Here is a 144,179-nt window from a genome sequence, read left to right as displayed (position 1 = left end):
ACTGAAGCGCCTAGAACCGCTCGGCCACTCCGGCCGTTGCGAGCAGTAAATCGTATTAAAATCACGCCATTCCTCTTTGAGTGCGTGCTGGTATGCAAATAGAATAGACGAAAACATATTTTGTAGCGTTCTCTCCGCCATAACTAGAAGCCAGTGTCGAGTGCTGAATGGCCGCCAGTCACACTACGATCAACTCAAACAAGCGACGCAGCTGTTCTACAGCGCATGCTCTGTTGTGACATATCCCCTTCGGTACTAGGAGCGCTAAATTGCTACAGCACATGGACAGTATTATTCTTTCAAACTATGTGTAGCGTATTGTGCTACCGTAGAATATGAGGACTTTTTTCAACTACCTCTGTAGCGGTGGCACTGTGAGCGAGTGGCGTAAAACACAGCGGGCTAATACGAGAACCCCAGTTCAATTATTGCTGATAATAACTTTTTTATTTTATTTTATTCCTCGCAGTGTTATCTACTAATCACAAAATTTAAAAGTAACCGTTCAATTTATGTTTAAAATTCGATTTAGTTTCGATTACTACCCTTGTAAGTCAAAAGTGTACAGGCTAAACGGTGGTAAAACAAGCGAGTATACCAGGAAATTTAGTATGAAAGTGTTTTCTCCAGATGATCTGTAGATGTTCTGCTAAAGAGGTCTCCTTTCGATGAGAAAGTGATATTTAAAGAGTTAGATAGATGGAGCTCGCATGTATATCTTACAACAAAGAGACATGGGATGAGGCTCAGTGGTTTGGCTTACGTAACACTGGAAACCTCGCAATAGTTGCAAAATATTTTTATCGGCTTCTTAATTGTCCAGAGCCAATATCTAAGCTCAGATACTCTAACACTCATCAAAATCTAGAAGAAAATTACACCCAATTGTCAAAGAAACTGTAGAAGTTATTAAATTCTCATAAAACTAGTATAGAAGACTCTATTACAGCATAACTTTTGAAATGGTCACTGTCAAATATAAAAAAAGAGCTAAAATTAATCTTTGTGAAAACTTGGTAAACAGAAGAACTCCCATGAGGGTGGAAGGCGGCCTTGATACATCCACTACATAATAAAGACGATAAACAAGATGTGAACAACAACAGAGGAATTTCTTTGCAACAAGTTCTGTATAACATATTTCCCAAGATTATAACAAACAGCGTACAAAAAAAGAAAAAGAAAAAACACTGGAGAGCAATTTATGTAAATGTGAAGGTGATTTTAGGAAGGGCAGATCATGTTCTGAACAAATGTTTAAACTGAAGTCAATCATTTGCCATAGATTACTGTATTCAAAAGGTCAGTATCTTTCTTTGAAATTACGTCTAGTATACTCGTATTGTGCAAGTATGGAGTATGAGGGATTTTCGAAGTGTGGTTGACATTCCACCGAGGAGGGAACTGATATAATGTCTGCTCAGCGTGTTTGGACGGAGAGTTGGCTGCCCTATGTAATAAAACAAGTGAGTGATGTATTCGATGATGTACTTCAAGGGGCGTTACAGGTATGTGACGTGCGCCCATGCCAAATGCCGAGAATAATGACGAACAAAATGAAAAAAAAAGAAATGTTGGTTAGTAATTTGTGGACCTGGGTTCGATTCCCGCAAATACCATTTTCTGTCCTTCATTTTATTTTATTCCTCTCAATGTTAAACTATTAATATAAAATCTAAATGTATTTCAGCACTTCAATTTTTATACGTAATATATTCAGTCTAGTTACGATTAGTACTGTTGTAAGTCAAAAGGCTATAGGCCACCACATTCTAACATGGGTATAATTGGATGAAGTCCTTTGGTACCTTGATTAAAAGATCTCGGAATACTAAGGCTCACACGGACTCGAGCTGGGGAACATTCCATAGCCAAGCACACAGCATGCCACTGTGTGTGAATCACGGAATCGAGACAAATCAGAGAAGGAAGGCCGCACAAGTTGCTGTCGGCAGACTGCGCGGTGCAGTTAGCTGGTTCTCCGTCCTCGAGTCATTAGCAGCGCCTTTGTGCAACCGGCAACCGCCAAACGGGGGAAATGGGAAGGCCGCGTTACGCAGATAGCAGCCCATTATCTGGAGGCTGGGGCCGGCGAGCGAACTCTCACGGCACACCACGACACGGCAGCCGCCGCCGCTGCAGCAGCTACCTACTAGACTGTACACAGCTATCTAGCAGGCTGGCTACCTGTTGCCCAACCGCCACCCACCAGGGGACGCCTCGGCCCGGCGCGGCGTTGCGTTAGGAAACCCGACGCCCCGCGCAGATAATGGTGCCGCACGCCGCGCGTACGTGATCCCAGCCTCTAGTCGCCTTCTTAGCCGTAAATGCCGAGGCCACAAATATTACAGATTTCCTCTATCTTTGATGTCGGAGGAATTTCGCTTTCTAGCCCACCCGGGAAGATTACGCAAATCTGGGTCGTATATCTGCGTCGAATAAAACTGCTAAGCACACTACAGTCGCAAAATGAAGACACTAGTTCTAGGTTCGAGAGCGTCCCTTTCCTGCTATTTATTACGTAGACAACGTGTGGGAGTCTGATCGTAATTTGGAGCTCACCCAATTTCGTTTTGTATTACGCCAGAAGGAGCTTTTATACGTTTGAGTTAGTGCGTGTATATATATATGTGTGTGTGTGTATGTGTGTGTGTGTGTGTGAGAGAGAGAGAGAGAGAGAGAGAGAGAGAGAGAGAGAGAGATAGGAACAGTCAGTGAGAGTGACAGAGGAACAAATAGAAACAGTGGATGGATCTATTAAATCTAAATCAAACACATGTGCAAAGCTACCTGTACAATGCATGACGAAGTGTTCTTCGTACCAGTATTAGCGATTTTGTGCCCTATTCCACTCGCGTATTCAGTTCAGGACACATGAATGTTTATAGGCCTGAGTACACATCTTAATATATATCACGATTCCTACGTGAAATATACGATTGTGGTAACGAAACTGTCCTATAGCCATCGTCGAATATCGATTATCTAAATTTATCCAACAGTGTTTCGTGAGAATAATGTAGCCTTTCTCCCAGAGATTCCCATTTGAATTACCAGAGTATCTCTGTTAGACTTTCGTGTATGGGCCGTATCTGCCACGATCCTAGAAGTGTATCTTTGAATCCTTTCGATGTCTTCTGCCATGCCTACTTGATAATCACTACAAACGCAGTAGCAGTTCTCTAGAAATGGACGCACTAGCACCTAGCATGCACTCCACTTTCTCATAACCCTTCTAGCAAATCTAGATTTTCCATCCATTTTTCTTAATTCAGATTTTACGTGTTCATTCCATTTCATGTCGATTGTTAGTATTATCCCGAAAGATATCAACGTTGTGGAGACCTCAAGAGCCTCACGACTAACTTCTTATTCAGACACAACCTCGTCTTTGCTATACGTTATGAGCTTTATCTTCCATTTCCACAGTCCAGTCACATTAATGCGCCACCTGTCAAAAGCCTGAGTAATCGCCTATTGCAGCGCGATACGTGCAGGTAGAGAGTCAGTGAGGTTCTGAAAGGTACCGACAGGGATGTGGAGCCATGCTGACTGCAGTGCCATCGCCACCTGCACTATGTTTCTCGGTAGAGGATCCGTGGCGTGAACAGCCCGATCGAGGTGGTCCCATAGATTTTCGATTGGGTTTTAATCCGGGGAGTTTGGTGGCCAGGGGAATATGGTAAACTCTCCTGGTGCACTTCGGAAAATGCATGTACGCTGAGAGACAAGTGCCACTTAGCATTGTCCTGCTGATAGATACCATCGTCCCAAGGAAAAACAAACTGCATGTAGTCGTCGTGTACATCATCGCCAAGGATAGATGAATACTTGTGTGAGCCGTCCGCTGTGACCGAGCGGTTCTAGGCGCTTCAGTCCGGAACCGCGCTGCTGCTACGGTCGCACGTTCGAATCCTGCCTCGGGCATCGATGTGTGTGATGTCCTTAGGTTAGTTAGGTTTAAGTAGTTCTAAGTCTAGGGGACTCATGACCTCAGATGTTAAGTCCCGTAGTGCTTAGAGCCATTTGAACTTGTGTTGATCCATTGAGCCTTCCAGATTGACGAGATAACCCAGGGATGTCTACGATCTGGACTCTTCTGACGATTGTTGTAGGGTGTTTGTTTTCAGACGTTTCACACCATACAAGCCAACAGCCATCTGTCCAATGGCCCATAAAACATGATCCATCTGAAAACCCCATCTGTCACCACTCGAAGGATGTCCAGTTGCAATATTGGAGTGCAAATTCCAACCTTCATCGTGAATTAACAGCAGTCAGCATGGATGCATGAACCAGCCACCTGCTACAGAGGCCCATACGCAGCAACGTTCGCTGAACGGTCGTTGAGGAGACGCTGCTGGTAGCCCCTTGGTTCATCTGGGTGGTCAGTTGCTCAACAGTCGCGCGTCTATTTACCTCTATACAGCTCTGCAGCCGTCGTTCGCCACTGTCATCTATGGCCCGTAGTGCACAACAGTTGCCATGGTGCCGGTTTTGCGTAGCGCAGTTTTCCCATGCACAGTATATTTTAAAGTGCAAACTTGGCTATTTCGGAAGTGCTTCCACCCTTGACCCGAAAGCCAATGATCAGACATTACCGTTCCGTTTCTGCATTACGACAACGACGGTACTGTTTTCCACGTCCCTCAGACATGCTTTATATACGCTTCGCTGCTAGTGCTGCCACCTGCCACTGTGAGTATTTATTGCAGTTTGACGTTTAGTATCCATTAACAGCCCACCAGCAGGTAATGTGAACAGAGTTCGTCATATGAATGTAGTGCATGCAATGACTGAACTACAGTGGTACTGAATTTCATTTAACTATTTCAGTGTACCATAGACTGAGGCCTCCAATAAAAAGAGTGGCTATGTGGAATTGGTTGAACAAGTCGCAACACACAGTCGGCACTTACGTCCCCATGATTTTAATGGATTGAACTACATCCCTAAACTTAAATTGCGGGCATACAACGCTTAGAATGTGGTGGGGGAAAACGTGATGTGGAGGGCGCCACTACTATAAACTGCTAATGAGAAGCAACAAAATCATGGCTTACAGACTGGACATGAAGTCACGATAGCTAAACCCCATCGTCAAGACACAGGTAGATGAAAGAGGGATGGATGGCCATGTTTTTTTGAAATGCCCGTACCAAACCCTAATACACAGAAAACACTGTGAAATGTATATTGCGTGATATATTCATAAAAAACAAAATAAGAATTCGTTCAGGGAGTTATACCAAATCTCAAACTACGAATTTCTTTCAATTATGTAACACTTGGCCATCTCACCCATGTAGTTAGGGTTAGATGGCCAGACACAAGGACTAGATGGTAAGCTGGCAAATCATGTGGAACATAAAAGGGAAATCATATTAAAAGAGGGCGCAGTAATCTTAATGTATTTTTACACAACTACTTGTTACAGATAAGTCTTTAGAAAAAATTATAGGAAATCACACAGGTCGGTCCTCAATGGCTAAACCCAAACAGGACCCAGAACCCATTGCAGTTTCTGAATCATAAACGGTTTGTTGTTTTACGCTCTTGTGTTTTCCTTAGAATATTAAACTCTATAGAACCTTTTCCGACTAAATAATTATCTTTTTTTAGTTTATTAATAGCAGTTTTTTTCTATCCATCTGCCTTTAGTAGAGCCAATCTTTGGGACGTATTTAGTTGGTATCTGTAAAAAAAATTAATTCCCGTCAAAACTAAAAAAAATAACTAAATTTATTATGAGTTGGCTAGCTATTCCAAAGATGTTACGGCCATCTTTCCCAGTTGGTAGGGAGTGATAGCCATAGCGCGTCATCAAACATGGCGGACGAGAACGCAAAGAAAATCATGAGGATATGCAGCTAGACCTATACAGCCCTGAAATGTAATTTTCCGTTACTACTCACAGACTAACTTAAGGAAAAATGGAAAAGTACTGAAATGGCTATGTAATATGAAGGAGTATTAAATACTAAAATCATGAAAATTACTTATTTTTGTTGAAACAAAGAGTCAAAGGAAGCATCGACGTGTCACTCGCGACAAAGACTCACTATCAACTCACAGGCAGCGCTGTAAAGAGGATAGTTAGAGAACTACAGCTGTTGGCCATCTCCCCCATATCGCTGTCTATTCCTGATTTATGCTACATCGTGGAAATTTCCCCCAACGCATCAACATTGTAAGTGTCAGAGCCTCACCAACTTGTTCGTGTGGTTTAAGTCAAACTATCATACGGCAAAATATTTGCACATCCTAAAGAGAACCTACTCATCCCTTTGGAGCGCTGTGGATGGTGTAGAACTGGCACCAGGCAATCTCGTGACTCTCCACTGCTGACGTACATTATGGCAATGGAATGGTGTTCGTATGCAAGTCGATTGCATACAATCAGTGGAGTAAGATGGGTCGACACGGAAGTACGACAAAACGTCAGCTCTAATTGTCGTGTTTGAATGTGCCAATGACGAAATCGTGAATTAATTTGCCCAATTTGTTGATGTGTCAACACGGACTTTCCAACGTCTCTACAAGGAATATTGTACCACTCATAGCCACGTAAGGATGGTCGTAAAATAATCCTAAACTATAGAGACCAAAGACGTGTCTCACGCCTTGTCAATGACAATAGTTTTCAAACCCGACAGTAATAGCAGCAGTCAGTGAATGCAGATCCATCTCAATCAGTTTTCGAGTGGATATAGAATGTAATGGGCATTTGGACCGGGCATCTCGCAATAGACCATTGCTGCCAGCGGTACATAAAGCTACACGTCTTCAGCGGGCGAAACTAAACAGAAACTGGACAATAGGTGGCTGGATGTGTGTAGTGTGATCCGACGAGAGGCAAGTTTGCCTCTTTTCAACTGTTTCAAAGTGTCGTGTGTAACAACAGTCCAGTGAAGTGTTTAATCGACAGTGTGTGGACGGTGTATGTAGTGGTTCAGATGATTCTTTGTTGTTAAAGTTAATCGCTCCGCGAAATGAACCAGGATATTTATCCCAACGTTCTAGGTGACAGGTGTTGTGCTGTCTTCTACATCTTCATGGTGAGTATGTTGTCTACACTCCCATTTTCCAGCATGACAAGACCTGTGTTCACCGAGCTGCGCACATACATTCCTGGTCTGATGAACACTCAGATACCCAGTCACACTCCGTATGGACTGCTAAAGTATACGAACCTAATATCACAGAAAAGGCTCGATACTACTGCATAAATAATGCAACACATTTTTTTCTGAAAGCAGGTTGGTTTCATTCAGGATTCCAGTATACACACAATTCCAATACACAATATTATTCCCCACTGCTTTGGCTACAAAACCATGTTTTTCAACATAATCTTTGTTCACTGTGACTGCCTTACACCAGCTTCCTGGTAGGGCCTCTTGCTGCATGAGTAACCTCCCCATCATCCATGTACTGCTCCGTGTGGAGTGCATCCTTCACTGGCCCAAACAGATGGTGTGAGATCAGGGCTGTAGGGTGGATGAGGAAGAACAGCCCACTGAAGTTTTGTGAACTCCTCTCGGGTGCGTAAATTTGTGTGAAGCCTTCTTCGTTTGCATTTTTGTGCCGCGCGGGATTAGCCGAGCGGTCTTGGGCGCTGCAGTCATGGACTGTGCGGCTGGTCCCGACGGAGGTTCGAGTCCTCCCTCGGGCATGGGTGTGTGTGTCTGTCCTTAGGATAATTTAGATTACGTAGTGTGTAAGTATAGGGACTGATGACCTTAGCAGTTAAGTCCTATAAGATTTCACACACATTTGAACATTTTTTTTTTTTTTTACATTTTTGTGGTGACAAACAAACTGGCGTCGTTTCCTCAGTTTCCTGACGATATGACAATACACTTCAGAGTTGATCGTTGCACCATCAGAGAGGACGTCAAACGGAGTAACCCTTTCAGAGTCCCAGAAGACTGTAGCCATGACTTTACTGGCTGAGGGTGCGGCTCTGAACTTTTTCTTCAGAGGAGACATGGTGTGGTGCTGCTCCATGGATTGCCATTTTGTTTCCGGTTCAAAGACCTGAACCCTTGTTTCATCACCTGTAATGATGTTCAACAAAAAATTCTCACCATCAGCCTAGTTAAGCGCAAGCAATTCCACACAGGTCATGCTTCATTGCTCTTTATGGCCTTCTGTTAGGTGGTGATAAACGCAGTGGGTACACACCATTGAGTACCCAAACTGGTGAATGAGTGTGTCGGCACCAGCAACAGAGATGTCCAGTTGTGCAGTGAGGTATTTGATTATGATCCGTCGATCACTTCGAATGAGAGTGTTTGCATGTTCCAATACTGTAGGCATTATAGTAGTGTGTGGCTGGCTGGCAATGTGAAGGTCGGCCAGGTTTATATGCAACCTTGTTGCTATGATGACAGACACCTCGCCCAACTACTCACCATGTTTTTATTTACTACCAGATCTCAGACATTCTGCAAGCACCTCCGAATATCTGCAGTGTTCTGGTTTTCGCCAAAACAGACTCAATGAAAGATCTCTGCTTGGAAAGCACTTCCATTACAGACGCCATTTTGAAGGCTATGTATAGCACCGCCTCCTATCAGAAATTCATGAAACTATGGGGGCTGACTTGGGAATATTTCACGATGCCACACAATAAATTCTGAGTCTTACTGGCCCAATGAACCTGCACCATCACTGCTCACCCCACCGCTCGCTATGATTCCCCCTCCCCCAGGCGATGAGGTCACAGTGGTGTTTGCCACAACTGCAGATCGACAGTATGGATTTCATCTACCGAAAGAATTGTGCTCTAACCCTCTTCCATCATGACGTTCATGAATTCTTAAACAGGAAACTGAGAAACCAACGCATCAGTCGTGTTGGAATTGATGATCAGCAGTTCGTGTCGTGGTCTCCATGCTCTCTCGACTTCACCCCCTGCGACTTTTTTTGTGAGGTTATGTGATAGATTCGATGTTTATACCTCCTCTACCAACAACCTACCAGAACTGCGAGTTTGCATCAATAGTGCTTTTGAGCAGATTGAGAGGGGCATGTTGTACCGAACGTGAGAAGAACTCGATTATCAATTTGATATCTGAAGAATCAGTAGGAGACACATATGGTGCACTTGCAATGTCACAAAAAATCTTTTTCAGTTTTTATATATGTGTGCAAAGCCCTGTGACAATATATCAAATAATATAGCCACAGCAAATCTGTGAAATTTCTTCAATATCTTATGATAACTTTAAATGATATTCTACCTGAAATCTAATCCCACTCTCGAATACCACGTGGGAGAAAATGAAAATGTCTAACTGGATGAAGAATTAGATGTAAGCTAAAAATTAAGCTGAATGTCATTAAAGCTACACTGAGCAAACAAAGAAAGAGCCATTTTCTGTGTAGAAATGGGTTTGCAGATATTAAGAAAGTATTAGTACCAGAATATTTGTTTTCTGATTCGCTACTCTGCCAAAAGAAATCCTATTTAAGATGATCTGCGTCTTTTGGATGTTGACATTGCAAAATAGCTGCAGGTAGATAGATAGAATGACAGCATGTAGAGTCAAGCCTCCATGAATTCGAAATGAAATTTGCATTTTGTCGCCAGTACTATTATTTCTTTAATTGAATACGTGAGCTAACCCACAGTATTTAGAAATGAAGAAAAGTGGGGTTGTGTAAATGAGGCTGGAAAAAATATATCAAGTTATTTTATTCTTATTTGTTTAACGGAAATTCATACAGTATGGACCAGTTATTTTTTATGATCTGTCTTATCCTTTATATTTGAACATAACATGAAAAATAATAATTAATAAAGAAAAATTATAATATGTGAAGCTTTGTTTTGTACATTATCAAACATTCACAACAACAAATTACCCTTAACTGTAGTAAAAATACTGTAAAAGAGGAAATTGGTGATAACACATCACGTATGGCACAAGTAGATCGAGTCAATGGCCACTTTCATAGTCTGATGTCGCAAAACAATGATGAAAGCAATGACTATAACAAAATTATAAGTTTTTGAATATTCTGAGTCCATTTTCAGAATTTCATAGGTATTTCTAGCCTGTTTAACATGGAAGTTCAGTTTTGCTTCTATTTATTTCTTTTTCTGAGCCTTTTTCTCACACAAAATTTGCATCTTACAGTGACAACAAACTTGACAGGTTTTGCAAAGCCAATATTGAAAAAATTATAAGTTATTTTACAATATGTGCCAAGGCTAAGAGGTTCCTTGTTGCTGTCTTTGCACTTATCTTGATAAAGACTGTTATCTTGCTAATGTTTTGATGTGCAGACAGATACACCATGTTGGGATTCTTTTTCCTGGAGCAGTGACTTGGCTGCGCAGGACCAGGAATTTGCATGGGCTTATGTACGCTGCATTCATTTGGGCAATTGTTATGTGTCCCCCACTTACCCTGCTTAAATAAAATATTTAGCTTTTAATGTCACATTACACATAATCTGTAAATTTGAATGTACAACTAATGTTTTGTTGCCTAATGAAACACAGAAACTAACTTCAGGAGTTCCAGATGTTTTCTTCTGTTGATTCACGTGGGCTTAGGCATCAATTTCTTATACCAAAGAATGCTAGATAAGCTTTCTTACAAATCTGAATGTCTCCTACACCTACAGTAACCATATAGATGTTGTTTGTCTGCCACCTACTCCTCTCATCAGTATACCTCCACTTGACAGGATTCATATTCACATACAATTGTGTGTGGTCACTTCACCTACAAGTCGAAATACGTCTAAAGACAATCCTACACTCAAAAATACATGCTGTAAGTCAGCTAAAGACACTTTCACATACTGCAAATGAACTCTAGACTACTTCTACCCAGTAAAAAGATTTTTATAAAGATATAAAATGTTGCCTACAAAATGCTGCACAAAGAGAGCTGTAGTTTGCTCTTCAGGTGACATGCTTTCAAATTTTCAAGATGTGACACAGAAAATACATTGAGTCAATACATGCTGGAATTCAAAGCACTGTCCTACAGGTGAGAATCCATGTGTATAATTACCACCATGACACACTGTTATACTTTGAAGAAAAACACCCATTGTATTAATAATTCACCGCTGCCATGCATGCTTGCTTTTGTGGATGAAACAGGATCTGCAGGGTGGTCCACTCACTGCCACTGATCGCTACTGAATGAGACCCAGCTGGAAGGTGGGGTGCCTGGCTGTTGTGACATCATGGATCACCCCACTGCGTCCAGCACAGAGACCTACTGGATACATTTCCCAGCCCTGTCAAAGAAGTGTGACGTCGCAAATCATGTCACCTTACAGTGGGACAAGGGATTTCAGGAATGTTCCATTAACTGCCCTTCCCGACTGGGTGCTCATGCAAAGTGAAGTCCTCTGATTGTCTGCCCGTGAAATGCAGTGATCTGTAAAAGCCGCCCATGTACCCCCATAATACTCACTTTCCTCCTACCTGCTGTGGAGTTTATAGGTCTGTGTCTGTCAGTGCATGTCTGGTTTTAAAAATGAAATGAAACAGCACCAGCTCTAACTTTTGCAGCAACGACTGTAGAGTTGTAGAAGATGAACTATCATGTAAGTAAGTAATTTTTTTCCCTAGATCTGTGGTTGTGGTGTTGAAATTGGGAGAATTTCACACGTCAAATCCTACAATGAATTTCTTGTAAGTAATTTCTTTTTTTTCTCTTGTTACAGCACAGCTCCAGGATTTCATTCTGGGCTGGACCATGGTGAACTCTCCCACAGCCAGAATTGCCTTGTGAGTATACAAAAAATTTAAAAATAAGTGTGCTAGTGTAATTTGTTCTTGTGTAATAGCGATGGTTTGACGTCCAAAATTTCTTATTTCATGTGTGGTCTTGTTATAGCTTACATGGCAGAAATGTAGGCTGATCTGGTGGCGAAGGTGATACTGGAGGTGTGTGTGTGTAAATGAAATGCTCATGTCGTGCACGCAGAGCAAAAAAGGCAACTTTTTATAATGTAATTTTTTCATTTTTCATTTTTCTACAGTGGTGTTGTCCCTGCATGAAGCATGGCCCAACAACGCATGCCTCACAGTGCAGGTACCCTTTAGTACGGGTGCGGATAGCTGCCACAGCCACTCCCTAGCAAGCTCTTGCTGTCTCCTCAGCATTGTCCTGGCATCCATAGATCAGGCATCAGGAGGAGCAATGTGCTTCCACCCCTCAAGCTAGCAGGTCAGACCTACAACAACAGCAACATCAAGAGCTGTCATCACAACCAAGCTGCTCCCACTGGCCTGATCCAGTAGCACCGGCTCCTCCTCCTTCTCCTCCTGTCATCTCATCCTCACGAGAACTGACAACCTCACAAGTATGTGTGTTTCAGTGCAAACTGCTTTGCTCCTGCCCAGCGCCAACATCAATGCAGTGGACGCAGTCATCTCCTATCAGCAGTATTAGTAATAGTGATCATCCTGTGGCTACTGGCAGTTCCTTCTCCTGCCCTGTTAGTGAAGCACATCAGACCAGTGGCATCATGTCAGCATTAAAATACTTGTTGGTTGCTAAAGACTTTAAGAGACAAAACTACTTCAGCAGAACTGAAAATCCAGCAGGAGACCCAGCCAGGTTTCTGGAGGAGTGACTTCCTTTGTCAGAAACAGAACTCCTCAAAGTCCTTAGTAATTCATGGTATCCTGCCATTAAATGCACTGCTGTTCTCTGCTGTGAGTTAATGCATCCCTCCTCCCCCCAAACAGCAAGGCAGTGTTGAGGAAAAGAGCCTTCAGTATCTTTGGGGGGATAATGGTGTGATGTTGCAGAGCATATCAATCACCGAGTAGTTTCATGCTATAATGGACTGATTTTCTAAGATGAAAGTTAGGGGTCAGGTAAAGCAGCCAGCCAAATACTACACCTGGACATCCATATATGTGTATATGATCCAGTAAATGGAGAGTCTAGCTATATAGAGCAACCTAAAGATATAGCAGCCAAGCAGGCACGTATGAATGTCAAAAATGAAAAGGATCAGGCTTGTCTTGCATGGTCAATTCTGGCTTGTGAGAGAAATTACACAAAAGATGTGCAGTGTTCTGGTAAATACCATGTGGGTAAAAATACTATCCCCAGAGGGTACAATTTTGACAGTACCAAGTTCCCCATTGATATCCAGAGGCTCAGAATACCGGTATATCAGCTCATATTTATGGCCTGGAGAAATGCAATTCAGATGAGCAGAATGAGCAGGATAAACATACAGCTGTTGGTACCCTCCAATCCTCAAAATTTGCCAGTGAGCGTAAGCTGTATGTCAGCATGTTGCTGTTCTCCAATGAGAAAAATAAAGAGAAAGACAATTATCACTATTTTTGGATCAAAGGCATATCCTGACTCCTATTTTCTAAATTGAGTAACTATACGTGTAAAAACATATTTGCTTAAGGTGTCTGAATTATTTTTGCTCAGACAAGTTATCAGTAGCATATCTAGTAGATTACACTTCCAATAACCCAATATGTGTTATTATACCTTCTGAGGAAAACAAATTCATAAATTTTAAAAATGCTCACCATCAGGAACTACACCTGTTTGTGGTGTACACTGACTCTGAATGCCTCCTCACTCCTGTGGGCCACTGTGAGGGTGACCCCACAAACTCACATACTACCTTCACAGAAAAACATGTACCATATGCGGTTGGGTAGCAAGTTGTTTCATCCCATGATTTGAGTCTTAATCTCTACAAATCTTATGTTGGGGATAATCCTGTTGTTTAGCTCGAAAAAATTTCATGGGGAGTTGATAAGCTTTACAGCACCTACATTCCCATGACCAAACTGCAGGAGAATGGAGATATGTACATAAAGATGGTTGTCTGTCATATTTGTAGGTTGCCATTAGACTTGAAAAAGGAAACTCCTCGTAGGGATCACTGTCATCTTACAGGGAAGTTCCACAGGGCAGCTCACAACACACACAATTTGAAGTACCAATTACCAAGGCACATACCTGTTTTCTTCCATAATTTGAGTGGGTATGGTGCTTACTTTCTTGTTGACTGATTTCAGCTGGGAGAAAAATCAGGTCAGTGTCCTATCTGAGAGCTTCAAGAAATATATTTCATTCTCCAAGTGAATGACACCAAGAATTACACATTGCTTCCCTGGCATGCTACATTTTATGCAGGCACCACTCCAGAAACTCATTGAAACTCTACCTTGGAAGGATACGCACATCCCTCGAGCTGCACTTCCCAGTGAGGAAAAGTTTCAACTTGTGACCAGGAAGGAGATTTTCCCATACAAGTATCTGAATAGTATGGTAAAACTCATTGAAACCAGGCTACCCAACATAACTGCATTCTCCAGCAACCTTACAGGTGATGCCATAAGAGATGCAGAGTATGAGCATGTTGTGAATGTCTGGTGGGAACTCGTCATCTCCACTTTAGGAGAGAATGCACGGTTTTATATGAACACAGATGTGTGCTTGCTTGTGGATCTTTTCAAGAAACTCCAGAGTCTATGCATAACCACATAATTCTCTGGATCGTGCCTTTTACTACATGGCACTTGGGTTGTCTTGGGATGCAGTGCTGAAAAAAATGAGGTGCAGCATCAAATTGTTGACTGATCCTGACGTGGTTCTTTTCTTTGAGTGAGGAATCTGTGTGGGACTTTGCAAAGTGTTCTTAGGCACACCAAGGTGAATAACCCATGGATGGGTGACATGTTTAACGAATCCCTTGATTTGAGTTACATCATGTACTTGGTAGTGAGTGCAATGCAAGAATCAATGATGACTGGCAAGTTTCAATGGATGCCCAAAGATGAATGCAAGGGATTAGGTGGAAAAATCAAGGGGGGTATGGCAGCTGATTCTGATGTGAATTATACCATTGAGGCAGAACTCATGTACCCTATTATTTAGTGTGATGTACATGCCTATTTGCCACTGTGTCTGGAGCAACTAATTCCACAAGGAGGCTCCACCCCAAAACTAATGACAATGCTGGAGAATAAGTGGAGCTATATTATTCATTATCATAACCTACAGCAGTGCCTCAGCTTGGAGATGGAGCTGGTTAGAATCACTGAGGCTATCTCCTCCAAGCAGTCATTTGCTTGTAGGCATATACTGATTTAAATATGAGACAGAGAGCTTCTGTGATGTGTGACTTCAAAAATTTTTTTATAAATTAATGAATAATTCTATTTTTTGAACGCCAATAGAGAATTTGAGGGAATGGCATGAAATTTTTATTAGAACTAAATGGGATGGACATTATGGCACAATAAAATACATCACCCAACCAAATTTTAAGCAGGTCATCATATTCAGTGAGGATTTTGTTGCTGTGGAGATGGCAAAGACTACAGTACAATTTACAAAACCTATTTATATGGGGATGTACATACTAGATCTGACCAAACTTCATATGTACTGATTCCACTATGAGTTTGTGAAACTCATTTTGCAGATCCAAAGTTACTCTATATGGGTACAGATGGCTTCATCTGTTGGATGAAGAACTGTGATCCGTATAAAGTAATGAGATGCTACAGTGAAGAGTTTGACATACTTCAATAAGCAGCCGATAATCCGTATGGTACTGTTCCACAGAACGAGAAGGTTATCGGCCTTATGAAAGACAAGGCAAAGGGGTTAACAATTATGGAGTTTGTAGGTCTGCGATCAAAAACGTATGTTCATCGCATATTGGAAGATGCCAACCAGATGTGGGCTAAAGGGGTGCATCATATGGCATTGAGAGCCATCTCAGTCAAAGACTATTTGCCATGTTTGTACAGTGGTGTTTGTGTTGCTGCACTGCAGCCACTCTATATGGTACAGCAAACTAGTATTCGATCAAGAGGACATGAGGTGTACACTGTGCTGCAGTCTAAATTTGGCCTGACACCTCATATTGATAAAAGGACAATTCTGATGACAGGACTGAAACTCACCCATACTCACACTATTCACTTGTTGTGAGAAAAGGGATGGAGGACTCTGATTAAGTGACAGGGAAAGAATGACACTAGATGTGAATGTGACCAAATGGTATGGCCATTTTATCGTAGTTTAAGTAACTGTGTGTGTGTGTGTGTGTGTGTGTGTGTGTGTGTGTGTGTGTGTGTCATGTAGCACACTATCTGCCCAAATGGGAAATAAAAAACAGAACTAAGTGATGAAGTTTACAAAACTACAAAACTGTCACCAGAAGTATCTTGAAATAGGTTTTTTTGCCTCTACTCCCCCCCCCCTTTCCCCCCAGGTCCCCATCCAACAACACCTGAAACTTGGCGGGGGCCAATAGGAAAGCAGGAACACCACATCCTGTCATGTGATCACCATGCTGCATGTGTAGGGCAGACGCAGTATGTTGCCAGTCTCCATCAGTGTCTGAAAGAAGGAGAACCATGAAGCATTGTCTGCAGCAGTCCCATTCGTGTGGAACACAGCAGCAGCAGAATAGGAAGAACCATAAAAATAAGTATATCCATAGATATTTAGCTTCATTGCAGTTCCACTTTTTCCTTTGTTTTCCTCCATTTTTTTTGTCTGTGTGGACGATAACTGCTTCTCCTTCTTTGTTCAGCAGTGACCTTCAATGTTTCCAGCCTGCGGCTGCAATGACCACCAGCCTGCTGGGGCCTGCAGTACCTCTGACACGTCATGACAAGCGTTAGCATTTTCACTATGGGATCCTGTTGCACACCTGGTCAGCATACTGGAGCAGGACAATGATGTGCTGTTGTCTACACCCCCCCCCCCCCCCCAGTACATCACTTAGTGACGAGTACACCCTGTCCCTGATGTGCAGAAGTGTGCAGATGGTCCTACCCCACACAGTACAGGTCGGTGCTGGTTGCCAATATATGAGCCATCTCAGAAAAAAAAAATCATACATTGGATGCAATACATTTGAAAAATCAACATGTTTTTTCTTCACCTTCATATATATAGGAAAAGGGGGTCACTATGCTTCCAGCTACCTAGTTTTGGCTACTTTTCAGGGTCATCCAACTACTCACTTTCCCCATCCAAAATAAATGTAAATAGGAAATGTCTTAGGATTTTTGGTAAGTTAACAATAAGACAAGCAAATATTCTTGTACAAAATTGTTATTAATTTCTGCATATACATTTACACGCGGGAACCAATACTTTCTTTATGTTTTTTGGGTGTAGTTTTAATAATTTCTAGCTTATTATTTTATTTTTAACTTAAACCCACATCTGAATCAGATATTCCTTTCTCCAGCCAGTAATTTGGCAGGTACAAGGTAGTTATAAGAATTGAATTCTAACACATATCTACTTTGTTCCTGTAAAGTATTTCTATGATGGCTTTAACAATTTGCTCCATTCCACCTTGCAGTTCTTCTAGACAAGAGCATTTGGGGATTTTAACTTTACTTCTTATTTCCTCCGTGACACTATTGTTAAAGCACTCCACATCTCCCTGTGTGTATGCTAGCAGGTCTTCTCCCACACATTCCTGCAGAATTTCTGTATCAAACTTAACGTTTACAGCTTCAGCAAATCATTGCCCATTAAATGTAGATATTCCATTGGTTTTGAACTCTGCAAATGACTGTTCTGTTGGTAGATGCACAACATCCAGTTCATCACATTGAGATACAATATAACAACTTTTTTAAGTCAGTCCATATTGGAATAGATGTTTATAAAAAGGTTTTTCATGTTTCCTTTAATACAGTAAACATCCTAGATTCCACTGATTTCGGCTAGCACTATGACATGTGACCAATTTTCAGTGCTGTTTACTGTAAATGCAGATATTTTATCTCCTCCAGTATTAGCCAGGTTTCTCAAGACACTGGGTTTAAAGCCATACATAAATGGTGGTTGCACATCTGTAATATATATATTTCTTTTTCCAACTGCAGTTTATTCTTTTCCTACATGGTGATTGTCTTCGTCATATACTCCAGTTCCCAATATTCTTTTTTGTGCACATAACACATTAACTGTTCTAGGAGAGTCATTTCCTTAACAGGGTGTGGTTCACATCTGTTCAACACATTGGTTCTTTTCCTTAACACTTGTGGAATAACATTTTCTGTTGGAACCAACCCAACCTGGTGATATCTATATTTGATGATATTACAGCAGTGTCCTAGACTGTGAAAAATATGTTTCTCCTGCTTTAATATAGCACTTCTGTACGACACTTTTTCATCTTTGTTGGAGTCAGTGTCAAGAATCTCCACATAATTTACAAGCAGACAGTTAAAACTGTATGCAGACAGAATATAACTTATAAGATTTTCTGGCCTTGAGTGTCTGGCAGACTTAACTCATACACCAGTCAATTTATGAATATTTTTATTCTCTCAGTAGACAAACTGTAGAATTTTGTTAAGCACCACACAGCAGCTGTTCTGTAAGATACAGTTAGCTCACACCACAGGGATGTGACTGACACAGAGTACAGTGGAGCACATTGAAAATACTTTTGTTGGAGTTAACACACTTAAACAGTCTTGGACTGGGTCTAACACATGACCCATTCCGTAGTTGTATACTGTAGCTTCTAGCCTGGTAATTCCATGTTCCTTAGCCAAAGAAACTCTAAATTTCCTATTTACAATTATTTCCGTAATGTATTTTGGATGTGGGAAATGTGTAGTTGGATGACCTTGAAAAGTAGCCAAAAAAAGGTAGCTGATAGTGTACGGACCCCCTCTTCTTACCTATATGAGATCCTACCAGTTCAATGGTCCAACATAGACTGAGCAATTATTCTCAACATTTTTTTCCTTGGTGGAGGAGGGGAGGGACAAAGATTTCCCAGAGGGGTGGTGGGGGTAGGGGGCAAGTGCCAGCCAGGGAAAACCTATGATGTTATCAGGGTTAATTGATTGGTCAATTAATTAAATTGCATAATTAATTTGATATCAAATTGATATCAAAAGTGGGTTTTTAGTCCTGTTGTTCTACTACTCATGCATATAAAAGTTATGGTGGAGTTAATATAATAGAGGGAAACATTCCACGTGGGAAAAATATATCTAAAAACAAAGATGATGTGACTTACTGAACGAAAGCGCTGGCACACACAAAATTCAAGCTTTCACAACAAACTGTTGTCTCATCAGGAAAGAGGGGAAGGAGAGGGAAAGACGAAAGGATGTGGGTTTTAAGGGAGAGGGTAAGGAGTCATTCCAATCCCGGGAGCGGAAAGACTTACCTTAGGGGGAAAAAAGGACAGGTATACACTCGCACACACACACATATCCATCCACACATATACAGTGTGAGAGTGTATACCTGTCCTTTTTTCCCCCTAAGGTAAGTCTTTCCGCTCCCGGGATTGGAATGACTCCTTACCCTCTCCCTTAAAACCCACATCCTTTCGTCTTTCCCTCTCCTTCCCCTCTTTCCTGATGAGGCAACAGTTTGTTGCAAAAGCTTGAATTTTGTGTGTGTGTTTGTGTTTGTTTGTGTGTCTATCGACCTGCCGACGCTTTCGTTCGGTAAGTCACATCATCTTTGTTTTTAGATATATTATGGTGGAGTTAGCCAGATTACAAGCCAGTGGAGTAATATAATCAGTATCTTAAAGCTATTAGGCGATTCCAACGGTATTTACAAGAATGCCTTGCTGATCGAACAGAATATGTGGTGATTTTAAGTCCACTCAGAGCTGGTTCAAGAACACATGATGATTCCCTCATGCACTTTTACCCATGTTTGTTTTTGCTACTAGTTGTGATGAACACTGTATACAAATTCTGTTCTGGCCCCTCAGCTTAATGTCCCAAGCAGCCACTACTAATATTTGTTTATTTATTTATTTATTTTGTGATATCTCTTGTATAGAAATCTTACTGTTGTGGCATCTCTGATGCCCATCTCAGCTTGGTGCTCCTAGCAGCAGTTTGTATCAGTATAAAGTCCCTTGGCCAGAGGAACTGTTACCTAAATTTTCTAAGGGGCCTTATTTCTCTAAAACAGATTTTGCTGATGCCTATTTGCAGCTGCCTGCCTCTAATAAAATTAATTACTACATCATTTGACGTGGACCAGCATAACAGATTATATTTTGTAGTCGCAAGCACTCCTGCAACTGATTCATGGTATTCCAAATTTCTCTAATTATTTTAGATACCGGGATCACAATTGTAGCAGGGGCTACAAAATTGTTAGACATTATTTGAGTGGCTTCTAGTCTATTATCTGCTTTGCCGATCGACACAATAAGAGTAGTTTTCTTGAGCTGTGCATAAATACCTGAGATACATATTGAATAAAGAAAAGCTGAAACACACACAGAATAATTGTGGGTGTTCATTTAACACTGAAAGTCAGTGGTGCAATACCAGATTTTTCGTTGGAGACATGCACAGATAATTTTTAATTACCCTGGATATACATTGGCATATTGGTGCACCTCCACTGCATTGTATAGTAATAACATACATTGCATCCAAATTGTACAGTGTGGTCCAATGCAACTACTCATGAATTGAAGAGGCATTGTAAATCATATACACCATCAAGAAATTTCATTCTTATCTGTGTTATCACTGATCATACACCCCCGTTCTCATTTTTGGTCCCTAGTCAGTTCCCTAGTAAAATAGTGCCAAGGCACTGTTTCTTACTGCCTTGGAACTTCAATTTTACATTCTCTGATTTTAGGTCCCACACCATAAATTAAACCCATAAGATCAATGCTAAAAATTCCCCTACTTTACATTTCTTCCTAAATTCTTACTCGATGTCTCACTTGACTTCATCCCATTTTCTTTCTATTGACATTTGATGTGGCTGAATGAGAGACTCCAACTTGCGTAGAAGAATGTCGTGATCAATGGTATCGAAGGCCTTCGATAAGTCTAGGAAAATTCCAGTTACATAACTGTCCTTGTCTAGTGATTCAAGAACAATTTGTGTGAGAATGAAAATGTTAGTGATCCACCAGAATTGTGCAAAATATTTAATAATCACTTCCTGTCAATAGTCAGCAATTTAAATCAAAATTACATTGGTAAAAATAAATATGTAGAACTCTTAATAGCTCGAATTTCAAGACACCTACATCACGTGCAGCTACAGGAAACAAGCAAAGGTGAAGTAGAATTAATTATCATACCACTAAAGAGTAAAGAATCCTATGGGCATGATGAAATTTCAATTATGATTATGAAGATCAGTGTACTGCATGCTAGTTCCCTACTCAGTTACTCGTTTAATGTGTCTTCCAGGTGTATTCAGCTTCTGACAGATTGAAAATTTCATTTGTGAAAGCACTTTATATACAATGGTGAAAGAGATTATAATTAATAGTCAATATCTATGCTATCAGTGTTTTCAAATGGTTTTGAGAAGGCAATGTATAGGAAAGCAGTGGCACATCTCAGTTTATATAATTAACTGTCCGACTCACACAGAGAGTATTCACAGAAATTCTATTAATTCTTTTGTTTATTTATTTATTTACTTATTTATCCATCCTTAGACAATATACATTGTATGGATGTCATTAGTGAAAGTACAAATTATGGTATGAAGTCTAAATATTTTCTTAACAAATGTGTTTTACATTGTTTAATAAGCATAGATATTTTGATGTAGAACTAACGTACATAAATACAAAGCCCTGCATACGTATTACATAAATGAAAAAAGATAATTTATATTGTTTAAATAAATATACTAGGTGTGTTGATATGGAACTAGCAGACATAAATACATAGACATAAATACAAAATACAAAAACGAAAACAAAAATATGTCAGGTATAATTTATGCTAGGTGTTCCAAAAAATTCTTTGGTTTTCATTTAAGATAATTATCCAAAGTGTAGAAACAATGCTCTTGCAAAAACAGTTTTACAGTTTTTTTAAAAGAATGCATACTGCTAATTTTTTTATATTCTGTGGCAGCTTATTACAGATTATCACACCTCAATAATCAAGACTGATCTGAGCTTTTAGATTATTTTTTCTATCTAAATGGAGGCAATGACTCAACCTTATGTTATTATCATGAATAATGTAAACAAGCTATAATTATCAAGATTTTTTCTGATATACATTATGGTCTGAAAAATAAACACACAAGGAACAGTCATAATGCCCAGGTTTTTGAATAATTATTTGCAGAGAGCCCATTTATTGCATTTTGTCATTATTCTTACAGCTCTCTTTTGTAATCTGAAAACTGTTTGTAGATTCTGGATACTACTTCCCCTAATGATTATTCCGTAGCTAAGGATGGCATGCACATACCCAAAGTAAGCTGACCTTACACAGATGTCACTGCATACTGATGCAAGAACTCTTAAGTGCGTAGCATGCTGTGGAGTCCCTCTCTGAGATAATCATAACATGTTCATTCCATTTTAGTTGTCTATCGATGTGCAGTCCTTGTGGAGCTCTTACATTAACATACTGTGGGTCAGATAAGTGATTTAAAACATATTTGGATGTTATGTGAAATATATGCACTCTGTTATTTAGGCATAATTGGAACCATTTATTTACCACTCCCCTGATTCCCAGAGACTCCAACTTGCGTAGAAGAATGTCATGATCAATGGTATCGAAGGCCTTCGATAAGTCTAGGAAAATTCCAGTTACATAACTGTCCTTGTCTAGTGATTCAAGAACAATTTTTGTAAACTGGGCTATTGTGGTTTCAGTGCTTCTGCCCGGTCTGAAGCCATGCTGTTCCTTGCAGAGCAGAATATATATATTTAAGTAACTCATAAGTCTATTTTCCATTAATGTCTCCACTATTCTGGAAAATAAAGCAATTGGCCTGTAATTTTCTATGTTTTCAACATCACCTTTTACATGAAGAGGTATGATTTTAGCTAATTTCAGGTAGTCTGGAAAGCAGCCAGTCTTAAAGGACTGGTTAATGATGTCAGTTAAAGGGGCTTTAATGCTGTCTATGCACTCTTTTAGCACACAAACTGGGACTTCATCCAGTCCTGTTGAGGATTTGTTTTTTTATTGTTTTATGGTACTGCTTACTTCTCTCTCAGTAGTGGGTAGCAGAACCATTGAATTTTTTATATAATTTTGCACTGGAATATTGGATCTTTTTGGAAATTCACTCTGCATGTCTTTTGCAATATTGGTGAAATATGAGTTTATGAAGTTAGCTAGCTCTTTTTGATCACTGATTGTATTGCCTGATTTCTTGATTTTAGTGTTTGAGTGCCTCTTTTTTGATTTCCAGTATTATGTTTAACTAAAGTCCAAGCAGCTTTACTTTTGTTATTTGCATTTTTTATCAGTTTCTTGATAGCTGACTTTTTAGCTGCCTGAAGTACCTTTCTGTAGATTTTTTTTGCTGTTTTTGTAATAGCTTACAAAACCAGGGTCACTGCATGTATTCTTTATAGAGCAGTGTTTTTTGGTTGGGTTGTGGTTTGGGCAGATTTTACCCACTAGTAATCCATTTCGTTTTGCTCTGTGCTCCAACAGGAAGCAGGACTTTGGGAAACAATTCTTCAAATTTGAGCTTAAACAATGACATGAAATCACAGAACTTTTTGTTGGCATCTGTTTGTGCATATACATCATCACAGGTTTTGCAGCTTAACTGTACAGTAAAATTTTGAATGGCTGATTTGGAGTAGATTCTTTGGTATGCATGTAGCTTGGTTGCTTTTCTCATAGGAACATTTTTTGTGCAATTTGACAAAGATGATCTGAAAGTCCCAGATTTTTGAGTACTAAGTCACAGTTTCCTGATCCAGTATCAGTGGCTATATGATCAATAGTAGGGGCTGAGTGTGTCATTATCCTTGTTGCACAGCTGACTAGTTATATCATTCCAAAGCTACATAAAATGCCCAGAAAAGCATTAGTAACTTTATCCCTTTTTGTGCTGTGTTTATGTTACAATCTCCACATAGCAGAATGTCTGTTCTAGACTCTGTATTAGTTTTGCACAGAATATGTCAAAATCACCACTAGGAGAATGATATACACATAATATGACAACTTTTTGGGAAACATTTTGAGATAATAGCTCTATTGTTGACACTTCAAAGTGTTTCACTTCACCAAGAGAGACAGTGTCACTTCTTATCTTGTACTGGAGTTCATTCTTAATATAAATACATGACACTTCCCCTTTAATTGAAACTCTGCAATAAGAAGATGCTAGTATATATGAGGGTAAAGTTACATAGGAAATTTCACTTTCCTCGCACCAGTGCTCAGTGATGCATGTAACAGAGGTATTTAGGGTTTGCAACTTGACTTCAAGCTGCTGCTCTTTGTTTTTGATACACTTAATTGTGTTTGTATTGTTGATTTTTTTTTTACAAAAGCACACCTACAGATGTGAAGTGCTTCACTGCAGTTACCACTAGACACTAATGCATTGCTTAAGCTTAAGCTGCTAGAAGTATCTAGTGTGTGAGGCATTAGCAGATCGAAACAATAGGCTGAGAAATGTGCATATTGTCTTTCATTCAACATAATTATTTGATTGTGCGGACCATACAATACTTTTGCATAAGTTCAAAAGTTATGTGATTAGTGAGAAAATTCAGTAATGGTTCACTTCATATCTGGAAAGTAGGAAGCAGAAGGTTATCCTTCAATGTCAACAAATAGCAAAGAGGTTGAGTGTGACTGGTGTCACAAGATTCTGTTTTGGCCCCATTCCCTTCTTGATATGTATCAATCAGCTGCCTCATAACATGACAGATGAGACAAAAATGGTTTGCTTTGCAGATGACACAATTGTTATTTTGAAAGACATTGAATGAAAAATAAATGATGCATCTAATAGTGTAGTCTGTAAAATCAGCAAATGGCTTTCAGTGAGCAGATTAACACTTAACTGTATCAAAATGCAGTGCATACAGTTTTGTAAAGAGAAAATTTTACTGTAAAAAGTTGGTCGAACAGTTTATGAAATGGACCATTTTATATTCTTAGAACAGAGAGTAGATGGAAGGCTTTCTTGGAAATATCACATTCAAGGCCTTGTACAGAAAATGAGTGGATTTCCAGCATGCTCGATTTTTATGTTTGTTCCGCCAATGTCACTGAAAAGCCTGACGGAGACAAAATTATGTACATTATTAACATCATTTGCATGCTATCACAAAATACACTGTTTTTTGTGTGGATGATTTGAAAATGGGTTCCAATATCTGAAACTAGTCATCAGTTAAATAAAAAGAAATTAATTTCACAACTTTGGCTATTTTCTAGATCAAACCAAAAAATGAATGCTGCCATCTTCACTGTACGAATCATCACTGTCTCTGACACTGAAGCATGAAGTCTTGTTCACTTTGCTTGCTTTCAGTCTATTATTTTGTATGGTGGTGTATTCCGTGGGAACTCTGTGCATTCAGCCAGAATATTCTTAGCTCAGAAGCAGGTGATCTGACTGATCTAATGTGTCTATTCATGAACTTTATGTAGGCCTTTGTTCGTGTGTCTTGGAATTTTAGTTCTGCTGTATCTGTATATACCATATTCCAACATGGGATCTGTTGTTGGCAATATCTGCTCATTGAGAAGAAACTATGATATTCATTCAGTGAACACTAGAGGGGTAAACAATACTTTATACACTTGGATAACACTTTCTTCAGCACTGTATAAAAGGTGTGTACTATTTAGCCAGTTTAATTTTCAATAGGCTTCTAGTAGAACAGAAAAAACTGAGTGATACACCCCAAGTATTGATATCAAAGTTGAAAGGTCTGCTTGCGCTACACACTTTCTATTCTTTACAGGGGTTCCTCAAAGTAGATGAGAATTTTTATCTGTAATATGTTATTTATTTGTATACTCTCTGTTATTTTTGTGTTTTATCAGTTCTTTAATTCTTTGCTACTAAAGTTTCTAATCAGCATTGTGTAAACTATGTACTGCATCATCCCATGATAAAGTAGCTTTGGCTTGTAAAGTCCCATGGAATCTAATAAATAAATAAACCACTGCACAAACAAGAAAAGACAGAGAGATCAAACATACATGCAGCGAGATGCCTGTTGAGGAGGAACTGCTGCTGTACTCCAAACCACTGCTAGCACCAACTCTCCTACAGGCAGGCCTAAGCTGCAGTCCATAGGTGTGACATCTGCAAGTGTACTTCCCACACCACCAGGACTAAAACCTGAATCAGCCAACGCACACATGTCACACATTTCTTTGATGAGAACTCCAGCATCTCTCATTCTTTTTTCTTGGTAGACCAGTACAAATGTGGTCAATTTCAGCCCTATGTCTCAATTAAAGGGGGAAGTGGTTCAGTATCTGGTAGCAATTCAGATTTCCTGCACAGCCCAAGTATCATTATTAATGCCCAGTCAGAGATATTAATACTGTCCAGTTGGTAAATTGTCCCTTGGTGCTGAGGAGGGCAAAACAAAGGAGTTTAGAATCTGTGGAGATGTCCTATCACTGTAATCGAAAATCTAGCAATTTCTGCACTCCAACATGTTAGAGAGACCAAAAAATTGAGAGTTGAGTGTGTTTTGTAGTATTAGCCATCATACAAAAAAGATAAATATGATGAAAAATGGTCGCTTGTTTTGCCCAAGGATGCACAAACATAAGTGGAAAGTCAGCTGCTACTTTCTACAAGTAAATTCTCCAGCTGAACTAATACTTTTCATAATGTGGACTGTCCATTTCAATTTTTTCGTCTGCTGGTTCAAATTTCTATGTTTACAACATGTAAGTTCATGAAGGGCAATTTTTATAATTTTATTCATTTATTTCATTTCTAGTGTTGCCAAAGATGTTCCTTTCATTATAGGTACACCAATTCATGACCTTGTTTCTCATAACAAGAGATTGTTGAACACCATGTATGAGACAAACATGCAAAGCAGCAAGAAAATCAAGCTTCTTCAACAGTCAAACTGTCACCTCAAGCAGCAAAATAGTACTTTTAGTGATATGATAAATGTTTTGCAGAATATCTACAAGGAGGTGAAGAGAGTTTCATTGATTAAAGATGTGTCAGGTACAAATGAAGAGTTGGTGACAGTTTGCAAAGACCACAGGTTCTGTTTGGTTCAACTTTGAGGTCCCTTGCATCAACTCTTAACTTTTATTTTACAAGAGCATGTGATTATGTGAGGGCTATGCTTGATACTTGTTTGCCATTCCCAAGAACAATAAGTAAGTGATCTCAAAGTGTGAAAGGAGCACTTGGTCTCACTGGTAAAATAATATGTCTATCCACACAACAAGACTGATTCAATCAATAATGTAGTTATCAGTGTGTGCATAAGTGAGACTTCATTTCTGAACTTGAGTGTCCACATGAAACATCAACTTCCACTTGATAATCACCTGGTGCTATTGATAAAAGCTGTTATGAAACACTACAAGGTGTTTCAAAACGAATTCCCTGATTTCAAAACTCCATATTTATTGGCAAAAACATACTACTAACATGGGACGGATTACAAAATACTCGCAAAATCTTAAAGTTTTAGCTATGTTGTTACAAATTCTCTGTGTGTCCACCAGCAGCAGCATTTATAATATCTAGATGATAGCTAAAGTCAAAATACACTTCACACAATTTATCTGTTACGCTTATTGTTAAAAAGTACAATCTTTTGGGGCATCAAGTGGATTTTGTAACTAGATTGAGGACATTTTTTATGGAGGACAAAGCATATTACCTTGATGGAGAGTCACCATGTAGAAGTAACTTCAGGTGCACCCCAGGGAAGTGTGTTGGAACCCTTGCTGTTCATTTTGCATATTAATGACCTTGCAGACAATATTAATAATAATCTCAGACTTTTTCAGATGAAGAGGTTGTCAATAATGAAGTACTGTCTGAAACAAGTTCCAGTCAGATCTTGATAAGATTTCAAAATGGTGCAAAGATTGCTTCAAATTTTCAAAAATGTAAAATTGTGCACTTCACAAAATGAAAAAAAGAACATAGTATCCTATGACTATAACATCAATGAGTCACTGCTGGAATTGGCCAACTCATACAAATACCTGGGTGCAACACTTTATAGGAATATGAAATGGAATGATCACATAGGTTCAGTCATGGGTAAAGTAGGTGTCAGACTTCAGTTTATTGGTAGAAAACTGGAGAAGTGCAATCAGTCTACAAAGAAGACTGTTCACAAATTACTCAAGTGTATGGGATCTGTACCAAATAGGACCAACAGGGGATATTGAATGTATACAAAGAAGTGCAGCAAGAATGTTCACAGTTTTGTTTGATCCATGGGAGAGTGTCACAAAGATACTGAAGAAACTGAACTAGCAAACTCTTGAATATAGACGTAAACTATCCCGAGAAAGTCTACTAACAAAGTTTCAAGCACTGCCTTTAAATGATGACTATGGATATACTCCGACCCCAAATGTATCACTCACATAGGGATCATGAAGATAAGATTAGAATAATTACAGAATGTACAGAGGCATTCGAACAACCATTCTTCTTATGCTGCATACATAAGTGGAACAGGAGAAAACCATATTAACTGGTGCTATGGGATGTACCCTCTGTCATGCACTTCATGGTGGTTTGCAGAGTGTAGATGTAGATGCTTTTACATATATTATGGTGGCTGTTATTCTGTTCTTCGCTCCTTCTATGTCATGAGGTAAGCGGACAGGAACACACTTTCCTTCACATGCCCCCACAAGAAAAAATCGCATTGCATCATGTCTCGTGATCTTGGAGGCCAAGAATGCAAGACAGTGTCTCAAGGACAAGAATGGAAGACAGTGTCTCAGGGTCCCATGCACTCTGTACAGCATTGAAGTATCTTCAAATGCTAAGGAATTGGCTTTTCCCACAACTTCAGGAGGACTCTGATGACATCCTTTTCCAACAGGATGGAGCTCCACCACATTGGCACAACAACATACATCAATTTTTCAATGACACACTGTCTCAATCGCAGAGGGGCACACAGGACCCTGAGACACTGCCCTGTATTTTTAGCCTGCAAGATTGCCAGACATGACCTCTTGCGATTTTTTTCTTGGGGTAATATGTGAAATAAAGAGTGTTCATCTCTTCTTTACTTCATGGCACAAAAGAGTGAAGAACAGAATAACAGCCACCATAACTTCTGTGAAAGAAAATGCATTGTGTGAAGTTTTTGATGAATTCAGCTGTCACCTAGATGTTCATGCTACTGCTGTGGACACAGAGCATTTGTAATAACACAGCTAAAACTTCAAGGTTTGTGTGTTTTGAAATGCATTCCATGTTTGGAATGTTTTTATCAATAAATGGTGGAGTTCTGAAATAAGGGCATTCTTTTTGAAACACCTTGTATTTATAATCTACTACAGCTCATGCAGTGAGAATGATTAATTTCTTTACCCACAGACCAAACTAGAACCAAATACACTAAGCTAAATTATTTTTAAGGACAATAAACAAGGTTTTTTATCAGTTATAAACTTCAAGTTTGTTTTGTTTGTGAAAATGAAATAAAAGTCTGATGAAGCATGGGAGTACTGTTTATGCTGAAAATAAAATTATTATTAAAATGTACAGTCCCTCTGTTGTTAAAATTCCTTTAATGATTTCACAGCTCAGTGATGTGCACTAGTAATTATACTAGTAAAGTTAAAACCATGACTGAAATTATCTTTCATCATGCAAAATTATAAAATGAAATTGGTATTGTGTAGAATCATCTATGCATTTTTAGGAGAGAAAAAATATGAGAGACATAAAGAAAGGCTTTACCTGTCATTAATTGTCTATTTTTCATTTTAGGAGGAATGCGTAAATGCACTGAAGCTCAACTAATGATTTTTATACCTTGTTGTCATGTTCTGTGACTAGGGAGCATCACTTCGGTGTGGAGATTCTGAAAATTGTGTAATTTTGCAGTGAAATGATCAGAAGGATCTTGTGCAATTCTAATGTGAACTACTACAGCTAACAGCTTAACTTCAATGGAAATAGGAATACAATTATTGTTTTTTTCCCCCACAATGTAGTCCATACTTTCCTCTTAAAGGTTTTCCACTGTCTGATTAGTGTTCCTCCATGAAAGTACATCATATCTAAATACATACTCAGATGTGACTGACACTTCAGTGACTTTAAGCTGAGAGGACAAATTTCTCAAAGTGCTCTAATGGAGAAACCCACATCTTGGTCTCCCCATGATAACACACAACTATGTCCTCTGGCTTTAAACGATTGCTACTCTCTGCACAAGTAGTCATGTCTTCCTATATTCTAACCTCTTTGGGCACAACCGAAGTGTAACGTGGGCAAATCATGATACCACCATTTAAACACTGCAGCAGCAAAACTGTATTTACTCTTGTAGTCTACAAAGTCGTGTAGTTATCAGAGCCAATGATAGATTTTGATCTCCCCTATTTACTGTTCCTGATCTGGATCACTCATTGGACATATTATTTCACTTTATAACATCATTTAATGTGTCTAGGCTTCACTTCTGGTTGGATGTTCAGTACATAAACATTGTAATTAGAGACCACATGGAACTGCCTGTTTCTTCCACTGATCTCCGCATCACTGTATGTGCAACAGATCCAGAATTTTGTTTCTATGTGTCCATGAGTAGAATAGACAATTTGTGTGTGTGTGTGAATGGTATGGCTAGCAACAGTTAACTGTTCCCAAGAGACTAAGCAAAGTAGAACACCTCACCAACATCACCATTATCCTTGCATCATAAAATGCAACAGATTACAGAATTAATATGAGCTTTTGAAGAGATTGGAATTTACACTCATAACAGAATTTCTATTCTCATGGAGAGCTTCTGTTCAGTACCACGAACTGTCCATCAGACAATACTGCCATATCTATAAGTTTCTTAATCTTTACCTTATGAAAGCCATTGTGTTAAAAGAAGATATCACTTTTGCAACAAATCAGCATGTTTGTACTATTCTTTAACTCTCAACCTCTCTTATTAATCTAAAAGCTTTGTATTTGTTTGCCAGTTGTTGTTAATATCTGCTATCACATACCATGTGCATGTACGTATTTATACAAATTTGTTTTAGTTAGCACGTGTACCACCTCTCTAATATGGTGTTAGTTGCAGGGAATGTGTGCTAAACACATACAAACAACAAGTTTTAGAAACAGTACTGCCTTGTAGACACCAGTATCATCAGAGAAAATAATGTAATAGTGCTACTTATTCTATCTGATAAGTCATTTATGTTTAATGTGATCATTATTGATCCTACCGTACTTTTCCTTGGACTAAACCTGAGGTTACTTTCATTACTACAGTACTAAAGACTGACCACGCAGTGTAACACATTGGATTTTATTAGCCAAAAATTCATAAAACCAGTTGCATACGTTTGTAGTTACTCTGACAACTGTATCTGCATCTACATGTATACTCCACAAGCCACCATGTGGCAGTATGTTAGACTCTTCTAGGAATGTACACTCCCAAAACATTAACAATGAAGCACACCATGATGCAGAATGCCTCTTGTGGTGTCACCGCCAGACACCACATTTGCTAGGTGGTAGCCTTTAAATCGGCTGCGGTCTGTTAGTATACATCAGACCCGCGTGTCGCCACTATCAGTGATTGCAGACCGAACGCCACCACACGGCAGGTCTAGTCTAGAGAGACTCCCTAGCACTCACCCCAGTTGTACAGCCGATTTTGCTAGTGATGGTTCACTGTCTACATATGCTCTCATTTGCAGAGACGACAGTTTAGCATAGCCTTCAGCTACATCATTTGCTACGACCTAGCAAGGCACCATATTCAGTTACTATAACTACCATCTTCAAGAATGTATTCTGAACAGATAATATTGTGAATCATGTACCATCAAGAGCGACGTACATCATTAATGGATTAAAGTTAAGTATCAAACTAATTACGTCCGGTTTCTGAATTCTCATTCCTTGTCATGTTCCAGACCTCACGTCAGTATAGTTCTTCCCTCCTCACGCCAGCCTGCGTGAGCTAAAACGTGCATTTCGGCCTCCACTTGTAACACGGTGTTGGCTCTTCTGCTAACACAAAACCTCTCATGCAGCATATGACACTGGAGTTGATCGATCTTCTCTATTATGCTTTCATGCTAAGTAATTGAACCTGTAACAAAACACGCTGCTCTTCTTTGGATCTTCTCAAGTTCCTATATCAGTCCTATCTGGAACAGATCCCATATTGATGAGCAGTATTCAAGTATTGGTTGAATAAATGTTTTATACACTACTTCCTTTGTTGATGTACTACATTTCTTGAGGATACCCCAATGAATCTCAGTCTGGCATATGCCTTAGTCAAGACAAATTTTATGTGATCGTTCCACCTCATATCGCTCTTAACATATACTCCTAGATTTTCATGGAAGTAACTGCTCTAGTGATTCGTGAAATCTTCTCGGGTGATCAGCCGAGTAAAGGCGTCGTCTTCTCGCAACGTTTCGAAGGGTTTCGTACGTTGCGAGAAGACGACGCCTTTACTCGGCTGATCACCCGAGAAGATTTCACGAATGGAATACACCGAGAAAGTCTCAAATCACATTATGCTCTAGTGATTGTTCACAACTGTGCAATCATACAATAAAGGGGTTTTCTGCCTACATATTTGCAATATGTTACATTTGTTTATACTGAGGGTCAACTGCCACTTCCTCTAACAAGGATTAGTCCTCTGCAGGTCTTCCTGCATTTTGTGACAATTTTTTTTTCTAGCATCAGCCGAGTAAAGGCGTCGTCTTCTCGCAACGTTTCGAAGGGTTTCGTACGTTGCGAGAAGACGACGCCTTTACTCGGCTGATCACCCGAGAAGATTTCACGAATGGAATACGCCGAGAAAGTCTCAAATCACATTATGCTCTAGTGATTGTTCACAACTGTGCAATCATACAATAAAGGGTTTTTCTGCCTACATATTTGCAATATGTTACATTTGTTTATACTGAGGGTCAACTGCCACTTCCTCTAACAAGGATTAGTCCTCTGCAGGTCTTCCTGCATTTTGTGACAATTTTTTTTTCTAGCATCACGACTTCTCTGTGTGAATCAATATCATCCATATTAACCTCATGGAATTTCTGACATTATCTACTACGTCACTTATATATGTTGTGAAAAGTGATGGTCTTATAACACTCACCTGGGGCACATCCAAAGTTAGTTTCACATCTGAAGACTTATCTCTGTTCAGAATGACATGCTGTGTTCTGTTTGCTAGAAACTGTTCAGTCCAATTACAGAGTTGGTTGGTTTGATACTCCATACACTCATATTTTGTTCATTAGGCTGCAGTGCAGAACTGTATCAAATACCTTCTGGAAGTCTTGCAACATAGCATGCATCTGGACATCAGGTCATCCCTATCTACTGCTTTCTGGGTCTCGCAAACGAACACAGTGAGCTGGGTTTCACATAATCATTGTTTTTGGAACCCATGTTAACTCCTTCAGAGTTTTTCAGCTCCCATAATGTCATAATATGCGAGCATAAAACAAGTTTCAAAATTCTACAACAGGCCAACATCAGCAGAGATTTGGGCCTATAGTTTTGTGCATCTTTTCAATGACCCTTCTTGAAAATGGGAATGACCTGTGCTTTTTTCCAATCATCAGGAACACTTTGCTCTTCCAAAGATGTATGGTACAATGGTGCTAGAAGAGGGAGAAGTTCTTTCACATACCCTATGTAGAATCATATTGGTATTCCGTTAGGTCAAGTGGCTTTCCCTCTGATGGGTGATTTCTGTTGCTTTTCTATTCCATGCTCGCTTATTTCAGCATCAGCCATTTTGTCATTCATTTGATTATTTGAAGGAGGTATTACTTTGTGATCTTCCTCAGTGCAATTGTTTTGGAGAGAGATGTTTAGTATTTTAGCTTTTCTTTGCGACTTCCTCAGTTTCGGTGCTATTATGGTCACAGACTGCCTGGACAGATGGCTTCAATCCATTTACTGATATAACATAAGAACAAAACTTCTTAGGATGCTCTGCCAAGTCTGTAGACAGAATTTTACTTTCAAATTTTTTCAGTGCTTCTCCTTCTGCTAATTTTGGCTTCTTGGTTATTTGAGGATAATATTGTAGTGTCAGACACCTTTGGGAAATTTAGAATGGAATCTTCATTTTCACTTGTTTCTTCTATTAGCAAAACATCATTTGTGGATAAATGAAATTGTGCTTCACACAAGTCACACTGAATCTCTAAGACAAGCTTATTTTCCTTGAGAAATGGCATAATGTTCAATCTTAGAAGACGCTGCAGGATCCAGGGACAGATGAACATTAACAATATTAATTTGTAATCTGTGCACATATTATTATATAAGAGGATAAGGAACAATTAATTTTTGACAAACATCATGATATGCAAAGTACTCATGTTGTGAGTCATTTTACTCATACAGTGCAGCATTGTGTACAATAAATACCAAAGGCTGGGGCACTTTTGTTTCCTACCACAAGGCAGTACTATACCACCACACCAAGAACATACTGCTGATTAGACCTCACTTGTTCCTCATTCTCTTAGGAATCGTCATCCTGCCAGAACACTTCATAGGTGGAGTACCTGTACTTTCTGAGGGACATGAAGACTTCCTCAGCAGAATGGCCTTTTGCTGTATGAAGAGTTATATGGCTGCTAAATGTTCACTCATTTGACAGGGAATGTCAGACACAGTGGAATGTACTGACTGGGGTACTGTACAATATGAAAAAAATTACCCCTGGTACAAAAACTATGTATTTCTGGAGACATGCCCTTGGATGTTATACTCTCACAAATCATCTCTTGCAACTTGTATCTACTGTTCAAAATTACCTTACATATAAATATATTTATTTTTACTGATCAGTAACAGTGATTTTTTTTTAACACAGTCACTACTGTGTTCAGAAAGCTATCAAGATTCCAACTTGATAATGTTGGGATTTATATTTTCACATATTGGCGGAGTTGGATCTAGGGCAGAAAAGACACTGAATCGAGGTTCATCTTGTGTGTGTGTGTATGTGTGCGCGCGCGCGCGCGCTCAAGTTCCCCCCTTTTTCTCTCTTGGAACAATTTTGGCTGTTACTAAGGTTTTTTTGCTTTTGTCCTGTTCCTAACCTTTCTGAGACCATTACTCCTGTGAGCAATCAGATGCTAGCTAGTACACTCCCGTCTCCCAACTACCAACAACATTAGCGCCTAAACAAACTTTGGATTAAAAATAATTTCCTTTGAACATATTTATTTTTGAAATGGCAAAAGATAAATTATATTTAGTTTTGTCTTCATTTTCTTGTGCCTTTGTCTTGCATCTGCACAGTGTCAGTAAGGTTAGTAACGGATCTGGCATGGATAATTAATGAGATTGCCATGCCCTTCCTGTCACCACCCCCATTACCTACTAGGACAGAATGTGTGTATCCCAACTGCCTGAGTGTAGTGTTATTTATGTGAAAATGTGCAAAAGGTTTCTAAATGTTTGTGAATCGTGAGGTGGGTCTCAAGTACCAGCCTGGTCTTTACATAGTCAGATGTGGGAAATCGCCTAAAATTCACATCCAATCTGGCCAGTACACTGACCCTTGTCATTTATACAACAGATGGATTTGATTCAGGGTCAGCATACCACTCTGTGCTTGAAGCAGCACTTTCACATCCGTGTCTATCCGAACAGATCTTTTTCTACTTATTTCTAACAACTGTTATTTAAAAAATGATGAAGCAATTCTCAGTGCATCCTAATTGCTACCTACATCTCCTTCTCAGAAAAGAAAGCTAATTATCCACAGTGAGGGTAGGCACTTGTTACAAAATATTCTTCCTCTTCACCATGACTCTCCCTAATGACACATGCTTCACCCACACCATGCATCCACATTTAAAATCAACCAAGTTAAGAAGCATGTACTATACTTACTGTTTTTAAATCACTTGACTGCTGGACTACTGACTTCTGAATTGGCACAAATTTAAAGACTCAGGCTGCCAGTGCTTTGTGTCTAACCATTGCCTTCAGTGATGATGATGATGATGATGATGATGATAATAACTATAATAATGAAAATATTGTTAGGCCCTACAGTGATGTAGTAGCCATTACTTAGTTACTGTTGCATTGTGCTGTCAATTAGTTCATTTATCAGTTGTGAAATGAATAATGAAGCATCTTCGCCATTGTCGGAAATACTAGAACTTGGAGAAGTCATTTTCACAAGATATTTAAGCATATGTAACATATGTGTGTCTGTATGATTGTCTACAGGCATGGTGCAAATTACAAAGTATGTGTATAGTGGGTGGACTATATGAGGTAGGTGTTGTTCATACATTCATTTCACAAGGTGCAACCGCATCTGTATCGCACCATGCGTTAATGATAACTTACATACTAACTTATGTAATCAGTATTACAAAATATTTACGTATATAGTAACATTATTTTAAGAGCAATTTAGTTTTGTGACCCAAATGCAATAGAACCATTTCATTTTTACATCTCAGTAAATTTAATTTTGCCTCTGATGTAATAATTATAAGCAGGTTGGGAGCAATATTGCACTAATTGGTATCTTGTTGCCAAAAGCTCTTTCAACCCCTGGTAGATGAGTTTGCTTTCCTAGGTTCCTTTCGATAAGATTCAAAGTCAGTTTATTTATGGAGTGACTCAGAGCTGAAAGTTTACTTTTGGAGGCTGCAGGGAGTGGGTCTTATATGTTATCACATGTTGGATGCATCACTTTACTTAGGAACACACAGTGAATAAATGTAGTAGGATGCAAAGACTATGCCACTGATAATCCCTAAAAACGGAGGTTGAGCGGATGGCTTCGGAGTAGTTGGTCGACATCTCGGGATATCACTGGAAAGTGTAGGTCCCGCTGGTGGCTTCTGACTAGCCTGTGACTGATGGACTGCTAAGAGCTGACACACAAATTGGCCTAGAACTCCGGTTGAGCAAACTGCTGACTTGTTGCCTTGCACCACCCTATACAACCGGGGTGCAGAGGAATTTGTGCCAATCCAGTTCCACACACGTGACATGGTGAAGGAAATAGGTCCCTGACATGGAGGATCTCTGGTGGCACTTGTCCTGCCACCTGTCGTCCTTGTTGTGATCGATGCAGTCCTTGGATGCAAAGCCTTGTACATATGCAAATCCATGATGCTTCAATGTCTGAGGGGTTGCCAATCCCTTTTGGTAAACAGTGGATACATGGCAAGTAGTGTATACCAATTGGTGAAGCAGTGCATATAATGTATATTTTTTGTGCAGAGCATCCATAATTATTGAATGCTGGCCATTGTAGAAAGCAGTTGCATTCCTGAGGGCTTAGGGGTACATGTGCTGACCTTCAAACACATATAGCATGTTGTAATGTGGCCTGTACATTAAGTAAGCTAAAAGTAAATGTGGTGGGTTTTGCCTTTACAGTTTTGCCATTCATTCATTTCCTTGTGTTCCTGTTATTAGTTTCTCCACCAACCTCCCATTCCTACTATAGGTCTGCAGTGTCAATGTCCACAATGCTTTTGCAGTTCATGAACTATTTACTTAAGTTGTATGCAGCTCTTAAGTGTTTGGTACACTTCTTTGGATGCTTTGCCATTAAATGCTTCATTACTTGGAGAGCATTGGCTGCTTCAATTAATAGTGTGTCCATCCTCAATTCTTTTATTGATTTACGTGGGACTACTATTTCTTCCAGAATATGTGTATGCAGAATGGGCACAGCTTATGACAGTGCCTTCACTTCTAGAAATAGGAACAAATAAAACCTTTAACTCTATGGTTGATCTACTACTATTACAACTGAGGAAGGTCTATCTACTCAACTTCCCTGAGTGGTGTGCTGTTGCAGCCTGCAGTTAATCCTGCCCATGTGGCACTGTTTTAGTTATGTTGATGGGTTCCAATGACAGCCTCTGAGCAGCTTCAAAATTAGCAGTTAATCCAGATACAGTTTGCATGTGTGGATAAGCTGAAGTGTAACAAGTGCCTCAACATCATTCATTAACGACACAGTGCACCTTCAGGCTGAGGTTTCTTATAAAGGTTTGTCATATCTTTGTAAAACAGCAATTAAATTAAATGGCTCGGGTTGAGAGGGGGAGGGGGTGGGGGTGGCATGTTTGGAGCTCCGCAGCCCACCGATTACGATGAGCTTTCAGACTACTTGAAAAGTAGCTCACTCCTGTGGAAGGTTTAGGTGACTATACTTCGTTTCAAAAATAGGGACATAAAAGGTCTTAGCACAGAATCAGTTTAGTAAGAGGTGGGATTTTATAATATTAAAAAACAAAAGTTATTTCTAAACACCAGGCTCACAAACTAATAGTGCCACATAAACTAAAGATTTAGTGATTTTGATACCTTGAAGAAAAACCTCATGCTAACTGGAGCAGCTGCCAAGTGGTTTGAGGCCAGGCTTGAGATCCCAGTCAACTTCTGCATGTGTTGTTTTGAATCCCTTGTAAGATTCCAATTCTCTGTGACACACAATGTTCCCTTTTCACAGCTCATGATGGCTATTGAGACATGCCCAAATGTTATGAGAATTGAGGATCGCTAGTGCTGGTTGGCCACCAGTTTATGAACCCCAAATTTGCTATGTCTGTACTAAGCCACTACTGGCTCACACCTTAAGTACAGTCAGAAGTTAGCTTTGCAGCACAGAAAGCAAAATAGCAATGCAAAGGCTGGGTGCCTCATGTGAGTCCCCTGGGAGAGGGCATTCATGCTTTAGGTCTGTTTTACATACCTGAATTAACCACGCAGATATGTTGTTGCCCTACGCAAGTCAAATGGACTTACAGTTGCCTTGTTGTTTCACTCAATAGACAGCACACAAGAAAAACAAAATTTATACAGAAGCTTTTTCTATAGCATTACGTAAAACAATGCAGGGTTTTACACTATGTTCCCCAGATTAGTCAAGCTAACGTATTATCAGACCACCACTGCCTTATTTTCCCTGCAAGCAGAAGGGACTCAGAATATTATGTAACTGGAAAACACTATATTTTCCTACTCATATAGTGACCCTCTTGAGAATCTTTTACTTGTCTCAAAATTTGAAATTTTCATCAGGAAGATCCAGAAAATAAAAGGTGGTAGTTTCTAATATCCTCGAAGAGTGTTGTCTTGTCTGCATTTATTTATCAGTCTCTACTGAATGTATGGCCAATGTACTGGTAAGAACTTTGAAGAGAAGAGTTTTATTTGGAAAGGAGCAGCTTGGGGATCAAAGCTCTTGATGTACAAAACATTTTACTTGTAAGCAGATGGCATGTATCAGATAACCAGAGCTTATAAGGCTCCAACATGTTTTAGAATATTGAGGCATCCTTAAGTGTTCATAACAGCAATTCATTTACCAACATTACTTACTTCCAGTCAATGTTGGAATTTTGAATTTTACTTCAATTTAGTTATGAGATCTCATATAGTAATTATTGTTATTTGAACACACAATGAGAAAAATAGCTGGACTCAACGTTTAGTAGAAATAACTTTTATTACACAACAGGAACATTTTATCACAGTAAGAAAAAGACAGAACCTTGTTCTTTATAACTAGTATTACACTCAATATATGTATATAAGTGAATGTGTATGTTGCCAGTATAAATATCTTTTCCAATTGCTAAGAGACATCTGTCAGTCATCAATAGGATGACATATGTAACTCAAGTAAAATGATTACTGAATAAGCATAAACTACAATCATGTTTGCAATTATGTAGCAACTTCTATTCAACAATGGTATACAACTTTATTTTACTTATTAATGTCTCACAGTGAGGATTTACCAACACCCAAGTACAATGCTGAAAGTCCCTTGCTGTTGTAAGACAAGAAGAGGAAACAAACAATTTTATGGAGAAGTTCACAATTCAGTGAATTAATGTTACGCTATCTTTTTGTAAAATATACCGATGGCTCCCATGAACCATGGACCTTGCCGTTGGTGGGGAGGCTTGTGTGCCTCAGCGATACAGATAGCCAGTACCGTAGGTGCAACCACAACGGAGGGGTATTTGTTGAGAGGCCAGACAAACGTGTGGTTCCTGAAGAGGGGCAGCAGCCTTTTCAGTAGTTGCAGGGGCAACAGTCTGGATGATTGACTGATCTGGCCTTGTAACACTAACCAAAACGGCCTTGCTGTGTTGGTACTGTGAATGGCTGAAAGCAAGGGGAAATTACAGCCGTAATGTTTCCCGAGGGCATGCAGCTTTACTGTATGGTTAAATGATGACGTCGTCCTCTTGGGTAAAATATTCCGGAAGTAAAATAGCCCCCATTCGGATCTCTTTGCGGGGACTACTCAAGAGGATGGCGTTATCAGGAGAAACAAAATTGGCCTTCTACGGATTAGAGCCTGGAATGTCAGATCCCCGTAATCGGGCAGGTAGGTTGGAAAATTTAAAAAGGGAAATGTATAACCTTAAAGTTAGATATAGTGGCAATTAGTTAAGTTTGGTGGCATGAGGAACAAGACATCTGGTCAGGTGAATACAGGGTTAAAAATACAAAATCAAATAGGGGTAATGCAAGAGTAGGCTTAATAATGAATAAAAAAATAGGAATGCGGGTAAGCTACTACAAACAGCATAGTGAACGCATTATTGCGACCAAGATAGACAAGAAGCCCACGCCTACTACAGTAGTACAAGTTTATATGCTAACTAGCTCCACAGATGACAAAGAGATTGATGAAATGTATGATGAGATAAAAGAAATTATTCAGATAGTGAAGAGAGGCCAAAATTTAATAGTCATGGGTGACTGGAATTCGGTTGTAGGAAAAGGAAGAGGAGGAAACGTAGTAGGTGAATATGGAATGGGGTTAAGGAATGAACGAGGAAGCCACTTGGTAGAATTTTGCACAGAGCATAACTTAATCATAGCTAACAGTGGGTTCAGAAATCATGAAACAAGACTGCATACATGGAAGAAGCCTGGAGATATTTAAAGGTTTCAGATAGATTATGTAATGGTAAGGCAGCGATTTAGGAACCAGGTTTTAAATTGTAAGACATTTCCAGGGGCAGACGTGGACTCTGACCACAATCTATCGGTCATTAACTGCAGATTAAAACTGAAGAAACTGCAAAAAGGTGGGAATTTAAGGAGATGGGACCTGAATAAACTGACAGAACCAGAGGTTGTAGAGAGTTTCAGAGAGAGCATTAGGGAATGACTGACAAGAATGGGGGCAAGAAATACATTAGAAGAAGAACGGGTAGCTTTGAGAGATGAAATAGTGAAGGCAGCAGAGGATGAAGTAGGTAAAAAGATGAGGGCTACTAGAAATCCTACGGTAACAGAAGATATATTGAATTTAATTGATGAAAGGAGAAAATATAAAAATGCAGTAAATGAAGCAGACATAAAGGAATACAAACATCTGAAAAATGAGATCGACAGGAAGTGCAAAATGGCTAAGCAGGGATGGCTAGAAGACAAATGTAAGTATGTAGAGGCATGTAGGGGTAAGACAGATACTGCCTACAGGAAAATTAAACAGACCTTAGATGTGAAAATTACCGAACTATCAGTTTAATAAGTCACGGCTGCTAAATACTAACACAAATTCTTTACAGACGAATGGACAAACTGGTAGAAGCCGACCTCGGGGAATATCAGTTTGGATTCCGTAGAAATGTTGGAATACTTGAGACAATACTGACCCTACAACTTCTCTCAGAAAATTGATTAAGGAAAGGCAAACCTACGTTTCTAGCATTTGTAGACTTAGAGAAAGCTTTTGACAATGTTGACTGAAATACTCTCTTTGAAATTCTGAAGGTGGCAGGGATAAAATACAGGGAGCAAAAGGCTATTTACAGTTTGTACAGAAACCAGACGGCAGTTATAAGAGTCAAGGGGCATGAAAGGGAAGCAGTGGTTGGAAAGGGAGTGAGACAGAGTTGTAGCCTATCCCTGATGTTATTTAATCTGTATATTTAGCAAGCAGTAAAGGAAACAAAAGAAAAATTTGGAGTAGGAATTAAAATCCATGGAGAAGAAATAAAAACGTTGAGTTTGGCCAATGACACTGTAATTCTGTCAGAGACAGCAAAGAACCTGGAAGAGCAGTTGAATGGAATTGACAGTGTCTTGAAAGGAGGATATAAGATGAACATCAACAAAAGCAAAATAAGGATAATGGAATGCAGTCGGGTTAACTTGGATGATGCTCAGGGAATTAGATTAGGAAATGAGACACTTACAGTAGTAGATGAGTTTTGCTATTTAGGCAGCAAAATAACTAACAATGGTCGAAGTAGAGATGATATAAAATGTAGACTGCCAATGGCAAGGAAAGTGTTTCTGAAGAAGAGGAATTTGTTAACATCGAGTATAGATTTAAGTGTCAGGAAGTCGTTTCTGAAAGTATTTGTATGGAGTGTAGCCATGTATGGGACTGAAACATGGATGATAAATAGTTTGGACAAGAAGAGAATGGAAACTTTTGAAATGTGGTGCTACAGAAGAATGCTGAAGATTAGATGGGTAGATTACATAACTAATGAGGAGGTATTGAATAAAATTGGGGAGGAGAGAAATTTGTAGCACAACTTGACTTGAAGAAGGGAATGGTTGGTAGAACATGTTCTGAGGCATCAAGGGATCACCAATTTAGTATTGGAGGGCAGCATGGAGGGTAAAAATTGTAGAGGGAGACCAAGAGATGAATACACTAAGTAGATTCAGAAGGATGTAAGTTGCAGTAGGTACTGGGAGATGAAGAAGCTTGCACAGGGTAGAGTAGCAAGGAGAGCTGCATCAAACCAGCCTCTAGACTGAAGACCATAACAACAACTGATGGCTATAACGAAGTGATATAAAATTAAAGTATATTTCAAAGAAATAAGATCTGGACTGTGATGGGTGTACACATTTTTCAACCGCACCTAAAGTCCACAATGATAATTCTTTCACTGACTGCTGATGCTCATAAAGTTTGGCAGTAACAGAAGATCCACTCAGTTTATCATTAAGACTTTCCTTTATTTTCCCATAGTTAGATAGTAATTATAAAAGAAATGAGACAGAGAACGATAGAACAAAACTGAAGATTCTTATTCAGGAGAAGTCAGTTCAGACAAGTTGTAAACTGTTTCACTTCAGCATTTCAGAAGATCGTTAACTACTTCACCTGGCAAAGCCAGACCAGTCCCTTCCCCCACCCTTTTCCAAACTGACAATGTGTTCTAACTTTAATAACAGTCTTCAGAAACAAATATTCATTTTAGGAGTAGTAAATAAAACCTTGCTGCTCTTAGACTCTTTCTTTCCTTTCCTTTTTTTTTAATGATCAAGTACAAAAGAAGTTGTACAAAGATGTTGGAAAGAAGTGATCCTAGCCTTATCAACAGAACTGTTCCTGAATTTTCTACTTGTTGGTATCATGATAATGTTAATAAAGAAGCTGTTCTAGTTCAACAGTGATATTAGGGTTAATGATAAATAAACAATCTGATACATTAACTACATGTTTCAATCAAAATAAATATGGAGCTGCCTTACCATTAATATGAATGAGAACATGAGCAAATTCTCAAGGTCAGACATCTCTCACATTATGACCTCGATCGTGATCTAGATCGAGATCTTGAACGTTTGTGTCTCTTTCGTTTGTGGTCTCTGCTCCTGTGATCTTTTCTGCTGCTGCTGCTGCTGCTGCTGGCTGAGCTGCTGTGTCTATGAGATGCTTTGCTCCTCTTCTTTTTATTATTATGGTGCGATGATGCTTTAGCTTGTTTCTCTTTGGTAGCATTTCTCTTTTCTGATCTGTCAATGGGCTCTGGGGATTCAGACCAACGCCAGTTATTCCTTTCTTCTCGGTTTCTGCAAGACAGTTGATGAAACATATTAGGGACTCAGTCATACAGTACATACACATACACAAATATGTTAAGGAATTCTGTACATTGTAACTGTAATTAGAGGGCTCAGATAGGTAACACTCATATAATACACGAAGCAGGCAATGTTAAACAGGTAAGGCAGATTAAACAGCACTTTAATATTAAGTAATGTCACAGCTGAAATAACCTTGCTCTACAGTGCACACAGACTCCCTGATACAGTTCTGTCACAAGTTCGATTACACTGGCTGGTCTGCACAACATGGACCAAGAATAGTAAATGTAGGGGTGTGGCTGTAACCAACTGTGTACAGAACAAGGAAGCAAGACAGCAATGGGAGCAACAGTCTGACACAGCACATGGTCATGGGGTCTGTATTTTCCTGGCTGGCACATGGCAGTGGGGGTCTGGATTTTCCTGCCCACCATGTAAAAGAGAAAAGTAAGCATTCCAGTTTCTGGCAAATGCGCCGTATATTTCCACAGACTCAGATGCATGACATAAATGACTAAATGTGAACATAAGATTTTCTGAATTACACAATTGCAGTATCCCAAAAAAAAAAAAAAAAAGTTGAAAATTATCTTCGTTGACAGTACAGAAACCAAGTCCCACATCTTCCAATAAATATACAGAAATTCAAGGTACAGGAAAATGATAGTATGATAGGTTCACTGCCACATTGGAGATAACTGTATTACAAAAATTACAAAAGTAAGAACCATTTGCATAAGTCAATGTTTACACAAAATATTTGTAAAAATTAACAGTGTACAGGTACATACAGCCACATTCACAAACAGCATGTGAAGATGTCAGTTGTTACCACAGACAACCTCAAATGATCTCAAATACAATTAATATTACAGCAATTTCAGATGTATTTAATTATCAAAATGTCTCAGAACTTACACTCCTCCACTAAAATTGCCTGAAAGCAATCTTAACCAATTCATTTATCAGATGTTTGACTGAAGAGATGGTTGGTAGTTACTAAAGCAAATATTCGTTTTGGCACACATTTTGAATATGTTGCAACCATTGTAAATTTTGAAATCACCACTACTGAAAAGAGTTCAAGTAAGCAGGTTAAGTAAAGATTTAATGATGTTTCTATTGTCTAAAGTGACAATGTATTTTCATAAATACATTAAGCCTACAAATTTGTAAAACTTCCTGGCAGATTAAAACTGTGTGCCCGACCGAGACTCGAACTCGGGACCTTTGCCTTTTGCGGGCAAGTGCTCTACCAACTGAGCTACCGAAGCACGACTCACGCCCGGTACTCACAGTACCGAGTTCGAGTCTCGGTCGGGCACACAGTTTTAATCTGCCAGGAAGTTTCATATCAGTGCGCACTCCGCTGCAGAGTGAAAATCTCATTCTGGATACAAATTTATAATTTGCAATTATTTCGCTAATCGTTTTAGATGGTTCTAATGTTTCTGATATGCTAAGTTTAGGAATGCAAAGGATTTCCCCTCTATTACATAAGGTTTCTTCACAAAGTAAAATTGATGATCCAGAAAATTGATACAAAATCCATATATAAAAGAAAACTTTATTAAAAACATAGTAAATATTGCCCTCCTATCATTAAAATGAAGGATTATGTACTTCAGGACTGAAACAAAGGCCTTCTTTTCCTTGTCAAATCTCCACTGCGTTTTCTACTGAGTGCTGCCTGAGGACACTCCTTGTGCAGCATACAGTGATAGTCAACTGTCATGTTGACATCCGATTGGTCCTTGTACCCCTGTTCCATTTGTTTAATGTCTTGAAGGAATCTTTCTCCCTGTTCCTCACTCACAACACCTGATGCAAGAGTGCAAAAAGTGCAGCTTCAAGCTCACTGAAACAACCTGTACTTTCAAGTAAGGCAGCATGTTTCTTACTACTGTATATTCTCATAATGAAGGTCTTTGCAGTTAATTATCCTCCCAACCTTCTACAAAAACAAATCTCCTGTGCCATATCTTTCCAGTCTCTCACCATCTCACAAAGTCTCACCGTCCGGCCACAGAGAGGCATTCCCCTCGTACTCCAGTACCACCCAGGATTCGAGCAACTGAATTACATTCTCCGTCAGGGTTTCGACTACCTCTCGTCGTGCTCCCACCCCTCCCATAGTGGTATTCTGCCATCCACCAAACCTACACAATATACTTGCCTATCCCTACACAACGCCTGCTCCCAACCCCTTACCTCATGGCTCATACCCCTGTAACAGACCTAAATGCAAGACCTGTCCCATACATCCTCCCACCACCACCTACTCCAGTCCGGTCACAAACATCACCTATCCCATCAAAGGCAGGGCAACCTGTGAAACCAGTCGTGATTTACAAGCTAAGCTGCAACCACTGTGTTGCATTCTATGTGAGCATGACAACCAACAAGCTGTCTGTCTGCATGAAAAGCCACTGACAAACTGTGGCCAAGAAACAGGTGGACCACCCTGTTGCTGAGCACGCTGGCAAACATGACATCCTTCATTTCAATGACTGCTTCACAGCCTGTGCCATATAGATCCTCCCCACCAACACCAGCTTTTCTGACCTGTGCAGGTGGGACCTTTCCCTGCAATATATCCAATGTTCCCGTAAGCCTCCTGGCTTCAACCTTTGTTAGTCATTGTCCTCTCCCATCCAGACCCTTCTCTGTTCCCATTCTAACACTACACAGCCCTCGTTCCTCCATCATCGCACCCAGTCTTTTTACTTCTCACCTTTTCTGCTATCTCCCCCCCCCCTCCACCCACCTCCCCGCTCCCTCTACCTAACCTCCCAACTGCACATAGCTGCCCTACTCTCTTTCCACCTTGTCCCTCCACGCTCCCCAACAGCACATCACTGTTCACCACCTACCCTACTATCCCTCCCCATCCCTGCGCCAGCCTCCTCCTTACTCCCACCCAGTCACCACTCCCATCTTGCACTGGTGCTGTTGTTTGCAGTGTGGCCTCAACTGCCTGAGACTGCAGTCATGTGTGTGTGAGTTGCATTTGTGAGAGTGTGTGTTTGCCATCTAATTCTGAGGAAGGCCTTACTGGCCGAAAACTATTATTTGTGATAGTTTTTTTGTTGTGCCTATCTGTGACTAAACATTATAAGTGTTTTACCTGAAATCAGCATCCAAAAATACACAAGCAAAACCCTTTACCTTTATGAAAAAAATTCCATTGTCACCAGTCTTATTAGTGGTCTAGGAGACAGGATGAAGGCTTGGAAATGAACAGCAAGGAGAGGTGCCTCTCTAACATAATAATTAACTTTGAACCTAATTTCTATACCTACACCCTCACTCTGCAAGTCAACTCATAGTGTGTGGTGGTGGGTACTTCATGTACCACTGTCACCCCTTTTCCTGTTCCAGTCACAAATAGTTCAAGAGAAGAACGATTGTTGGTAAACCTCCATGCAAGCACAAATCTCTCTAATTTTTCTTTCATGGTCTTTTTATGAGATACATGTATGCGGAAGCAATATATTAGTTGACTCTTCCACGAATATATATTATGAGAATTTTAACAGTAAACCACACTGTGATTCAGAATATCTTTCTTGCAGCGTCTGTGACTGGTGTCGGCTGAGCACCTCCATGATGCTTTTGCACTTGGCAAATGAACCTTTAATAAAATCTGCTGCTCTTCTTTGGACCTTCTCTATTTCCTCCTTAAATCATATACGGTACAGATCCCAGAGTGATGAGCAATATTCAAGTATAGGTTGAACAAGAGTTTTGTAAGTTACCGCACTTACGAATGGACTATACTCCTGAGAATTCTGACAAATGAATTTCAGTCAGGAATCTGCCTTACCTGTGATTAGTTTTAAGTGGTCATTTCACTTTAAATAATTCAGTAGGCATGCTCCTGGGTGCTTTATGGATGTGACTGCTTCCAGTAATTGTTCTGAATCATGTAATCATTTAATAATGGGCCTTTCTGCCTATTTATGCTCAATAGTTTATATTGTTTATGCTGAGGGTCAACTGCCAATCCCAGCACCAAGCAATGATCCTCTGCAGGTCATCTTGCATTTAGCCACAATTTTCTAGTGTTTCAATTTCACTGAATGTTTCCATGAAAAGTTTCATAAAAATTACAATATTATCCCCTAGGTCATCATCATGTACTGTGAAATGTAATGGTCCTGTAACTTTCTCTTGGGGAATGCTGGATGTTTCTTTTACATCATTTACACTAAATTCAAAAGGCAAATCATTTCATTAACATTTAGCAATTATTTTGGAGCCCAAACTGATGTATAACTACATAAGGGGGAGCAACGAGCCAGTTTAGATCTTTTATAGTTTGTCACTACTTGAGTACAGGTCTGTGAGCTTAGTGTAACTGCTTGTGAAGTGTTTGGCTTAAGGGGAACTGAGATATTATGCCATTTTGCATTTACATGCCATGAAAATAAATAATAATATTTGGGGAACCTGTTTGCACTCGTTCACATTTATGAAAGTTAATAGCAGTACTTGTAACTTTTCATATGTTAAATAGCATATGTGTCTGCTACTTGAAGTATTACAATGCCACAGTTTTTTTAATCACCATTCTTCTGACTGATAGAATTTCTCTCTGTGGCAACCTATTCATATCAGAGTAGCACTTGTACCATACTTTGCTGATTATTTGTTGTTACCCTCTACAGATCCTTCTAGTACCATGGAAATTACACCCTGACATCTTAACACATATTCTATCTACCTGTCCCTTCTTCATGCCTGTGGTTTTCAAATGTTCAATAACTTTGTGGAGAACTACATCAAATCATCATCTTATACATACATCAAACTTTCAACATCCTTCTACAGCACCATATCTCCAGCACTTCAATTCTAATCTTTTCTGATTTTTCTACACTTCTATGATTCACTACCATATAATTCTGTGCTCCTTGCATACATTCTCAGAAATTGCTTCCTCAAATTAAGGCCAATATTTGATACTAGCAGTCTTCTCTTAGCCAGAAATGCCTTCTTTGCTTGAACTACATTACTCTTTTAGTCCTCCTTATTTCATCCATCTTGTGTTATTCTGTTTATTCTGTTTCCAAGCTATCAGAATTCCTTTAGTTCATCTACATTGTGGTCATCAACATTAATGTTAAGTTTATCATTAATTGCCTATACTACATTTTATGGCAAAAAAAGTTTTTAATGGTTTTTAAGAGTACATAACTGCATCCATACTCATAAAAAATGATGCACAAAAGTGAAAATAATAATTTGCTTAAGCACTTTTTGTGACTGTATCTCAGAACTCAAAACATCAATGCATCAATTGTAACATTTCACCCAACATTGGAAAGAGTTTTAAAAATTTATCCACAGCGATTATATTTACTGCCACCAGTAAATTTGCTCCAACAATTTTCATATTATGAAAATGCCTCTTTCTAAAATACTTCTTTCTTGATCTCTTAATTATAAAAGACAGAAACAATGTATGTGGCTTAGGTGTAACCTTGTGTTCGCAAGAAACCACTTCGATACTTTCACACTGTGCCAAAAATTATATGAAATCAATGCTGCGTGCACACAAAGAACACTGTACAGGTGGTGGAGCCACTGCCATAATTTGACACAATGTAGGTATTTTCTCTTCACTGACTTGCACTTACACAACCATTAATACAGACAGTAGTAATGTTGATTAACTATAGTACTACTGAACACAAAGCCATGAATATGAGCCACATATTTGTTAGCTTTTTACAGAAACAATAACATCAACTTGATTTACCACACACTGGATCCACTCCATCTTCCATCTTTGTGCCTTTAGTTTCGACCAGATGACAGCTTAATTTCTCAGCAATTGCCACAAGGCCAAAATCTATCACCTATGATGACTCAGTCAAAAATTCTGTATTCATTTCTGTCTATTCCTTCAACTCATGGCAAACATTCAATGGTTGCACCTCTATGCATTGCAAAGCACATTTGTAAGGAATCCACAGTAATGTCTTGAAGCTTCAAAATGTCCATAATAATTTATGAAGACTGAAACTTCAAAAAAAATTTGTAAAAGTTTCTTATAAGTTCTACTAATTCATCTACTGTTGTGTCAATGTCAAACATGATCAAAATTTTCCATAATAAAAGCTACTCGGTATGAATTCTGGGGGCAGTATTTGGCTACTTTTAAATTGGGAAAGCAATTTTGTAAATTTTGTCTGTGCCCTAACTTCCTTCCTAGAAACTTTTGAGACATTATAATAGTTCTGCTGCCTGACAAGAAACACAATTTCAGATCATTATGTTCTCTCTCATGACTGTCAACTGTCAAACTCTTGAAACATGTAAATGAAATTCACAAAATCAGATTGAAGGTAGGATATTTTTTACTACTGAACTGTAATTGGCAAAGAGATTCATGGTAGGTTTCATAAAAGTATTCAGCAAGAAAACACAGGATTAGCATGCCTTCACCAACAGGCAAATAATTATTATTTATTTTCTCTCTTTTCAAAAGTGGCACTTTCTTCATCTCATGTCTCTGCTTTTTGGAAACTTTCAGAAATTCTTAGTTTATTAAAGATGTTATAGCTCTAAATAAAACAGTCATTACAGAGTTTAAGTTCTTATATCCTTTTGGAATGCCCCAGAATGCATGCTTAGCCTCTTGCATGAAACTTGTAACAAAAGTATAGCCTAACTTCTATAACTCAATTTAAAAAATCCATGTTTGTGATGCACGGACAAATCTTCATTCATCAGATAGTTTACAGTTTTGAAAATTTATGTCTGCATCTGTTGACCATTTAAAAATAAAAAAAAAAAAACAGCAAGGACACAAATATTGGCTGTGAATACTTGCACGGCATGAACAACGTAACAAGTTTGATGGGAAATATCAATTCTCAGGCGATTTCATGCAGTTGATCCAAAATCACAGAAAATCAAGGACTTCAAGTTTTAGAGGCTACATCAAACAAATGAATATTTGGCAGTAAGAACAAAAAGGCCAAATCACAGGTGTATAAAAGTTATCTTGATCACACACCTACAAAAATATGGGAAAAAAAGGAAACTAATTTAATTACCTTTGACCATTGTGCTTTGGACTGAAAGAGCTTGATGGAGATCTTGATCTGGAGCGATGTCTTTTCCTCTGCCTATAATGTTGAAAGTCTCTATCAGCCCATGCAAACTGATTTGAAGGATTACGAAATACATGAAGGAAGTTGCAACTTCTACCCTTTGGGCACTTTCCTTTGAAGAATAAACCTGCAATGAGAATAAATAGTTACATTCCTTCAGTGCCAAATCACAGATGTATTAGTTACATGAAATTGGAAATATGAGGGTCGTCCACAAAGTAAGTTCCGTTTCTATTTCTATCTGCGATAGCGCTACGATTGCTGTTCCGAGCATGCACAGCAGTTAGTCTGACTCAAGGAGAAGACATTTACACCATTTTCAGATCGCTGCTGCTGACGTATGCTTTGTAGTGCTTCTTTATAATATCAGCTGTAATTAAAAATGTCGCATGTGTGAAATCAGATCTGTAAATCATTTTCTAAATGCAAAGAAAGTTAAACCAAAGGAAATTCATTGGCAAATCTGAGAGGTTTATGGACAAAATGTTATGAGTGATTCAATGGTTAGAAGATGGGTCAGACTGTTCAATGAAGGACGTGATCAAGTGTATGATGAAGAACGAAGTGGACGCCGGTCTGTGCTTACTGATGAACTGGTTCACACAACTGAAGAGAAGATTAAGCACAACCATAAGTTTACATTTAGTGCCCCTGCTATGGAAGTTCTGCAAATGTCATGAGCACTAATTCATGAAACTGTTACTGAAAACCTGAAATTTCGAAAACGAAGGTTAAGCCTAAGCAAATCTTGACACATCGAAAAGTCATGTGCACCGTTTTTAGGGACAGAAAAGACATTTTGCTGATTGATTTCTTACCACGAGGCCAAACAACCAATGCACATGGTTACTGCAAAACAATTAAGAAATTGTGCTGTGCAATACAGAACAAGCGCCAAGGATTACTGTCAAAAGGTGTTGTTTTTCCACGTTAATGCTCGACCTCACACGGTGAATGTGACCAAATAACTCTTACAGGAATTTCACAGGGATGCGTTTGATCATCCTCCGTACAGCCCGGAGCTCGCTCCTGGTGACTTTCATCTCTTCTTACACCTAAAATCTGTCCTCGGTGGTCAACACTTTAACAATGATGACGAGCTGATAGAACATGTAACCACATGGTTGAATACACAGGTGGCAACCTTCTATGAAGAAGGCAAACAAAATTTGGGAAGCTATCTAGAAATGTAGTTTAACAGTTGTAGATTTTTGAACAATACGGTAAATATTTTTTCTGTATATGCACACATTTGTTTTATACAACCAAACAGAACTTACTTTGTGGACATACCTTGTATTTACTAATAACTATATTTCATACACCAGAAGAAATTAAATGACTGTCAGTACAAAATAATACTTTAGAGTGTGGTAACGTACACAGAAAAATTGAAGATACAAATATGTCAGAATTTTCATGAGGGTAGTTTTACGCATGCACAATACTGCTGAATTCTCAATAGCACATAATATAAATAGCAGAGACTTTCAAACCAGGCAACCACTAGTAATAAGGCTGTTTTGTTTGGGATAAGCAGACGATATTAGGGATTTAGGTGGCTTACTGGCACCTTAAAATGTGCTCACAGTTGCAGATCAGAGACGCTGATTCATGACTACATAAGATGGCTAAGAGAAGTGGACACAACATACACAATAAAGCCGTCAACTGGAAGTCAGAGATTTACGTCTCTTATTTTCCTCAAATAATGAGAATGTATTTTAGAAGCATGGCATGTAATGAATAAAGCAGAGGAAATGACATTAACAATTAACATATACAGAACAGAATCTTTAAGCCTGCTAAAAATGTCCTGTCTTTAAAAAAGGAGAGGAGATTAGAATTTAAAGCCTGTTGATGGTAAGGTCATCAGAGACAAAGCACATGCTTGAAGTGAGAAGGAAATCAGCTGAGCCCTTTCGAAAGAGTCATCCCAGCATTTGCCATAGGGAATTAACAAAATCATGAAAACCTAAATCTGGATGGAAATCCCGAAAATGAATCCAATGCCTCATTATTGCACCACATTGCTTGGTCTGTATTTAAAAAGAGCAATGAAAACTAACAATGACACAAGAACTGTTGAATCACAAGGTACGATTCCAGACAAGCACATAAAATGAAAACTATGGGACAATACTGACAGAAGTCTTTAATACATTTGAGAAGAAAATTATATCTAGATAGTATCAAACAGCACTGAGAAGATACAATCGTATCTGAAATCGACCAAGTGATTAACATTGCAAGGAAGGTTAGCGTCAAATGCCTTGTAAACATATGAAGGTCATCAAAATGCACTAACTCAGCTGAAGCAAGACCTGAGAAGAATACAACCTATTCAAGGAACTGTCATAACATTCTTCTACAATGATATATAAAAACAATAAAAATGTAAATAGTGATTCTAGACAGGGATTTAATCCCATATTTATTTATTTTTCATCCTATGATCATATGTCACATTATAAAGAGACATTTAATACAGGACATGGAACAAAAATAACTTGGTACACAAACAAAACATAACATAACATACAAATATATGTACAGTTCTAAAATGTGAATAAATCCAATTAAAAAGCAATATTCTAATAATGTAAACACATCAATACATTTGATAACATACAAAGACACCAACAAACTCTGCTTATAGTAGATGAGAGTGTTAAATCAAGCTTCATTCCTACAATGCAAAAGGCTACAGATTACTTAAGTAATGTTGGACTATGGCTCTTGGCCTTGGGTTACAAAACATGTTGACACAATTTTTCTATACTGTTTAATTTATATAGCACATCGTCATACAATATCAAATCAAAATGGTGATTTTTTGGAGTATAGATGTGACTGACGATCCTACAGTGCTTGCACGCATGCATGTGCACGCACGATCATGATGCATTTTTAAGCTTATTTAGCATCACTGTTACGACATTTAGTGATGTTTGAATAGCTATATTGTTTGAGTGTATTTCCAGAGACTGGAAGCAAACATTAAAAGGTAATTTCATTCAGTAAAAATGCTCTAGTATTCAGAAACTATTAAGTATTGGTTGTATGCAACCGCTTGCCCAACAATGTATCTGACAATGGACTTTCTATCACAGAAAATAGTTTACAGATCCGTGAACTAAAAACTCATTTGAGTTGATGCTGGAGCCATCCATATACTGAAGCAGGAATTCATGGTGAAGAAAGGTACTGCAACTGCTAATACATTTTTCCATTGCTGTTAAAGAATAATACAGAAGAATTTTTGAAGCTAAAGTAGTTTCCTTTACCACAGTTTCATGATTCAATTTATAGACAAATGTGGCAGAAACAAAAATGATTAAATTCTTAATTCGTAGAAGTCTGAACTGATGTGTATGATGGAACTGACTGAGATATAGAATTGCCAAGATTTGGACTTGCATCTGAGGCAGTAGTTCATATCTCCATTTGGCTATCCAGATTCAGGTTTTCTGTGCTTTCCCTGGATTACTTAAGGCAAACGCTGGGATGATACCAGGAGGACACATGGCTGATTTCCTTCCCATCTTAGCTTGTGCAATATTTCCAATGACTTCAGTGTCGAAGGGATGTTGAACCCTAATCTTCCGTCCCCATTTTTAGTTGTTTAAGATTGAGAAACCAATGTCAGATCATCACTACGCTTGTCAAAACTGGCAGAGTAATGGATACACATTGTGCAGGGGCCAACACATTATCACCAGGAATTATGTCAAGATAACCCCTCTCATTGTTTTCCATATCCTCCCTCCAATGGTGGCAATTGGAAACATCAACAGGTCTTACTCCCTGGAGGACAGATCTGAAGGTGTGGGACTGGGCATTCCCCTGTCTAAGATATTATGAATTCATTATGAAGGTCTCAGAAACAGATAACAGCAAATATATGAACTGATCTGAATAATTTGTATTTAATAAAGATCTGTCAATACGAAAAATAATAAGTTACCTCACAAGCAAAAATTCAGAATAAATCGGATTCTTTCCTGCAAATGCCTACATAAACTGGTTACAATATTCCAGCATGATAATGGTGTGTCTTCTCTATTATGATTCATGAAGCATTAGATTCAAATCAAACTTAAAGCTAATGACAATTTTACTTAGATTCAATACAGTTTTTTGTCGTATTTTGTCACAATTAAATCTTCTGTGATATTATTACTTAATAAATAATTTTAAATTCTGATCATAATAAAAAGATGAATGAAAAAATTAAGATGATATTTAAGTTAAGTACGTATCTCTTTTCTTCACAAAAATAAGTTGTGGAACTTTAGGGAATATGGTCAATAGAAATGTGAATTTCATCAAATCAAACATAAATGTATCAAAGTTTCAAATGTGAAAGTATTTTACTATTGTTGTTGTTGTGCTCTTCAGTCCAGAGACTGGTTTAATGCAGCTCTCCATGCCACTATATCCTGTGTAAGCTTCTTCATCTCCAAATAACTACTGCAATGTACATCCTTCTGAATCTGCTTAGTGAATTCGTCCCTTGGTCTCCCTCTACGATTTTTACCCTCCATGCTGCCCTCCAGTACTAAATTGGTGATCCTGCAGAATATGTTCTACCAACCGACCCCTTCTTCTAGTCAAGTTATGCCACAAATCTCTCTTCTCCCATATTCTGTTCAGTACCTCCTCATTAGTTACATGATCCAAACTATTTATTGTCCATGTTTCACTTCCATACATGGCTACACTCCATACAAATACTTTCAGAAATGACTTCCTGACACTTAAATCTATACTCGATGTTAACAAATTTCTCTTCTTCAGAAACGCTTTCCTTGCCATTGCCAGTCTACATTTTATATCCTCTCTACTTCGACCATCATCAGTTATTTTGCTCCCCAAATAGCAAAACTCATTTGCTACTTTAGGTCTCTCATTTCCTAATCTAATTACCTCAGTATCATCTGATTTGGTGACAATGGGACATTCCATTATCCTCGATTTGCTTTTGTTGATGTTCATCTTATATCCTCCTTTCAAGACAGTGTGCATTCTGTTCAATAGCTCTTCCAGATTCTTTGCTGTCTCCGACAGAATGATAACGTCTTCGGCAAACCTCAAAGTTTTTATTTCTTATCCATTGATTATAATTCCTAATCCAAATTTTTCTTTTGTTTCCTTTACTGCTTGCTAAATATACAGATTGAATAACATGAGGGATAGGCTACAACCCTGACTCACTCCTTTCCCAACCACTGCTTCCCTTTCATGCCCCTCGACTCTAACTGCCCTCTGGTTTCTGTACAAACTGTAAATAGCCTTTTGCTCCCTGTATTTTACCCCTACCACCTTCAGAATTTGAAGAGAGTATTCCAGTCAACATTGTCAAAAGCTTTCTCTATGTCTACAAATGCTAGAAACGTAGGTTTGCCTTTCCTTAATCTATCTTCTAAGATAATTTGTAGGATCACTATTGCCTTATGTGTTCCAACATTTCTAAGGAATCCACACTAACCTTCTCCGAGGTTGGCTTCTATCAGTTTTTCCATCTGTCTGTAGAGAATTCGTGTTAGTATTTTGCAGCCGTGACTTATTAAACTGATAGTTCGGTAATTTTCATACCTGTTAACACCTGCTTTCTTTGGTATTGGATTATTATATTTTTGTTGAAGTCCAAAGGTATTTCACCTGTCTCATACATCACGCTCACTAGATGGAAGAGTTTTGTCAGGGCTGGCTCTCCCAAGGCTATCAGTAGTTCTAATGGAATGTTGTCTACTCCCTGGGCCCTGTTTCAACTAAGGTCTTTCAGAGCTCTGTCAAATTCTTCAGCAGTATCATATCTACCATCTCATCTTCATCTATGTCCTCTTCCATTTCCACAATAATGCCCTCAAGTTCACTGCCATTGTATAGACCCTCTATCTACTCCTTCCACCTTTCTGTCTTCCCTTCTTTGCCTAGAAGTGGTTTTCCATCTGAGATCTTGATATTCACACAAGTGGTTCTGTTTTCTCCACATGTCTCTAATTTTCCTGTAGGCAGTATCTTACCCCTAGTGGTTTTGGAATATTTTATAAGTAATTACACTAATGAAAAACATACAAAGTCTGAAAGGATGAGCTGCAAAAAACTATGGTCCAACCACCCAATTTATGTGGTTGAAGTGAAAATAGTGCATTTTCAAAGTAAGTATTGCTATGCAGTCAATACGGTTATTTTTGTTGAACAATTAGAAATGTGTGCAGCAACAGAATGAGGTATGAACAAGAAAGAATGAAATAGTTAAATTCAGTATTACTGCACCTTTAAGAGGAGACATAAGAGGCAGAAGAGGATACAGAAGCTGAAACAGCTCTCTCTCTCTCTCTCTCTCTCTCTCTCTCTCTCTCTCTCTCTGTGTGTGTGTGTATGTGTGTGTGTGTTTTCAAAAAATTACAAATCAAAATAATGTTCTGGATATGAAATCACTTATTACTGATAGATAAGAACTTGAATAATTTACATGCAGAAACTGTTTACATTGTTACCACAATTTCTCTAAGAAGAAATATTAAATAGTACACAATATATTTTAACTGATTCGAGTATCATTTATCCAGCTTACCACAAAGAGCTGATTTCCAAGAGGATACACAAGTAAATTCCACATTAAGCTGTCTTCCACCATACCATCGACCATGAAATTTCTGAAATGCTCCAACAGCATGTCTGATATTTGCATATTCTATGTAAACATTTCCTCTGAGGTGTGACTCAAAGTTGCAACATACTTTAAATTGCACCACTGGACCAAAAGTTTCAAATTCAGGCAGAACATCTTCGTAAAAATCTCTGAAATATCAGAATTAATATAATAATGAATGTTAAATAAAGTGTTAGTAAATATGTGCTTAAAATGAAAAAAACCCACATAGGTTTCAGCAAACCTGATAAACACTTACTTGAAGTGCTGGTAAGTTTCACTGTCCTCGTATTCCAAAAGAACATCTGTATCATATTCATCTGCCATTGACTGATCCATTCCAAAATGTGAGTAAAAGTTTGGAATCAACAGAACTTTGCTTATTCCTGGCCTTGGATGATTTCTAAGGAAAAGCAGTTAATAATAGCACACATAAGATAAGATTAACTGTCGTCGTATTAAAAGTGAGTTGTACAAGTCTTCCACCTGCCTTGAGATCCACGTTCAAGAAGAGCTAACATGCAAATTTGGTTGAATCTGGGAAACATCAAGGAAAAAACTTTGATACATCTATTTTCCTGTATCGCTCAAAACTTTACATTATAAGAATCCAAAAATTTCTCATGCTTCTTTCACACAGTTATACCTAATCGAAATAACTGATTCTGATAATAGAAATGTTTTTATTTTATTTGGTAAAGGATATATCTTCCATTCTGAAACATTAATCCACAAAATGGATACACTTTCATATATCAAGCACTCTCCTTCTTTGGAGACATAAGGTCAGCACTGGAGTCAAACTAATGTTGCTCACTCTTTTAATGCCAAAATACACCCAGAAGAGAAATGCTGTAAGGCCTGTCAGTCTGAAATATGATAGAAATTGTTATGCTTCAACTATTACAGAACTTTCTAGGTCTTAAAAAACATTTTCAAAGTAAATAATATTTGAAATTAGTAAGCAGCACTTATCGTATTTACTCGAATCTAAGCCGCACTTTTTTTCCGGTTTTTGTAATCCAAAAAACCGCCTGCGGCTTAGAATCGAGTGCAAAGAAAGCGGAAGTTCTGAAAAATGTTGGTAGGTGCCGCCACAACTAACTTCTGCCGTCGAATATATGTAGCACTACACAGGCATGCTTTGTAGGCACAAAGATAAATACTGGCGCCAAAACCTCTGCGTCAGTAAATAAATTAAAAAAAAAAAAAGGTGGAAGACGAGCTTTTTTCTCCACCCCGAGTTTCGACCACTGCATTTTCATACATTATTCAACAAAGTAAATACAAATTCCGTATTGTTCATCTTCGAATGTAGCAGAATTTCAATGTAATACAAAAATCCGACTGGCAAGACTGTTTGGGATGTTTGTCAATATGGCCAACTCTACGTTCTGAATTTTTTCCTACCTGTGAGAAGAGATGGTTGCTAATAGGAACGTGATGAAATGTGAATCACATGCAGTATTCTCTTCACCATAAGAATAATACGAATATTAACATTTTGCCATGTATTCTTTCGTGTTTGCTGCTATCTCATTTAAATCCTGTCTGCCTAATAAACTACGAAACTAGAGTGAGACAACAGCAAATGCGGAAGAATATACGTATCATTTCATGTTTATATTCGTATTATTCTTATGCCTAATAGTGATACAGTCAGAAACTGACTAGATTTTTAAATCTAAGATGACTCTAATTTCTGTGCAGAATTTGATGTACTAAAGAAGCGGCCGCAAAGATTTTCAAACGGAGAAAAATTTTCGCCTAACTCTCGTTCAGAACTATGTTCTATCATACGCAGTCTATTATTTGGTTCTTGTTGATCATTATCAAAGAAAGCAGCAGTGTAAGTAACAACAAATAGCAGTCTCTTGCCATTGTTTCGCTAATGAGACAATTCCTCTTTTTTAATTGTAAGCGGCAGTAGCGCGCAGCGCACAAAAGCAAGCAATGCCGCGAGCGGCGACAGGCCGTAAACACGGACTATCAGAATGCGACAAACAATGCATGACACAGTACAGTAATGCATTTTCAGCTTAGAGTGACGTAAACACCTATAACAAAGAAAACGGTACTTATCAGATCAAAGCAAAATAAGCAATTGATTCAAACCAGACAAAGCACGTGAAAAAGAAAGGGTACCCGTATAAATACGGACAGAGCATCTGACGCATAGCAATGGCTACCTGGTAAAGCTTAACTGCTAAGCTTACGACTCGAACCAAACTACTGTAGCTGCATCGTCATTCATTTGACCTAAATTGTGTCTCATATTACAATGGACCAACTTTGTTTTGATTTGGAGGTGCGGCCTAAAACGTTTTTCTCCCCTTGAATTTCGAGTCTCAGATTTCAGGTGCGGCTTAGATTCAGGAAATTTTTTTCTTCCTTTATTTCGAGTCTCATTTTTCAGGTGCGGCTTAGATTCGAGTGCCGCTTAGATTCGAGTAAATACGGTATTCAACTTAAAATAGTACAGCTACCAGTTTATAAATAAGAACATAATTTAGGGTGAGCAAGTCATGATAATATTTTTTCCATTGAGATTTCCAGGAATTTAAATTCTCATGTAAATTTGTGTGTGCAACTATTGAGAAAGCTATACAATAAAATTTCTGATTCACAGTAAGATTTCTGGTGTGTCTTTCCAAACAACTTCTGTAATTGGGTCTAATGCCGGATTTTTGTGTCGCTCTGACACAATATTTCGGCCACATTACTTGTTGCCTTCTTCAGGTGCTACCTGAGACTGTCATATTGGAGGATCTTGTCCAGTATTTATGCCCAGAGGGCACTGGGTGCTCTGCCATCCGCACCCGCCTGGCGCTGCTTGTAAGGTGTTGTGTCTTCCCCAGTGCTCCCTCGGACGTCCGCGCCCGACTTGGTCGCCATCTGTGGCAGCTCTCTGAGGCCCGTCTTGTGTCGGGCACTCCGTTCGCAGTCCGCGCACACCTGGTGCTATTCCTGAGGTTTTGACCCTTCCCTGTTGCTCCCACGGACATCCGCACCCAGCTCGTCCAACATCTGTGGTCGTGGCAGCTGTCTGGGGCCGGACCCGCGTTTGGCATTCCGATCATGATCCGCGCCCACTTGGCGCTGTTCCTGAGGTGTTGGCACTTCCCTGGTGCTCCGACGGACGTCCGCGCCCACCCCATCCACCATCTGCAGTTGTGGCAGCTGTCTGAGGCCCGTCTCGCGTCGGGTGCTCTGTTCACGGTCCGTGCCCGCTTGGTGCTGCTCGTAAGGTGGTGTGTCTTATCTGGTGCTCCGTCGGATGTCCGCACCCGATTCGGTCATCATCTGTGGTCGTGGCAGCTCTCTGAGGTCCGTCCCGCATTGGGCACTCCGTTCACGGTCTGCACCCACCTGGTGCTGCTCCTGAGGTGTTGGTACTTCCCTGGTGCTTCGACAGTCGTCCGCACTCAGCGCCCTCTGGGTATAGACACTGGACAATATCCTCCAATAAAGCAGTCTCAGGTAGCACCTGAAGAAGGCAATGAGTTACGTGGCCGAAATATTGTGCCAGAGCGACACAAACATCCGGCAGTAGACCCGATTATTCCACATGCAAGATCTCACTGGAAAAGCCTGAAGAGTTACAACTTCTGTAATCTTTAGTTTTCCACCTTTGCTTCAGTTATAAGATATGGACTTCTCATGTTGTAAATATGATATTTGTACTTGGGACCAAATTATGACCTTTTACAAGGGTTATGTGAATTTGTTATAGGTTAATACAGTTAATGGCCCACTCTTGTTGATACAACAGAAAGTTTAATTTGCAATTTGTGCAAAACTAGCACAAGGTGGAGGTCACTGAGGAAACTTATTTAAGGATTATCCAGATAAATGTGTACCAAAAGGTCCTCCATGGGCTATTAACGAGGAACCACATGTGACCCAGTGTTGTGGGATTTGACATCGTATCCACTCCTCATAAAAATGCAAAATAAAGATATGGTGGTATATGCAGATGACAAGATTCTTGCAAAGTGAGAGAGAACACGTAAACAAATTATAACAGTTCTTAAGAGGTACATGAAGGGTGTCAAAGAGTGAAGCTGTCAGTATGCAGTCTCAAATAACCGCATACATTGTGTGTAGAGGCATATGTTCGGAGGCACACTTACTTCCTTTCCACTGCCCTTTATACAGCCATTGCTGGTTTGGGACTGATATGCTAATTCACCAGTTTCACAGAGAATCAACCATAATTTTGTATACAGTATTATTACAATGGGGTTATCACTCCCAAAAGCATTCTAAAGCTACTGCCAGCTCCCCCACTGTGGAGAAATCTGTGTACGTCTTCTGTTTGCATCTAATGAACTGCACAATCAAATGTGACACTGTGTTTCAAAGTGTTCATGAATAGTGTATCTGAGGCAGAATATGAGAACCAATCCATTATTAAAGTCAGTCGAAGTGGAAACCACCTACAAAACCACGTACAGGCTGGCCAGCACACTGCCCTCATTGTCTGTCCACAGAGAGGATTCAATCCAGTGCCAGTGCACCTCCCTGTGTTCCTGAAGTGGGTGCTTTAATGTGCTCAGTTATCCAGGTGGATACTCGAGTCACACTGAGACTTTAAAATTGTTATCAAAAGATGTCCACTGGACAAATAAATCCATAAGCATCAAATGTGTACAATGGAGATGGAAAATGATTATGAACTCCAGAATCTTGTAGCAAAAGAGGCCAAAGACAAATATAAAAAATCAGTTCTTAATTATATTTGTAAACAATGGTATAATGTTGAAAAAGGAAGGTGAAACTACAATTTCTTCCCATTCACCAGGCAAAGCTTGCATTACAACAATAAACCCACCAAGAAGATTGATGCACTAACTATTGGGCCACAGTCCTTTGTAATATCTTACAGAATCAGAAGAAAAGAAACAAATAGATATGCTGGCAGAAACAGACACAAATGGAGCCACAATCTCAGTGTGTCCTCTGTTGGCGTGGATAGTACTGGGCAGCAACAATGGATATGAAGGAGATTTTTAACCATGATACAATGTGGCAAAAAATTAAAAGTACTGTCTGCATAATATAACGAGAGGATGGGTGGTGCAGCATTCTTGGAACACATCGCCACTTTCTGTTCAGTTGGAAGATGCTACCGAAGATGAAAATGAGTATGAGTGAAGAACTGTGAGGCCAAAAGTTGGAAGAAACATACACTAAACCGTGCAAGTACCATCCAGCCAACTACAACAGAAACTGAATTCCAATACTTCAAAAGTATTGTATTACACTCACAGAAAATCAAAGGAACTACGATGATATGGATTGTCATGTTGAGAAATTCCGTCTTAGCGATGACAATCTGGTCTCAAATGGGGCATATGTACCCTGCAACCAGGAAGACAATAACACAACAATTAAAATGCTATTATTTATGCAACAGAATTTTGCCATACAAATATGTTGGCATCAGAAGCATTTCTCACTGTGGAATACTTTCTGTTGCCAATATAGCTGCAATGGAGCATATGTGGAAGAAAGTGAAATTGTTTATGAGTAATTGGATTTGTAACAAACTACACTGAAGTGCCAAAAAAGCAGGTATAGGCATTTGTATTCAAATACAGAGATATGTAAACAAGCAGAAAAAGGCACAGCGGTCGGCAATGCCTAAATAAGACAATAAATGTCTGGTGCAGTTGTTAGATTGGTTACTGCAGCTACAATAAAAAGTTATCAAGATTTAAGTGAGTTTGAATGTAGTGTTATAGTTGGCGCACGAGCGATGGGACACAGCATCTCCAAGGTAGCGATGAAATGGGAATTTTCACGTACGACCATTTCACAAGTGTACAGCGAATATCAGGAATCTGGTAAAACATCAAATTTCTGGCATTTCTGTGACTGGAAAAAGATCCTACAAGAATTGGACCAATGACAACTAAAGAGAATTGGTCAATGTGATAGAAGTGCAACCTTTTCACAAATTGCTGCAGATTTCAATGCTGGGCCATCAACAAGTGTCAGTGTTTGAAGCATTCAACGAAACATCGTCGGTATGGGCTTTCGGAGCCTAAGGCTCACTTGTGTATCCTTGATGGCTGCATGACACAAAGCTTTATGCCTTGCCTGGGCCCATCAACACCGATATTGGACTGTCGATGACTGGAAACATGTTGCCTGATCAGATGAGTCTTGTTTCAAATTCTATCAAGCAGATGGATGTGTACGGGTATGGAGACAACCTCGTGAATCCATGGATTCTGCATGTCAGCACGGAACTATTCAAGCTGGTGGAGGCTCTGTAATGGTATGGAGCATGTGCAGTTGGAGTGATATGGGGCCCCTGATATGTCTAGACATGACTGTGACAGGTTACATGTATGTAAGCATACTGTCTGATCATCTGCATCCATTTATGTACACTGTGCATTCCAATGTACTTGGGAAATTTCAGCCAGGCAATGTGACACCTCACACGTCAAACTGTCCAGACATGAACACTGCTAAGCATGTCTGGAATGCCTTACAACATGCTGTTCAGAAGAGACCTCCAAAACCGTCATACTCTTACTGATTTATGGACAGCCCTGCAGGATTCGTGGTTTCAGTTCCCTTCAGCACTACTTCAGACATTAGTCAAGTCCATGCCATGTCACGTTGTGGCACTTGTGTGTGCTCATGGGGACCCTACACAATAGGTGTACCAGTTTCTTTGGCTCTTCTGTGTATTTAGAAAGTGAAAAACTATTGGATCAAATTTTAAAAAGAGTAATGGTGCAGACTGATTGAAATAAATTTAATAATGGTAGTAAGAGCTGCACTTACAGTAATAGTTGTTTCATTACCATGGAAATGGTACTATAAAAATAAATTAAAAGTAGATATAATATGCAATATTGACACAACAAGAAATTGCTGCTACAAGATGATTATTAGAAATGCTGATGTTCAGAAGAAATTCTGAATTGTGAAAGACAATCCGCAACACATGAAGTATACAAAGATGTGGCAGAATCTCGTCAACAAGACCTGGGAATGAAACTTCCTGGCAGATTAAAACTGTGTGCCCGACCGAGACTCGTACTCGGGACCTTTGCCTTTCGTGGGCAAGTGCTCTACCATCTGAGCTACCGAAGCACGACTCACGCCCGGTCCTCACAGCTTTAATTCTGCCAGTATCTCGTCTCCTACCTTCCAAACTTTACAGAAGCTCTCCTGCGAACCTTGCAGAACTAGCACTCATGAAAGAATGGATACTGCGGAGACACGGCTTAGCCACAGCCTGGGGGATGTATCCAGAAATCTGCCAGGAAGTTTCATATCAGCGCACACTCTGCAGCAGAGTGAAAATCTCATTCTGGAAACATCCCCCAGACTGTGGCTAAGCTGTGTTTCCGCAGTATCCATTCTTTCAGGAGTGCTAGTTCTGCAAGGTTCGCAGGAGAGCTTCTGTAAAGTTTGGAAGGTAGGAGACGAGATACTGGCAGAATTAAAGCTGTGAGGACCAAGCGTGAGTCATGCTTTGGTAGCTCAGATGGTAGAGCACTTGCCCGCGAAAGGCAAAGGTCCCAAGTTTGAGTCTCGGTTGGGCACACAGTTCTATCTGCCAGGAAGTTTCATATCAGCGCACACTCCGCTGCAGAGTGAAAATCTCATTCTGAAGACCTGGGAAATCTTATGATGCAATTGATGCAGCACTGAAAATAACTAAAATGGATCATGTTTAGCAACATAAACAGATGATAATGTGGATCAAGGGCCAGCAAAAATTTCAAACATTGTTAAAGTATGTAGATACATTATTTTGCAGCTACCACGGAAAAATATACGTTACAAAGAAATTCCATGTGATCTATGCTGTAACACACAATGTGAGTGAGGTGCAGTCACCAGTTTCTCCGGTTAATATCTGACCAGATCTGTTTACTTCATTAGTTACCTTAAAACACCTTGTGGTGCCTTTGGATTCACACATGATGTCAAGTGTCTAGCAAGATCTGGCAATGGCCCACTACACTTGCCTGTTTCTGAACTGCAGGATCTGATGTATACCAAAAAATTGTCCTAGTCATTTGAATTTTATGACAAAAGAAATGGCAGACTCATTATTTATGAAATAATGACCTGCAACATGCTATGTTTAAAGTGATTTGCAACAGACTGCACACTGGATAATATAAGCACATGAAAATGGTATCATTTCCAGTTATGCAGAGGATGCACGACTGCACATGTAGATATTCTATGCAGTACAGCATTTTCTGTTACTGATATATGCAAGTGGGTGATGTTACATGACAAATGCAGTAGATTACGTAAGGTAGATGTAAACTGCAGGACAATGAAGAAAGTGACAAATTCGCTTTTCAGTTTATTTTTCATTAAAGTTATTTATATATTTTTGGAGGTAAAGATAATTAACACTGACAACTGATTTCTATTGACAATCATTTTAAAGCTAACTCTGGGCTCTTATTCACGAACAGAGAATTTAGAATACAAATACTCACTTTATGTCTTAAGGAAGCAGAAATTGGTCACACACTAAATATAATGCTGATAATAATAATACAATAAAATTACAACATTTCTTCAACATTAAAACAATATATCATTCATAATACACTGCATATAGGTGATATCTCAAACATCTCTTTTTTTCTTATAAACGGTGAGGTAAAATTTTGAGTAAGTCATAAAGGATACCCTGTCTAACCTGCAAAAACTGACAACCCAAGTACTTATCAATAATATATATATATATATATATATATATATATATATATATATATACAGCACCTAAAAAATGTGCCAGAAATAAGTTGAACTCAGAGGAAAAGCCTAGCCTGTCGGCTCCAGCTACTGTATCAAATAGTACAGAATAGCAACAAACAGTTGCAAACAAAATTCAACATATAAAATGTACAACAGAGATGAAATAAGACAAATACGTCAAAACAGTGGAGTGAACAACACATCAATATGGATTATGAATCCAGAGAAACATGTAAAGATTTGCTATGATAAATCCAGGTCTTGAGAAACATTTGATGTGAGACCGTCCATGAATATGCTTGCACATACATCTGCTAGCATATGCGCATGCACGTATGTACACACACACACACACACACACACACACACACACACAGAGAGAGAGAGAGAAAAAGAGAGAGAGAGAGAGAGAGAGAGAGAGAGAGAGAGAGAGAGAATCACATACCGGGAACATCTGTCACCAAATCTGCAGGCACCAGTTTTAGAAAAGAATGGACATAGAGGTTTGTCTGGATTGGTTTCTGTAGACACATTTATAGCTTGTGGCATTTCTCCTCCCTGAAAAGAAAATGGATTTCAGATAATTAATTACAAATTCTAATTCACATCATTACTTCAAGCTCTCAAAACCAGAATCCTTTCACTAATAAAAAGGAGGAGGAAAGTCTGGTAATCCCAGCAGAGATATCAATGGATCAGTCAATATTATTATATACAAATCCAGTGAGGTTGCAATACACAGTGCGGAAGGCCACATCTGCTGGTGCCAGGTCAAATGGCAACACACTTCCAGCTGATTCAAGGGCTGCCACATACCATCATGGTCTTACTTGTCGCATTCAGCCAATTTTTACAGCAAGCTCTCAAGTGTACATATTGATAATGTGCCTGCGTTACATGGTTTTCTCCTGGACTGCAATTTGGACTTTGTTGTTACCTACTGTCAACATTTGGCTGGCATACTACCTGAGTGCCTACTTAATTCAGTACTGTTTTTGCTCACAATTCAACTGACAGTCGTGTTATCTGTGAACAAACCAAAGGCATGTGGGTGCACAAGCACATGGTTCACAATTGAATGCCTGCCCAGTTGAATCTATCAACAGTATTCTCCCGCACTAATGCATGAGTTTTTCAACACATTCCCAGAGTACTGTGTTGTCCACGAGGTATCCAGCTACAGAAGCTGTCATTTTGTGTATTTCCAGAAGAGTCAGGAACTATTACTTTCTGAGATTTACCAATAAATAATTTGTGCTTAATATAATCTGTGTTGTTGGAGAAACAGAGACAGTTAAAAAATTAAAAATTTAAAAGATCATTCAGAGACGCTTTTGGATCATACATCAACTAACACCTATCAGGACAGAACAAGCTAGGTATCAACACGCTTCACAGTTGCTGAATGTGTACCTTTCTCTAGTCCTTTGCTGCAGGTGAAGAAATTCAAGGTTCTGAAAGCTTGTAAATCTTTGGTTTTTGCATATGTGTATTAGTTCAATACCTTCTATTTTTTTATGTATTAAATTGTGCTCAGAGGTGACATCTACTTTTTCAGTGGTCTAACATAAAGAAGGAGGCAATATTACACTATTTAAGTTACTGGTATAACAACAAAAACAAGGAGCACATCTCACCTTATTTATGAAGTCATCAATCTGCTTTAGCAATTCATCCTGAAACATAAGAATGAGAAATAAAAATTAATTTACCTTCCAAAACTAATTAAGAATGAAACTTGAGGTTACTTTTACAACAATGTAACACTGAGCACAAAAAATTTCTTTCTTTTTCTGGAAGAATATATGCAAATGAAATAAAACACATGCAGTGTGTCAGCAATCACCTCTGTTTTTTTTTTTTTATATTATTATTACATATCGAGTGACCATGTCTTAATTAAATGTGTTGTGACTCGCCGATGATTCAAACGCCGCCGCGCAATTACGCGCGTCCTCTACGTGCGGCGCTGTCTGTCAGCCATGCAGCAGCTGCGCCAATTAAGCGGCCAGCCGAGCAGCGGCCGCTAGACTGGGACTCAGTGCTCATTCGAATGTTAACGTGTGCACATGTCTTGCTTGTCAACTTACTCTGTGACTTATATGTGTTGCGTCGTTCTGAATATATGTGTTCAACTTGACATTATAACAATTGGCGACGAGGTAGTGGATTTTTCCTTTTCACCGTTGACCCACAGGTTTCCATGGCTACTGTCGAGCAACTATTGCAAAGTCTCCTTGAACAGCAAACGCTTCTGACGGCGGCGATTCGCGATTTCATCGTGGTGTCAAATGCGGGGCATTTCTCGTCGTTGGCTATACCTCCTTTTCCTCCTTACGATGAGACGGCGGAAGACTGGTCTGATTATGAAAAACGTCTTCGACATCACTTCTTGGGATTTCATGTCACGGACGAACAACCATGTAAGTCTCTGTTCCTTTCCTGGATTTCACCTCAAATGTATCGGTTGATGTCGCAATTGGCTCCTTTGAAGGATCCTGCGTCTTTGTCCTTTGCTGAAATGTGCTCACTTCTGTCTGTCTATTTTCAAAAGCAAACGCATGTGGTAGCCTCTCGTGTTGCCTTTTATCGTTGTCAAAAAACAACCGCATCAATCCTATCGCGCTTGGGCTGTTGAACTTCACGGCCTCAGTCGAAAGTGTCAATTTGTTACTGACGTTCACAAAGAATCCTATGCCAATTCCATGGTATGGGATGCTATTATCTGGTCGGCGCCCGACAAAGAAGTTCGGCAACGTGCCCTTCAGTTGGCAAATCCGACTCTAGATGAAGTTCTCTCCATTGCGCAGTCTTTTGAAATTTCTCGCGCCACTGGGGTGCAAACAGAGGCATGGGGTGATGTCAGGGAAATACGACCTCTGTGCGCTGTTGACGACGCGTGCGGTGCGTCCCCGCCGGCCGACGTGGCCACAGTGCGCTCCCACGCGCAGCCGCGGCATAACCGTAAACAACCCGCTAAGAAACTGCAGCAAAACCCCCGGCAACTTCCTTCATGTCCGCGGTGTTTTACGAAATATTCACCGAGGATTGTCCCCAACGTTGGGCTGTGTGTCACAATTGCAAAAAGAAAGGTCATGTGTCTTCCATTTGCAAATCCGACCGCATACATGATGTTCATGAACATGACGCTGATTCTGATTCTGTGATGTCTGTCAATTGCACTTCTTCCCTTTCAGGGAAGTTATTCCTCAATGTCCAAATCCTTGGTCGAGATGTTCGCATGCAGGTGGATACCGGTTCTGCTGCCACTATAATTAATTCTCAGACGTATCTTCAATTGGGTTCTCCACTCCTGTCACCTGTCACTTGGCAATTACGGACATACAATAAGCAGAAGATTTCTCTCTTGGGACAATTTAATGCTGAGGTATGTTACAAATCCGTCGTTCGCACTGTTCCCATATTTGTGGTCGACCAGAGTAACGCAGAGAATCTTTTTGGTTTCGATGCCTTTCGTGTTTTTGGGTTCTCCATAGATGACTCTGTCAATATCGTCTCTCATGCTATTCCTTATGCTCAATTGGATTCCTTGTCGACGACATTTTTGTCCCTTTTTTCTCCTGGGTTAGGCCGTGCAAACGACTTTGAAGCTCTTATCACGCTCAAACACACTGCTCGGCCTAAGTTTTTTCGGGCTCGGCCCATTCCTGTGGCCCTTCATGATCGGGTAAAACGGGAGCTGGATCGTCTCACTACTTCAGGGGTCTTGCTTCCTGTCACTTCCAGTGAGTGGTCCTCTCCTGTCATTGTCATTGCTAAGCCAAATGGTGATATTCGTCTCTGTGGCGATTTCAAAGCCACTGTAAATGATCAATGCCTCATCGACACTTACCCTATGCCCCGACCTGAAGAACTGTTCACTAAACTTGCTGGAGGCCAGTATTTTTCTAAAATTGACCTGTCGGAAGCTTATCATCAACTTCCTCTCGACGCTGCTTCCCGGCAGTTTCTGGTCCTTAACACGCCTTTCGGCCTCTATCAATACCAACGCTTGCCTTTCGGGGTTGCTAGTGCCCCTGCTCTCTTTCAGCGATTCTTGGAACAATTATTGCTCCCTGTCCCTGGGTGTATCAATTACATGGACGACATTGTTGTCACTGACTCCACCACTGAAGAACATCTTCAAAATCTCCACACACTTTTTCATGTCTTACAGACTGCCAGTCTTAAGTGTAATCTTCAGAAATCACAATTTTTTCAGGCATCTATCACGTACTTGGGGATTCAACTCTCTCAGGATGGTATTCGTCCGCTTCAGCAAACTGTCGCTGCAATCGATGCCCTTCCTCGCCCAACATCTGTTAAGGAACTGCAGGCCTTCTTGGGGAAGATAGCATACTATCACAAGTTTTTACCATCTGCGGCTTCGGTGGCTCAGCCGTTGCATCCCCTGTTGCATAAAAACGTGCCTTTTCACTGGTCCGCGTCATGCGATGCGGCTTTCCAGAAATTGAAGACTATGTTGATACAGGCCCCGTGCCTGGCTGCTTATCGACCTGGCCAACATCTTGTTCTTGCCACAGACGCCTCTCAATATGGGGTCGGTGCAGTCCTTGCACACCGTTTTTCTGACGGTTCGGAACTACCCATTGCTTATGCCTCCAAAACGCTCACGGATGCCCAACAAAAGTATTCTCAAATTGAAAAAGAAGCTTTGGCCATTATTTATGCTCTTCATAAGTTTGGTGTTTTTCTCTATGGCTCAAAATTTAATCTTGTTACGGATCACAAACCACTTGTTTCCTTGTTTCATCCATCAACGTCACTTCCCGACAAGGCTGCACACCGCCACCAGCGTTGGGCTCTTTACTTGTCTCGTTTCAATTATGAGATTCATTTCCGGCCAACGGCTCAACATGCAAATGCTGATGCTCTGTCTCGCCTTCCCATGGGTCCTGATCTGGCATTCAATAGGGACGAACTTTTGTGTTTCCACCTGGATGTTGCCGAGCAGCGGGTTGTGGACGGGTTCCCCATCACTGGGGACAGGCTTGCGGCTGCTACGGGTTCTGACCCTACCCTCTCCCGGGTTTTACGCTGTATTCAGAAGGGTTGGCCAGATCGCCCGTCCGCTAAGACTTCTGATCCATTGCGGAACTACTACGCTTTGCGCTACCGCCTCATGGCTAGGGATGGTGTTATCCTCCTTTCCACTGACAATGCTTCGCCGCGTGTTGTGGTACCTGCGTCTTTGCGTGCTTCAGTCTTGCACCTCCTTCACCAAGGGCACTGGGGTGTGTCTCGCACAAAATCTCTGGCACGCCGTCATGTGTACTGGCCTGGCATCGACTGTGAAATAGCACGCATGGTCGCCGCCTGCAGCCCATGTGCGTCAATGGCCGCTGCCCCGAAGTCATCTTTGTCACCGTGGCCTTCGCCTGAGAAGCCCTGGGAGCGCATTCATGCTGACTTTGCGGGACCCATTTTAGGTACTTATTGGCTCCTTGTAAGTTACGCCTACTCTAACTCCCCTTTCATTGTCCGTTGCACGTCGCCTACGACCGCGGCAACCACAAGTGCTCTCGCCCGCATTTTTTCTTTGGAAGGCCTCCCCTCTACTCTTGTTACTGATAATGGTCCACAATTTGCCTCTTCCGAATTTGTGGATTTTTGTGCTCGTCACGGCGTTATGCATGTCACGGCCCCGCCGTTCCATCCACAATCAAACGGTGAGGCTGAATGACTGGTCCGCACATTTAAGGCTCAGATGCGGAAACTTCTGACTTCTTCTGCTGCTGATGAGGCGCTTCTCCAGTTCCTGGCGTCTTACCGTTTCATCCCCCATGGGCAATCACAGCCCGGCTGAGCTCTTACATGGCCGACAGCCCCGCACGCTACTTCACCTTCTGCGGCCTCCCACCTCACGGCCGCGGGTGCCTTCACTTGGCCAGTTCACCGCCGACGACCACGTCTGGGTACGGGGATATGGCAGGCGGCCAAAATGGAGCCCGGGCCGCATCTTACGACACCGCGGCCGACACCTGTATGAAATCCAGACGGACACGGGTGTTGCAGTGCGTCATTCGGACCAGCTTCGGCCTCGTGTGCCGGCAACGCCTGTTCTGAATGCCGTTACACCACCTTCGGCTCTACCTGATGCTCGGGATCTTGGCATCTCTCAATACTCACAATGCAACCCTCTCACCGTCATCGCTATGCCAGCACAAGAACGGATGCCAACGGACCCAGCAGATTCGACCCCTACGTCTCCTGTCATCTCGACCCGTTATCATCGGGGACACTTCCGTCCGTACGGGAAGCCTCCTCCTCGAGACTTTACGGCGAGTCAAACAACGCCTATGGACGTTAGCCATCTCCAGGACACCTCCATCAGGACCAGTGCAACAATTTCAAAGGGGGGAAAAGTGTTGTGACTCGCCGATGATTCAAAGCGCCGCCGCGCAATTACGTGCGTCCTCTACGTGCGGCGCTGTCTGCCAGCCATGCAGCAGCTGCGCCACCTAAGCGGCCAGCCGAGCAGCGGCCGCTAGACTGGGACTCAGTGCTCATTCAAATGTTAACGTGTGCACATGTCTTGCTTGTCAACTTACTCTGTGACTTATATGCGTTGTGTCGTTCTGAATATGTGTGTTCAACTTGACGTTATAACAAAATGAACTCTTAAGTGATTACTTTTTGTGTTCACTATCAACTGTTATACGTAAATGAAACAAGTGCTGTACATTAATTATAGTGAAAAAGTAATTGAACAAAATTGCAACACTGAATCTACTATGTAACTTTCTCTTCTTTCCACACAAGACTTTTATCACAGAAAAAGAAAGGCATGTCATATTGGAAGTTATTCAGTTGAACTACCACTGCCCTGAAAAGCGTCCAACAACAATTATAAAGTAATACACAAAGTCAACAAGTTTATAATAATGTAAGTGGCTGTGACTGAATACTCACATAATAAAACAAGTTGATTTATATAAACCTAGAAACACATATTTTGCTTGATAGATGACTTTCTGATATTTCTCTTATGCCTAATTTTTGTTGTGCAATGTCTGCTGCATGAACTACGTGCAGCGCTATTGATATTTGAAACAATATGGGACGGTGAAGTGAACTGGAAATATTAGGACACAATGCAGAATTTCTAAGCACAATATACCCAAAGAGGGTATCACTCAAAATTAATAACTTCTATATCTTTATCAGCATTTCTGTGAAATTATTTTCATTTCAAACCAGTAAATGGAACGACAGCTTGCAGAAGGCATATTCACAATCCAGTAACAGGTTTAGGGAACTGATCTACCACCTTGGTGTATGTCCAGAGCCTGGTTATGTATTTTACGTGAAAACTGCTGCTATCCCTGTCATCTGTGACACGTGCAAAAATTGTTGCAAATGTTAAATGAATGGCAAAAAATGTCAGGAATGGATGTCCAATTTGAAGATGTGCAATGTATGAAGTACGAATACTGCAGCTAGATGCAAGGTATGGTGTGAGTGTAGACATGTTATCTTACACAATCTCTTATAGACAGACATGTAATGAACATGCTAGTACGTCATGAGTTAACTGACTTTGAATGTGGGTGATAATTGGTGCAAAATGCATGGTCACATAACAGCAGAAATTATACATGTATTCATGTTATTCAGATCAACAGTGTCAATTGTGAATCTCCTATACCACTGAGAAACTGTACCTACATGAGTAACCCATCACAGAACACAACGACAAGTATCTGACGAACAAACAACACATTGCACTCACAGTCATATGTGATGATTGATGGTCTACTGTGACCCAGATCACCATCAATTTGAGTGTGGGGTGACCAGAACTCTTTTCTATCAGGACTATACGGAGAAAAAACGTGCCACATATGCTTCAGCATTTGATGAGCGACATCATATCCAGTGACTTACCACGATTTTCGACCTCTCAAGTATATTTTTCTCCTTCAGAAAGACATCTTGTCAATATTTTCTGCAACAAGCCACAACCATTCTTGACTTTTTGTCAAGCAGTCCTATTTACTAATGAAGAGACCTTTGGTAGAAATGGTATAACCAATTCATGCAATTGCCATCTGGTACTGGAGGACACCTTACTAATGTCTGAACTGTCACATTAACTGTCATTGATGAGAATGTTTCAGATGGTATTGTCAGTGACCATTCACTTGGTCCTTCTTGGGCAAACTTAAGTCAAAGTCCTGCTAAATTCCATACCTTTAGTGTTTCAGAAAATATCATTTGCAATCATTTACAAACTGACAGATCTTTTGGCTTACATACAATGGAGGCTGAGGTAATTTCTATACTACTGTTCAAATTCTGTAGTACATGCAGGTTGTGACCCTGCATATTTGGCCACCATACTCATGGATGTCTTTTGCAGACCAGGTATGAACCCTGGTTAAACCTAGATTGTTTCTCAATGGAAGATTGACAGTGCTGTTTACCATGTCCTGTGCACCACACATCAGCGTGGCTTGCTCCCCAAGATGCTGTGGTGGCTGCAGCAGGCTTATATTGACAAACAACTTCCAGATGTAAAGCAAGTGCTATACCTGGTCCCTAAAGCACAGTCATGTGTATGATGGCTGAGTGTACATATGCTACTTTCAATAACATGCCCCTCGAAAAATGGCTAGGATGATGAACCCTCCTGTATGACCCTGTCCATCGTAAATAAATCCCTTTGTCTTTTATTTGTAGGGGGAGCTGAAGAGAGCCATATTTGTTGAGTAAATTTATGATAAGCAGACACATGAACTACTTTATGTAACCAGTCGCAATTTTCACTGACTGGCTGGAATAATTGAAAGGCTGTGAAACCAAAATGCACAATGTGCACACCTGCATTATCTGTTTTGCCCCTGGTAGAAATAATGATGGGGGGGGGGGGGGGGGGGAATAAAAAAAAAAAATTAAAAAAAAATAAAGGTGCGAGTACAACTCACACACTGAGGGTGCCGTAGAGAATTAATTGTGTATATAGACAGTTCATCCATTCTGGGAATTGAGGATCTCAACAATTTTTGCCTGTTATCAACATTGATACTTGCAGAATATTGATCCCAGGGATTTCAAGGCTTTCGAGAATGTTTTAATTTCAAGTTTGAAGTCGGATAATAGATGACTACAAAGGAATATTTTTCTCCTGTGGTATTAGTGCAAATTAACAATTTTCAGATTTTTTGTTCTTAACTTGTATTCTTGAAACCTTGCTCCTTGCCAAATTCCATTTTTCTAAGTCAACGGGAAGTACCATGTAGGCTTTAATGAGTGAGTTTCTGGGTACCAAAATACATGACTTAAATGACCATGCCTTTTGAGTTCATTGACTTAGAAGCTTAACTTTTTTTACACCACCAAAGAACCATAGACCTCCATATATGACACAAATATCAAGTTGATACATCCATTAATTTCTGAGAAAAAGGGGTCTTGCTGATGGAGGGACAGACTGGCAGTCGGTTAACATATGACAATTTATTTTCGTGTAATATAATTATAAATTAACACTTTTGGATGTTTCCCTTTACTTGTACCGTGGAATCTTTCTTCTTGTCAAATTTTGTGATTTTAGACCAAGAGAAAGTACATGATAGGTTTTGATGAGTGACTTTGTATCAAAAAATGTCATATAAATGGTCACATCCCTTGAGCACTAACTTCGAAGCTAAGATTTATTATACCGACAAGGGACAATACACCTTAGTAAGTGACATAAATTTCAGCTTGATACACCTATCTGTTCCTGAGAAAAAGGTTTTTTTAAAAGTGAGATATACAGACAGAGGCGGAAGGACAACAAAGTGGTCTCATGAGGATTCCATTTTTACCAACTGAGATATGGAACCCTAAAAATGAAGAAGACTATGGGTTTTTTGCTTTTGAGTGGCTAAAAAAGACCTTCCTACGGAGTCCATAAACAAATTTGCATATGTGGGTACTAAGCAAGTGCCTATGAACGTGTCTTCCATGCAAAACTGTAGGTGTGAGGGATGATATGGTGTGTTGTATTTATAAATAATGATATGGCAGGTTTGGAATTATTAAAATGATGGTAGAAGACAGTTTTAGCACTGCAATCAGTATGGCAGATATTGATGCGTAGGGACGTGGCACTGTCAGCGTCAGATAAAACTCAAGGTAATAATGGGATAAGAATTGTAGACAAGCCATGAAAGAAGTGGGTGTTAACATTTATGTTTGATTTAAGCTGTGGATAATTAGGTGGCGATGATTGTTGATTAAGCAAGCTAAAATGTGGTGTTAGGGTCTTTAATTTTTGGAAACAAATAAAAGAAGGAAGACAGAACCACATGAATGGTTCTAGGAAGTTTCCAGGGATTAGGAAATACGCTAAGGGTCATACTGAATTTCAGGCATGAAATCCTTGCAGTTAGGCTTGAAAGTGGAGATCATCTGCCAAGTAATCACTGTGGTTGATCGCAATAGTGGTGCACCCTATTTCCGCAAGGAGGATCCCTGGTCAGAATCTGTTTAGAGACTATGGATATCCTAATGATTATACATTTCTTCCTATATAAGATATCCAAGGCTCTTTTGCACACCAAGTTGCCTTCCTGAATGTTCCCCACCACTCAGATGGAGTTTTAAAACTTCCACATTTGGTGAATATTTCTTGTGTATGCTGTTCGCAGCCTAAAAAAAATGTATGGAATGTATATGGTTGTATTTATTTCCCACTGCCAGTTTTGACTGATGGGTCATTCCCAAATGGTACCTACATACAATTGAGCTATTATCAGTATTATTTGGTTGTATGCGTAATTTTTACTTGTGTTATAAGACCTTATATGTTATTCTTCAATTATGACCTACTGTTTTTGTAATGTTTGTGCATGACTGTTACAATATCAATTTACGTAATAGAGATATTGTTTATCATTTAATTTACGTCTTTGATGGAAATCATTTAAATCATAAGTAGAATTAGGATTGTTTTCTGTTCTGAATTACTTCTCATTGACAAAAATTTTGTCAAAAGTTCTCAATAATAATTTTTTATTTCTAAGTTCTGTTTGTTTGTTTAAAATGTTATATGGATTTTTTGCCAAACGTGTTGATTTTGATTTCCTCTAAGATGTTCATGTAACTTCTTTTTTCAGCTCTAAGACAACTGGAGGACTAGCGTACATGTCTCTTGTAGAATGTCAACCCACCCAGATAGTAGTGTGTGTTAAGGTGGAGCTTCCACGATGGGGAGGTGCGCCAGCCCTGGATCGAATCCACCCAGCAGGTTAACAACAAGGGTCAGTGTGCATGTCAGCCTGGATGTGGTTTTTAGGTGGTTTCCCCCAACCCATTAGGACCAGTCAGTACCCAAGTCACACTTCAGTTACACAATTATCAAATATTTAGAACACTTTTGCTAACTTTTAGATGAATAACACTGTATGAAGACAGATGGAGTATACACATTCTGTCCTGAGGGGAGAGGGCATAATAGGGTGGTGACGGGGAGGGGATCCAATGAACCATTAAACTAACCATGCTACATCTGCCAATAGCCATGCTGACCCTGGGCCAAAGCGGAACTAAAGCACAAGGAAATGAAGATGAAGTGTGTTGATTTTCGTGAAGATGCACACTAAATGTGGAGAGGCTGCTTTCACTTAAATTTGTATGTTTTTGTATCTTGTACATCTATCTTGGTTTTATACACTCCTGGTCATATTTTTCAGCTTTCACACAGAGAATAAACTAGGAAAGAACATAAAACACCAAACTACAACCTAACAAGGTTTTGCAGGAAGTATAGTGAATTAGGGGTTGAATAGGAGAGTAATGCATGGCTCATCATTAATAGAAAGACTGTTGCTTTACTGTGAACACTATATTTAACCAACTACAAGACAAGACTTTAGCCCCAATCTGTCATCTGTAAAACACAAGGTTTTCTTACATTCACTGAATGTTTTTATGTTATGTAATAGTTTAATGTAAGGGATGTCTCGTATCTGTACAGGAAGCTTTGGTAGTTGAGGTCACATGCAGATATTATTTGACAATTTCATAAGTGTGGGACTGGGTGCAGTGTTATCTTTCTGGCTAAATGTGGGGAGGGTTGTATTGAGCTGGCAGCCAATTTTGTCATGAATGCATCCATCATACCACGCTTTTTTATGAACATGTATCATGTTTAAATTGCAGTTTTCCTGAATTTAGATGTGTTGGGGATTGAACAGACTTTTTAAATGGACAAAAATACTTAACAATACTATACATTTCTACAAGAAACAAATTAATTCCAATATATATATCTTCACACAGAACACTCAAAATGTGGCACAACAAAAGAAACACAACGCTCAAACAGTGCTAAAGCAGATACCGTTCGACAGGACCGTCAGTTTTCAAGATTGGCAACACATGATGGAGCATACTTTGGCCCACATTGGTTTGATTTCAGCTCTTTCAACACTTGTGAGCTGATAGGATAACTTATTGCTGTTATTCAGTTAGCTTAAACTGTCAATGCAGTAAGAACAGTAAATTGCAATGACTGATAATGGATGCAAATCACAACTGCGCCTCTCTTGAGGAATGTGGATCTATGATTTTGCAATTCACAGTTGGTCCATGCAGGCAATATGACACTAATTTTCAGTTAATTGTGGTTCATGAAGCAGAGATCACAAAAGACTATGCAGCAGGAAGAAAATTTGGTATCATGGAATTAATGTTCGTAGATGGTGTTAGATGAAAAACAAGTTAAGATCACTAGTTCTAGATGTCAAACTTTCAGCACCCCAAATCATGGCAGGTTTCATAAATTGGAGCAGCAGGTTGTGCAGCCCATGCAAGGCACACACAGTGAAAACTTCTTGTTTGCTTGAGAAATTATCTGAATAAAGGCAATGGAGATAAGGGGAATTTTCCAACTGCTTGCATCACAGAATTTACAGAAAGTACAAGGTGGTGGATTAGAGTTGTGAAGAGGATGGTACTTACGTTAAGATCCAGAACAACATTATCTTAGCAGCTACCTGTGACATTCAACAAAAAACTATCTGCTTCATATAATCAATATAAGAAAACACCACTACTGTTAACAATAGATGGTGTTAACTTTTTTTTTGGCACATCTTAACATGCTTTATAATAGCAGACCAATTTGTAATTTTGATTTGTTAAAACATGTTAAAAATAAAAATTTCTAACAAAACCTCTCCAAAGAAAGGAGGTTGTCTTATAGCCTGGTAAACAGTTATTTATGGTTATAGCAAGATCAGAATATATATGAATATTTCAAAACTGAATTATTTACTTCTACTGATGGAAATCTAATTTACCTGTTTACGCTGTTTTTCTTCCGTAAGTTTTCTTTCAGCCTCTTCAGCTTCACGTTCTTTTCTTTGCTGCTCTTCCCACTCCTGCCGAATAAGGAGCTAAAAAAAAGACCTTTTAATAACTTCGAAGTTGTTCTTGTTTTATGATAAGTTGATTATATATACTACGATTATAACATAAAGACTAACTGATTCATATCCAAAAGTCTACTTTTAAATGTATTGTTTACTACATGATGCCTCCTCTATGTCATTACTAGCAGTCTATCCTAATTCATATTTTTGCTATTCCAAACTGGATTTTCCATTGTTTAATTTTGACTATTAAGTCCACTTTTATCTTTTAATCTTATGCATTAAAGAAGCAAATATGTCTATTTCATCTTGCATGCAATTCACTTATAGGCCTCTGGTCCTGCATTGGTATATTTGAGTTTGAGCACATAGTGCAAAAGGACTCATTGTTCCCTCCTCATTTCCACTCCCATGATAAAACGGAAAACAACCTGTTATATAAAAATATATTTATTCCATAATATTACAAACTGCGAAATGTGTTTGCGAGCTGCGGCCCTGGGCTGGCCAATACAAACGAATGCTAGCTGCAAAGTCTCCATGCTACTTGACACATCCATTCTCAATGGCCACTCAGCAGTACCTGCTTGCACAAAGGCCCTGGAAGGTCCAGCTAGGAACACTGAAATTTATAACATTTTTCGACAGGCAGCAGGTTATACTGGAGAAACTGATATGTCCAGTTTGCACAATGCCACTAGATGGGACTAGGAGGGGAAAAGAGAGTTACAAACTCAACAAACTCACATGTATGAAATATTAATATTGTATGAAACAATACTTCATGACTCTTCCTTGAATCTACATTCTCAGACTTTGGCAGTAAATCTCTTTATGATGCACTAGCACCTCTCCCTTAGTGTGTGCCATTGGATTTTGATGGGCTTCTCCATGATGCTTTTATGTTTACTAAACAAACACATGACAAAATGTGGTCTTCTTTGTACCTTCTCTATCTCCTCTAGTTCCTCATCTCACAAACAATACTCAAGAATAGGTTAGAAAAGGTTTTGTAAGCCAAAACTTTCATTTCTCTAGGATTAATCCACCAAAACTTTCATTTCTCTAGGATTAATTCACTGAATGTCATTTTGGCAACTGAGTTTCATGTAACTAATGTTACATAATTGTTCTGCTTTAGGACACTCTAGATGCACACTCCCTAGATATTCCATGGTTATTGCTGCTTCCAATGGCTGTTCACCAATCATGCAACTGAACAATAATGAGTCCTTCTGCCTGTTTTTGTAAAATGTGTTACATTTATTTATGCAGAAGGTTAACTGGTGCTCCCTGCACTAAGTGTCATAAGTGTTATAATTTTTATGATAATTTGAATGGTTATTGAGTGTTGTTACTGTTATTCACAGTTTACTGGTTCCGTGACTGTCCTGTACACATAACCATAAATAAACAGACTTATATCGCTTTTGACAGTATGAGTTAAGTGAAAACTGTGAATGGTCAAAAAAGAACAACATTGTCATCATTCTTGTTACGAAATATTTCAACAGTGTGTTACAATGTGCAATAGCTTCTACTCCAATCAGGGATGCAAAACAAAAAAACAAAAAGTTTAAAAATATTTCCTTCCTTCCGCAGTTGCCTATCACAAACAAATACAAATTTAGGCCAGATCATATACTTAATGCATAAAACCTTAAACACTATGTCACGCAAATTTGTAAATACAATGCATTCATTTCTTCAAAATATTACACAGTGTATTTCAATAAGAGAAATTCCTGGATAGCAAGAAAAATGAGTAATGACATTATTGTAGGTGAATAGTGAGTGGCACACCCAGTTACACTTACGCATATGAAAATTGCACTACGTTTCAAGCTTTTGTTGAACTACTTTACTGCTGTAATGGAGATGAGGGTGAGAGAGGACCTGGGAGAGGAGAAGAGAGGAGAGATGAGGGGGAGCACAAAACCCATCTTTCATCCCATATAAACTATAAATTAAGATATTTGCTGGCAGATAACGTTACCTCTTGCTGTTCTTTCTCTTTTTTAACTCTTGCAAGGTGTTCCTGTCTTTCCTGCCACAATTTTTGTGCCATTGCTTCATCTTCTTCCCACTTTTTGTGCCTTTCTTGGTGCAAACGGGCTTCTTCCTCTTCCTGGAATTTTTCTAGTTCTTCTTGAGACGCTTTCCATGCCTGATATCTGGGGGATTTCTCTCTTTCTTCTTGCTCTGAAATTGATTGATGGGTTGGTTATGTCAATACAATGAAATTTAAGGCTATTTCAATGCAAAGCACACTCACCGAAGCAATTATCACCACTACAGCATTTTTCACTCTTTACACAAATATCACTAAATTCTCTTTTTGTTTGATTTCTGTTGTATAAAGACTATATAATTAAGTTAATCAATTAAGTTCTCTTATCAGAAAGCTAAACACGAGCATACAATTTCTACCATGAAATGTTGGCAGTACCCTAACAGCAAATTTTAGGCCATGTGTTGTACAATATCATGCTTTGATCATATGCAAGACTAAACATGTTTTATGTGCTCTATGTCAAGTAACTACAGATCCAGCAATTTCACGGATTTTGCAGGATGAAATATGATAATCAGCACATAAAAGAAGGAATATTAGGGTTTAACACCCAATCAACAATGAGGTCATTGCAGATCAAGCACAAGCTCAAACTTGGGAAGGATGAGGAAGGAAACTGTCCATACAACAATATTATGAGAATGAAAGTTGCCACTCATTATATAGTGGAGATGCTGAGTCACCGATAGGCACAACAAAAAGACTCTCACAATAATTAAAGCTTATGGCCAATACACACACATAATGCAAATGCAAACACACACACACACACACACACACACACACACACACACACACACACACACACACCAATGCAACCCACACACGACAGCAGTCTCACGTAACTGAAATGATTTGGTTTCAGTTGCCTGAGACTGCATTTGTGTGTGTGAGATGTGTTTGCGAGAGAGAGAGAGAGAGAGAGAGAGAGAGAGAGAGAGAGAGAGAGAGAGAGAGAGAGTGAGAATATTGTTGACGAAGTCCAATGGCCGAAAGCTTTGATTGTGAGAGTCTTTCTGTTGTACCTATCTGTGACTCAGCATCTGTGCTATATGGTAAGAACCAACTTTTCTTCTCATAATTACATTCAATCCTGGATTTTAAACTCTCCATATACCTTTTCAAAGGAACCATCTTGGGATTTGTTAAGGAAAATCACAGAAAGTCTAAATCTGGATGGCTGGACAGGAATTTGACTGTTGCCTGCACGAATATGAGTCAGCTATGTCAGCAGATGAAGTCTAATAGAATGGTGAACTATTATTTTGCACATGTAAGTCTCACCCAACATATAAGCCTTGATTTGTTGCTGTTGTCTTTTCCTCAGTTACTTTATTTTCTTATGTTCTGCTTTTCCATCTTCATTTTGTTCTAATTTCATTCCACATATGTGGCAAAGTTCTATGTAATGGTTTGTCCCTTTGTGAATCACAAAACAGCTAATTTTTTTTTCTCTCTCTCTCTCTCTCAGACCTCAGACACCCCTTCCCTCCCCACTATACCATCATAGGTCATACTAGGGCTATTCAGAAAGTAAGTTCCGATTGATCGCAACATGGAAACCACATCAAAAATCAGAAATATTTTATCTGCTACAGTTAGCTACAGCTTCCAGCCATAGCTCTACATAGTCACCATTCCAACACAGACATCTGTCGTAGCATTGTACCAACTTTGTAATACCCTTGTCATAGAAGGCAGTCACCTGTGCTTCCCACCAATTCTCTACACTCATCTGTAGCTCATTGTCTGTGCGAAAATGTTGTCTTCACAGCCAGTAGTTAATGTGAGCAGAGATGAAACACAGAGCGAGCCAATTACGGGCTGTAGTGTGGGTGATCAAACACTTCCCATCAAAAACACTGCAGGAGCATTTTCATTGCCCCGACCGAGAACTGTCATGAAGTAGGAACCGTATGACAGTTCTGTAATGTGGGCTGCATAACATCAGGCGAAATCTCTCACAAGGACCTCATACTTGGCGGGAGACACTATTTTCTATGCATCTTTATGTGCTCACCATGAGCTCAGAACTGAAAAGAGGGAAGTGATGTAATCGACAGGCATACTAGAGACACTGTTGAACACATATGTGCAAAACTTTATTAGATTTTCACAGTGGTTTCCATTTCTTGACCAATCAGAACTTAATTTCCGAGTATCCCTCATACATACCAGGGAACTTCCAAAGGAGACAACCTTACGACATGACCTCCTCTAAAGGTCATAAAGGAGCTGAAAAAGATATGTGCATAACATTGCAATCCAGTATGAGAATGTGTAGCCAAGCAATAACCTGAAATAAGTAAAAGTAGTGTTTGATCTGGCTTAAAAAGTTCTCGGTTTACTTGCTGTGTCAAATTTGGATAAAATCCCAAGCTTTCGATGACTATCTTCGTCAGGGGTAAAACTGGTGAAGATGACAGAGGTAGTCGTCGAAAGCTTGGGATTTGATCCAAATTTGACACGGCAAGTAAACAGAGAACTTTTTATGCAAGGACTCAGTCGCGAAAGACTTCGTAGTCATAGTGTTTGATCTGTCTGCCCATTTAAAAAGTGTGAATACAGCATTTATGCTGTTAAAGAAAAATATTCATCACCGTCTCTCAAAATCTGCAGTTCTGATTTTTTTCTGTCAGTGGTGTGTACTCTCACAAATCTGAGTATTCACTAGAAATTAAAATTTGGTACAAAAATGATGTTCAATCTCTTGTCTACTAGGTAAGAAATCTGGCATAGCACAACTATTTACTTAAAGCTGTGTTTGAGACTGTATGCCTGGAATTTATTTTTGACTTATAAAGCTTCTTTATATACAATATTTGAAGTAGTATGATTGGGGACAGAAAGGAAGGGCTCGTTTGCTTTATTAATACGGGTGAGTCATGTACAGTTTGCAGTGTCTGGTCTTTAGTTTGCTTATTGTTGTGGCATAACATAAGCTCACCTGAAACTGTACATGTTAAAATGGTAAACTGTTAGGATTAATCAAGATTTAGGGTATAAAAATTTGCTCACCTCTGCCACTTCCTGTCAAAATTTTTCTCTTCTGTGGTGTTACATTGGAGAGAAGGAAATTTAAGCCTCTATGAGTGATAGGTTCTGATAAATGAGAAAAGAGATAATGCATGACACTCAATCAGAGTTTTATTGCACCTCTTTGAGAGGAGTTTTCAAAGAGCGACTTAAAGCCTGACGTTCTCGATCTGTAGCTAGTCTCCCGTCATGACATTCACTGGATTCTTAAGACCACAAAGTTTTCAGTCTTTCAGGAGTTCTGGTGTATTCAGAAAGCCTCAACTGTTTTCAAGGTATTTTTATTCGTGAACAAAATGAAATCAGAATGTAATGAGTAGGTACACAAATCACAAAGAAAACTTAGTAAATTGATTTTTCCAGCAAAGAACATAAATAAAACACAATGAAAGAAACAAAGGAATGTCTTTAAGTTTTAATACACAAAGTGAAATCAGTAAATCTGTGTATCCTACCCAAGCAATTTCGCTGTTGGTTTGTATTCGTAAAGATAAGACTGCAGGGCTTAATTCTGTCAGTGACATAAACTTGCAAAAATACATTTTACACTGAGCTGAAAAGACTAACGGCACCACCTATTGGTTCTTTGGTGTAGTACAAAACTAACAGTGCCATCTACTGGTTATATGGTTTACTTTCTGATGCTTAAACATACAAACTACTAAGCTGAACAGACAGTTTTGGATAATCAAATAAAACTATGTCGTTCCAGATACGCTTTCAAGTCTCAAACATATATAATGTATATATGCAAACTGAAGCGATAAATGAAAATTTGTACCAAGAACGGGATTCAAATCCAGGTCTCCTGCTCACAAGGCAGATGTGCTAACCACTATGCCATCCTGACACAATGGCTTTGCACAGACTACCCTAGCATTCCTCCTCCTTATCCCAAATTCCCATTTATGCCTCAGTCCATTTTCTATTCCCCCTAAACTCGATCAGCACTGCAGAAGCTCTCCAACTATATTGAAATATCATATCATCACTGACCGAAACAGGGATATTGCCTGAAACCAAGGAATATGTGCTTTAATGAAATGTAACTATATGATGTCAGAGATCTTTTCAAATCTCAAGCAACTACGTTGTATACATGTAGACTGAAGTGACAAATGAAAATTTGTACCACAACCAGGATTTGAGCCCAGGTCTTCTGCTCACTACTTGGCAGATGCTCTAGTACTATGCAATCCTAGCACAGTGGCTTTGCATAACTGCAGGGACTACCCTAGCTTGCCCCCTGTTCATTCCGAAGTCCCATAAAAATAAAACTTGAAATTACAATAACCTTTTTTCTAGTTTTGGGTAAATAAAGGCTATTTGTTGCTCCCCAAGCTACCGTCAAGTTACATGTGGAACCCCACAAAAATTCGTCTAGTAGTTATGGAGATTAGCGTGTTCAGACAGACAGACAGACACGATAGTTTGACAGTTTTGTTATTAGTGCAGATTTGATGTTTTTCATTTTTATACCAAAAGTATTATATAGTAATTAAAACAGAAAGATATTTTTATAAAAAAAATTTGATGCAATCATGACTTCAATGTGCACAGAAATCATTATAAAATTAATTTTGTGAGTTTTTTTAGAAGTTCATAACACTGCTTTAGAAGATTTTGATGTCGAGGCACTGAGCTGCAAATACTCTAAGTATGAAGAAAACTGAATAACGTCAGTCTGTATGCTCAAAAATTGAATGTGGGACATTTCCACAAACTTGCACAACAGCTGTGATCCATATGCTAGAGGCTGCAAAAAGTCTACAGTGCAGCAGATATTAATATTCAAATTTGTGAAGGTTAATGTACTGTCATGCTTCTGTCCTGGATATTTATCAGTAGAATGTAGCAGAGTAATAACTGCGCATGTTAACCAAGAAACAGACTTAGTTTTTGACATTTCCTTCTCTTACTGCACTCCGCAGCTCTTAATAACCTCCTTCGCAATAGTGTCAATAGAACACATTGAACAAACAGATCAATTCTTGTGGTGAGATTTATCAATGAAAGAGAAGCTGAAAATTATATGCACTGTTTCCATAACCTTTATGGATAAAAAAATACATGAAATACGTGAGCAAAGGAGTGTGACATAAAAAATATTTATAATATTAAATAAATAGAACAACATAAACTTCATTTCAAGTAATGTGATGGCACATCTTGAAAGATTATCAAACAACTGCAACTTTCAAATAAAAAGTCATGAGTAAAATGTAATGTTAGGAAGTACTGAAACCTCCTGAATACTACAAATAAAGCTGTCAAGATATAATTCCAACTGGTAACAGTAAAAATCACTCATTAAGCATACTTGGGGTTGCTCAGCAAGCAGTGAGAAGGATATGCTGGGAAATACAAGGAGAGACCAGAAATAAACAAATTTATCAGAATAAACTGAGATGGCAGATGTAATTACAGCTCTCATGAAAATGAAATGGAACTGGGAAGCACAGATAGACAACTGGTGGTACTTGGACGTAGGGGGTTCTTTGTTGGGTTGTAAAACATATGAACATGTCAGAAAGGGTGACCCAATTGAAGATGTATATATGAAATAAAAAACATGAAAGAGCAACAAGGATGTGAATACCTGAAGTCATAACAAAAACAAACCAATAAAAGACAAGAGGAGTGTAAACATAAACCGGAGAGTAATACAAAATACAAATCTTTGCTTCAAGAATAATTAAGACTTTATTGACAAGTAAAGGACCTATAATAAACAGTATTTTGGAAGATTAAGCTTAGTGTAATTTGCTATCCACATCAGTTCCAAAACATTAAACCAATTCTATATTGCTTCAAAACATCAAAAATTAATTAGTTTTTGTTGTGTTCTGCCCACTCATCTAATATAGGGTGCCCAAGAAAGCTGCTTCCTCGGATCACTTGATAACAATTCAAGTAAATCGTATTAATAGGAAATTATTACAACACTTAACTTTGTGAGATATAGACGTGTCGCAAGCAAGGAGTGACAGACAAACTTAAACAAGCTCTTCAGTATATCAATACAATTTCTAAGTCAATGCTCTAGCATTCATAGGTCGGCTCAACTTCAACTTGGGCCACGACCAGGCAGCACGGCGCTTATATTCTCTTCATGCAGAGGCCACTCCTGTCTCAGTGTCACCCTAAAGAGGGGCCTACCAGTGGCTGACGTCATCTCACAGCCCTCTCTGCTTGACATTACTCTGGAGCAGTTTTCATTCTACTACCCAACAGAGTTGTTTAGTGAGCAATGGGCAGTGCTCACAACATTTTGAGTAATGAACAAAATGGTTTCAGAATGGAACATCATGCTGTGTCAGTCACTTTGCCATGAAAATCTTGATGGGAAATACACAGTGCCTTTGACATAATGAACTACAACAAGTAGCTGACAATACTGATGCAAGATCACATTTGGGATGTGGTCTATTCTCCTTCTTTACAACATATATATGAATACAGCAGGAGATTTCAAGTCACAAAACAAGCCTACATTCGTATAATCTACATTTAGGAGGACTGTTTTTTTTTAAAAAAAGAGTTTTTAACGTTAGTAGCAAAAACATAAGTCCATTTATAAAGATCTAGTCATAATCTTAAAAATATTTCAGATAAATATTCCATGGGAATAATGAAAAATTTTGATATGTTGCAAAGACTCCACAAAAAGCCAAATCAGTATAAATATCATCTCAAAAAGGGTGAAAGAACTTAAATCTTGGTTTCAAATTACGATTTCTGGAAGCTGTAGATATGTCAGTAAAAATGTTTAATGTTTAAGGAGTTTAAATGAAGCTTTCCTCAACCAGAAAGTTGGTTTGAACACAGCAGTGCTTTACTAAAAGTGATGCTACTGTAGGTACAGTGTCCTTGTCTTCCTCTACATCTGAAACTGCAAGCGGAGAGTATTTCTGGTATGACTATCTTTTCTCACTTCCCCTTCCTGGTAAGGTTCTCATATAGACTAAATGATCTTGTGATTCAATATCCCACTCTTCATTGGATTTTCTCTATCTCTTTGATTAATTCAACTTAGGTTGTATTGTGAGCTATAACGAAGAATCCACAGAACAAATGATTTGTAAACCACTTCTTTTGTGGATGAATTACTTTTATTTAAGGTTATCTGAATGAATCTCGGCCTGGCATCTGCTTTTGATACTATTATTTTTATGTGGTTATTCCACTTTAGGACACTCCAGATAGTTATTCCTAGGAATTCTGCGACAGTTATCATTTCCAGTCATCACAAATAACGGTACTCGAACAGCAGTCAGTCTCTTCACCTATTTATGTACAATCTGTTACATTTTTACTTTAAGGGCCAACTGCTAGTACACGCACCACATGGTGATCATCTGCCCATCTTCCTTTACTTTGCTTCAATTTTCTGGCATTGCAGCTTCCCAAAACACATCATCATCATCTGTATGTAGCCTAATGTAAACTCCAAAGCTACCCACCTTATCATTCAAATAAAGTGTAAACAGTAACATTCCTCTAAAGCTCATTCCCTTGTGGTACTCCAGAAATCAATTTTACAGCTGATTCCTCCATTAAGAACAACATGTTGAGTTCTTTCTACAAAGAAGTCATGAATCCAATCACAAATCTGGTCCGATACTCAGTAAGCTCATATTTTATTCATTATAAGGTAGTGTGGAACTGTATCGGGACAAAGATATGATAGCAAGGAAGGAGAACAGAATGTTTATGTACTGCACTGCAACCTACACAAAACGGGACACAAAAAGAAATGAAAGCTTACAAGAACTTTAAATGCAAACAATATTGTAGTACACATACATCAGTAAAAAAAGGCTACAATATGTCAACTTGATACCTAACTGAAGAATCCCAAACACAGTTGTGAATTATAGCTAGTCCTGCAGCAGAAGCATTTTGGAACATCCCATGATGAGTTGAAACGAAAACTTCAAATTAAGATTGTAACAATATTACTAGGACCAGGGCAGGTCGAAAAGATGATGACGACAAGGATGATGAGAAGCATTCAGTGTCAATTAAAGGGAGAAAAGGTTAGACACAAGAAATTATGAAATAAATAACAGTTTTCACCAGCTGTGGCTACACACAAAAAATGTATAGGCCTATAAATAAAAAGAGCACAGAGGTAAAAATCTAACTTTTGCAAAAGTTGTAAGTGTTAATTCTGTTATACAGCAAGTGGAAAAGCAGAAATTTGAAAGCAGATTTGTTCAAGGGGTGGAAAATATTTGAAGAGAATATCTTAAATCTTGAGAACAGGAGCTCACTTTGACACTCGTGTTAAGTGACAAATACATCAGAGAAACAACATAATTGTGAACCTAAAAGTGCTTCACGTAGCCTCAGCAGTTTTAGGAACAGCAAAAATTTAAAACATCCGGTTATCAACCTTTCTGTAGCAAAGTATCCCTCTCCTGTGCAATTCTTTGCCGTATTCGTTTTCTTCTCATCTTTTTGGCTTGTGCTCTCCACAGCTTATGTCTGAAACAAAAATCAAAGTACAAATGATTGTTCTCTATTCCTGATTACTGAAAAATCATATAAATAATAATGCTAGTAAAGTTCATGTTTATATCCATTTGCACAAACATTGCATCGGTGTGGGAGTACTATATTTAACGCCATTTAACTTGACATATTTATGAAGTTATACAAAACAAGGAAGAAGGGAAAAATAAAACTCGTCGTCAGTTAAATGGTTGCTGATTTATTTTCGTATGTGAAATGAAACATGTTGTTGTTCATTCTAATCCAAATAGTACGTACACTGCTTTAAATGCAGAGAGTTTTAGCACAAAAAGAATGATAATCATTTCCCTTCATTAGATGTGGGAAAATAAATGTGAACAGATTTACGTATAGAAAAGAAGGGCAACTAAATGAGAACCTCACCTTCCCATGTTTTATTTTTCGAACACATTTATTTAGCATGGTCTAACATTTAATCCATTACATAATACCGGTTTCAGTTTGTAAACAATTCTTTCATCACAACACTGCCAAAGTTCATACACGAAACACGAAAACGTCGCCTGGCTATGATCGTTGCCGGCAAGTCACTGCCTTGTAAGCAAGTCTAGTGGGCGGCCTCCAGAGTGGTCTTGCTGCAAGTATTTCACAAAAATTATTTTTATTATAATTGTAATTGTAGGGCATAAGCTTTTGATTTACATGTGTCCTTTATCCTTGTAGAATAACAAAACAACTGCGCTTCATAAAGTTCAAAAATCGAAAAAAATGGAATATAATTCTCAGTTTCAGTTCCTCATTTGACCTTTCGCAAGAAAATTATGAAGACATCTCCCAATAAAATACAACTTTCAGATCGTTGTTTTACCAGTAGATTTTTCGAACGACAAGTACCAATATGTGCAATTGGATGAGCTGACAATAGGAAAAACGCTGAAAAACATACAACAAAAACATGCTTGAAGATTCGCTAAGGGATATTACTCAAACTCCTGTGAAGTCAACAAATGATGTGTCTCAGATCAGTTAGTAAAACAAAAACTTTATATCCCTTGCTAAATGGACGAACCGTCACGTGATGCCAATCAACAAATACGATAGTTTGACACCAAATATAACTAATTCAAGGTTTATTCAGAACGGAAAATTAGTATTGGAGGTAAATAATAAAAGCAAGAGCAACATAGAACAATCACACCCGTCACTAGATGCAGCGAATAAACCTTTATTCATGCCACATGCAGTAAACAAGACGAGAGCAATTAGTAGTGACAATCCAACACTATGTGATGACCTGACGAATAACTGTGAAATCTGTTTATATTCCGACAGTCATGGCAGAGGAATCGCAAACATCTTAAAATTTGATCATCAAGTAAATGCCACTAGTTACGTTAAATCAGGAGCTCCGATGTGTGAAATCGTCAAGAACTGCTCCAATAATAAACGTTGCCCAGTTCTAATAGCAGGCGCAAACGACATTTAGAAAAACTATCTTAAAGGAGCTACAAGATACCTAAAAACACTAATGTTACTTGAAAAGCAAAGAACGATACTGGTAGGTATTCTGCACAGATATGACGTTCCAAATTTCTCTTGTGTAAACAAAGAAATAGAGAAAGCCAACAGACTGTGCAATAAAATTACCAAAGCCTTTCAGAACACATTCTTTCTCCACACAGGGGATATGCACCATCATCTCTTCACCAGACATGGCCATTGGAAAAACCCATCTGTAATAAAATCGTGGCAACTATGGAGACAATTCACCACACATCTAGTTGAACTGCCATTCCTCTATCTCAGAAAATTACAACAGTTCCACAAAATGCTAAGCGGTTTCATACAAAGTGCAGTGATATATCCCAAACCTCAGAAACGGAACAAAAGAAAGACCTCTCAGAGATTGACAGTAGATATACAGTGCCAACAGCAGATACCACACAAGGAATATTTCAGAGGAAAAGTTATTCTAGCACCCTGAAAACAGCAGCAGCAGTTCCAGCCTCTCCTGTGGAAATAAGTGAGGAAGTAACAGAACCAGTTGTAGTGTCTAATGAAGTGAACCAAAGGAGAAAAGCAACACCAATAACAGAAACACATCAACAACAGCAGAAGCAACAGGAGTCACCTGTCTCCTTAACAAGAGAAGAGTCTCACCACCAGCCCATCTGAAGGATTCTTTATTAGTAAGTGATGTGAAGAAAACACTGAGATAAGAAAGCTACGAAAATCTGTACCTAGACAGATAAAGAAAAGTAATATATATATATATATATATATATATATATATATATATATATATATATATATATATATATTAATGCATTGGAATATAAATGGTCTGAAGACAGGTAGTATCAAAACTGAAGAACTGCAGATTACTCTCAATCAAAGCCAAAATATCAAAATTGCTTGTTTAAATGAGCGTTGGTTAACTAGTGTCTCCACAAAAATTCGAAATAAACTGAAACATTTCAACGTAGCAATCAGCTTTTGCAGAAAAGAAAGATCCCATGGGGGCACATGCATTCTTTTCGATACCTGCATAACATATGAAATGAAGACAGTTTTTGATTATTTAAATGAGGAGTGCTCCTTTGAAAGTAGTTGTGTTGAACTAAAAGACATGAACACAATAGCCATATCAATTTACAGAATTCTGGGAAGTGCAGTAACTAACACTGTCTCGTCCAAACTCCAGTGTGTTCTTAATAAACTTAAGAAAGAAAAGAGGAAAAATATTATCATAGCAGCTGATTTTAATGTGAAAGTCAAGACAGTGACTCAAAACAGTTTGTTGACATTAAACTAAATTTTTGTGAATTCACTAGAGAAAAATGCCAATTCATCTAATTGTATAGACAACATCTTAACAAATTATGTGAGTGACAGTGAAAACAAGTATTGTTTACACTTAGGAATTTCTGACCATTCTGCATTGTTTATTCAGCTGTCAGAAAAAAGTAAACCAAATGTTCAGAAAGGTTTTATGAAAAGAGACTTTATTAGAAGTAACTTGAACCTATTCCATGACAAGATGGATGCAGTGAAATGGCCCATGAATAATAGTGTGTAAGGCACTGAGATCTCTGATAATTTTCTAGGAAGTTTTAGAGGTATTCAATGAATAATTCCCATCTAGGATCTGGCACCAAAAGTTAAAAGTAAACTAAACTGGATTACTCCAGGCTTAAAAGTAACTAGTGTTCGAAAACAAGAGCTAGATGAAGAAATCAAGCACTATAAAATTTGTTAACTATGCAAAACATTATGAAGTTATATTTAAAAGTGCTGTTAAAGCTGCCAGATGAATATTAAATGAGAAGTCCTAAAAGGAATATAAGAATAAGTCTAAAGCAGTATGGTCTGTTATTAAATCAGAATTAGTTACAACAGATAATACCAGAAAATTTTAAAAATCAAAGAAAATAACAAAACTATTTCAACCCATGCGCAAATAGCCCAATGTTTTAATAAGTTTCTCATAAACGAAACAATATCGATGTAAATGTGAATACTTATCAAAACAGTGTGAATTTCTCTGGCCTGGACCAGAATAGTGACCCCCTTGTGACATTTAGTAAAGTTTCAGCCAAAGATACAAAAAATGTTATTTAGCCCTTACGAAACGAAAACGCTGCAGGGCAAGACCAAATACCCACCAAAGTAATTAAATTTGTATGTGATACAATAGCACACCCTCTGTCCTTAATAATCAATCAGTCAATTGAGCAAGCCATCATCCCTGGTGTGCTTAAGTATGCACTAGACAAAAAAAGGATCAAGAGAGGATATGGGAAATTATCGCCTCATCTCTATCCTCCCAGTGCTATCCAAAATATTTGAAAAAATGGCTGCAGTCCAGATAACAAATTTTATTGTGAAACATGGTGTCATTCTTAAAAACCTAAAAAGTTTTGGTCATATGTAAAATCGGTAAGCGGATCTAAATCCCCTATTCAGTCACTCGTTGACCACGATGGCACCGAAACAGAGGACGACCGAAGAAAGGCAGAAATACTGAATTCAGTGTTCCGAAACTGTTTCACTGCGGAAAATCGTAACACGGTCCCTGACTTCAGCCGTCGCACGGACGCCAAAATGGAAAATATTGAAATAAACGATATCGGAATTGAAAAACAACTGCTATCACTTAGTAGCGGAAAAGCATCCGGACCAGACGAGATACCCTTAAGATTCTACAGTGATTATGCTAAAGAACTTGCCCCCTTTCTATCAGCAATTTATCGTAGATCTCTGGAAGAACGTAAAGTACCTAGCGACTGGAAGAAAGCACAGGTCGTTCCCATTTTCAAGAAGGGTCATAAATCAGATGCGAATAATTATAGGCCTATTTCACTTACGTCAATCTGTTGTAGAATAATGGAACATGTTTTGTGTTCTCGTATTATGACGTTCTTAGATAATACAAATCTCCTTCATCATAACCAACATGGATTCCGCAAACAGAGATCATGTGAAACCCAGCTCGCCCTATTTGCCCAAGAAATTCACAGTGCCGTAGACACTGGCGAGCAGATTGATGCCGTATTCCTGGACTTCAGGAAGGCATTTGATACGGTTCCGCACTTACGTTTAGTGAAAAAAATACGTGCTTACGGAATATCGGACCAGGTTTGTGATTGGATTCAGGATTTCCTAGAAGAAAGAACACAACATGTCATTCTTAACGGTTCAAAATCTGCAGATGTAGAGGTAATTTCGGGAGTACCGCAAGGAAGCGTGATAGGACCTTTATTGTTTACAATATACATAAATGACTTAGTTGACAACATCGGTAGCTCCGTGAGGCTATTTGCAGATGACACGGTTGTCTACAAGAAAGTAGCAACATCAGAAGACTCGTACGTACTCCAGGAAGACCTGCAGAGGATTAATGAATGGTGCGACAGCTGGCAGCTTTCCTTAAACGTAGATAAATGTAATATAATGCGCATACATAGGGGCAGAAATCCATTCCAGTACGATTATGCCATAGGTGGTAAATCATTGGAAGCGGTAACGACCGTAAAATACTTAGGAGTTACTATCCGGAGCGATCTGAAGTGGAATGATCACATAAAACAAATAGTGGGAAAAGCAGGCGCCAGGTTGAGATTCATAGGAAGAATTCTAAGAAAATGTGACTCATCGACGAAAGAAGTAGCTTACAAAACGCTTGTTCGTCCGATTCTTGAGTATTGCTCATCAGTATGGGACCCTTACCAGGTTGGATTAATAGAAGAGATAGACATGATCCAGCGAAAAGCAGCGCGATTCGTCATGGGGACATTTAGTCAGCGCGAGAGCGTTACGGAGATGCTGAACAAGCTCCAGTGGCAGACACTTCAAGAAAGGCGTTACGCAATACGGAGAGGTTTATTATCGAAATTACGAGAGAGCACATTCCGGGAAGAGATGGGCAACATATTACTACCGCCCACATATATCTCGCGTAATGATCACAACGAAAAGATCCGAGAAATTAGAGCAAATACGGAGACTTACAAGCAGTCGTTCTTCCCACGCACAATTCGTGAATGGAACAGGGAAGGGGGGATCAGATAGTGGTACAATACGTACCCTCCGCCACACACCGTAAGGTGGCTCGCGGAGTATAGATGTAGATGTAGATGTAGGTTCCAGAAAGGCAAAAGCACCATGAGTGATATTAATGAATTCATTGAAAAAATCTGCTCACCATTAGACAAATGCAACAAAGTAGAAGGTATCTTCTGTGACCTTACAAAAGGATTCGATCCTGTGAATCACTTCATAAACTACACAGATATGGCAATAGACAAAATGCTCTGCAGTGGCTCAGGTCTTATCTGACAAACAGGATAATCTGACAAAGGATAATCATAACATCTAACACCATAAATTATGCATCTCAGTGGGATACAGTATCACAAGGAGTCCCTCAAGGCTCAATCTTAGGGCCAATACTGCTTCTCTTGTACATAAATGATTTACCTCTTAATATCAATGCCCAACCAGTCATATTTGTTGATGTTACTCCAGCACACCTTGAAAAACAAAATATGGGAGAAATTCTGGACTGTGTTATAAACACACTAAACAACCTAGATATATGGTTTCAACAAAATGTATTTAAACTTAAATTTTCAAAGACCTTGTTTACACAGTGTAGAACCAAACAATCATAAATCAGTGACACCAGTATTTTACATAAAAATCAAGTTATTCTTGGGACTAAAATTGGACAAAAATCGAAGCTAGCAAGCACATTTAGATTATTTAACTACAAAAATAAACAGCCTTGCCTTTGCAATGGATATACTATCTGGAATAACAGACATAAGCTGTAGAAAAGTGGTGTAGCACAGTTACTTTGAATCCATAATTAGATATGGTTTAATTTTTTGGGGAAATTCAAGCTACATGTCACGAATCGTGCTACTTCAAAAAAGAATTGTTAGAAAAATGTTTGCTGCCCCCCCCCCCCAAGAACACCCTGCCAGCCATTATTGAAAAACCTAAAAACATTACATATCCCTCCATTGTACATATTTGAAATTATCATCTTTTTACATAGTACCAATGCGCTTATGGAAGAAAACTATTTCAAACTTATGTACGACAGTAGACGCAAAGAAAATTTCATGCTTCCACAACATCAATTAAAACTCTACTGACAGACACCCCAGTACATGGGAATGCAAATTTAAAATTAACTCAAGGGTAGAGATGTACTGAGCAGGGAGATAGGTTCACTAAAGAGAAGTTTGCGTATGATAAACTGTTTGTGAGTGTGTCTGACATATATCAGTATTTTCAACCAAAGGTATTTGTTATTCTTTGTGTTATGTCACATGAAATTGCAGTAATTAAAAATATAAAAACTTGAAACTAATTAAAAGAGGTAATATTTAACAGGAAGCAACTATAAAGTGGAGATAAAAAAATAAAGTTAAGTAAAATTATCGTTAATATTTCAGTAATAAGTATTCCAGACGAAGGACACTATTTATGTAGTACTAGCATCTGAGTGAGGAAGTTTGACATATCTTTGAGTCAACAAAAGAAAAGATAGATTTTTACAATAAATAACAAGACTCAAGGAATAATTACATACAAAAAGTATTAAACCAATTTAATTTTTATTTTATTTCAGGAAGAGTGTCAATACATTATGCAATCAATAACAGTATATGAGAATAAACCAAAAATTCTTTAAAATTTTGCACTATTAATTAAACCGAATTATGACATATTGTTGTGTGAAGTTACAACCTCGGATTAATTAGAGTCATTTTCTATTAAGAATAGCTTTGCTATAGTAATTAAAAGAGTTTTTGATAGTCCTTGCAAATAACAGAATTGCCATTAAAGCAATAGTTTCGATAACACATTACATAACTGACGCAGTTATGTATATTTTGTGTGTAGGTTTGAAAGTGATAACACTGGTACCTTGTATTTTCATGTAAAATATGGAAGCTATGTGGTGTTATTGACTCTTAAAGTCATTGTCAATCGCTAGAGTCTGACCAGTTTTTAGGAATAATAGTTAAAGTCATCTCAGCTGAACCAATCTCAGAACAGTTGACTTTTTGCTATGTACTGGACATTGTGAAACTGGTTGGATGTGATTGTGCTTTGCGTATAAAAATTATTTTAGTTTTGCTGGATATATGTGTGTGAAATAAAAGTGTGACAAGTGTGACAAGTGCCGAGTAATAAAACTACTTGTGTACAGTTACAGCATAAGCTCTTCTAGCTAGAGAGATAACATAAGACACAGGACAGAAGACATCATATACATACCCAGTTGATCTTTGTCATAGTTTGAGCAGTATATGATAAGAGAGAGGAAAATATGGTCAGAAAGGGGGGTGGAGGAAATCAAAAAGGTAGGAGGAGGAGGTGAAGAGACATAATGGGGAGGAGGGGATAGACAGACAGATGTGGCTGGATGAGGTGGACAGAGGGAGTGAGGAAGAGATGGACACAGAGGGAGAGAAGGAGGTATGTTCTGTTTATGTTTCAAGCAGATACACATATGATGCCACAGAGAAAAGGCTGATAAATTTATAAGTGAATAGTATTTCAACAGTAATGAACTAATTTTGTTGGTCAAACTAATTATATTTGAAGAAAGACTTGAGTGCCAACATTAAATAATTTGTTGAATCATGTGAAAGTGCTACATAAATGTTATTAACCACATCAGAAACCGAATGTTCCATCATAACATTGTACTTGGTTGTTGAAGTCACGTGTAATAATCTTTTTTCTTGATAATCATAAAAAGAAATACACTCTGGGAGTGCTCTTCAATTATAGACATTAAAGTAGTGTAGAGTCTTTCACCAAGTAGAGGAGAAGCAAAAGAGGAAACAATTAAGAAATAATTTTAAGATGTTAGAGGATAACAGAGATTGACTTGATTATCCTTGGATATTATAGGTAAACATCTCAGGTATGAATTCCACAACTATACCTGTATAGACTGCTGTGTGTTTCACATCATAAGAGCCCTATTTTCTTTTTGGCATCTTTACCATTCTCATTTCAATGCATTTCACAGAGAATGCCACAATACAATATTTAGGACACAAGGTATTTTTGTCCTTGGTTCCTGCTGTAAACAGTTACACTGCATGGAGAAAATAAACACTGTAGTGCAATAAATTAAGTGAATTTTAAAATCATCTAAATTAAGAAATTGTACAGCCTATTTTTAAGAATATCTGCAAATGTTACCTACACTGAACTTCATATTATAGTTTACTCAGGCCGTTTTTAGTTATTGTGTTAGATACTGTTAATGCAGAAGAACTGCACTGACAAATGTAAAATATCACATTCCTCTAAAAAAAGCTTAGTATCTACTTTGATTCTGATTTTCATTGCAAGAATGTCCTTCTGAAGAAGTGACCACACTTGAAAGCTGAACATGGATTTCTCTTTTACATCCATTACTGCTCCTAAATTATTTTTCTTCTCATTCAAGAACCTCTGCATTGTTTCATTGTTTTACTCTGTTCTTAGTTAATTGATGTTCATATAATTCAACTGTCCATGATTTGATTAATTTGATGATATGTAGTAGTGTAGCATAGTTTGCAACAATTTTCTCAGGTTTCCATCAACTAGTCTGATATACTTCTACTGCATCTGCCAGTTGCATTATAACAGAACCCAGCATTTCTGTGGGCTAACTCCATATTCCTAGAAGCTGTCCACCACTAGACATTCCTATTCACTCTTTGTTTTATATGAGGGTGGGTCAAATGAAAACCTTAAATTTGTAATAACAAATCGAAATTTCGCGCCGTTATCCTGTAAGTTGGTAAGCGTGCTACAAACAGCGTGCAGAATGGCCTGTAGGTGGCAGCATAATGCAGATGCACACATACCGTCGCAGTATCAGTATAAAGATGGCCAGCTCACTTGCGATTGGATCAGGGAAGAACAGCGTTCTGTTATTCGGTTTTTGTGTAGTGAAGGTGTGAAACCTATTGAAATTCATCGACAAATGTAGGTTCAGTACGGTAAAGCATGTTTGTCACAGCAGCAAGTCTACGAATGGACTAGGAAGTTCGCAAATGGTGTGACTTCAGTGGAAGATTCTCCTCGTCCAGATCAGGCACGAGTTGTGACTCCACAGAACATCGCAGCAGTTGAAACCATAGTGAAGGAAAACCACCGAGTGACACTGAATGACATTGCAGCATGTTTACAGATTAGTCATGGGTCAGCACACCACATTGTGCATGATATGCTCCAGTTTCACAAAGTGTCTGCAAGACGGGTGCCATGGCAACTGACTCCTGAAATGAGAGAACGTCGTGTTCATGCTTGTGAAGAACTTCTTCAGCGCTTTAAACGAGAAGGTGATGGCTTCCTTGCAAGAATCGTTACTGGGGAGGAAACCTGGGTTCACTTCCACCAACCAGAAATGAAGAGAGCGAGCAAGGAATGGCGCCATTCCTCATCACCAAAACCAAAGAAGTTTCGATCAGAACCATCAGATGGGAAGGCTATGCTGACTCTATTTTGGGACTAAAAAGGCCTCATTTTGGAGCATTACATGCCTAAAGGGACCACTGTCACCAGTGCATCATACACAGATCTCCTAAAAAATCATCTATGGCCTGCAATCAAATCAAAGCGACGAGGCTTGCTGTCAGCAGGTGTCCTTTTGCAACATGACAATGCAAGGCTCCACACTGTCCGTACAACAGTTGCAACAATCACAGACGTGCATTTTGAGTGTCTTCCTCATCCACCATATTCACCAGACCTTGCCCCAAGTGATTTCCAGATGTTTGGACCACTCAAAGACGCAATGGGAGGAAAGAAGTTCCGTTCTGATGAAGAGGTACGCCACATGGTACATGAGTGGTTGTGTGGACTACCAAAAGAATTTTCTTCTAAAGGAATTTATGCACTTTTTAAGCGCTGGAGGACTTGCATTGAGCATGGGGGAGATTATGTTGAAAAGTGATACATCTTTGTACCATTTCTGCACAATAAATAATATTTAAAAAAATATTTAGCTTCTTCTTACATTTACCCACTACCAAGTTTGTATCCCAGCATTGTGGCAATTAATCAGTGCTATTATTATTGGCAATAACACTAGGCCAGTATTAAAAATCAATTATTTGTAATTTTTGAATTATTAATCATTGGAAGAGGCACAAGGAAACTCTGTAAAGAGGTAGCTTACAAAACCAACTAATGGAAAATCCAGAATGGAATAATGACAGTATTATGAAAGGGATGGATTGCTACACTCCATGTAGGGCAGATGACGAGTCATAGACAGGCACAACAAAAAGACTGTTGTATATTAGACCCTCAGTGGCCAGAGACAGTGGTCATGTGTGTGTGAGTTGTGCTTGCGTGAATGTGTATGTGTTGTCTACTTTAGAGAGCCAATCTTTTTGTTCTGTTTCTCTGCGACTCAACATCTCCATTATATGGCGGGTAGCAGTCTATCATTTTCATAATATTAGCTTACAAAACCCTCTTAAATATTGCTTATCAGATTGTGACTGTAGCCAGGTGGAATTATTAGAGGAGACAGAAAACATCCAAAGTAAAGCAATGTGCTTCATCAGACGTTTGGTTAGTAAATATGAAAACAACACAGAGATGCCAATCCAACGTTTGTGAGAGATGCTGCGATAGAGTTAGCGTACATTATGGTGAGATTTCCTGCCAAATTTTTCTTGTTGTGTCAGACCCGTTTTTAGCATAGCAGCCATTAGCGATTCTTTTAACTATAATACACCACATACCTCTCAGACAAAAGACTGTGTCCAGTAGAAAGCATAAATCATACTTCTCTAAGGGGGTGCAAAAGTGTTCCAGAAAACTACTATCCAAAATCATTGGCACCCATCTGTTTTAGAACTGTAGTCTATATCCTTCACTCAAACACAATGAGTAGAGGTCTGCACGGATGCGGATATCCGCGGATATATCCACGGATATCCGCGGTATTTGTTACTTGGTGGATAAAATCGCGACCGGCACGGATATCCGCGGGTCATCTGCGGATAATGAGCAAGGCATCTGCCCAGTACGTATGTTGCAATGTTAGTTGAAAACTTCAAGTCTGTTGACATTCTTGGAATCTTGCAGGGCCCGGGTAGAGCGGATGTCCGTTGTCCTCAGCCCCTGGCTGGGACCGACGTAGCTGTACCCAAGAGAACTGCTCCTAATCCGTTTCCGCGACCGTGTCTTTTGTGTGGCCTGTGAAGTGCTCTCTGGGTGGCAAACCTGCCCACTGTCTACCACACAGGTGCCTGTTGCAATTTTCCGCTGCCTTCAGTTAGCGCTTCGTAGTGACCGAGTGACAACGTGCATCGTAGCAAATATCAGTGAGAGTTCTTTCTTCAAATGAACACCATATCGATGGATACAATTTCGTGTAAGGTGAAAAAAGGTGATTTTACATTAGTGAAGGAAAACAAATTGAAATCGCCAATTTGGAAAAAATTCGGATGCGTATTTGATGGCAACGAAAAGATAAAAAGATATAGTGGCTTGTTTTGCATGTAAAAAAGTATATTCCTACACTGGACACAAAAGCGGAACTTCAAATTTGCTAAAACATTCGTGTGAGGCTGGACAAAGTAGCATAATTACTTATTTAAATACCAAGAGAGGCGTGAAAGTTCCTGAAGTTCCGCCAAATTTGAAGACAGCCGCGACAGAAAAGCTTATCAATCTCGTCAGCAAAGACATTTTACCATTCGAAGTTGCGTGTGGATCTAGGTTTCTCGAGACGGCACAGTTTCTTATTGATGTGGGGGCCAAGTACGGTGCAGTGAGTGCTAAGGAACTGCTATCTCATCCAACCACCATATCCAGAAATTTGAAGGAAACGGCCGATCGTCTGCGTGAAACTGTATCCGCAGAAGTGAAGAATATATTCAGAGATATAGGTGGAGCACTAACTGTCGATTTATGGACTGATTCGTACCGTAAAATAAACGATTGATGACATCATGTTCCTGCATAGTAATCTTCCAAAGTAAAAAGGTATTTGTACAGCTTTTCTTACTTCACTGTATTTTTTGGGCTTATCTGAATTAGTTACAATTTTTTTTCATCTGATTCTTTCTTTTACAGAATTTGAATCAGAAGCAAGCAGAAGATGAAAATATTTAATCTGAAGCCTGTGAGTTTTTATTATAATATTTATAGTAAAGAATTTCCTGGACATATTGTTAGTATTTTTACTATTCCCAACAAGAACATTTAAGTAGCATTAAGTAAAAGAAGGAAATATTTAACAAGCAATTTGTTTTGTTGTAATTTTCATATTAAAGAGCTCAATTTTAAGTTTTTACTCTTCACAACAAGAACATTCAACAGCTAACACGTCAATATTATTAAACTAGGTAATGATGATCTCATAAGTGCCTACCTAAATTTTAGCGTGCACTACAGTAACATTTTCAGCCGCCGAGCACTGTCGCTCGACTTATGACCACAGCAGTTGAGTCCCATAGTGCTCAGAGCCACTGTCGCTCTTTGTGAACAGTGAAACAGCCCGGCCAGAGCGGTGGCACGGCGGGCCTTGTAATTAATTACAAGTGGGACTTCAAACTACGGCTCACGACCACCAACAAGCTGTGACTGCGATAGCACGTGAAAGGTTATTCTGATCACATTGAAAACTTACAAAATATTCAAATCATCGAAAATAATAATGTGTCTTTTAATTTACCAGCCAATTAGTAAAGATAAGGGCTGAAATTCGTAACCAGATTGAACATTTTAACTGTAACTCGGTATTGCTTAACACGGAACAGTGCCTAACATTTGAAGTTATGGGAAAGTGGTTTTTATACAGACATCTTGAAATCGTTTGCAGTTCCATTAAACTCTGAAAAAAAAATATTTTTTAACATTGAAAGTATTAACTGCGAAATCTACTGCAAATTTTGTCTTAGTAATTTAGACCAATGTTTAGGATGTTTTAAAGTGTGAAAAACTTTGTTTGGTTGAGAATGAAACAGACATTTCATTTATCGCTAGGTCTTAATTCGATAAATCAACCAACAGGTGAGGTTTGAGATTTCAATCGTATTTTTGGCTAAAGCTAAATGGACTCCTAATTTCCATAACCACTGATTTTGTTGTCACTCTTCGGAAGACGAGTTATTTCTTCCAGACAACGTCAATTATTGCTGGCAGTTTAACTTTTTCACAGGTGCCCCAGCGTTTTGCAGTGTAGGGCTAATACTGTAAATATTTTCACCTGGAAATGACGAGGACTGAACGCGTAAGCTATAATATAATCATCAGCTGACATGAATGGCTTCAAAATTTGACACATCCAAGCAGTGAGTACAAAAAAACTATCGATAAATGACGCAATGTGCTAGTAACAGTTTAAAACCATCGTCATTTTCAGCTGCCTTGGTACAAGAGCAGCGAAATATAATTGTTTCTATACACGTACTTTCATCATTTAATACTATTACATTGAATTTTAGTTTTTTAAATAGCGTTTCCAATCTCACGAGATCCGAGCCGCTACTGTGTGTGCTCCGGAGCGCCAATGCCTTCCTGTTTGGAATGGTCTGCTTTGGAGTAGGTATAGAGCATTTCCTGTGATTTAAGAAGTCAAAAGTAGTTAGGTTGTTGCAGAAATGAGACCCTAGCAATAACTATGTCATTACATACCATAATTCTAAGTACTACTGTCTATTACTATTAGTTACTCATTCAAAACTTAAATATATGCGGATGCGGATAAGGAACTTGCGGATGCGGATTAATTGCTGCGGATGCGGATGCGGTTGCGGATTAGGACCTTGCGGATGCGATGCGGATGCGGATTGCACTTTTCTTATCCGTGCAGACCTCTAAAAATGAGGGATCTTTAAGAGAATGACCTCTTCCATGGCATCTAGCTTGATTTCCGTTAAAATAGGATCAAGCGAGATGGCGCAGTTGTTAGCACACTGGATTCGTGTTTCAGAGGATGACACTTCAAATCCCCATCTGGCCATCTAGAATTCGGTTTTCTGTGACACTCCTAAATCGCTCCAGGCAAATGCCAGGATGGTTCCTTCGAAAACGGCCCTTTCAATTTCCTTTCCCATCCTTTTGCAGTCCAAAGTTGTGTTCCATCTCCAATGACCGCATATTTGACAGGTCGTTAAACTCTAATCTTCTTTCTTTCTTTCTTCCAAGAAAATCGAACATGTAAAACCCACCTCACACTTCTCTCACGTGACATCCCATGGATCAAAGAAATTAGGTAAATACTATATTTATTTACCCCCAAAAAGTATTTGATACGAACCACAAGAAGAAATATTAACGAAAATATAGACTTCCGGTGTATCAATTGAAATTTGTGGCTAGACTGATGATTTCTTGTTAGAGAGGACGTAGCATGTTGTATTGGATGGAGAATTAATAACAGAAGTAATTAAAGTAGCTTGAGGCTTGCCCAAGGGAAGTGTTTTGGAACCCTTGCTGTTCATATTGTGTATTAACGACATGGTAGACAATAGCAACAGTAGTAATGTTTAATAAAACAGTATCTGAAAAAAGTCTTCAAAGGAGATTCCTTACCAAACACTCACGTGGCCCATCTTAGACATTGCTTAAGTGTTTGGGACCCTTACCAAACAAGCCTTAAAAGGGATAACGAATTTATACAAAATTTATACACAAATGGCCCCAGGTGTTGTTTGACTCATGGGAGAGGTCACAAAGATCCTGAAATCCTGAACTTGCTGACACTTGAAGATAGACTCCAACTATCCCATGGAAACATACTTACAAAGTTTCAAGAACCAGTAGCCAGTGAGGAGTGCAGATATACACTACTGCCTCGTGCATACCATATATGATATGATTAGACCATTTAGCAAGTGCAAAGAGACATCTAAGCAGTCATTATCAGTGTACTCCATATGTAAATGGAACAGGAGATAATCATAATACATAGTACAGTGGGATCTACTCTCTTCCATACATCTCACTGCGATTTGCAGAATATATGTGCGAATATACACTCCTGGAAATGGAAAAAAGAACACATTGACACCGGTGTGTCAGACCCACCATACTTGCTCCGGACACTGCGAGAGGGCTGTACAAGCAATGATCACACGCACGGCACAGCGGACACACCAGGAACCGCGGTGTTGGCCGTCGAATGGCGCTAGCTGCGCAGCATTTGTGCACCGCCGCCGTCAGTGTCAGCCAGTTTGCCGTGGCATACGGAGCTCCATCGCAGTCTTTAACACTGGTAGCATGCCGCGACAGCGTGGACGTGAACCGTATGTGCAGCTGACGGACTTTGAGCGAGGGCGTATAGTGGGCATGCGGGAGGCCGGGTGGACGTACCGCCGAATTGCTCAACACGTGGGGCGTGAGGTCTCCACAGTACATCGATGTTGTCGCCAGTGGTCGGCGGAAGGTGCACGTGCCCGTCGACCTGGGACCGGACCGCAGCGACGCACGGATGCACGCCAAGACCGTAGGATCCTACGCAGTGCCGTAGGGGACCGCACCGCCACTTCCCAGCAAATTAGGGACACTGTTGCTCCTGGGGTATCGGCGAGGACCATTCGCAACCGTCTCCATGAAGCTGGGCTACGGTCCCGCACACCGTTAGGCCGTCTTCCGCTCACGCCCCAACATCGTGCAGCCCGCCTCCAGTGGTGTCGCGACAGGCGTGAATGGAGGGACGAATGGAGACGTGTCGTCTTCAGCGATGAGAGTCGCTTCTGCCTTGGTGCCAATGATGGTCGTGTGCGTGTTTGGCGCCGTGCAGGTGAGCGCCACAATCAGGACTGCATACGACCGAGGCACACAGGGCCAACACCCGGCATCATGGTGTGGGGAGCGATCTCCTACACTGGCCGTACACCACTGGTGATCGTCGAGGGGACACTGAATAGTGCACGGTACATCCAAACCGTCATCGAACCCATCGTTCTACCATTCCTAGACCGGCAAGGGAACTTGCTGTTCCAACAGGACAATGCACGTCCGCATGTATCCCGTGCCACCCAACGTGCTCTAGAAGGTGTAAGTCAACTACCCTGGCCAGCAAGATCTCCGGATCTGTCCCCCATTGAGCATGTTTGGGACTGGATGAAGCGTCGTCTCACGCGGTCTGCACGTCCAGCACGAACGCTGGTCCAACTGAGGCGCCAGGTGGAAATGGCATGGCAAGCCGTTCCACAGGACTACATCCAGCATCTCTACGATCGTCTCCATGGGAGAATAGCAGCCTGCATTGCTGCGAAAGGTGGATATACACTGTACTAGTGCCGACATTGTGCATGCTCTGTTGCCTGTGTCTATGTGCCTGTGGTTCTGTCAGTGTGATCATGTGATGTATCTGACCCCAGGAATGTGTCAATAAAGTTTCCCCTTCCTGGGACAATGAATTCACGGTGTTCTTATTTCAATTTCCAGGAGTGTAGATAAATCATTCGTGAAAGCAACGACAAAATCAATGCCCCCCAAAGTTCCTTTCTCAATGCCCACTCATTTCTGGACCCAAAGACAGTTGCAAAACATTTCATCCTCTTATAACAGCTGTTAATGTTCTCACGTTTCAAAATACTGCTCTCGAAGTAGGCGAACATAAAAATTTCGTAAACCAATATTGTATTTTTGATACAGTTCCTGCTCATTGACACGACGCCCTAGAATTCAGGGCAGTCTCCTGAATTACTTATCCTGTTAAAACTGATTTTAGCGAGTAGGTATCATAGATGGCAGTACTGAGAGGTGTACTTAAAAGTCTAGTCCTGAATGCACCCCAAGTTTTCTGAATAAGAAGTGTATGACAGCTGGGAACCTACGCACAGTTGTTTCTTCTAAGTGCCAAGGTGATATCTAACAAAGTTTACTAGACAGAAGAAAACTGACGATAAAGTGGGATGACGCGAGAAGTTTGAACGACCAGTAACAGATTCCATCATTGGCACAATGACATGTTAGTTCTGATAAATGACATAATTAGTGAAGACTACTGCCCAAAAAAATATATATATGCTAAACAATTAAAAAGAGTGGCACACACTAGACGTTACCTTAATACTATAACATGCTCAATATTGGTCATCGCTGTTCTGTGGAATCTTCTATATTCAGGGCGTCTGCTTCTAATTCAACAATTTCTGCTCATTCGCCAACAGACACACACTACACAGAGACGCCATGTAGCCAACGATCCAGTGCCTAATAGCTTTAAAATGACCAATCACAGTGAATGGAGAGCGAAGGTATCTCCTGGCAGTACAAGAAGGAAACAACTTGCATTTGACCAAAGACACCGCTGCTCTCATCTGCCTAACAGGCAACAGCTTAACATACCATCAGACTCTATTTATGTGGCCTATATGAAATACTTATTTACCTGGAATATGAACTCTGGTATGCACTGGGCAATTGTTCAGTTTTCTTGTTCCACTCTGAGACAAAAAAAAAAAAGGTTCACCACGAAGGAATTATCGCCAAGAGACGAAAATCGGTAGATGTGATTTACATGTATAGGCGCAGAAATGGTTACAGTTTCAGAAAAAATTGGATGGTTTATTCAAGAGAAAGAGCTTCCCAAATTGAGAAGAAAGTAACACGTTGGTCCACCTCTGTTCCTTATGCAAGCAGTTATTTGGCTTCGCATTGATGTGTTGTTGGACGTCTTCCTGAGGGGTACTGTGAGAACCAAAAGAGTCCTTCTATGCATGACGTTTGCATTTCACACCATACAGATTTCAGTTGCTACAAGTTCTTCGAGATGGTGATAAATAACGACGTGTAGAGTTCTTTGAATTCATTCTGGGATCAGAGATGGAGGATAACAATTTCCTTTCACATTCAGCGAAACAAATCTCACAGCATAGCTGGGCAAGACACTGATTCTCCAAAGTTTTGTCTATTTTGTACCATTTCCCAAGAAAATATTTACAGTCCATTCTTTCTTGCCACATTTCAAAAATGAACGATTTTGACGAAAATCTCACCTGAGCATCATTTTCAGCAATTATTTCCAGTTGTCCGCCAACCAATCCTCCTTCCAGACATAATAAACGATTTATTGCTTTCTTTACATGTCTTTCCATAATCTGTTGTACTTCTTGTACCACTTGACTAACAGTGTCTACTTTTTGTTTTACCTGCACTATGCATAATGTGACCTCGTCTTGCTTATGCATATTTACCTGTGTTTGTGCTTTTACATTATCTACTCTCTTCAATAATGTTTCATGTTGTCTTTCTTGTTTTTCTCTGATTTCCTGTGTTTACATTTCTCATTCGACAAACTTTGACATTATTTTGTTGTTAGTTTTCTATTATTCTTCTTTTTACCAATTTTATGTCCCTGTCAATTCCTATTTTCGAGGTTTTGTATATTTCCTTGAAGTGCAATCTTTGTTTTTCCCGATTATCCTTTATGCCTTGAAGTTCCGATTTCGCCTCTATTTTTAATTCTTCAGTTTCTTCTCTGTTGCCTTTCATTTCACACTTTCATTTCTTCTATACGACTTTCTAGCCAATTATTTGAGAATTTTATTTCTTTTGTATCATTTAGTTTTCTTTTGTTTGACAATTTTATTTCTTTCATTTCATTTCTTGGATTTTATATGCTGATTTCTTTTCTTCCAGTGAAAATTTAACTATGCCATTGTATTTATGAAATCGATATTATTACCTAACCTCGTTTGGACGATTCTGCTTACTCTTCCTCACTGCCATCTTGTCTTTTCCCTATTTTATCCTTATTTACTATTTGGGATCTGATGTCTGGTACCCCTTCATGCTTGTACCACATTCCCCAGCCAATGGCTGTGGATGAAATTTGGGTCAAATTAGCTGGGACTTAATAGAAACATTTACGTTTCAAATACAGTACTGTATTATTTATGTCACTATCTCAGACTGAAGTCAGATGCAGATTGCAACCACACAGTCACAATTATCTTATAAACCGTTCATTTGCAGACCCATGTTTACTGGAATGGGTTTGCTTCTGCTATTGTATACTTTCACATCCTTGTCAATTTTTCCTATTAATTATCATATATTCCATGTGGTTTTGGGCTTGCAGCCACATGACATTGGCATATCACCAAGATATTTTGTCTCAAAACCATTCCCTCGCACCTTTAGGTGAGTTTCATACTGAAGGTTGCTGGTGTACACCACTTACTTTATACCAGAATTTGATGGGGTGATGCAAGCATGTACATTATCTTTGCCTCATTACTTACTGTCTGTCATGTTTACCACTCTCTGCTGAACATTGCTCCATCTGAGGTGCACAGGCAGAATGGAAATGGTGATTTTCCATCGTACCTACCGAACAACAGGTCCGCAGAGTTAACACAGAGTGGCCAAAATAACAAAATTAAGTATTGTTGAACTTGTCATTAGGCACAAAAATTTTATTTTTCTGAAGATATAAAAGAAATCACCATGTCCTAAGCCTTGGTTGGTGGTTGGTTGATTCAGGAGAGAGGAACAAACATCAAGGTCATTGATCCCATTGGATTAGGGAAGGATGTGGAAGGATGTCAGCTGTGCCTTTTCAAAGGAACCATCCTGGCAATTCCCTGAAGTGATTTAGGGAAATCACAGACAACCTAAATCAGGATGGTCATCCCCCTGATTGTGAGTGCAGTGAGCTAACCACTGTGCCACGTCACTCATTCCCTAAGCCTTATTGAGTTGGATGCAACCATCATGCTTACTAACTTCTTTCACCAAACATATTTCCATAGATTCCTTAATAACTGAATCTCTTAAGGATCTCATCGTGACCAAGTTTTTTGTGGCAGATTCGGCTAATCCATAGAACATCCAATGCTGTGGAGGGGCAACAGTTGGCTATGGCTGACTTACTGGGCTTTCAGATTGTGACAACATATTCCATCACCTTTCATAAACAGTTGTGTGACCCTTGGTTAGGGTGTCTCTGTCAGATACAATGAGTGCCCAGTCCATCAGATTTCGAAGGACATCTATGGTTTGTTGCAGAGTGGTGAGCCAATATAGGCCAATAGGTGTGTGTATATTGACCGAGTATTACTTGTGCAAACAAAGCTGACAATCGGCGCAGTGGCTGATGGGAGCTACTGTAAATGGGAAATGCCTTTACAGTTACTCCCATCAGCCACTGCGCCGAGTGTCAACTTTGTTTGTGCATGTAATAAGTAGGGTATCACTGTCTGTTCTGGAAAGAAAATAGCTGATGTCAGCATCAACATTCCTGGAAAGGCAATGACAGTGAAATTTATTCTCGGAATTCTAGGTCGCTTGTGTGCAGCTACCTGGTGATTTCAGACCTCACATCCAGCAGAAGGCAGAACTGTGTGTGTTTACTGAGAAACAGTGTACACCAGATGTGTGCGGGCTACTGGGTCGCACTCATAGCCATGCACAACTGCCCAATGCTGGCTCACAGTGCATCTCTCATAAACGGACCAGTGGGTGGCTTGAGAAAACTTGCAGCTTCCAAGCAAAGTTGCGGTGATACATTTGTGAGTATGTGTAAAAAGCCAGACATCTATCTGTGGGAAGTACATACTTTGTAGATACGCTGGATGTAAGAACACACACATCTCCAGCTGCTATCAAAACGAGATTGGACAGAGTAGAGTACTCTCTGGTGCTAGAACTATGGCAATTAACCTTCCACACTTCACAGGACCAGATGAAGAAAAATGATTACATTCTCATTACTTACAAGGAGGCTGTCTTGCATTGCAGGCAGAGCTGAGAGCAGATATACACCCAGAGCATACTACGACCAAACATATGCTGCAAGATGAGGTACTACCTCCTATATAATAGTGTATGGGTTTCTCATTAAATAATTAAAACTGTAGACAGGTAGATGCTAGTCTGTATTAGATACACTGGTTCTTTTCCTTAACATCCATGACATAACATTGTTTGTAGGATTCAATCATAATTCGGTAATACCCTTATCTGATGGTATTGTGATGAAAAATATCTTTCTCCTCCTGCTTTAAAGTGGCACTTATGCAGAGGCATAGAAAGTGGTTTTGCATACAACATCCATTTCATTCAATAGACAGAATGTTTGTCTGCAATTTCATATCAACAAGTGCTGACAAGCTGGGACCAGCAAATGCTCTTACTCAGTGAGCCAATACTTCTAGCAGTCACTGGCTTAGTCGAAGTGCATGTGTTCATTTTCCAGGACTGGCTGAGACTTGCAACAATGTGAGTTCAAGCATGCTGCTAACAGACTGTCATGTATTTCGTATTATAACAAACACATGCCTTACAAAATCATACTCTAATAAATGGATTCCAGTAGTTCAGCTTGTCTGTAGCAAACATTAATGCATAGTATAGATCACAGCACTGAGTTAATATAAATGCTCATCTGCATTGCATGCATATTTTCATGCAAGAATGGACTCATTTATGAAGCAGGTAGAAACACATTCTCATAAAGTGTTAAATTTTTTCCAGCTGGTATATCTTCAATTTAGCTTATTCTATTAGTTTTACCAATTTCTGGATTTGGCATCTTATCTGACTGCCAGTTTTACCAATTTCCGGATTTGGTGTCCTACCAGTTTGCCAGTTGTACATCCAGTACTCCCAATTTACTACAAATATGCCAATTTCTAGATTTGATGCCAATCGACTGTGTTCCATTATTTTGCAGGCTATGGTACGATGTCGTTATTTTATGGCGTCAGACTATCTTACCTCAACATTTTTTAACTTTGCTGGTCTTCTCATTATAGCAAATGACAAAACTTGTTTAACGTGAATGACAAGCAAAAGTTAATTTGTTATAACAAATATCCACACCATAATCCTCCCATGACAGAGCATCGAGCTAGAATGGAAGCATATTGTCCTACACCAGAAGGGCCTCTTTTTCCTCTCAACTACTCGAAGTGTAAACAGCAAATGGTGGCACTCATGATGTTGAAATATAAAAATCGAGGAGTAGGGGCCTGAGCTTGCACACCATTGTCCAGTGCCACAGGCCCCACAGAGTTGCCCATACATACATTTGCCGTTGGAGAAGGTTGGAGGGGGAAGGAATTCCAGGAAAATGGGGGGAGGGAGGAGAAGAATTCCAGGGGAAATGAACCACTGATGTTGTGATTCCAGGAATGCTGATGTTGACATCAACGATTTCCTGGAAAAGGTCATTTAAAGGTTATCTGTAATGCCCACTACTCTCCTACTCACGTAGTCTACAGAACAACATCTCAATGTGGAAAAGCCTTCATTGCACATTTCATGAAAGGCGCGTGGAACATGGTTGCTACACTCGCCTTTCACAGGCAATACGAGAATCATATCCAAGCATCGTATCTCCACAACACTGCAGTATCACGAAAGTCTTGGGCATGACGAAATCCTTCTGGGATTCAATTACTAAAGAATCTATGCAAGCACGGTTGTTGGAAGATCTTATTGATCGTGATGGCGACATTCAACTTGATAAATCTTGGAGACGGTAATTTTATATTCTCAGGGAGACGAAACTTTTACACCTAATGACACGTCCAGCAACAGTTAGTTTTATCATCATACTGACCTTGGCCCGCATTCTATAGAGGGCCATGGAATATCACCATTGTGCATGCGCCTGCGAGGCTCAGATAGGGCAATATTCGACAGACGGCACTAAACTCGACAGAGGGCAGTCATACAGCGCCCATTTTCGGTGTAAGGTCAGCGATGTGAATCAAGATCTCTAGTGTAAAACTCATATGAAGAGGGATGAATTGTCAGCGGAAATATCGTGGCAAGACGTCGACGTCATCCGGCTGCAAATCACAAACCACAGAGATTACTCATTACGCCGGGAAAACGTCAAGGATCACGATTATCACTTACCCTGCGTACTAATAAATTCAAAAAAACATTGATAATTTCAGGCATATGAACATGTTTTTATTCATGAATCCCAATCACTATGGGGACAAAAACGCTTTTCGTAAATGCATGGGTCGCACGCAAGTAATAAAATTTTTATACGGCGGCAGTAGATATGAATGAGACAGAAATTACAAGTTTAATTACGCAAGTGTCTGATTAAAGTGATTTGACAAGCAACGTATAGGAAGAACGATAATTTCACGGTTAGTTTAAAACTGACCGGATTTTTCTAAAGGAAATACTCTCTACGATACGAAGCAGCAGCACTCTTTCCGTCCCTGAAATTAGATGACTGTCACAGATTGTACTTTTTGTGTTCAAGTGGCAACAAGATAATCTGATAAAGAAGAGCTATAGCCTCTGTCGTTGTGAAAGACATCGATGCAGTCAGCGAACGTAGGTGCCGGATAGTATTTCATTCTTGGTAGCCTTTGTTTTTGTATCAGATGCTGTTGCACCCACGGTGTGGAAAACACGTGGGAAGAGAACGCCGATGTAGATATCCTCATTAACATGAGAATGAAATGCAGCGGCAGTGCAGTCGGAGGCGTTCTCAGCTAAGAGAAATGCTATTATTCTAGAATAGTCCGCGAGACACCTCCACTGCCGAGAAGTACAAGAAAGTCTTCACAGTTGACTGAAAGTATTTTCGATGAACTTATCTTGAAAGCACAGGAAGGAAACTGTAGCTCAACAGTAAACAAGTTTCTTGGTTTCTTGCTTACGATATTTTAGAAGCAAGAATAACAAAGTTGGATAAAAACTGAGGGTGCCGCAGGATGTACAGCATGATAATGTCGCCAAAGTCTTTAAGAGATTTGCAGATAATCTCCATTTCCTGACAAAACAGTGGGCAAGGTCGATAACGGGTTTCAAGGAGAGTCTTCAAAATGTGACAGATATCCTAGTCCAGGTCGTCAGTGAAGAAGAAATGTCAAATCTTAACATCGATACTGAGCTGACTAACGCCAGACGATTCATGAGCTGGCCGGAGAGACACGGTAGTGTTTAGTGCGTCCTATCCCGCAGGAACACCTGGTGTAACAGTTCCGGTATATTTGGACATCATAGTTTTTCCTCAGAGTTACTAAATATGGTGTAATACTGTTGAAGGGTACAAAGATGGACGCCGCCTTGTACACAGTAAACAAAGACATAGGGAGGCTAGCATTACGAAGATCATCTAAGAAGCCTACCATTGGCGGAAAACCTGACAGACAAATCCGAGCAGAAATCTTCTATGTTATTGTATAAACTTTTGTACTGTTATATTTATTACTAAATAAGAGTGGAATATTTTATTTTAGACAGCAGAGGTCCTTCGGTACTGTCCAGTGAAGGAGAATGGGATACCCCACTTCACTTAAAGCTTCCATCGTAGACGACGCACTGCTCGTTTTGGGGACTTCATCTAGAATTACAGGCTAATTCAGTTCGTAACACCTCGGCTGCATGGATTAGATAGGTACAATTCTCGAAAAGAAAGATGGCTGCCATTTTCAGTGTGAAAGTTATGATGATGTACACATACCAGTGTGACAATGCCTTTCTAACACATACCGTTCTTCAACGGCTGACCGTCAATGTGACGTATTACTGCTCATTTTTTGGAACATAACCAGCGATTAGCTTCGAGAAAGCAGCGGCACCACTTTCTGCAGAAACCACCCATCATTTTGTAGAACACTGCTGTGACTGATTTGTTTGATCGATGGGGCTGAGAAGTGCTGTAACATCCACTGTACGCCCCAGACTTGATCCCTTGTGTCTTCGATTTGATTCCTAAGAAGAAGAAAGTACATCGTGACATTGTTTCAGAAGCGTTACAGTAATATATTGGGGACAGACCGTTATTTCGAATTATCAACACAAGTCGAGCTGCTAATGGTACCCTACAACTTCCACTTCGCCAGCAAAGGATTGTACGCGATGCTCGTGGCAATTCTGAAGAAAAGTGGAACTCTGAAACACGTATCTATTTTACATCAGTTGCCACCATTAATGTTCCAACCCTCGTAATAATACAGCCTATAATAGTGGTTTTTTATATTTATTCCAGTTATGGACCACAACATATTGCACCAGACAGATGAAGTTCTGGCATTATGGAATGCCATTCACTTTTGTAGTTGTATCTACAAAGTACACTCAATCTTAGCTCTAAAACCACTTTATCGTAGACTTCAGCTATACGGTAATAAATATTTGTATTTCTCTTTATTTAATTTATAAAAATTACCACTGAAAACGTTTAAAAACCTTACATCAGTACGCTAATATGGAACAGTCACCAAATATGGAGCAGGTTTGTAAACAATGCAGATAATCACGTGAATTTAGGAAGAAATACATTTCATGTACACAAAATACAATTCAGAGATTGCTCTTAAACTCTTAAAAGAAGTCGTATCAGTAACAGAACTTTACTTTCAACTATCTGTGTAAATCAAAACTGCAATCTTTGCTCTCCGACATGCCTTGTTGGACCTCAAAACACAAATGCAGAACCAACTCTAAACATACAAAAATGGAGTAATTCATAACGAATTACTACTAATTTACTTAATAAATTGGACGGTATTAATTGTTAATGTATATTTTCAATAATTATGGCACAATTTTTAAAACTTAAAGTAAAAATTTTTATTAAATTACGAAAGCAATTTTTCTGCGCCATAACTCACATGATATCTGGAGAGGAATTGGATTCGCTACAGAGCATCAAACAAACGTTTTGAAGCAGACGATGCATCTCCTGTTTGGGAGCACCGCTCGACGGATAAGAAATCACGGTATACCATATTGCCCGACTATTCCATAATACTCGAGTTCATCTACTTAATTTTGGTCTATAACGGTCATCGTCAAAACCTGAGTACAAACCATTTTTAAATCACATCCAGCCAACATATTTAAATATGGTAAAGTCAGAAAGTAAATGCCAAAAAAGGTTCGCTGCTTTATGTAAAAATGTAAGTACCAAATATACACTAACAGGCATGTTCACTTTATACATCTTAGCAGAAAATGGGGAGTCTGCGAATATGTTGTATAGTGTCAACATGTCTCACATGCTCCACTATTGTTGATTTCGCACACACACACAAACACACACATAACGGAGTTCACAAGGTCTTAGTATGCATGTCCACTTAACCCATAACAATATTGTTATTTCTTAACAATTGTCAAGCAGTGTGCTTAGAATTGGCATAAACGAAAGACCGAAACTTAGCTGCAGCTATGTGACATTACCTTTCGCACTAATCTACAGCGTGCTTTTCAGCCTTTTTGCTATTGTCTCTTATTTTAACAGGTATCTATATGTTTTAACGCAGTGCGTGAGTTAGTGTCAGGAAGCGAGAGAAGACAGTTCAGACAGCAAACGTTTAACCGACGAGCTATGATGGAGGCTTACTCACAAGTCAGTTTAGGATTGGAGTGGTCGCGTAAGTTACCTATCCATCCTTTTACCGTCTATACACAGTCGCAATAATTTCTAACGACAGATTCTGTGTCCAGGAATTTAAGTCAAACATGTTGTTGTTGTAGTCTTCAGTCCCGAGACTGGTTTGATGCAGCTCTCCATGCTACTCTATCCTGTGCGAGCTTCTTCATCTCCCAGTACCTACTGCAAGCTACATCCTTCTGAATCTGCTTAGTGTATTCATATCTTGGTCTCCCCCTACGATTTTTAACCTCCACGCTGCCCTCCAATACTAAATTGGTGATCCCTTGATGCTTCAGAACATGTCCTACCAACAGATCCCTTCTTCTGGTCAAGTTGTGCCACAAACTTCTCTTCTCCCCAATCCTATTCAATACTTCCTCATTAGTTATGTGATCTACCCATCTAACCTTCAGCATTTTTCTGTAGCACCACATTTCGAAAGCTTCTATTCTCTTCCTATCCAAACTATTAACCGTCCATGTTTCACTTCCATACATGGCTACACTCCATACAAATACCTTCAGAAATGACTTCCTGACACTTAAATCTATGCTCGATGTTAACAAATTTCTCTTCTTCAGAAACGATTTCCTTGCCATTGCCAGTCTACATTTTATATCCTCTCTACTTCGACCATCATCAGTTATTTTGCTCCCCAAATAGCAAAACTCCTTTACTACTTTAAGTGTCTCATTTCCTAATCTAATACCCTCAACATCACCCGACTTAATTCGACTACATTCCATTATCCTCGTTTTGCTTTTGTTGATGTTCATCTTATATCCTCCCTTCAAGACACCATCCATTCCGTTCTACTGCTCTTCCAAGTCCTTTGCTGTCTCTGACAGAATTACAATGTCATCGGCGAACCTCAAAGTTTTTATTTCTTCTCCATGGATTTTAATACCTACTCCGAATTTTTCTTTTGTTTCCTTTACTGCTTGCTCAATATACAGATTGAATAACATCGGGAAGAGGCTACAACCCTGTCTTACTCCCTTCCCAACCACTGCTTCCCTTTCATGTCCCTCGACTCTTGTAACTGCCATCTGGTTTGTAAATAGCCTTTCGCTCCCTGTATTTTACCCCTGCCACCTTTAGAATTTGAAAGAGAGTATTCCAGTCAACATTGTCAAAAGCTTTCTCTAAGTCTACAAATGCTAGAAACGTAGGTTTGCCTTTCCTTAATCTTTCTTCTAAGATAAGTCGTAAGGTCAGTATTGCCTCACGTGTTCCAGTATTTCTACGGAAGCCAAACTGATCTTCCCCGAGGTCGGCTTCTACTAGTTTTTCCATTCGTCTGTAAAGAATTCGTGTTAGTATTTTGCAGCTGTGGCTTATTAAACTGATTGTTCGGTAATTTTCACATCTGTCAACACCTGCTTTCTTTGGGATTGGAATTATTATATTCTTCTTGAAGTCTGAGGGTATTTCGCCTGTTTCATACATCTTGCTCACCAGATGGTAGAGTTTTGTCAGGACTGGCTCTCCCAAGGCCGTCAGTAGCTCCAATGGAATGTTGTCTACTCCGGTGGCCTTGTTTCGACTCAGATCTTTCAGTGCTCTGTCAAACTCTTCACGCAGTATCGTATCTCCCATTTCATCTTCATCTACATCCTCTTCCATTTCCATAATATTGTCCTCAAGTACATCGCCCTTGTATAGACCCTCTATATACTCCTTCCACCTTTCTGCTTTCCCTTCTTTGCTTAGAACTGGGTTTCCATCTGAGCTCTTGATGTTCATACAAGTGTTTCTCTTATCTCCAAAGGTCTCTTTAATTTTCCTGTAGGCAGTATCTATCTTACCCCTAGTGAGATAAGCCTCTACATCCTTACATTTGTCCTCTAGCCATCCCTGCTTAGCCATTTTGTACTTCCTGTCGATCTCATTTTTGAGACGTTTGTATTCCTTTTTGCCTGCTTCATTTACTGCATTTTTATATTTTCTCCTTTCATCAATTAAATTCAATATTTCTTCTGTTACCCAAGGATTTCTACTAGCCCTCGTCTTTTTACCTACTTGATCCTCTGCTGCCTTCACTACTTCATCCCTCAAAGCTACCCATTCTTCTTCTACTGTATTTCTTTCCCCCATTTCTGTCAATTGTTCTCTTATGCTCTCCCTGAGACTCTGTGTAACCTCTGGTTCTTTCAGTTTATCCAGGTCCCATCTCCTTAAATTCCCACCTTTTTGCAGTTTCTTCAGTTTTAATCTACAGGTCATAACCAATAGATTGTGGTCAGAGTCCACATCTGCCCCTGGAAATGTCTTACAATTTAAAACCTGGTTCCTAAATCTCTGTCTTACCATTATATAATCTATCTGATACCTTTTAGTATCTCCAGGGTTCTTCCATGTATACAACCTTCTGTCATGATTCTTAAACCAAGTGTTAGCTATGATTAAGTTATGCTCTGTGCAAAATTCCACCAGTCGGCTTCCTCTTTCATTTCTTAGCCCCAATCCATATTCACCTACTACGTTTCCTTCTCTCCCTTTTCCTACACTCGAATTCAAGTCTCCCATGACTATTAAATTTTCGTCTCCCTTCACTATCTGAATAATTTCTTTTATTTCATCATACATTTCTTCAATTTCTTCGTCATCTGCAGAGCTAGTTGGCATATAAACTTGTACTACTGTAGTAGGTGTGGGCTTCGTATCTATCTTGGCCACAATAATGCGTTCACTATGCTGTTGGTAGTAGCTTACCCGCATTCCTATTTTCCTATTCATTATTAAACCTACTCCTGCATTACCCCTATTTGACTTTGTGTTTATAACCCTGTAGTCATCTGACCAGAAGTCTTGTTCCTCCTGCCACCGAACTTCACTAATTCCCACTATATCTAACTTTAACCTATCCATTTCCCTTTTTAAATTTTCTAACCTTCCTGCCCGATTAAGGGATCTGACATTCCACGCTCCGATCCATAGATCGCCAGTTTTCTTTCTCCTGATAACGACGTCCTCCAGAGTAGTCCCCGCCCGGAGATCCGAAAGGGGGACTATTTTACCTCCGGAATATTTTACCCAAGAGGACGCCATCATCATTTAATCATACAGTAAAGCTGAATGCCCTCGGGAAAAATTACGGCTGTAGTTTCCCCTTGCTTTCAGCCGTTCGCAGTCAAACATAGCCAAACGCAAAGAGATGCACACGGTATGACACGATTTTTTCAATGTCTTTCTATTTTTTTAGAAAAGACTCTGTAGGCAGGGGCCTTTCTACCCATCTTGTTTCATTCAAACATGAAGAATAGCTGATTTCCTGCGAGCTTTATGAATAGAGCAATTCTTTTCGGCGAAGCTGAAAAAAAGAGACAACTTCTTTTGCACATCAGAGCGCTTAGACGAGTTTAAAGAATGTTTAAAACAGAGGTTCGTTATGCATTATTACATTGTTTCTTTTTTGTAGCGGCTGGTCCCACATCCTCTGAATTCATAACAGAGCATCGATCAGTTGCAATACCAGTGGATTTGTGCATTTACTAAGATCGAGATGAAGACTTCTCATAATGTTTAGCACAGTTTTACCTAATTTACTCCAGTTATTCGGGATATCTTTATTCTCTTCAACTGCTTTATCTTTGTCATAAATATTGGCATGTTTTACATCATCAAGAAACTCCTGTTGATCACCTTCACTTTTCATAAGTTGAAGAGAAATCTTCATTTACTCGTATTGTACGTTTGTTATGAACTTTGAGAGTTTGGATACACAGATTTTGTTCTGGTTCCCGCTGACCGAGAAAAACCTATGAAACCTTCTCTTATCATATCTTGGTAAATAGGACTCAGAAAAATGGTCATCTGAGTATTGCGACTAATCTCAGTGGTCTCATCAAACCCAACACTGCAGAATCTGCTTTTTTTATTATTATTATTATTCCGTTTAATGTTTGCGAACTGATTTCGGCGCCACAGCATTCAATGAAGTCATTTTGTATAGTTTTATTAAGAATTGTTCGTCTTTTACTATGAGAGTTATACTGCACAGCTAATTCAGTATCTCCACATTCTTCGACATGGAATTTCATGGGTTCTTAAAGTTACCTTTATTTGATTGTATGGGCGCTTTTGAGAAAACAGAGTCATTATGACGATGCAGTCTAAAAGATATGTTTTGCCTTCAAAGAAATAAAACATTTTGCTAAGATAAAGAAAATTTTTTCGGTTTAGTTTCGCTCTACCCATTCTGTATCTGTCCACATGACTTTCGATGCATTTCTCGCGGTATTTTGTAACAAAGCAGTAAGTAGATGCACGCTCTAAAGCTTCCTGACAATACAGAGTTTGGTTGTGGTATTTCAAGTCATCATCTTTTTCTAGCAAATCAGAGGATTTTGTTAGGGGTGCGATCGCTAATGTGTTTAGCTTCATTCCCCATGATGACCATCCTTAAAAGCAGCCACATAAAGCGGACATACTTTGCAAAATAGGTCTTGTTCTGACATGAACAGAGTTAACTATGATTTGTATTTATATAAGGGCTTGTTTTTCGGGATTAGTTGTTTAACGTTCCTACCTTGAGATTAGAATGTGGAAGCTTGTATTCAGCAAGATGTTCACAGTGATTTTGAGGCACAGTGCCAAGTACTCTGAAGGCATAGTCGTGATATGTATTCGTACAACAATGTCGTTTTCATGATTAATGCTTGAAGCTCAAATATAATCTGCAGGTAATGAAGCTGAAGAGCAGTTGATCTGACCATCTTGGACCTGCTGTCTGTCGTTCATTGGAGGCTCTGAATTCTCAACATATTTGATTGGTCTGGATCCTGAAAAGCATACGTAACGTTAAAATGATAAGCTTTATATGTTTAACCCTTCCGCCATGCAGTCAGTTAGTACGGCCAACCAGCTATAGCATTAATGAACACTTAGGTGTTTGCCCTTCTAGATGCCTGCTGACCACATGAACACCCAGAGTTTACTTGATAATACCCAAGGAGGCACCCAGAATTTTTTCCTGCTGACGGAGTAACTAAGCTCTCTGTACAAAATAACTGAATGCTTAAGTTTCCTATTTAGAAAAAAGAGTACTCCAGGACGTAATTTTATTTTGAATTACAGTAAATTTGGGGTGATTTGGTTACTCAAGGGCAGTGTTATAAAAGTGATATATATATGTAATGAAACGACAACAGAATTAATTTAAGTGATCTGTATTACTTAGCGACTATCTCAGACCGGGAACCCACTACCAATTGCATGTTGCCTATCTCATGGCTTCTACATCTACATCTACATGTATACTCCGCTAGCCACAAAGCGGTATGTGGCGGAGGGCACAATTCGCGCCTAAGTCATATCCCCCCCCCCCCCCCCCCCCCCCGCGAGGGAAAAACGATTGTCTGAACGTCTCAGTACGAGCTCTTATTTCCCTTATCTTCGAATGATGATCATTACGCGATTTGAAAGTTGGTGGTAATAATACACTCCTGGAAATGGAAAAAAGAACACATTGACACCGGTGTGTCAGACCCACCATACTTGCTCCGGACACTGCGAGAGGGCTGTACAAGCAATGATCACACGCACGGCACAGCGGACACACCAGGAACCGCGGTGTTGGCCGTCGAATGGCGCTAGCTGCGCAGCATTTGTGCACCGCCGCCGTCAGTGTCAGCCAGTTTGCCGTGGCATACGGAGCTCCATCGCAGTCTTTAACACTGGTAGCATGCCGCGACAGAGTGGACGTGAACCGTATGTGCAGTTGACGGACTTTGAGCGAGGGCGTGTAGTGGGCATGCGGGAGGCCGGGTGGACGTACCGCCAAATTGCTCAACACGTGGGGCGTGAGGTCTCCACAGTACATCGATGTTGTCGCCAGTGGTCGGCGGAAGGTGCACGTGCCCGTCGACCTGGGACCGGACCGCAGCGACGCACGGATGCACGCCAAGACCGTAGGATCCTACGCAGTGCCGTAGGGGACCGCACCGCCACTTCCCAGCAAATTAGGGACACTGTTGCTCCTGGGGTATCGGCGAGGACCATTCGCAACCGTCTCCATGAAGCTGGGCTACGGTCCCGCACACCGTTAGGCCGTCTTCTGCTCACGCCCCAACATCGTGCAGCCCGCCTCCAGTGGTGTCGCGACAGGCGTGAATGGAGGGACGAATGGAGACGTGTCGTCTTCAGCGATGAGAGTCGCTTCTGCCTTGGTGCCAATGATGGTCGTATGCGTGTTTGGCGCCGTGCAGGTGAGCGCCACAATCAGGACTGCATACGACCGAGGCACACAGGGCCAACACCCGGCATCATGGTGTGGGGAGCGATCTCCTACACTGGCCGTACACCATTGGTGATCGTCGAGGGGACACTGAATAGTGCACGGTACATCCAAACCGTCATCGAACCCATCGTTCTACCATTCCTAGACCGGCAAGGGAACTTGCTGTTCCAACAGGACAATGCACGTCCGCATGTATCCCGTGCCACCCAACGTGCTCTAGAAGGTGTAAGTCAACTACCCTGGCCAGCAAGATCTCCGGATCTGTCCCCCATTGAGCATGTTTGGGACTGGATGAAGCGTCGTCTCACGCGGTCTGCACGTCCAGCACGAACGCTGGTCCAACTGAGGCGCCAGGTGGAAATGGCATGGCAAGCCGTTCCACAGGACTACATCCAGCATCTCTACGATCGTCTCCATGGGAGAATAGCAGCCTGCATTGCTGCGAAAGGTGGATATACACTGTACTAGTGCCGACATTGTGCATGCTCTGTTGCCTGTGTCTATGTGCCTGTGGTTCTGTCAGTGTGATCATGTGATGTATCTGACCCCAGGAATGTGTCAATAAAGTTTCCCCTTCCTGGGACAATGAATTCACGGTGTTCTTATTTCAATTTCCAGGAGTGTATATGCTCTACATCCTCGGTGAAGATTGGATTTCGGAATTTAGTGAGCAGCCCCCTCTGTTTAGCGCGTCGTCTATCTGCAAGTGTGTCCAACTTCAAAGTTTCTATGAGATTTGTAACGCTCTCGCGATGGCCAAATGTACCAGTCACGAATCTCGCCGCTCTTCTTTGGACCTTCTCAATCTCTTGAATCAGACTCAACTGGTAAGGGTCCCGTACAGACGAACAATACTCTAAGACTGGACGCCTAACGTATTGTAAGCTATTTCCTTTGCTGAAAGACTGCATCACTTCAGGGTTCTACCAATAAACCGCAATCTAGAGTTCGCCTTACGCGTTACTTGTGTAATGTGATCATTCCATTTGAGATCATTTCGAATAGTCACACCCAGATACTTGACGGATGTTACCGCTTCCAAAGACTGATCATTTATTTTTTACTCATACATTAATGGGGATTTTCGCCTTATTATACGAAGTAGGTTACACTTACTAATATTGAGAGATAACTGACAGTCATTAATTACACCACGCACTTTTTTTCTGCAAATCCTCATTGATATGTTCACAACTTTTGTGTGATACTACTTTCATATAAACTACAGCATCATCGGCAAACAGTCTAAGGCCGCTGCCAATATCATCAACCAGATCGTTTATGTAAATCGTAAAAAGCAGAGGACCTGTTACCCTGCCCTGGGGCACACCTGAAGTTACTCTTGTTTCTGTTGAAGTTACCCCGTTCAGGAAGACATACTGCTCCCTGTCTGTTATAAAACTTTCTATCCAACCTCGTATGTCATTGAATAGACCTAAGCGCGCACTTTTTGTAGCAAGCGACAGTGCGGAACTGAGTCAAACGCCTTTCGAAAGTCGAGAAATATGGCATCAACCTGGGAGCCGGTATCTAGAGCCTGTTGTATATCATGCACAAAGAGGGCCAGCTGTGTCTCGCATGACCGCTGTTTCCTAAAACCGTGCTGGTTTTTGAAGATGAGCTTCTCAGAGTCTAGAAAGGTCATTATATCTGAACACAAAATATGTTCCATGATTCTACAACAAATCGATGTCAGTGAAATTGGCCGGTAACTATGTGCATCCGATTTTCTACCCTTTTTACAGATTGCTATGACCTGGGCCTTCTTACAGTCCCGTGGACCTTTCCGCCGTCCCAATGATCTCTGATAGATGACGGATAAGAATGGAGCTATATTTGTAGCATAGTCAACATAAAATCTTGCGGGGATACCGTCTTGGCCAGATGCCTTTCTTGCGTCTAAGGATCTTAACTGTTCTACCATCCCAGATACACTAAACACTATCAGCCATCCTTTCGGTTGTTCGATAAGTGAAAGGGGGAATGGTGCTGCAGTCCTCTATCGTAAACGAGTTTTTGAAAGCTAGGTTTAGAATTTCGGCCTTCTATTTATCATCACCAGTTACATTACCCGTACTGTCAGCAAGAGAAGGTATTGAATTATTTGTAGCGTTCATAGATTTTACGTACGACCAAAATTTTTTGGGGTTATTTTTAGAATCTGCAGATAAAATATTGCTTTCAAATTCGTTAAAAAAGTCCCTCATTTTCCTTCTGACAACTGCTTTCATTTCGCATAATTTCTGTTTGTCAGCGGGGCAGTGACTACGTTTAAAACGACTGTGCAAAATTCTCTGCTTTCTCAGCAACTTCCTAATATGTTTGTTGTACCAAGATGGATCCTTTCCCTCCTCTATACTTCTGCTAGGCACATACTTCTCTAGCACATGGTGGACAATACCTTTAAATTCCGACCAAATATGCTCAATATGTTTGTGTCCCGCGGTGAATGCTTGGAGCTGACTATGAAGATATTCATTGATAACACTTTTATTTGCATTCCCAAACAAGAAAACAAGAAAAATCTACGCTATTTTATTTATTAATTTTTTTCAACTTCCACTGACATAGAAGCCACAACCACATTATGGTCGCTAATACCTTCTTCTAGATTAACTTCCTCAAGAAGATCAGGTCTGTTTGTCGCCAAGATATCTAATATGTTCCCATCTCGAGTTGGTTTTCTAACCAATTGCTCAAGGTTGTATGTTGAAAGCGCTCCTAGAAGAACTTCACATGAATCTTTGCTTCTGCCCCCTGTGATAAACGTGTAATTTTCCCAGTCAATGGATGTCTCCACCTATAACTAATGGATAATTTGGATATTTACTGCCTACGTTCTCCACACTTCCCGTGAAAGTTCATCTAAAATTTTATTTTCAATATTTCTTGTAATTATAGACCGAATTTAAAAATTTAAAATGGTGTCATTTTCTACTCATTAAGAGGCATTTATCTTACGTTAAAAGTTTAACACAGTAAGACAAGTATTGCAATCAGAAACCCTGTGTCTGTCTTGACGCAGTGTAACCGACGGCGTTGATATAACCGGACTGAATTCACCCAATGTTTCAGAATGAGAGCACTTAGTGACTCTCAAATAACTTTACACGCAATTTCAAATCTTCACGAAACTTTTTCTCGCTGACAACCTTCGCAAAATGATGAAAGTTTATCTCTTACTGTATTTTTCGCTGCACAAGACGTAAAATTTCAATAACAGATATGACGTTTTAATTTATCACTTCTTTAGCACCGATTATATAAGCAACACAGTTTGCAGGCTGTATCTACGTACACTGATCAGCCAAAACATTATAACCACTGTCCACGGCAATGTTGGATGCCGCCTGGTGGCGTTGCGGGCACGTGACGCGGTAACAAAAGTATGTGAGCGGAGCAGACGGGGACGGAGGATCACCACAGCGAAGATAGGGGCTGCTAACGGGAAAATCCACTGAGTTTAGCGACATTGACAAAGGGAAGATTATTATTACTTAGAGCCTGTGAACTATTATCTCAAAAACAGCGAAATTGGTCTAATGTTCACGTGCTACTATCGTGAGCATCTACGGAAAAAGGTAGATTGGGTTCGGAGGCTTGTCTGCTCTGTAAAGTAGGGTGAATGGTAATTTGTGGCATCTCTGACGAAAGAGCACAATGATGTTGCACGAAGAAGTGTATCGGAGTACACCGTTCATCATATATTGTTGAACATGGAGTTGCGCAGCAGACCATTTCTAAGTGTGCATATGTTGACTCAGCATTATCGTTAGTTAGGATTGCAGTGCACACGGTACTTTCGGGATTCGGCAGTCGATCAATGGAAATGTGTCGGCTCTTCGGGTGAGTAACATTTCTGCTACACTAAGTCCACGGTCGTCTCCAGAGCAGCCATACTTCTATCTTGCATCCAACACACCACCACAGGACCAGTAGTACAGAGCAGAGCCTTTTGTTCCACATTCAAACACTCATCATGCTGCTCTCACACTGGCTGCGTTGAAACCCTGTTGACTGAGCCTTACCGCTCACCAAAGAGTGTCTTCAAAACAGACCAGTACCATTCTGCAACGATTCTTTACATCAAAGGTGTCGGCTAGTGAACACGGAACTATCATAACAAATCTACCCCCGAAATAGCAGATGTACAAAACATGAAAAATTGGAAGTTACAGATGTAAAAGGGAACTTTCAAAATGCGTTAAATAGCTGACAACGTGACCGTATCAAAAGAAAGAGACCAAGAAAGGACGGGTGGTTGAATTTCTTAATCATGCTTGGATTGCTTTAAAAAGAAGTCGATGTTAATGCTATGAGTCTATCGACAGAGTGTTATGATTGGAACTGGTTTCTTATTATTGATTACCTATCTAGACTTCTGAATCAGGTGAGTGGAAACAAAATATGTAACGAGGCATAAAAGAAAAAAATGTCCGGTTTGGCAAAGACAATACACCCATCCACACAAAATGCCACGTTTGTTGAGGACAATAAGTCCATCCACAAAAACTATCACATTAGTTGAGGGCAATGTGTTCAGCCACAACTGAGGAACTCGGAGAACGAACTGCTGGAATACCCGCTCTATTTATTAGATTACGAAGAGCTTATGCTAGCGGTAGGTGGGTACTTTGAAAACCTTGCCGAATCTTACATGAGAGGTGCAAAACATTCACTGGGGAAAAAATTGAGCAAAGGACAGTGACCTACAAGAGGATTATGTCATTCCTATATATTTTCTATTGTCTCCACCTGCTTTCCTTCCACAATGTGTCGTCTCGGTCCATTCAACTGGCTATATCTCCTGCCCAACTACATTCAGTTTTCATTAGGATCATAAAAAAATGCAGCTCGAATGATAGCTAGTCTATTTGACCCACGGCGGCGTATCACAGAAATGCTGAAAAACCTGAACTGGCAACCATACACTGTACCGCAAAACCCTGTTGACAAAGTTTCATGCATTACCAGTAATAGAGGTATGAATCACAAAGATAAGAAACAAAGACGGAGGCTATGGAGCAGTCATTCTTCCTGTGCTCCTTACGCGAATGGAACCCGAAAGAACCGTAATACGTAGCAGAATGGGGTGTTAACGTGCTCTTACCGGAGTTCGTAGAGTGTAGAGATAAATACAGACGTAGAATTAATCCTCCCTCTCCAGTCTGTGACTGAGCAAGGTGGCGCAATGGTTAGCACACTGGACTCTCATACGGGAGGACGACGGTTCAAACCCGCGACTGGACGTCCAGATTTAGGTTTTCCATGATTTCCCCACAACATTCCAGGCAAATCACGGGATGGTTCCTCTGGAAGGGCATGGCCAATTTCTTTAACCATACTTGATACAGTCCGGCCTTGTGCTCCGTCTGTAATGACTTCGATGTCGACGAGATGTTAAACCCAGTCTTCCTTCTATCTCCAGTCGGTACTTGGTCTGTTTGTTTCCCTGGCTCTCCTAGTAATTCTCACTCCATGCACTCTAACAAAGCCATATTTCTGAATGGTTTACGCTTTCAAAGACCATGTATGACTGACTAATAAAAACTGGAAAGCTTAGTTATTTGAGTGCTCCATGGATCAAAAGGGCGGTCTGTCACTATGATGTGTTTTGAGTCAGTTTTGCAATTATAATACACATTCAAATTGAGAAATGTGGCTATGTGCTGACCATCTACATGATTGTCTTAAGATGTAACATTTTTATAATTATTTATACTTACCTATGTCTGATCTCTCTCTCTCTTTCTCTCTAAACACGCCCACATACGCACACACACACGAGCACTCTCTCTCTCTCACACACACACAGACACATACACAAACACACATATCATACTGCTACACATACGGAAATTCTTCTGTGAAGTAGACGGAGTTGACAGCCAGATGCGGTTTCGACTAAGTCTTTGGCCATTGTCTAGTTGAATCATTACTGATGGGCCGTCGGTAAACCCTTATAGGAAGGGCGTTCCATACTGATTAACACTTTATTTACTCTCTCTCTCTCTCTCTCTCTCTCGCCACCCCCTTCCTCACAAAGAACCTCTATGACTTGGCAGATGCATGCATAATCTCGACATAGTCTCCATTGAGCTGCACACACTTGAGCCACCAATGTGGTAGCTTCTCTAGGCCCTCTTCGAATCACTGTTTTGGTGTCTGTCGCACCCACCGCAGAACGGCTGCTCGCATTTCCTGGACTTCTGTGAAACGAAGCACTGCACAAATTTCTTCATAGCCGCGAACAGGTGATAAGCTGAAGCGGCCAAGTCCGGAGAATAAGGTAGGTATGGCAGTACCTGGAACCCCATATCAGCGATGGTAGCCATGTTTGTCCTACTCGTAAAGTGACGAGAGTTGTCTGTTGCAAAATCACTCCTTTCGCCCATTCTCCACTATCCACACACTGCCGCCAATCGCCTGTGAATATACACAGTATTTACACACTCCTTCCAGAATAAACCACGTCATCCAGTGCTGTCCTTGATGATCATACTCCAGGTTGCCCGCTCACGTAATGACAGCAGTTCGGAAAACGAGTTCTACTGTGCAGGGATTACACTTCTAGTGATTGTCCTGCCACATAGCGGCAGATAAAAGATACTAGATACTTGCAACTGTAAAGATGCATCATATGGCGCACCATGAATGGTGTTGTTGTTGTTGTGGTCTTCAGTCCTCAGACTGGTTTGATGCAGCTCTCCATGCTACTCTATCCTGTGCAAGCTTCTTCATCTCCCAGTACCTACTGCAACCTACATCCTTCTGAATCTGTTTAGTGTATTCAACTCTTGGTCTCCCTCTACGATTTTTACCCTCCGTGCTGCCCTCCAATACTAAATTGGTGATCCCTTGATGCCTCAGAACATGTCCTACCAACCGATCCCTTCTTCTAGTCAAGTTGTGCCACAAACTTCTCTTCTCCCCAATCCTATTCAGTACCTTCTCATTAGTTATATGATCTACCCATCTAATCTTCAGCATTCTTCTGTAGCACCACATTTCGAAAGCTTCTATTCCCTTCTTGTCCAAACTAGTTATTGTCCATGTTTCACTTCCATACATGGCTACGCTCCATACAAATACTTTCAGAAACGACTTCCGGACACTTAAATCTATACTCGATGTTAACAAATTTCTCTTATTCAGAAAGGCTTTCCTTGCCATTGCCAGTCTACATTTTATATCCTCTCTATTTCGACCATCATCAGTTATTTTGCTCCCCAAATAGCAAAACTCCTTTACTACTTTAAGTGTCTCATTCCCTAATCTAATTCCCTCAGCATCACCCGACTTAATTCGACTACATTCCATTATCCTCGTTTTGCTTTTGTTGATGTTCATCTTATATCCTCCTTTGAAGACACTATCCATTGCGTTCGACTGCTCTTCTAAGTCCTTTATTGTCTCTGACAGAATTACAATGTCATTTATTTCTTCTCCATGGATTTTAATACCTACTCCGAATTTTTCTTTTGTTTCCTTTACTGCTTGCTCAATATAGAGATTGAATAACATCGGGGAGAGGCTACAACCATGTCTCACTCCCTTCCCAACCACTGCTTCCCTTTCATGCCCCTCGACTCTTATAACTGCCATCTGGTTTCTGTACAAATTGTAAATAGCCTTTCGCTCCCTGTATTTTACCCCTGCCACCTTCAGAATTTGAAAGAGAGTATTCCAGTCAACATTGTCAAAAGCTTTCTCTAAGTCTACAAATGCTAGAAATGTAGGTTTGCCTTTCCTTAACCTAGCTTCTAAGATAAGTCGTAGGGTCAGTATTTCCTCACGTGTTCCAATACTTCTACGGAATCCAAACTGATCTTCCCCGAGGTCAGCTTCTACCAGTTTTTCCATTCGTCTGTAAAGAATTCGCGTTAGTATTTTGCATCCGTGACTTATTAAACTGATTTTTCGGTAATTTTTACATCTGTCAGCACCTGCTTTCTTTCGGATTGGAATTATTATATTCTTCTTGGAGTCTGAGGGTATTTCGCCTGTCTCATACATCTTGCTCACCATATGGTGGGGATACATAAAGTTTAAATCAGCATGGAACGCCCCTCTTATAGTCATGATGCAAGCTTGTGACGTCACTGGTGGTCACGGCATCGCCTTATTTGGCATACGTTGTGTATGCGTTCGATGCTCCCGCTGCTACCTTGCGATCGGTGGATCATACGCCACACTGAGCTGCAGGCCATATTAAGGATACTGCCACCGACTTTTATTTCAGTGATTTCTTTAACTACATCTCAGAAGCTGTTAGTGCGGGCTACGACAGAGTTTTCGTGAAATTTAATCTGGTGAGCGTTTTCTCGAGAACCCTTGCTTTTTAGCACGACACATCTTGCCACATAACGGCAAAAAAGCAAACAGGGAGTAGCTGTATGTAAACGGACGTATTCTTACGAACCAGCCGGCTTTCGCAACAACACGGTGCATGCTACAGATCTTCGAAAGCACCGTCGTCAACTTGACGCGGAGAGACATAGACACGACTTAAGAAAGAGCTTAACTTGTCTGAGGGACGTAACAAGTGGCGTCGAACTGTCTGTCTGCAAGTTCTCCAGTGAACCGGTGGATGAAGTACGGCATGAAACGAGCTGTATTCCCACGAAAGCAAGTCACCAGCATCAAATACGACCAGGGCAGACCACAATGATATGCACGACCTACCCAGTGCTGAAAGTATTGTGGTTCTCGCTACTGACAGGGGCAACGCAGCCGTGGTTATGCATCAGGTTATGCATCACGCGGGCTACGATATGAAGATCTACGCCCTAATGGATGAAGATATTTACCAGACACTCCTACGCTACCCAACATCGTGGATTAAAGAACAGTATGTGAGCTTCTTAAGCACTCACCGCTGGAAGAAAAGTGTGGTGAAGAATCTTCTCCCTAGATTACCTAGACCATCTCCTGTTTATGCTCTGCCGAATATCCGCAAGAATGGGATGCCGTTACACCTCATCGTAGCTGCCATTGTTGGTCAATCTCCTCGATCCGCATGTGCGTCATTGTAAGCATCATATTACGAAGTCAGACAATTTTACCAACCGAACTAACCGTCCTCGATTTAGTGAGGGTCGCATTATGGTCAGTTTCGATGTGGTGGCTGTGTTTATGAACGTATCCATCAAACATTCTTTGGATCTAGTATGCCATTTCTTTGAAACTGACTTGGTCGAGCTATTTAGGCACGCTATTAACTTGTGCATGGGGAATTTCGAGCATATTGCCTTAGACACGGCCCCGTTAACTCCTAGTTGTTTCTTCCGATACGTCCGTCGCTTGGCACCACAGGCGTGAAAAGCTTGACAGCTTCCTGGAAGACCTTAACAGCCCTAACAGTAACAGTGGGTTCATTATGGAGATAAGAAAGACGATACCCTGTCCTTCCTCGACTCCTCGTACGCCGCAAACGAAACGGATGCCTTGGCCACAGCGTCTACAGAAAACCCTACGCACATCATCAGCCATCATCACCCGGCGCTGAAGTACAGGTGTTCCAAACATTGTTACATCGTGTAAGAGAGATATCAGAATTCGATAACCTGACTCATGAACGTAAGCAAGGTTTTCAGGAACAAAAGCTACAAGTCTCACCAAATAAATGAAGTGATCTCAGACGAGAATCTCAGTAACACTGCCTTTCTATGGCTCCGTGTCGGGCAAGATTAGCGGCCCGCTGAAGAGCTTACGAAATCGATTTTCAGACCATCGGCAAAAGTCCAGTAATTACTGAGACTAGTTAAAGGTACGGCAGATATCAAAGCCACTGGGCTCTACAATACCCCTTGCGAGTGTAGCCAGTCCTACGCCAGACAAACATTTCGCACTGGAGAACAACGTGGGAAGGAGAATAAGAAGCTTTATCGCCTACATTATCTCGAAAAATCCGATTCATCCGAACGTAGTCTAGATAACGGTCACTGGATCAGGTTTGATGTCTGTCGTTGCTCGCACTAACGACTTCTGGGAGATCGTAATTTTAAGATAAAAGTCACTGACAATGCCCTTCAAAGAGATGGCGGTCTGCAGCTCAGCTCGGTGTGGGGTCCAGTGATCGCAAGGTTGAAGTCTGAACATCGAACGTGGAGTCAACGGTCGCTCACATATGGCGATGCAGTGAGCACCAGTGACATCACAGCCGACAGGCAGTCATTACCATGGTAGTAGTAAGTTCCTATGGGACCAAACTGCTGTGATCGTCGGCCCCTAGGCTTACGTATTACTTAATCTAACTTAAACTAACTTACGCTAAAGGCAACACACACTCTCTCTCTCTCTCTCTCTCTCCCTCTTTCTCTCTCACACACACATGCCCGAGGGAGGACTCGGACCTTCGACGGGGGGAGCCGCGCGAACCGTGGAAAGGCCCCCAAGACCGCGCGGCTACGCCGCGCGCCACAACTAGCCGGTAAAGTACACTCCTGGAAATGGAAAAAAGAACACATTGACACCGGTGTGTCAGACCCACCATACTTGCTCCAGACACTGCGAGAGGGCTGTACAAGCAATGATCGCACGCACGGCACAGCGGACACACCAGGAACCGCGGTGTTGGCCGTCGAATGGCGCTAGCTGCGCAGCATTTGTGCACCGCCGCCGTCAGTGTCAGCCAGTTTGCCGTGGCATACGGAGCTCCATCGCAGTCTTTAACACTGGTAGCATGCCGCGACAGCGTGGACGTGAACCGTATGTGCAGTTGACGGACTTTGAGCGAGGGCGTATAGTGGGCATGCGGGAGGCCGGGTGGACGTACCGCCGAATTGCTCAACACGTGGGGCGTGAGGTCTCCACAGTACATCGATGTTGTCGCCAGTGGTCGGCGGAAGGTGCACGTGCCCGTCGACCTGGGACCGGACCGCAGCGACGTACGGATGCACGCCAAGACCGTAGGATCCTACGCAGTGCCGTAGGGGACCGCACCGCCACTTCCCAGCAAATTAGGGACACTGTTGCTCCTGGGGTATCGGCGAGGACCATTCGCAACCGTCTCCATGAAGCTGGGCTACGGTCCCGCACACCGTTAGGCCGTCTTCCGCTCACGCCCCAACATCGTGCAGCCCGCCTCCAGTGGTGTCGCGACAGGCGTGAATGGAGGGACGAATGGAGACGTGTCGTCTTCAGCGATGAGAGTCGCTTCTGCCTTGGTGCCAATGATGGTCGTATGCGTGTTTGGCGCCGTGCAGGTGAGCGCCACAATCAGGACTGCATACGACCGAGGCACACAGGGCCAACACCCGGCATCATGGTGTGGGGAGCGATCTCCTACACTGGCCGTACACCACTGGTGATCGTCGAGGGGGCACTGAATAGTGCACGGTACATCCAAACCGTCATCGAACCCATCGTTCTACCATTCCTAGACCGGCAAGGGAACTTGCTGTTCCAACAGGACAATGCACGTCCGCATGTATCCCGTGCCACCCAACGTGCTCTAGAAGGTGTAAGTCAACTACCCTGGCCAGCAAGATCTCCGGATCTGTCCCCCATTGAGCATGTTTGGGACTGGATGAAGCGTCGTCTCACGCGGTCTGCACGTCCAGCACGAACGCTGGTCCAACTGAGGCGCCAGGTGGAAATGGCATGGCAAGCCGTTCCACAGGACTACATCCAGCATCTCTACGATCGTCTCCATGGGAGAATAGCAGCCTGCATTGCTGCGAAAGGTGGATATACACTGTACTAGTGCCGACATTGTGCATGCTCTGTTGCCTGTGTCTATGTGCCTGTGGTTCTGTCAGTGTGATCATGTGATGTATCTGACCCCAGGAATGTGTCAATAAAGTTTCCCCTTCCTGGGACAATGAATTCACGGTGTTCTTATTTCAATTTCCAGGAGTGTATATAACGGCGTATCAGCATTCCATCAGCAATCATTTCACTTGACAATGATAACGGAGTGCTTGGTTCAGAACTCGTGCCATTTTAACCACTTGACACAGCAGGAGTTTTATTAACAAGTTTCTTTTTGCAGTCATTTTCGCAGCAGCTGTATATAAATTGCATTCAAGAAAATCATCTTTTACCTGCTGCAACTTTTCTATTTTATTTATGCACCCAGGCGCGTTTTACTTTTTTAACAAGGTATTTTCAACCACTGTCCCTGATATTACATGTTTTTATCGCTGTCAGGTATCAGTTATATTAAAACAGTTCATGGAAGTCTTTTTTATTAAAATGGAAATGTACTTATAGATAAACGTCTTCTTCGTTATTTGAAACCCATGCAGCTTTCCCTCATGTGGAAAACTGACGGTAAGCCCCTAATTTTTTCGTGTAGTCGCTGTGTGTTCGTAACATAACACTCTCAGTTTGTTCATTCACTTGGTTTTGTTGGACTTTCTGGGTCTTGATGTAAGTCTGTATGTGTGTGTGTGTGTGTGTGTGTGTGCGTGTGTGTGTGTGTGTGTGTTCTTACAAGAAAATTGTCACATATAGAAATCAGAAGGCAGAAAAGAAGCAGCTACTAGCTGACCAAGCGAGTATGACGAATCTGTGCACATTAATTGATTAAAAAATAGGGAAGAATGCCAAAGGATGATGACAATTCCCATTGCTCTGCTAAGTATACAGAAAATGTTACAACACGCATATAGTTAAACAAAAACAAGAGAATGCAAAAACGGGGAAGCTGGCAACACTTACAAAAACAAAGGACACAGCAAATAGCAGTTACAGTGCTATTTTATGAAAACACAGTGACTACAAGAAAATTGCTCCATGGCTTTCAAATAAGGAATAAGAATAATCTCTGACTACTTTGGAATTTCATTATTATTATAAAAAACTTAAATGAACTGTTTTTATTGGTTAACCAATATGTGAAGAAAAAATCGTGTGATATTCCAGGAGACCCCTGAAAATACCTTTTTAAACTGGTGAAATGCGTCTGGATGCATAAATAAAAATTAATGTGCAGCACGCAGAAGGCGTTTGTCTTGTATTGTAAACAACTGCAAAGAATATTATTAATTTGTTAAGTTCTGTAAATCACTGAGAAGATGATCAAAGATGTTTATGACTGTGTCTGTGCCATATTAAGGGAGATGAAAAGTGGAAATCATTTCTCCTTCTGGTATTATGTTTGTTAATGTAACCGTTGTTCCCGAACTGTGACTGATTGTTGACAAAGAAATTCATTGGAATGTAAATGTACTGGGAAGCCGTTGTCAGTATGGCCACCTTTTTTAAAGAGTTTATACCAACAGGTTCTAGAATGGACACCACATATAATCCTAATTACATGCTTCTGTGTATCAATTACTTTTTCCTTTATGACCATTTACCTCAGAATTGATGCCGTAACATATGAGTGAAAGGAAACAGGAAACGTTAGTCATCTTTTTGAAATTGTCATCTCCAAAATCTGATTTATATGGTCTAGTGTCTATTATGGGATTCTGAAATATCAAAGATCTGCAGTCCTTGCGTTACGAAAAAGTAACGCAAGGACTGCAGATCTTTGATATTTCAGAATCCTGTAATAGACACTAGACCATAAAATTTAGTGTTACAGAAACACTGGAAGTTTAATTTTGAAAGATATTTGGCTCATCAAAAGGACTCCTGGTTGTTTTTAGTCTTCTGTTCATTTATTTTCTTGTCCATGCAGTATTCTTTTTCCAGCTTCACTAAATATAAAAACTTATAACTGGTTCTATGATTTCAATGATAATTTGTCTTGTTTCTTTAGTTTGTTGATTACACTGTTTTTAACCTCATTATAATTGACGTTCAATCAAACTGAATTAAATTTTTCCTTTAGAAGTTAAGTGAATTAAGTGTAAATAGCACAGATTATCAGCCGAGTGTTGCTGTCGTGTTGTCGCAATGTTTCGACGAGTTTCTTAGCCGTCACCCTTACGCGAAGTGTCAGCCTTCTGAGTTGCAGCATCTGCGCGAAACTCTTCTCAAGAACGAGTACTCGGAGACGCAAATAAGTTGCACTTCCCAGTAAAGCAATAAGAAGAAAGACTGCCATCCAAAAGAAGAAATCAAGCGCCTGGCACTCCTTCCGTACACAGGGCCGCCCACCTCCGAGTTTACCAGGATAATAGAGAAGCACAACACAAAAACCACGATTAAAATCAATAAAATGCTTGAATCAGTCAAATACTAGCTAGTGGTACGGGCACCTACCGTCTATATCAGCGGCGAGTGTGACGTGCAGTACATCGACAAGATGCTCAACGGACAACACTTTTCTTTTTGGACACGCAAATTTGCTGTACCGCGCCAACGGATTCTGGGACTAGGTCATCAAAGGGGTAGTGGAAATATTAGAGGCGTTCGCCGGCCCGAGTGGCCGAGCGGTTCTAGGCGCTACAGTCTGGAACTGCGCAACCGCTACGGTCGCAGGTTCGAATGCTGTTTCGGGCATGGATGTGTGTGATGTCCTTAGGTAAGTTAGGTTTAAGTACTTGTAAGTTCTAGGGGACTGCTGACCTCAGAAGTTTAGTCCCATAGTGCTCAGAGCCATTTGAGCCATTAGAGGCGTTCAATAAGTAATGCAACACATTTTTATCGGCCAATTTCGGTTGAAAAAGATGCTGAATTTGTTGTGGGACATCGTGGAGTGTTATCGCTTCAGCCCCTATAGTTTCATGAAGTGCCGATCGGTGGCGGCGCAATACACAGCCTTCAAAGTGGGGTCTGTATCGGAGATGTGTTCCAAACAGAGAGGTGTCATTAAGTTTCATTTGTCGGAAAACCAGAGCATCTCATGTATTCATAGACGCTTGCAGAATGTCTATAGAGACCTGCCAGTTAAGAAAAGCAAGATGAGTCGTTGAGCGAGGCGTCTGTCATCATCGCAGCAAGGTCGAGCAAATCTATCCGATGTCCCGCGTGCTGGCCGGCTGCACACATCTGTGACTCTTGCAATGGTGGAACGTCCGGACACTCTGATCAGAGGTGGTCGACGAATTATCATGAAACACTTACCTGCTCAGCTGGACGTCTCTGTTGGTAGTGCTGACAAACGTGTCCACCAGATGGGGTAATCAAAGGTGTGTATGCCCGCAGGGTTCCTCGTCGCCTAACAGAAAACCATAAAAAGCATCGTAGAACCATTTGCAAGGAATTGATTGCGCATTACGAGACTGATCGTGACAATCTTTTGTCGAACATCGTCACAGGCGATGAAACATGGGGTCATCATTCGAAACGAAAACAGAACGGCAGTCCATGGAGTTGTGCCACACTACTTCTCCTCCGAAGACAAAGTTCAAAGCCGCACCATAAGCCGGTAAAATAATGGCGATGATTTTCTAGGATTCTGAAGTGGTTATTCTGTTTGATATCCTCCCTCCTGGTGCAACCATCAGCTCTGAAGAGTGTTGTACTACCCTCAGGAAAGTGAAGGAACGACTACAGCGTGTTCGTTGCCACAAAAATGCAAACAACTTCTACTTCTTCATGACAGTGCATGGCCTCACACAAGTCTGCGCATCCGAGAGGAGCTCACAAAAGCCGGCCGGGGTGGCCGAGCGGTTCTAGGTGCTACAGTCTGGAACCGCGCCGGCAACGGACGCAGGTTCGAATCCTGCCTCGGGCATGGATGAGTGTGATGTCCTTAGGGGTTAGTTAGGTTTAAGTAGTTCTAAGTTCTAGGGGACTGATGACCTCAGAAGTTAAGTCCCATAGTGTTCAGAGCCATTTGCCCCATTAGCTCACAAAACGTCATTGGACTGTTCTTCGTCATCCATCCCACAGCCCGGATCTCTCACCTTCGGAATTCCATCTGTTTGGCCCACTGAAGGGTGCAGTCCCCAGGAAGCAGTACATGGATGATGGGGAGGGTTATTCACGCAGCAAGACCTTGACTCCGACGTCAACCAGTAGAGTGATACCATGTGGGCACACGCCCGTTCCAGTATTTTGGTATAAGGCCATCACACTGAACGGCGATTATGTTGATATACAGGATTTTGTAGCCAAAAGAGTGATGAATAGTATGGTGTACTGGAATTCTAAACCGAGACAACCGGCATTGAGAAAAAATTTGTTGAATCACTTATTGATCGTCCCTTGTACGAGTAGATGAAGATCTTGTCAACGGGGTCAGCGGTTTACAACTTAGCTCCACATGGAACATGGTATAAACAAAAATACTCCAGGAACGCTATAATGTGAAAAATGGTTCAAATAGCTCTAAGCACTATGGGGCTTAACGTCTGAGGTCATCAGTCCCCTAGACTTAGAACTACTTAAACCTAACTAACCTATGGACATCACACACATCCATGCCCGAGGCAGGATTCGAACCTGTGACCGCAGCAGCAGCGCGGTTCCGGACTGAAGCGCCTAGAAGCGCTCGGCCACAGCGACAGACTATGATGTGAAAGCGATAGAGGCAGTGGGTGGAATAGGTAGGCAGCACTAGGGCTTGATGTCCCCACACCTTTCTATCCTGTCGTCCCCCTCTCTCCCCACCCCCTTCGAGAGGCCATGACGACTTTTCCTGAGTCAAGCGATTGACCCACCCGTTGGGGCCTCGGAAGAGGAGTCCGTGCTCCAGCGGATTTAAATGAACGAACATGACCCTGCACCTCGGCTAATGAACAGAGAAGAAGATTTCAGCAATGAAATTCATCGAGAAGCCTGCATTCCCATGATTCAAGTATGTTCCATTAATATGTATACTTTCTTCCAGTTTACGGACAGGTGAGTTCTTACAGAACTTCTGAAACTGGTGTACGTAATGGGGAAAGGGTTTCACTGCTTCCAATTCAGACTTCCAACGAGCCATATGGTGTGTATTGAAGATTCAGTGCGTGCGTTCATGTTGAATATACAGTGAGGTGACAAATATCAGGAGGAAATGGAACGTGAAAGTTCATATTAACATAACGTCCGGAAATTGAAGGTCAGTATGTAATAAATCAGTTCGTACTGATGCATTACGTTGTACTAAATTATTATTTAATTAATTCATATTTGGTATCACAGATGGCAATAATGAACAAAATTATTCTAATTTGGATGTTGTGTAGTTTTAGTTGATTCGAAGCACATTGGTTCCAGGAGAAAGCCGAGATGGGTTTCACCTACGGTCAAGCGTCCGGATAAAAATGGTTCAAATGGCTCTGAGCACCATGGGACTTAACTTCTGAGGTCATCAGTCCCCTAGAACTTAGAACTACTTAAACCTATCTAACCTAAGGACATCACACACATCCATGCCGGAGGCAGGATTCGGACCTGCAGCCGTAGCGGCCGCGCGGTTCCAGACTGAAGCGCCTGGAACCGCTCGGCCACCACGGCCGGCTGTCCGGAAAGATCGAGATTCCGTACGGATGTATCGAGCCACTTCCTTGAAAGTAGAGGTCTGCATTTATATCAGTTTAGTTACGCTGTACACGTATATTTCTGCTTGGCAGCGTCTAATGCTTTAGACAACAATGAAAATTTGGGCTCAGTTGAAAGTCTCACAGACTACGTCAGTTGTTCTGTAGAACCGCCACGTCAGTTTATTGCCGCTTGCATTTGCAGCCAGCAGAAACTCATTTTCAACCATCTTAAAACTTTTGCAGGTATGCATTATTTATTTTTTCGTTCCGTTTCTGTGTTTACGAATAGTCTTCTCTCCAATACGTCGTATTAAGGGTAATCTTATCTTTTAGAACATATTTGCTTTTCAATAGCTACTATTTTAGGTGTTTGGTAATTAATCTAAAAATTACGTAACATTAATGGTCTAAATTCGAGATATTACATGTGGTTACAGCCGGATACTGGACTACTTTGTCAATATGCCTAACTTCAGCCGGTTTCGTTCTAAACTGCCGAGAACAAAGCCAAAATATATCCCGCGGGGAAAAAGGAAGAAATGGGACGTAACAAATGTGACCAAGACGATTCAATTTGTATTAGACGCAGAACTGGAAAGGAGCTTCTGTCTTAACCTGATTCACATACAAGAGAAATGTTATAGCCTCACACGTCGTGACTTACGTCGAATGGCTTACCACCTAGCGACAATTAATGGTCAACAACACCTGTTTAAGGAAGAGCTTGGGTGTCGTTTATTCTACATCGTACGAAATGGACGAGAATAAATTGTTTTTGTGATATGATGTGTGGGTTAAAAAAATGGTTCAAATGGCTCTGAGCTCTATGGGACTTAACTTCTGAGGTCATCAGTCCCCTAGAACTTAGAACTACTTAAACCTAACTAACCTAAAGACATCACACACATGCATGCCGAAGGCAGGATTCGAACCTGCGACCGTAGCGGCCGTGCGGTTCCAGACTGTAGCGCCTAGAACCGCTCGGCCACTCCGACCGGCTGTGTGGGTTAGTGTAAGACTGTAGCAGTTATGTTTCCAATGTAATCAGTCATCGGTGACGGAAAAACTCGTATATATTTGGCTTTTTATGAGCATGGACGATTAAAATCACAGAAAGGTCCGATAATGAACTTGCACTGGTTGCTAGTATTTTTTTTTTATCAGTACTACGCTAAATCCGCGCGAATTGGGCTTGCGATCGTGGCAGTTACGTAATTTTTTAACTGGTATTTACTTGTGAAACAGGACGGTTCACTACAAGTTCAAAAGCTCTTTAGTACTTTCAGTTAGATTTCACTCTCAGCAGTGTATGATCTAAATTCTAAAACGTAGCGTTCAGTAAGTTCCACGCTCTCACACTTTTTCAATAGTTTTGTAAATCAAGTTCTCAGTCATTGTTACGAATTAGGGAAAGGTAAATGGTCTACTAAGAAGTTAAGATTTCACGCTACCACATGTGAAACAAATCACTTTTTTTAATCGAGTACTTCTTCCAAAATCGAATGACGAACGTTAGGGAACTAAAAAATCATGCAAAATGATAACCAGCAATTTTCTTCAGAATTAAAGTAAATTTTTTGATGAACTAATAAGTTTATAAAACTATGTGACGTAGTCTTATTTACCTTCAAGGGATTTTACTGCGTGAAAATAGGAGAAGTGTAACTTCACCCCTTCTCTGAACTGACGGTCTGGCCATTCGAGTATGCATGCGATGCTCGAACGAAGCTGAGGAATGTCGAATGCAGTTGTTTCCAAGCGCTAACATCTGCCGGGCTTTCACGGTACTACGTGCACCGAACAATTGGAGAGCATGAATGCCAAATGAAGACCTCTATTATACAACACCATACAATTTACAAAAGCTTTGTCTCGATTTTTTGGTTCATTCACAGAAACGTAGAAACTGAATCGCTGTGGGATGTTTGTTTATAAGCTCTGGGGCAACATATTATACACAATATTGAGATAGATGCCAGTACAAACTCCAGGCGCGAGGCCCTCCAGAATGGAGTATGCTGAATCAGTTACTGGTTTGCAGACACACGAACAACGTGTCCATGGACCCTGTGACACAGTCGGCTAAAGTTTGGAACATTCGAAAGAGTGGTTCAACGAATGTGAGCCCCTGCGCTGCTTCCCATGGTGGCCACTTTGAACGCGCTTTGTTAACACTGAAGAAAATTATGCCATATAAAATGTAATGTAATATAACAGCACTAATTGCTTGTTTTGCAGGTTCACCGTCTACTTCCAGAGAAATATTGATTCTATTTTTTTGTTTCTTTTTCTGCTAGGAATCATCTCATGAAGATTGTACACTTATATCACATTCAACGTCTACACGAGAGTGTGGTGAAAAGTTATGCCTCCGACTTTTTATGTGAAAATTCTTGAAGCTTTTAAAATAAAACAGACTTTATTAACGTTATACATTTTTATTCTTCAAGTCTACATATTTATTCCTCAACGAAGTCTCTCTGACGACGAAAACATTTCTTCCGACGAGAAACTAGTTTGTCGATACCGTCACTGTAGAATGTTTCACATTGTTAACGAAGCCACTACCGCTTGAACGCTATCTAAGTGTTGGCAATACACGAGAATCTTATGGGCCAAGTCGGGACTGTATAGTGGATGATGGTTGACAGTGGACCCAATGCTTTGGAGTGTTGTAGATGTCGCTGCCCTCGTGTGTGGTCTGGTATTGTCATGCTCAAGGAGAGAATGCTCCATATGCGCACTAATTCTTCGAATTCGAAACTACGAGGGGCGTTCAGAAAGTAAGCTCCGATCGGTCGCGAAATGGAAACGACTATGAAAATCCGATAAAGCTTTGCACAGATGTGTTGGGTAGTGTCTCTAGTATAACCCCAGTTAGCATCACGTCGCTCTTCTCATTTCTGAGCTCGCAGTGAGTGCGTAAAGATGTCTAGAAAATAGTGTCTGCCGCCAAGTACGAGGGCCTGGTGAGAAATTTCGCCTGAAGCTATGCAGCTAACATTACATAACTGTCGTGCTGTTTCTTCTTCAAGACAATTCTCAGCCGCATTCTGCAGGGGCAATGAAGATGCTCCTGCATCGTTTTCAAATGGAAATGTGAGATTACCCACAATACAGTCCGCAATTGTCTCCCCCTGAGTTTCATCTCTGGTCACATGAACCGCTGTCTTTGAAGACAACATTTTGACACAGACAACGAGGTGTAGGCCAGCGTGGAGAATTGGCGGAAAGCACTGGCGGCTGCCTTCTATGATGGGGCTATTGAAAAGTTGGTACAACGCTATGACAAAAGTCTAAGTCAGAACGGCGACTACGTAGAGAAGTAGCTGAAAGGTGTAGCTAATTGTTACAAGTAAAACATTTCTGATGTTCACTGTGGTTTCAATTTGGCAATCAATCGGAGCTTACTTTCTGAACAGGCCTCGTAGATTACA

General features: G+C 40.1%; 1 protein-coding gene and 1 non-coding gene across 2 annotated transcripts; both read right to left on the bottom strand.

Moving 5' to 3' along the window:
* Positions 1–43,480: 43,480 nt before the first annotated feature.
* LOC126260103 (U2 small nuclear ribonucleoprotein auxiliary factor 35 kDa subunit-related protein 2) lies at positions 43,481–90,885 on the bottom strand. The gene is made up of 10 exons (XM_049957335.1): positions 90,750–90,885; positions 90,247–90,338; positions 81,735–81,940; positions 79,667–79,762; positions 67,991–68,029; positions 66,799–66,911; positions 57,859–58,002; positions 57,522–57,748; positions 50,882–51,065; positions 43,481–43,799 (listed from the first exon to the last, which is right to left on the bottom strand). Exons 1-10 carry the CDS (start codon positions 90,755–90,757, stop codon positions 43,532–43,534), a joined length of 1,377 nt encoding a protein of 458 aa, XP_049813292.1. The 5' UTR covers positions 90,758–90,885; the 3' UTR covers positions 43,481–43,531.
* On the bottom strand, positions 45,015–45,089 carry Trnal-caa (transfer RNA leucine (anticodon CAA)). Its single transcript has one exon. It is a non-coding gene; the product is annotated as a tRNA-Leu (tRNA).
* Positions 90,886–144,179: the final 53,294 nt, after the last annotated feature.

The sequence above is a fragment of the Schistocerca nitens genome, chromosome 5, assembly GCF_023898315.1.
Source record: "Schistocerca nitens isolate TAMUIC-IGC-003100 chromosome 5, iqSchNite1.1, whole genome shotgun sequence".
NCBI classification, from domain to species: Eukaryota; Metazoa; Arthropoda; class Insecta; order Orthoptera; family Acrididae; genus Schistocerca; species Schistocerca nitens.
The sequence above is the reverse complement of the archived record's forward strand: the minus strand, read 5'-3'. Positions and strand labels throughout refer to the sequence as shown.

What these genes read in the sequence shown, in the direction of transcription:
- LOC126260103 (XM_049957335.1), bottom strand. An exon ending in GGATACTTTGCTACAGAAAG is followed by an intron (nt 81,941 to 90,246) that starts GTTGATAACCGG and finishes AATCAATTTCAG; the next exon opens with AGCAAGAAGAAAGAGAGAAA. An exon ending in AAGAGAAAGAACAGCAAGAG is followed by an intron (nt 79,763 to 81,734) that starts GTAACGTTATCT and finishes TCTTTTTTTTAG; the next exon opens with CTCCTTATTCGGCAGGAGTG.